This window comes from Ctenopharyngodon idella, chromosome 10 (assembly GCF_019924925.1).
Source record: "Ctenopharyngodon idella isolate HZGC_01 chromosome 10, HZGC01, whole genome shotgun sequence".
NCBI classification, from domain to species: Eukaryota; Metazoa; Chordata; class Actinopteri; order Cypriniformes; family Xenocyprididae; genus Ctenopharyngodon; species Ctenopharyngodon idella.
This window is the reverse complement of record NC_067229.1, coordinates 36,309,037-36,433,769: the sequence shown is the minus strand read 5'-3', so window position 1 is coordinate 36,433,769 and position 124,733 is coordinate 36,309,037. Positions and strand designations below refer to the sequence as shown.

Sequence of the window (124,733 nt, the reverse complement as noted above, 5' to 3'; positions counted from 1 at the left end):
TACGGCCGGGCAGCCCCTGCTTTGTTTGTGCAGTCATGCATGGTCACTCTAACTCTACCACGGTCAACCTGGACTCTATAAAGGAAAGGCACGGTTCGGTGAGCACCGGCTTCTTAGAAGAAGAATTTTATTGGCTATACTGTGGGAAATATCAAGTTCTAACATGACTTCTTACATAACATCGGCAAACCCGCAGATACTAGAAAGTATAGTTGCAGGTTTGTGTTTGTATTTACAGTACAGCAGTGTGCTGGAGCAGGTTTGAGCGTGAAGTTCCCATCTGTTTTGGTGTGAGTGTGCTGTGAGTACTGCCTCGCAGGCTCTGATATTGATGGAGTGCAGAAGAAAGGCGGGGCTGACAGCCTGTATCATCACTGGTTGCCATGGAATCAGGGAGGATGGGCTTTCAATGGTTATGGGGACTCTTTAAAACCCCCTTATATACAGTATATATATATATATATATATATATGCTTTTTTTGCTGATGAATGTGTGTGCATCTACGCTTTAGATTCAGTATTAAATGTCTGGCCAGAGAAAATGCATATAGTCATGTTTTATTCTATGTGTCATAAAAGCGTCGAGTCAGGCCATCAGAAGAATCTGGAAGCTTAGGGCTTCTATCTTATAAATGGAGAGAGCAGGTTAAAAATGCATGTAAGCTCTGTAAAAAAAAATCAAACCTTGTGTTGTTTGTGGGTTTGTTTTATGCATCTTTTAAAAGCTTGGTAATGTACAGCTTCTTGTCTCACACTCTTCCTTTCTCTCTCTCTATCCACTGGAATTTATATATACGCACACATACAATCATGCAAATATACTGGCAGATGCCTCAATGTAGCCCCGCCCAAAGGAGGGTCACCAGAATCTTTTTTTTTTTTTTTTTTTACTGAGGCACAGGCCTAAAGTGATCCAAAGCTCGCAGAATATAGTTACACATAGACTGTTGGTGCAAATATGACATGAATATTTTGCGACCATAATTTAATATCTGTCTGGAATACTCTGTCTAGGTCCATACAGGGTTAAATACTTGGCCTACTGATAAATGCTTGTCTGACAATGGAGATTATCATAAACCGGCTTGATGATTTTTCATGATAATATTTTAGCAATCATGTCATGCGATGCAGTGAAGCAGCTCTTTATTGCGTGTGCAGCTTGTGAATGAGCAACACATTCTGTACTGCAGGAAAAGAAAATTTAGTCACAATTTAGATTAGGGTCCAATTCTCACTATTAACTGTAGACTTTTGCCTGCTAATTACTGCTTATTAATAGTAAGTAAGGTAGTTGTTAAGTTTAGGCAAAGACTACAGAATAACACAAGACGCGTCACTCGTATTGTTTTGAATGGGAGAAAGTGAAACGCACAATATGGCGGAATAAGTCCCGCCTTCTACATAAGAGACAATCGCCGATTGGTAAAGTCATCGTCACTGCAGTGGTCTTTAGAAGCTCCGGTTCCGACAGAAACAGTCAGACGCACGCCTCCGAAATGAGGCACAAGTGATGCGCATTTAGGACTGCGCATGTGCAATAGCTTGATCCAGCCTGAAAAATACATTTTTTTGTCATGATTCAAGCATTTAGAAACAAAATTTATGAGACAGTTGTTGTCAGATCTCATTGGTGATTTCAAATATGAAATTTAATCAAAAGCTTGGCAGACAGCTTTGGAGAATTTGATGTTTCCCCATTCAAAGAGAGGCCCGAGATGCATTTCAAAGATGGCCGCCGAGTAAAATGACTTGTCATAAAGGGTTTAGGTATGAGGTAGGATTAAGGGATGTAGAATGATCAAGCAGAATAAGGCATTAATATAAGTACTAAAATACATCCAATATCCAAGTAATATGCATGCATAAGCAACTAGTTAATAGTGAGCATTGGACCCTAAAGTAAAGTGTTACTGAAAATTTATATCCATATATCCAAAACAGTATCAAAAAAAGAGTATCAAAATATGGGGACAATTTCTGATGGGCGGCCTACTTATGAAAGACTAGAAACGCTCCTGGTCAAAACGATCTCAAACTCACTCGTTTATGCGGTTATGTTTGAAACAAAGGGTTTAAAATAGTGAGATTCTTGTTTAAAATAGTGACTTGTAACGTGTTGGAGCTGTAATCAACACAACATCTGTAGTCATAAAAGCAAACCAAACACCCATGCAAGCATAATTCACACATACAACACTTTTTACTGCATAGGTTTGTGTAATATCACCATATCTTACATAAATAGAATCCCAGTCATTCTGGGTAACCAAGGACACATCCATAAGACTGACAGTGATTTATAGATTTCTCGGACTCTGTGCTCGGCTCATGGTTTGAGCGCTTATGTGCGTATGCGCTCGGCTTTGGCACTCATTTCACCTGATCGATCAGTAAACAGTCTGAGTTCAAGGATAAGACTGATCTCTAGAGCAAAAATGACAGCTTGATGATGCCATTTAATTTGATGATGTAATTCTAACGAAATGGGAACAGAGTGAACATGAGGCCAAATGGAAAGCAGTTAAACTGAATACAAAGGGGGCGAAGGCAAAAGCCAACTCCTTTTAAAGAAATATAGACAGGAACCTCCTATTCATTAAACCACAGGATTGCTGTTTGTAATTATAAGAGGTCCATGCATCATCTTTCTGCCGAAGCCTTGTTTACCACTGTGCTGAGATTGAAATATACTGCCATAGATTATCTGACATGACAGGCCAAATTAATGTCTATTGGTAATCATGCATGTGAACCTTTGCCTTGCCCTGTATAATTAACGACAATGAGATTTGTGACAGGATAATGAAGTCCAGAGATGAATACAGAGAATATGATTTGATATAATACACAAATCACTCACATTACGGATTTAATTATGGCAAATACACTGATTGCTTTGTGATGTATTGAAAGTAGATGTTAGGGAAAAACCTATAGGACCACCTAATTTTGTAGTATTCATATTTTTCAAAATGAATCCAGCCTATATAAATTATTAAAAAAAATTTTTATACATATATGTATTTATAATAATAATAATAATACAATAATTATATATTTATTTATTTAGCGTATCTGTAGGATGTATAATTCACCATATATATATATATATATATATATATATATATTCCAAAAATTAAGTACTTGTAATTAGATTATAATTAGATTGTAATTAGAATACTTACAATAATGTTTGTAACGTGTTGTTTGTTTTAGTCCTTTTTTCACTGTGTTCTGTTCCTGTTTGTGTTTTGCCTGCCTTAGTTCTCTAGTTACTTTCCCTGGTTGTTAATCAGTTCCCATACCTGTTACGATTTATCCTTGATTACACTCATGTATTTAGCCCTGTGTTTTGTTCAGTTCTTTGTCCGGTATCGTCAATGATAATGTGGTTGTATCTTTTTCTCTTACGATCTCCTGAGCATTCTTTGTGAATTAAGACTATTTTTGTTACTCATCTCCTTCGTCATACGGTCCTTACGGTCCAATGCACGCCTCCCAAAGAACGGTCCTCAAGAAGATTTCGGCACTTTTGTGGAGTGGGTGCTGGTGAATAATGGATCTTTCACCATCTGCCCAGTGGAGGACATCACCAGCCCCACTCCAGACCCCGAGCCCAGCTAGCCATCACCCCTGCTGCATGGACATGACGCCAGAGCCCACCACAGACAGTGAGCTAGAGCCTGCCAGGGTACACGAGCCAGCGCCAGTAACAAGGACTGAGCATACCATTTCCCTGGAGCCTGAGCCTCATGAAATGTCTAACCAGGTGCATGAGCAACATCATGTGCTGCCATGCAAGTATTAGTGGAGTATGAGGGAATGGAGGAAGACCCGCCCCCACTCCTACTGCTGAGGGTGAGCTGAAGCTGGCCTCTGTAATACATTATGAGGATTTTGAAAAGGATGTTTGCATGAATCTCCCATCCCCACTGGTCCTGTCCAGCTTAAAGTCTCCTGTGTCCCTGCTGGTTACGCCCAGTTCAAAGTCTCCCATGCCCCTACTGGTTCCGACCAGCTCAAAGTCTCCTGTGTCTCCAGAGTTCCCACCCAGCCTACCTCTTCCACCTATTTTTCCAATAACAGCCAGTTCTTTCGCGTGTTTGCTTCAGCCCCTTGGCTTCTCCTCTGAAGGCATTCTACGGTGTGGAATTGCCTCTGGTCTTCCGGTCTACATCTCCACCTAGTAAAAAGGACCCCCCAGCTCCGGCCCCAGCCACTGATCCCATCACTCCATCTCGGCCCATTGAACTGTCGGCTTCGCCTTGGCTCCTCCCTCCCTCAGCTCCACCTGGGACTATCATCCTTATGGCTCCACCGGGCTCCCTCGTCCCTCCGCCATATGCCATTGACTTACGGGCCTTCAGCTATGCTTTGTCCCTCCACCCCTTCAGCTCCACCTCAGTCCTTTGGCACTCTGGCTCCACCTCTGACTCTTGTCACTGTTGCACCGGTCTCGCTGGCTCTTCATCTGCACCCAGGGCTCCACTTCTATTGGCCTTGTCTCAGTCAGTCGTCCCCCTGGAGATGTCAGCCAAGTCTCCACCATGGCTCCTCCCTCCTTCGACTCCGCCATGGGCCATCGTTCTGGCTGCGCTTTGGGTCCCCGCCTGGTTACTCCTCCTGGTTCCATCCTGGCTCCTCCCACCATCGTCACCACCCTGATTACTCTTTCTATCATCTCCCCTGGTTTCCTGCTCTCCATCTACTTGCTTCCTCCTCCAGAGCCCCCTCCCTCCTCAGTTGGACTTTTTACGACGCGAGAACACGCCTTCCGGGAGGGGGGCGTACTGTAACGTGTAGTCCATTTTAGTTTTGTTTTCACTGTGTTCTATTCTTTTTTTGTCTGCCTTAGTTCTCTAGTTAGTTTCCCTGGTTGTTAATCAATCAGTTCCCATACCTGTTCCATTTTATCCTTGATTAAACTGTGAAATACACCATGTATTTAGCCCTGTATTTTGTCCTATGAGCTCCTGAGTTTTCTTTGTAGATTTATTAAAGACTATTTTTGTTACTCATCTCCTTCGCCGTGCACTTCATTACAGCTACTCGTGACAATTTTATTCTCAAAATGGCAGTAAATTATTCATAAAACATTTATTCTCCCTACTACTTCTTTTTTATCTTTTAAATTTTCCTAGCCTCCTGCTTATATATGTTCAGAAGTCTTCCAGGTTTGTGGAATTGCACACGCAGACCAGCCTCTAGCCATGTGCCTGAAATCACTGAAAACTGTGACCCCCACAGCATTTGATCATTTGTCAGCAATTTTTTTGTCAGCTGAACCTCTTTGACATAATATATTTACTTGAAGTACCCCCTGACATTTTAAGTTAAGTTAGGTCTATAATAAAATTAAAAGTCAATAATAATAATAGAAAAATAAATTTCACGGTTCTCTGATGTTGGTTAATGGTCACATCATATTTCATCTTTTTTAGTAAGTGTTTTATTTTGTTTTTATTTTAAAATTATTTATTTTAATTTAACATTTTTATGATTTAAGTAAAAGCTTTTCATTAAACTCACAAAAAACTTTGATAACAAACAATGGGATATATGGGATTTTCTCTTTGTATTTTTATATCAATATGGTACAAGATTATTCTATTCAAATCAATGTGAAAAACAATCTATAAGTAATCAAAAAGTAGTCAGATTATATCACTTGGAATGTGTAATGTATTGGATTATGTTACTAACTGCAATTTTTGTCATGTAATTTGCAATGAGTAACTGACTACAATTTGTAACACATATATATATATATTAAAATTAACATTATCCTATTTAATTAACATTATATTAATTAATAATAATAATAATAATAATAATGTACTCATCTGCCCTCTATAATGTAATGCATGGCTTTAACTATTATGATTAATTGATTAATTGCAATTAATTTGATAAACTACACAGCATATCATGTAACTAATTTGATTACATCTTTGATCGATCTTAAACATAACTGTAGAATACCAAACCTTGTCAACTCAGAAGGGTTTTTCAGATCAACTTGCCATTCTCAGAGCTGAAGATCTTTTCTCATCGGCTGGTTTGCTGGCTCATTAGAGAATGTGATATGCAGCTCTATCTCTGTCAGGTACAAGCCAATTTCAGAGCCAGTCATTCTGTGATGAGAACAAGGAGCACTATTAATGAAAGCCTTCCTCACATATTTCCTGTGAACTTAATCAGCCAAGGCTAATCATAGAACCTGCACCATCTATCCTGATGAGCAGTTAAAAAAGTTTGAGCCTTTTGAAATAGTCTCGATTTCTTTCAGCAGGCTCTCAGCGTGTGATCTGATAGCTTCCATCTAAGTCAATATTAATTAAATTCTGTCTTTTAACAATATTTTACAGTGCCACAAAAGTTTTGTGAGAATATTACTTATATTTAGTAAATTTTGGGACCCCAATCTCTGTCATTTGTCTTATAGATGACCTGCACAGGAGGTATTTTGGTCCATTCCTCTGCACAAGCTGTCCATAAATATTTTGGGATATCTTGCATATTTTTGGGATGCCTCAAATGGCCTTGAATAGAAATCATGCCACAGCATTTCAATGAGATTGAGGTCAGTACTCTGACCTGACCATTCTAATATATGGAATTTCCTCTGTTTGGTCCCACTCTGATGGTGATTTATTCCTTTGTTTAGGAACAGACATGCTGGCTGCATGACCCACTTTCTTTAAAGTTTCAGATCACAAACATCCTGGCAATGTGCTATACAATTGGAACAATTATATTCTAATCCCTGCAGATCCATAGATTTCTCTAGGGTACATTGTCATTTAAAGGATCCTTTGACATGTCCTTACACTGACCTTTTAAAGGGCAGCCAAGGTACCACTGGTGCTGAATTTCTTCTATTTGTAATCAATCTGCTTCAATTGGGACTGATGGAGCCCCAAGTCTTCAGAAATCCTCTTGTAACCTTTTCCAGACTAATGAGCCTGTACAATTCTTCCTCTGTGGCTCTCTGAAATCTCTTTAGGTCACGCAACATTGCACTTTAACAAAATTCAGTGGTAAAGAACAGGTAACCAAATCTTTCATTGGGCATGATGAGCATGTGATTGAAACACCTGACTTGGCTGATTTAACCTTTTGTTCAAAAATAATAACATGGCATTGCAAAATATTTTTGTCTTGTTTGGTACATAAGAAAAAAAAATCCAAATAATTTTAAAATGTTTCATCTACATTTTCTCATAATTGTTAATGGAGAGAAAAGACAAGTTCATGAGGCAGATATAAACTGAAAAATAATTAGAAGTGGATCATTGAAAGCAAGTGAACATAAAATGAAAGATTCAGACCTTTAGATTAAGTAAAGTCATTTGCCACATTAAAATACATTTTGGGTACTGCTTAAATTATAGTTACAATCACTGGTTCAGTCAACCGACTCTTGACAAAAACAATATAGTTTCAGATATAGTATGACCGAAACCTTCTAATACTTCTACACAGGGCCACAGCTAGGGTATTCGGAGCCCCAGTGCAGGTTGTTGAATTTGGGGTTGAAATTGTGGAGGCCCTCTCAGAAGCTGGGGGCCCCAAGAATCATCACCAACTTTTTCCCCTTTAGCGATGACCCTGCTTGTATTTTTTCATAAAATTCCACACCATAGGCATGACCTTTGGATGTTGCCAAGCCCAAGTTACATTGTTTAACGTTTGAACAAATACTGACACCTGGTGGCAATACTTTCATGCAACATTTACAACAAATTTAAACCAATTAAATAATAATATCTACAATGCACTTATAAAAGCACAAAAATATGATGCAAAATACTTATATATAGTATCTTTCTTATAAAACACACATTGATTTAAGTATATGGCAGTAAAAATGCACACAATGTTATTTCCTATTTGCATGGATAGCACTTCCAGGGCTTTCAGGGAGTACAGTGCACCACAAGAACCAAAGTCTTATTACCTCTCTGTAGTGAAGCCCTTTGGGTCATTGTGGGGGTCCCAAATTTATCTGGGCTGTCGGGTGGAGAAGTAGCACCATATGACCCCATAGGGATGCAGTCCTGTTGAGCACCACCTTCTTCTGTGTGAAGGGTGAGATGGGCTGGAGGTTCTGGACCGCATCTTACTAAAGCTATAAAGCACCTGTAGAACTGGCAATAAATTCAGAATTGACAGTAATACAAGTCTATAAGGATAATAAGGAAACTAATACACATATAAGAAGCACATACCTGATTATTGAACAGAATGTAGATGATGGGATTCAAAACAGTGCTGCTCTTTGCTAGTATGGAGGACACGACACTGGCTGTGGGGCTGACAATGCCTACGCTGAATGTGCCAAGCAATGCCATGACCCCGTATGGCATCCAACAGAGCAGGTAACAGGACACCATGGAAACCACCATCACCAGCACGTGCGTCTCTCTCCTCTGTGCAGCTGTCTGATTGATCTTAGCAACCTGTGGGATGAGGAGACACGCTTTGAGGTTTGCTTTTCAAGACAAACAGCATCAAGCCTTACATTTGTATCTGGTTTGAAATGCTACATGTCGCACCAGAATGTTTGACTGTATTTTCATTGATGAATTAGGAGAAAATTTAAAGCATTATTTATTTATTTATTTAATTTTTACATTTTTAGTTTTGATTTACATAGAATTTTTTGCTTTTGTTAAGGCCTACAAGAATTTGCACATTTACATACTAAAATGCTGATCTGATCCAGCTGTGCATGTAATTCACCATAATCATTTAATGGGATAGTTCACCCAAAAATAGAATTCTGACATAATTTACTTACCCTCATGTCATTCCAAACCCATAAGCGTTTGGTTAATCTTCGAAACACAAATTAAGATATTTTTTAATGAAACCTGAGAAGTTTCTGTTCCACCATTGAAAGTCCAGACAATCAAAATTTAAATTCAATTTAAATGGATCTATTTTACGACGCCTTTATCACCCAAAAATAAAAAATCTGTCATTAATCACTCATTACTAGGTACTAAAGTTATGGCTAAAATAGTCCACGTGACTGCAGTGGTTCAACCTTAATTTTATTAAGCAACGAGAATACTTTTTGTGTGCAAAAACAAAACAAAAAAAACAACTTTATTCAACAATCTCTTCTCTGCACAGTGAAGGCTTCCATGTTTACGTCCGAATGCTGGCTCAGTATTGGCCAAAGCTGATCAAGTGAGCAGCACGACACACGCCTGTGATGCTGACTCAGGAGTCGGCCAATAGTGAGTCGGCGTTCTAACATAGAACCTGGAAATGCTGGATGTAAACAACGTTAGTTGTGTCTCATTTTGGAGGCTGCATCCTCCGGAGGTTGCATTTGAAGGCTGCATAGGTCATCAAGGATGTTTATTTTTTTTTTAAAGTAACTGTAATAAAATTGACTGTTATTCCTCGTAAGGTGTAAAATACTGTAATTTCTTTCTTACTTTGCAATCTAATTGTTACTTTTCTTAAATGAGACCATCTCGATGACGTATGCAGCCTTCAAATGCGACCTTTGGAGGACGCAGCCTTCGAAATGAGAGGCAGCTAAAGTATGAGAATGACACAGAAGGTAAGATATTTTTGAATAAAGTCATTATTTTTTTTGTTTTTGTGCACAAAAAGCATTCTCGTCACTTCATAAAATTAAGGGTGAACCACTGCATTCACGTGGACTATTTTAACAATGTCTTTAGTACCTTTCTGGACCTTGAAAGTGTCAGTTAAATTGCTGTCTAAGGACGAGTCATATACCTCTCGGATTTCATCAAAAATATCTTAATTTGTGTTCCCAAGATGAACGAAGGTCTTATGGGTGTGGAATGACATGAGGGTGAGTAATTAATAACAGAAATTTCATTTTTTGGTAAACTATCCCTTTAACTTTTGGTTGCATAGACTTTCATTTGAGGAAGAGAAACCTCTCAGGTTTCATTTAAAAAGTATTTTGGGTTTGGAATTACATGAGGGTGAGTAAATGATGAAATAATTTTCATTTTTGGATTAATTAACCCTTTAATAATAATGATGATGATGATGATGCAGGACTTTGGCTCTGGATAGCTGCATGAAAAATGTTTAATTTATGGCGAACAAACATTTGGCTAGAAAGATCGATGAGTCTTACTCAAAGAGAGCTCTTTATCAAAATCACTGCCTCCACTCCCACTCTCTCTCTTTCAACGTTTTCCTCTTTCACTCTTCCCTCACCCCATGAATGGCAATGAGAATCTTCCCGTAGCAGAAGACCATGAGAAGAAGAGGCAGCAGCAGGCAAAAGACAAAGAGGCAGATGACGTAAGAACTCGTTTCCGGGGAGCGATGGTTCCACTGGACTGAACAGGTGGTGCCGGGACCCTCAGGACCATAGCTACTCCAGCCAAAGAGTGGTGGCACTGTCCACGCGAGAGAGTACAGCCAGCAGCCTGTGATGAAAAGCCAGGCCTTCCTATAGTCAGAAACATCCGCTTTTGAGCAGCAGAGGATGGTGCTGTAACGCTCGTATGACAGTACAGCAAGAGATACCAGTGAAACAATACCTGTTGATATTGGATAAGGAGACAAATCAATTAGGCCTATATGATTATCAACTAAATGTTTTTCTTTATTGTAATAGCAACTTATTTTATTTTATAGATATTTTATTTTATAGCTATTTGAAAGGTGGGTGAATTTCACAAAAAAAACAAAAACAAAAACCCAAAAAGCATCTATACACTAAACTTGCACATAACTGCATTTTAGAATCTAGAAAAACACTGTTTCCTAAATTTGTTTTACCTTGATAACCATAGTTTCTGCCTAATTCTCCTTTTGTACTTTTATTAAACAGTCTCACAACAGAACAAAAAACTTTTCGACAAATTCGGTAGTGATTAAAAAATATACAGCGCGATCAGTGTACAGAAGTCTGATTCCAGAACGAATGACTCAGAGCCGGTTCTTTTCAGTGAATCACAATCACATGCAGCGCGAGTTTGTCCGAAGACCGGTACATTTCAGTCAGTGAATCAAAAACAAAGCCTGCGTCTCAGTGTGCATACTATCTATGCTAAATAGTATGTGACATTAGTAATATTCAATACTATTTAGGGCGGATAGAGTTGATAGTATGCACAGTGGGATGCAGGGAAAGCGTTCATTGTCTGATTCCTGAACAAATGACTCTTATGAAGTGATTCTTATTAGTGAATTAAAAGTACCAAGTCAAGAGACCTTAATACGGCTTTATATAATACAGACGGTTTCAAAACAACTTCGAAGTAGGCTACTTAACAGTAAATTAAGAGTCAATGATGTAAACTTCATTAGTCGAAGCTGGTAATGAACTAATTTGACTTTTTTTTTTTTTTTGTAATTAGTAGAATATATTAGTTTTTTAAATCTTACCAAACAGTGCGTTGGCAAAACCATACCACCTGCAGCCGTGAACTCCCGTCAGCCACCGGCCGTATACAGACGCGGCGAAACTTAAAGGTGTACCAAAGATACAAACAAGCATGTCGCTCACACTGATGTTGAGCAGTATTAAATTGATCGGAGTCCTCAGAACATGAAAGCGGGCGAAGACCAAAAGAACAAGAAAGTTATTTAGGAAACCGAAAAGAAAGATAATTCCCAAACACACTGCCACTACAGTGTATCCCGTGCGGCTGAATCCGGGCTGATCTGGAGTCAGTGTGTCCAGCTGGCTGCCGTTACAGTATCGGACAGTAACCATAGTAGACTAAAAAGAGCACACCTGTATACTGGAATGGAGAAGCTTAAGAATGAGAAAGTTAGTTACACTCTCAGGCTGTTTAAATACCATGTAGACCCACAGATCCCATTCATTATGCCCCCACTAGTGGCCCCCTCCTCAGCAGAACGCGACCTACCCGTAATCAGCTCTATCAACATAAACGCCACTCAAGCACGTTTATCCTCATAGTATGGCAAGCCATTTAGTCCTTAAAACGAATAAATATTTTTGTCAATAGTGTATTTTTTTAATTATTAGTAAGAAATCCAGTAGTGACCAGGCCTTTTATTGTTGAATTTCACTTTTAAATTCTACACTATAAAAAATAAAAACATAAATTTTCTGCTAGTAGCCTACATTATCCCGTAATTTTATGGAAATGTCCGTCAACCCTAAAACACTATTATAAGAATATTTATACAGAATATTTATGCAGTACATCGTGCCCTATTTTAACAGTTTTTTTTTTACAGTGTAGTAAGATGTGCAAGTTGAACTATAGGTAGCTATTCTATCATTACATCTAACAAGTAAAAAAGCAAGTGTAATTAGTGAGATAAGAAATGTTACTAGTAACAAATGGGATAGGTATTAGTGTCATAAATACCTGTAGTAGGTAGTTCAATTAATAGCCTATGTAGGCCGCTAGTTAAGTTTGAACAGATACTTGTAAGATAGTATCTTTTGGAATATTTAGTTTTATTTAGTGAAACTGAAAAAGACACTATACTACTGCAATTTATAAAATCATTTTAAAAGTAAATACTAATATAAAAATATACTAGTTAGTTTAAAGGAATAAAGGTAAAAAATGGCTTGCCACAATACCCCTATGCATGACCTATACCTATATAGGTCAAGGGTCTTTTGATATCTGTCTAAAAAGGGAACTATTAATAAGGACTGACATATGAGAATGTAGTCTAGTCTAGTCATTGGGATATGTGGTTTTATAGTCCATTTATTAGATAAAAAAAATAATAATAATTTAACTGCACTAGTCATTTGCTAAATTAAACAGTTTAAAAATATACAACAGTAAATGTAATGCTAATATTTTGCCACTCTTCCAGTTGGTCCTTCTTTCTTGTGTGCCTTTAGTATCAGTCTGTAATTCAGTCAACTGCAACAATATTAGTCTGCAGTTTTTCTCATGGTTGTTCCTCAAATGTGTTGAATGTCACATGATAGATTTAGATTTAATATGCCCATGTTGTCCTCTTGGTTAGGCATCAGTCTGATTTATTTACTTCATAAGAGAGCAGGAAAATAGGGCAGATGGGAGAGAACTTAAAATGTGCCAAGGCATCAATAATCGAATAGTGAGCATGCTGAAATGAAAAGTTCCACCATCTGGTCCACTTTAATGTACCCCTTTTTGTTGTGAGATGAGCATTTCATTCCATATTGTTCAGTCATAATGAAACTGATTTACTTTCTAAATCTAAGTTGCATTGTTCATAATTACGTTCTGGCCTGCACATTGAATTATGTTTCACTTATGTCACATTACGGATGTAAATGGGTTAGGGATTTTGTTTTACGCTTATTAAAAAAAACTAAGCTCAAACAACAGCTTCCTCTAGCATGGTTGAGATTACTACTAACAGTTTAATCAAATGAAAAGATATTTTAATTTATTTTAAATTTATTATTTATTTTAATTTTCATTTAAATCTTTATTGAACTAGGGTAAATGCTTTGAGAACATCTCAAATTGCATTTTCTCATTCATTAACACACTCTAGGGATATGAGAGGAAGATGGGAAAAAGACACGAAGCAAGAACAGTGCATACACTGTAAAAAAAAAAAAAATTTCCATGTTTGATGTGGGGTTATGATCCACTGATTAAACCCAAGAGAGTTAAAAAGCCTTCAGTTCTAATAACAATTCTCATTCTCAAGCCATGGGGTTATATGTTACAGTAGCGAATATTTCTTAATGATTTAATTTCTGTACAGTCACATATCAAAAATTCATATTTATTAATTTCATATTTATTTATAATATATATTATGAAACGCATGTGACAATTTGCCTCTATATCTAGTATCTTCGCTAGTATGTTCAAAGCTATTATCAGTGTTGGGGTAACGCATTACAAGTAACTTGAGTTACATAATCAGATTACTTTTTTAAGTAACTAGTAAAGTAACGCATTACAATTTACAACAAAATATCTAAGTTACTTTTTCAAATAAGTAACGCAAGTTACTTTTTCACATTTATTGAGTGACAGCTCTCCTGTCCCCATGTTGAGAGAAATAAAGTGCAGAGGTGTTGTGCGCTGAGTGAACATGATGGTTATTGTAGTTCTAGAATAAATGTGAATATGCATTTACGCATCTCACTTGCACGAAAACATTCAGTATTCCTCAAAATGAATAAAAACATTGATTTACAATCTCAGAATTTTACACAAACCTGTAATAATTAACTATATTAAATTACACAGATATACTTTATGTATTTAATCTCACTTTATTAGCCAATGTCTTTGCTGCTGACCTTCAATGATCTAATTCAACTATACTAACAAGCAAAAATTACTTTATACTAGACTTAGAAATAAGAGTGTGAGAAATAAGAACTTCCTGCTCCTGTATCCTATTCTTCTTTAATCCAGAATGGCAGCACAGTTGAAAGGATTGTTTGAGCTGCGCCCTCTACTGTTCAGGTGTGAATATGCATTTCCTTCAGCCTGAGGCTTATTCATTTCACTTTTGGTATGAAAGGGCCTTAACATTTGCCAAAAATAGAACTTTTTTGTTGTTATTAAAAAAATAAACAAGTAAGCCCAGCTCAGGTAAGAAAAAGTAATGCAAAAGTAATGTAACGCATTACTTTTCATAAAAAGTAACTAACGTAATTAGTTACTTTTTTAGGGAGTAATGCAGTATTGTAATGCATTACATTTAAAAGTAACTTTCCCCAAAACTGGCTATTAATATGCTGACCTGCGATAAATATTTTAGCATTTTGCTCTAATTTTTGGAAAATTAGCAAAATGTGCATTTAATGGCTCTCTATATGTAGTTATGGCCCTTTAAGGTTTGTGGACAGGGAAATGAATGACTCTGTTCTCCTAGAGAGTCTCCCAAGGTGTTATTAGCAGTAATTGCTGTTTGGCTGGGATGTGGAAGTAAGTGATCGTGAAAAGCCATTCTCACGTGCATGTTCATACCCCGCATCCCCTGAATACATGCAGAGTAGAGAGCACTGCAGCCCTCTTCTGAAAGCATGTAGGAGGACACCTGTGGTGTGGGGGTTTCATATATTTATGAATGAGTGGGAGACGAATCCCCCATTGGCACCCTTGCTCTGCAGACATTGTCTCCCACTTCAGAACCTTATGAAACAGCAGCACGTGAGTTCATGAAGATGTGTGGGTGGCCTAGACGTAATTGAGTCTTTATCCTCAAAGAAATGTTTCCTTAAACTGCAAATCAATGTTTTAAACAGGAGAGACAGAATGCAGTTGACTGAAAATCAATAAATTGCCTATAAAAAAGGAAATATAAAGAAAAAGTCTAAATCTGATTTACTAATAAACAACATACTGTCAAAGTGATTAAAAATAAAAAAATACAAATAAAAAATTGAAATCAAACATAGCAGACCTGCAAAAAGGATGTAAATGTGTAAAGTAAGTACAAAAAGACAATATTTATGTGGGATTTATTAAACAAAGTGTCATGTCTAATCTGAAAATAGACTGCTGTATACAATTCTTGGTAATAATTGAGGAAATTCATCATAAATGTGTAAAGCCTTTAGCTGTTTTGTCATACTCATATATCAAAAGTGAGGGACTGTGACAGAGAAATACTTCATTGCTTGAGGGAAAAAAAGTGTGAAGGTTTTAAGAAAACAGGTTTGTAAAGATGAAATTCAATAACATTTGAACAATTTCGAGGAAATTTATTTTTGGTTTGCTCATGTCAGTTTACTTTCAGAATTGCATGAACTATGCTTTGCCTTCTGTGTAACCTGATCTGAAGAGTCGACACACTTGTAAATGAGGTTTTGAAGGGTCCCCCAAGGTATGAGGAATTTTTCAGAAAGAAAGTTTCCTTTAAAAAGTAACTATATTAAATATATATATATATATATATATATATATATTTAATATAGTTACTTATATATATATATATATATATATTTTTTTTTTTTTTTTTTTTTTTTTGTCAAATGACAACAGTTTTTGCACTGCGGAAATTACAGACTACAGTACAAATATGAACTTTCAAAACAGCATACAATACAAAAAGAAAGTTTAGAACATCAGGTTTTCTCACTTATGTCCTAATATAAGGTAGCTTATTTACATGTTCACGGCTAAAAGAAGCAATTCATTTCTGAGGAATGTCTGACACCATGATTTTGATGGTTTGAGTTTAAGCTTACATAATAATGTAAACACAGGCAGTCTTATGCTGAAAATGTATTTTCGTCATACAGTAAAGCCAGAAATCTCTTCTTCAATACCAGTACAAATCCTTATTGATTTCTGAGACAGGCACACCTGAAAAACACAAAATGATCACAAATAGAGTAAACAAATGCACTGCATGTTAAGCTGCATCCGAATATGCATGTTTCCCTACTATATAGCTGGTGAAAAAAACAGTATGTGAAAAGAGTAGAATGTCCAAATTCACTGTATACATAAAATAGATGACTTTATGCTATAACAGTTGTGAAGTAATTACTCATTCGAAGAAGCACCTACTCAGAGGCCACATACACACTGTAAAGTTTCAGAAGTGACAATCGTATTTAAAGCAACTGTACATTTTTACATTGATAAATCAGTTTCAAAATCATTCTTATCGTACACTGACTTCTTTCCCACGCTACCCCCCAAACGTCTGTTCTCTGAGTAAGTTTGGTGAGAGGGTACAAAATTCTGCGAAAAGGGTGGATTGATTTACAGCAGTACCTCACAAAATATGTCACGCCAACATATCAATACAGACATCATGGCAGAGGCCAAGGGCATGTTTACAAGACAACATTTTTTGCGTACAGACGACAACATTGTCAAAATGATCCCTTTTCACACAGATTTACGAAAACGACTACAATTGCTGTATTTTGCATGCCAGGCTAGTAGTTGGCGATGACACTTTGTAAAGAAACACTAGACAGAACACGTAATATGCATGAGCATGGCGTCACCATTTTCACAAATTTGCTTTTTTGTAGTTTACACGGAGACGATAACTGCATAGTTTTTGAAAACTTGCACTCTGAAACCCATTTTGAGACCCTTAGGGGCCGCTTACACGACAGTTTTCAACAAAAACGGAAACATTTTTGTGCGTTTTGTGCGTTTATTTACACGACAACAGGGTTTTGGGTCCTGAAAACACAAACTTTTGAAAATTGGTTTCAAAGTGCATGTTTTTGAAAACGATATAGTTATCATCTCTGTGTAAACTACAAAAATGCGAATTTGTTAAAACGATGACGTCATGCACATGTGTATTATGTGTTGAGTCTATAGGCGTGTAGTGTTTCTTTACAAAGTCACATCGCTAACTACTGGCCTGGCAGCATAATACAGCATTTTTAGTCACTTTCATAGATCCGTGTGAACAGGGATTGTTTTGACAACGTTGTCATGTATATATGAAAAACACAAAGGAAAAACTTTTTGTTTTTTAGTACAACATTGTCACATAAACGTACCCTGAGAGACCAAAGAGAACGCTGAGGTTAAAGTTGACATGAAACGCTATAGTCTTTTCCTCTCTATTGTGATGTATGTCTGAGGGAAAAAGGCTTATCAAACAAGAAAAAATGTAGGGCATGTCTTTTGTCCATGGAGAATTGATTGGATCATTGGATTATTGTGGTTTGCTATTGCTGGGATCTCATGTGGGTGACAGGTTGTCCCGCCCCTACACCAGTAAACACGTCATCAGAGAAGAGAGGTTGTTGCAAGATTGAGGGAAAGTTAATATGATTAAAGATTACGAGGACCCATGGATTTAAAAAAAAAAACAAGATGTGTACAGATAAATCATTTATAATACTGCAAAAATCCATTAAAAATATAAAGAAGGTCAATTATTTCTTGGTGACTTTAATATCACTGTATACTGCTGCAGTGTTTTTAAGCTCAAACTATGAATTTATTTATTTTTGGTGAGTAGCCATTTAATACTAAATAATGTACAATAATGTATTAATAGACATTAGCATTACATTATCACAAAACAAACCCCTTCATGGTTATAAAGGCTGATCTAATCCCCTTTCTTTGTTTATTTTGCGATAAAGACCGGCTATACTTTAAAATGTATAACCTACTTGCATTAGATGCATCTGTGAATGAACAGTTAGCAATGGCATAAGTTGCAGTACCTGAATCTAGGCCGATCCTGCTTCCAGATACATCTTTAAAGGCCATCCCAGAATTCCACTCTGGTCTGGTATCTGATTTTGAGAAGGGCGAGATCATGATGCCCCCTGTTGGGCGATCCATTTGTAACAGATTCAGGTAAGAGCTGGCACTGCTCTCAGCAGCCACGGGCTGTTGGTAGAGTATTTGAGGCAGTTCAAAGGCTGTGCTCTGTCTGGGTGGACAGGGCCAGAGGGAGGATGATGATGATAGTCCTGAGGGATTCACGATAACTCCCTGGGATGGAAGTGAGGCTTCTATGGATGTCAATTGGGTCAACTTTGAGGAGCCAGAAGAGTGTGTGGACTTAGACCATGTTAGACCCCATGGTGATGATGATGATGATGACGGGGGGACATCTGGGATAAGAAAAGCATATATTTAGAAAGAAAGAAAGACAGAAAGAAATAGATTTACTGCATTAATAGATTTACTGGCATTAACACACCAGATTTGGGAGTCCTGTTGCTGTCCTTGGCTTTAGTGCTGAGGTCTTTCGGTATGGTGGCTTTGTTCAGGGCACGGAAGAAGTGCTCATCCACGGCAGTGTTGATGTCACCTTGATAGTATGTAAACAGCTGAGGAGGATCTTTACACTCCTCTGAGTGCTCTAACAGTCTGTCCCCCATCATCCTGACTTAGAGATACAACATATATTATTTTACAAAACAGGTTTCATTTGTGTCCCACATGTAAATATGTGTAAACAGTACTTAACATTGAAATAAATCTAGTATTTTCTCTCTCATATATTTAGATTTATTTGTCATAACGTTTTATTAAAACAAAACTTTACTGTCCCATACATTAAAATAGTAAACACTGTCATAACATTCTTTCAAAAAATAACTCTCCAGTTAAAATCTCATGACATCAACCCTGTTCCAGTGATCTTGTATAAGAAAATTAAGTGGATATTAAAGGTGCAGTAGGTGATCTAGGTTTGTTTGTGGTGATGACCGACGGACCAATTTCTTGCATAAACTCTGCATAGCATCGCACTGATGACGTGTGATGTCTACGTGAACAGGGTGCGTGAGGGTAAAAACGTACGTTGACAGGCAGGTAGGACATCTTATTATTTCATTCGGCCGAATATTATGATTGGATGAACATTTTATGGTGCTACGCCTTCCACAGGTGATATCTATTTATAAAAATACATTTAGACCGTTTAACATAGTAGGATATGAGGAGACTTTCAACCAGTATAACAAAAAATATTTCTGTAGAGAATCACCTATTACACCTTTAATGGATATAAATATCAGCATTTAACTTTTTTTTCACTTCCCTGAGTACAAGGCTTGTACTGTTAAATTAAATTGTAAAATTGTCAACCCTGGTACCTTTATAAAGGCACATGATTTTGTTCCAGTATTACTGTTTCAAAGTTTGCAGTCAGTAAGATTTTATTTTATTCATCAAAAGTTTTAATCATCCTGAAAAAATGTTTCATGGTTTTGCACAAAAAATATTAAGCAGCACAACAGTTTTAAACTTTGATAAGAAATGTTAATGTTAATAACAAAATCAGCATATTAGAATGATTTCAGGAGGATCATGTGACTGAAAACTGGAGTAATGGCTACTGAAAATTCATTGCCAGAATAAATTACATTTATGTTAATGTTAATAAGCAATACTTTCAAATGAAAAACAAAAGATCCACACTCACTTGTCTTCTTAATGAATTATTAATTATTTATTATGCAACAAAGCACATATAGATCAAGATTAATCAAATGTTTCGTCAATCAGCATTCTTCAGTGAATTAGTTTGACTCACTGAAAAAGGCTGATTGCAATTTCCACTGCTCTAGGCAAAAAAAATAAAATAAATAAATAAATTGGTTGAGCGCAGTAATTTTATCTTTTTTGAATGTTAATAAAAAGCAAACAGCATATTAGAATGATTGCTGAAAGATCATGTGACATTGAAGACTGGAGTAATGGGTGTTGAAAATTCAGCTTTGCCAGAATAAATTACATTTTTCAATATATTAAAATCGAAGTTATTTTAAATTGGAACAATATTTCACAATATTAAAATTTTTACTGTGCATTTAATCAAATAAATGCAGTCTTGGTGAGCATAGGAGACTTTGACATTAAAAATTCTTACCAACCCCAAACTTCTGAAAAGTACTATATATTAAAATGTATGAATGCAGCTTGAGATGGAAAACTACAGTTTATTAATATTTAAACATTACTTATTTGATAGAAAACTGGATAGTGCAACAAAATATACCTATTTCATATAAATAAGCTCTTATTTAGTCTAACAATAAACAGTAAAGAAAAAAAAAGACAAAACCACATTTCTAAATGGGAACAGGCTGTACAGTTACTATTTATCCTCTAAAGAACTCCTTCCTCAGACTGAAACAGGACTTCAACTGCATTCACAAAAAAAAATAAAATCCCCGAAACATTCAACACGCTGCTTACCGAACTGAGTCCAGCGCACATCCAGCCACTGATCGCACTAAAACAAAATGAATGTGATACTTTGTGCGAGAGGTTGTGCACTGAGAAATGTACCCGAGCGAGTTGAGCAAGGTCATCTCAAACAGATAACATCACAGCTGTCATTAAGCTTACACGGAATTACACTTCTTAAGGAAACTGGGCTTGTTTTTTGTTCACATATAAACCAAAGATCTTGTTTGTGAGGCTAAGTTTCTAAGAAATGTCTTTTTCATGAAAGCAAGAAACAAAGATGAGGTCACAAAATGTGTTTTTACTATAAAACTATTAACAGAAATTGAAATAGAGTCGCACAGTGACACACATTAGCATAAGGGAAGGTAATAATCACACAAATGATTATTTGCAGTTAAATTTCCATCACTGTTCCCTGAATTTTGATATGGGGAAATGCACTGGCATGTCATGGGAATAATAAAAAGGAAACCACTGTATATTGGTGTGGAGATGTTTGAGCAAGAGACATTAAACAAGTTCTGTTTTCTCTCCACATTTATGCATCCTCCTCATCACTTCCTGCTAAACTGCTATCGGTCGACTGCATTCCTCCTTCCTCCTTGTCCTCCTCTTCATCTTTTCCCTCCTGTGGTTTTGTGGTGCTTTCGCTTTTACCCTCCTCCTGTCGAGTCGGTTCTGCTGCTTCTTGTGTGCTGTTATTCTGTTGTTCTGCTGCTTTTGAAGGGTCCGCTTTAGAAGGGTCCACTTTAGTTCCGTCACCCAGGAAAGAGGACCAGGCTTTCAGTCTCTCTTCTCGTTCTCGTGAGGTTTCCTCAACCTGAGTGACCAGAGCCAAAAAGTGAGGCAAAGAAAAATAGGCAGAAGAGAGCAAAAAATGATTTAACCCAATTGTTGTTCTTTTGCAACCATTTAGCACATTATTTGTACATCTTAAAGACAGTATGAAATCAAACTGACCAGTGTTATTTTATTATCACTAAGATAATATTGTTTTTATTAATGTTTTCATTTTAATTTTAGTAGTTTTGTGTTTGTCATTTTTATTATTTTTTTTTAATTACTTTATAGTTCATAATTATTTTTATTTCAATTTTAGTTTTTGTAATTTTATTACACACAGTTTATTACAAACAAACTAAATGACAATTAAAAATTTTGCCTTGGCAACTAACTGAAATTTTTAAAATTTAAATTCATTTAACGTTTATTTTATCTCAAGTAACAACTTTTTTATGGTTCTATTTATTATTATTATTAATTCATATTTTGACTTAGTTTTATTTTAATTTTAAATTATAATTTTTTTTTATTTAAAATAAATGACAATTAAAAATGTTGCATTGGCAACTAGCTGAAATAAAATAAAATAAAAAAAAAATCATAAACTTATTTCATTTAATATTTATCTTATTTCAAGTAACTTTATGGTTTCAGTTTTCATTATTATTATTATTATTATTATTAACTAGTTTTTATTTTAATTTTAGTTGAAGTTTTAGTAATTTTGTTGTGCATTTTTTATTTTTATTCATTTTTTTAAAAAAGTTTTTAATAACTTATTTCAGTTTTAGTAATTCTAGTGCATGCATGTTTAAAATATATATATATATATATATATATATATATATATATATATATATATATATAAAAAATAGTTTTTTTTTTTTTTTTTTCTAACCCTGAAATTGACCCTATTAACTTTCTTAATACTCATCTCTGGTCTAATTGTGCATGTGATTCTAAAGGAATAAAAAACAAAGTTTGTGCTGGTTTTAGTCAATGTAATAGCTTTCCTTTTCCGATGACATCATTTAGGCTGTGCAGACTATTGGATAATGTTAAACAACAGCCAAATAGCTATTTAGGGACTGTTTTAGCAAACCCGCATTCAGTTTGTATGTAACACCCACTTCTCATGATTCAGCAAATTCCTGATGGATAAACTAATGTCCCTCCCTAAATTTCTCTCTCTTCAAATATCCTGTTTCATTTAGAAAAAACATCAGATCGAGGAAGTAAACTCAGTTGCAAATTCCAATGCATGATGACTCCAAACAGGCTGAGTATTTTACCTGGTAATCAGTTACACCATCCCACAGCTGTGCTGATAGTTTTCTCCCTCCAAACCAGCGTCCATCCAGAGCCGCCTGACATGTGTCCGCCTCCTCAGGTTCCTTAAAAGCCACAGATGCCACTCCATCAGGGTGCCTCTGTTTCCAATGGAAGGAAGTTGAGTGTAAAAAAATGGCAAAAAAACAACAACAAAAATTGAATACTGACTTGTGTAAACACAATTAAGTTATCATAATAATTGTGGACAAAAGTAAAAGAGGACTTACATCAAAGATGATGACCTTCTTCACTTGCCCAAATTTCTCACATTCTGTCCGCAGATCATCTCTGTACTCATTCAGAACCAAAGGATCCTCCTGCATGAGACATATGGTGCAGCTCTTCAACACATTATCAGTTAAAAGTTTGGACACATACGATTAAATTTATATTCTTCATTATCTTAAACAAACCTTTTGATCTAAAGGCTTATGGTTAAAACATTGAAATGGGCTTTGTAAAAAAATATAAACTGTACCTAACTGGTACTAACATTTTAATTAAAAAATATCCTGAAATGGATGAGATTGGATCGAATAATGAAGGAAAAGCAGCTAAACAAGTGTCCAGAATACATGTGTCCACTTTTCAAATGTTTAAAGATGCCCTTCATGATGTTTGTTGAAGTTTTTTATGTCCAGAGTGTGCAGAGTTGGAATCTAGTACACTTTAGAAGAAGCTACAATATAACATGGTTTTGGTTTGTTTAACAAATTTTGTGGTTGATTCCCTTTACTTCCATTAGTGTTACTTCATAGGTTTTGATCATTTGCTATTACTCTAAAAATGCAGAATAATAGTAATAATAAAGAGTGATTAGGTGTCTAAATATTTTAATTTGTAGTATACACTACTGTTCAAAAGTTCAGGGTTGGTAAGATTTTAAAGGGGACCTATAATGCCCCTTTTACAAGATGTAATACAAGTCTCTGGTGTCCCTAGAATGTTTCTGTTAAGTTTCAGCTCAAACCCACAGATCATTTATTATAGCTTGTCAATTTTACCCCTATTTGGGTGTGAGCAAAAACACACCGTTTTTGTGTGTGTCCCTTTAAATGCAAATGAGCTGCTGCTCCTGACCTCCTTTCCAGAAGAGGGTGGAGCTTTAACAGCTCATGCTTCAACAACAACAACAAAGCTGGAGAATCTCACGCAGCCAAAATGACGATTGTCAGTACTGGTGATCAGCCTTACATTGTTCAACCTGGAGTCGGACACTGATGGAGAGACTCAGGAAGAAGTTAAAATTTATAGAATGCAACTGGACGTTTCTGAATAGTTAGTAGATAAATTTATGTAGTTGCTGTGGATTTGATTCAACTCATCGACTAGCATGTGCCGTCATGTTAATCTTTTGTGCAAATCCAGTGTTGAATTGACCCTCGTTTGTGAAGCAGTCTGGCATAAAATGACGGCATGGCAAAAACACTCTACTAGAACAACTCTTTCTCTTCTCTAAATCAGCCTAACATGGCCTCACCCCCTTTGTTGCGTGTTCTCGGGGGCAGGGCTTATATAAATTTTAGGGTTAGTGATGTCACTAAAACAGGAAGAAGCTCGTTGTAGTCCCTACCAGCCATTTGTTGTAGTCCTTAAACAGCAAATTCTTTAAAAGAAAATATCTCCCTTTGCATTGACAGCAACATTACACACTAACTAAAGTTCAAAAAGTGAAATCATAATCAACCACCCCTTTAATGTTTTTGAGGGAAGTCTATTGCTCTTGCTCACCAGGGCTGCATGTATTTGATAAAATACAGTAGTAGTGAAATAATATTACAATTTAAAATAATTATTAATTTAAATTAATTAAATGATTATAAAATGTCATTTATTCCTGTGATGGCAAATCATTACTCCAGTCTTCAGTGCCACATGATCCTTCAGAAATCATTCTGATATGCTGATTTGGTGCTCAAGAAACATTTCTTATTATTATCAATGTTGAATACTTTTGTAGAAACCATAATACAATTTTTCAGGATTCTTTGAACCGAAATGGCATTTATTTGAAATACAAATCTTTTGTAACAATGTAAAAGTATTTACTGACACTTTTGATCAGTTTAATTGCTGAATAAAAGTATTAATTTCTTTAAAAAATAATCTTAAATCCCAAACTTTTGAATGGTAGTTAGTTAAATTAGCCATATATAGTATTTATAATTAGGCCTATATTATTTATAGTTTATCACAAACAGTTTTAGTTCAATCTTAGTATCAATTTCATTCATTAAACACAATTGAAAGATGTAGAAAGCATGAGGACTTTTGAAGTGCGGATCCACACCTGCATTCCTGCTCTCCTCTGAGCCTTTAAGCTGCACCTACTTCAGGAATGCAGGCAGTCCTGCCTTGAGCTCTGACGCAGAGAAGTTTATCGTGGTTACAGAGAAACTAAACAATACCATATCTCTAAACTGTTGCTAATCAAAACTATTTCTGTAATTAACTTTACACATCTTGAATACCAGTGCAGGGCTGTACTTATTCTGAGCTGTAAAAAGAAATTCTGTAGATCAGCTGAAGCAAAAAGCTCTGTCAGAAAACAGGAGGTACTTTTTCATGCAGATGGCACCCAATGTAAAGTATTGCCAACAAAATGTTCTTCTATTCAATAACATCTATAATATGTTCAAGTGTTTCTTCTGGGTGTGTCGGTGTGTTTTGAGATTGACCCTTACCTCAAAGTCAGTGGGATGAAACATGTTTTGGATGATGAGAACTTTTTCATGCCTTTTGCGAGCTTCCCCGGCCTTCTCCGGCCTCCAGTCCAGCTGCCTGAAGTCATAAATGACAAAAGTGTCATTCATATTTACAGCAACACACAAAATATGCTGATTAAGCAGAGCATTATTGCACCATGTGTCAGAATTGACTAAATAGAGCCGCAGGATTCAGCTTGAAAATGTTCTTACTTTTGTTGCTGCTGGAGCTTTTTGCGGTACTCTTTGTTCTTTTTCTTCTTCTTGCTGGCGTCATACTGTCCTTTGAGCTCGAAACGTGCTGCCTCCACGTGCAGTCGGTAGCCCCGAATCTCAGAGTCATCCAAGAGCCGCTCGGCAAGAGCTACAGACTCTTTCTGCAGGGAAACGTGTGTTTTTATTTGAAATATATAGGGCGTTAGTTAACAAGAAGAGGCTTGGTCGACTAAATTTGAATTAGTTGGTCAGTCACAGAAAAAAAAAATCTAGCGAAATTGAGGAAGTCACGCAGTAACAGATCACTGGCTGGTCCGTGCGGTAATATGTCGGGCAGAAAATCCAAAGCGTGGGAACATTGAGATGGTAAAGAATGACCACAAAAAGGTGACGTGCGACCTCAAACATGACTTTTCATTTAAAACATGTAAGTAGTAGCCAAACGTTAGCCACTTTACATGGCTGCTCGCTCTAACATTATCCTAGATAAATGTGTGCTAATTTAGGCCACATCCAAGTGTTAATGCAGAGTGTGGAAGCTAAATTAGTACCAGTGCATGTCATGTTTAGCTTAATTTCCATGTATATGCCATCGGAGCGCATCTTCTCAAAGGTCGGTTTCACTGTGAGCAAGACACTGAGCTCACTTCGCCCCAACAACATGGACAAACTCGTGTTCCTTTCTCATAATATGCAAAGACTGAAATCAGAGGAAAAAAACTGTTTTATTTTCCTTAAATTTCTTTTTTTTAAGATAAGGCGGGTATTTATTTTGTAGGTTATTCGTTTGTGTTCTGATTTCAGAAAAGTAAATGCAATGCTTGACAGTTTCACTGCGGCAAGCTTTATGCATGTGTGCGGTTGAGCACTTAATTTATATTTTAAATGCTCATTATTATGGTTTAGCATTTCTCCTCCGACTAACTGACTACTGGCTTAAATGAACGACTAGGAAAATCTTTAGTGGGGGGAAGCCCTAGAAATATAGGGTGCTTCTCAATATCCCTTCTTGTTTCCTCGCTCCTCCGTCCTCCATCCTATGACCTGGAAACCGATCAAGCTCAGCCATCTTGAAGGACATCTCAATTCTCTAATTGCACCGTGAGGAGGCGAGGAACGAGGAGTGAGGAAGCTTCCTGAGGAGTCATGAGCGAGGATACACAGGTGTATCCTTTATGGAAGTCTTCGTCGAGAAACGTGTTGCACGTATAATTCTCCTCCCCCTTCATATCTGTCACAATAATTTAAATGTATGCGAGGAAAGGAAGTGAGGAAAGGAAACGAGGATGCACAAATAAGAATTGAGAAGCACCCATACAGTACTGTGCAAAAGTCTTAGGCCACCACCAGCTTTGTTGTTTTAGCAATGTTTTATTGACCATTCATATTTATTTTTTGGTCTCTTTATTAAGATACAAACAGAAAATAAAAGGAAATATGTACACAAAATGTAAAAAAAAAAAAAAAAAAAAAAAAAATCAGAACAAAATGGCTTCTTTAAGCAAAAATCAGTATTTAGTGTGACTAAACTAGATTTCTTCCAGTTTGTCAAAGACATATTTTGAAAGTCTTGGCCTTCCAGTCCTTTTCCATTTCATTTAGGTTTAAGAGAGCCAGGTTCCTGCTATTGCTCAAGTGTAAGGGGAGGTCACTAAATACTTGCCACTTTATCCTATAGAAGCTGTTTTTTCCCTGTTTTTTAATACTGCATACAAATTTCCTGTATTTTCTGATTATATTCTAATAAAGTGACTGAGAAATAATTATATATGGTCATTATACCATTGTTAAAACAACATCTAATGGTGGCCTAAGACTTTTGCACAGTACTGTATATAGAATATTTACATGATACATGATCATAATAGTATAATGACCAACCTTCAAGTAGCAGCAAAGTCCGTCTCCTTTTTGGTTCCCATCCTTGTCCTTGTAGAGCTTGATTTTATAATCTTCTGTGATAGGATCACGCATGATAATTCCACATTTGGACATGATCTCCACAAACTCATCAGGAGTTATGTCTGGAGGAAGACCTAGCAGAAAGACACGTGAATTGTTGATGATCAGTTCTTATTTAAACCAGCCAACTGATTTAAAAAGCAGATATGGCCACTAGAGGGAGTCATACCAGTATTTACAACATGATACCAACTTGATATCAATATTAAAGACATAAACCTCTGTGGCCTGTTGCATGAAGCTAGTTGAACAAACCTAGTTTCAGAGTAGGTTTGGAGTTGACAAATCCAGATAAATCCAACCTGTTTTAGATCATGGTCAACTGTTGCACAACGCTCGGTACAAACTTTCTCTGTCAACTCAGGTTTAATCCAGAGTTTGCAAAGCGCGTGCACCTGAAAGTGTGACACGTGCGGCAAACAGCCAATCACACGGAACAAGGAGAACGTCAGTTTGATTCACTTCTCGCGAGAGAGCCACGCAATTCATGTCTCTTCCGAAGATTAAGAGATCGCTATGAAAAATATGAATTTACAAAGCAGGAACACTGACGCAGTGAAAGAAAATATCTGACTATATCAATGCATGTGAATCAAACAAATAGAGCAAATAATTAATATAGTTTCACAAAGAGCTCAAAAGAATACATGTAAGCTTAATCTGTTTAAAAGCTTTATATATTATGCATGTATTATTATACATTACATACATTATTTTAATTTAAAAGCAAAGTTTAATATTGTTAATTAATATAATAGGCCTAATTATATGAATATGTCATGAATTATTCATAATTTTAATTTATTTAATGTAAATATAATAATTAATTAACAGCAAATGCTGAGCAATTTTGTCTCTAAAATGTTTTCACCAATAAACTGGAGCGAGAGATACAGGGGGAGTGGCTTTATTGCATCAGATACATGTCACTTTACTCACAGCTGATTGGTCGAGTTTGGGTTTGTGATCTTTAACTCAGAATAAAACCTGCTCCGGAGCAGGTTAGCCGTGAAGCGTAAATTACCACAGCAATGAACCCCGCTAAAAACCAATCCACCTTCATAAGCCCGAAAAACCAGAGTTTGCTCAAACTAATCTTGAACTTACTTGGGTAGCAACTGAAACCGGCTTTGTGCAACAGGCCACAGGTTTCACAGACAAGGCTTAAGCCTGGTCTCAGACTAAAATGCATGTTTGAGCTGTTTTAACTGAAAGCAACATGCACTGGCATATCTTAAAATAAGTCAGTGCCATTGTTTTGTCTTAAGATGCACACCGGTAATGTTTTTTAAGGCACGTTTATAAAAGCTACTTAAATGTCCTAATTAAACTATGGCCTAATCCTGGCTTAATCTAAACCCTGTCTGTGAATCCAGGACATAGTAATCTAATAATGGGGAATTTATTTACCTGTCACATAAACATTTGTGTTTTTGTCGTTTTCAATTTCAAACCAGCCTGTAAAATACAAGACACAATATTTTATTTGTTAATATATTAGAATACTTATTCATAATTATTGAGCTTATAATTTTTTATATCTTCTAACCTGGATCTGCTTTCCGTTTCTCTCCTTTCTGAGCACCCTCCTTAGTTTTGCCCTGGTCTGAGCTCTCCTCTGTATTCTTGGGTTCTTCTGGTTTCTTGGGCTCCTCTGGTTGGGCAGGGAGAGGTTCAACAGGAGGGGCCGCAGCAAATGGATCAGGAGCCCCTTCCTCATTGAATCCATAGTTTGCTTGATATGCTGCGATGAAATCATCATTTATCTATATAAAAACAAAACAAATAACATGAACTTTAATGCAGAATTTACAGCGCATCAGCTATGATCAGGTTATTCAAACAAACAAACATTGTGCAAATGTAGTATTTTGTTTGGTAATGAAGACCTTTGGAAACCATGCTCTCTTTTCATGGTCCCAGTCGTACACAGTGCCATCTTCTGGGTCGACGTATGTGAATGGATCATCTCCACCCTCTTTCTTCTGTTCATACAGCTGCTGCAAACGGAGCTGCTCGTGAAACTCTTTATTACCGTCTGAGTCCCGGCTCATCTACAGAAACAAAGATAAGACAGAGATAGCCTACTTCAAGCAAATCAAGAGCTCTGCAGACACAAACATATTAAACAAATGTAGTATTAGGATGATATCAGATATCTGGAATCTGACAACAAAACCTTATAAATTCTATTAACTATAAATATTCACTAACATGTAGGCAGCCAATTTAGATAGGCTTATAGAAGATATAAGATTGGAAAAAAAAAAAAAAAACTAATTAGAAACTAATAGATCACACTGGAAGTAAAAGACTTTTGGGCATTCGGTATGAATTGCCGCTTCATTTGGGGCCAGGGTTACTACACATCTAAATCACATTATGAATAAAAAATATTTATATAAATGTAGCCAACACATCTGTTATGAGTTCTCAAGAGTTTTCAGCAACATGATAAGAGTGACACAGACTGATCTCTGAACATAAATCATATTATGCCAAATCTGACGGGTTACTATCTTTTTAGAAAAATCCTAACTCTGTACAAGTAATTATGAATCATATTTTTGTTGTCTGCCCTAGCTCCCTCGCTGCCTATTACAATTCGAGGTGAATATCTGTCTGCTAAATTACTAATAACGTCACAACAGACAGACAAACCTAATAATGATTCCCTTTAGCATACAGTATTTTGAGTGACTATATTAATGGAGTACTACCATTTGCTAACAGTTTAATACTTAGCGTTAGAGTTAACGAAGACAAAACGACAGTAGCAACTTTAAAGATGAAACTGACCTGCACTTGAAGCCCTGTAATTTTGCTACATTTCGCTGCTTCTTCTCGGAGACCTTTCCCTACTACATCTGGCTGTTTATTCTCCATCCCCGAGTCCCTCGCATTGATTACGCTGATCGAAACCGTTTGTCGGAGGGGAGGCACGAAGCGGACGTGATCAGAATCGTAGCGTACAGTACAGACTAACAGATTCATGATTTATTATCGAATGGTGGATTCGAAATTGATCACTGTCGTACAATGAGCAGGCAATAATATCAAATAATAATATCTTTAATAATAATAATAATATAAAAAAAACAGGGCAGCGGGCCAAATCAGTCTTCAGGCCACCGGGAATTCTCCCGGTGCTCCCGGTGGCCAGTCCGGGCCTGGATGAGGCAGATGTGAACTAACCCACATAAATCCGCTTATGCTGATCTGACGGGTGAACACACACCTGCTCATCGGATTATTCAGAGAAACCGCACGGTCTACTTTTAATATAAGACGCGAACAGCAACTGCTTTTATATTTTAAATAAAGAAAATATAAAAGACAACCTACCTTTTCCAATGCTGAGCCTCCAAAACGTATAAAATGTTGTACTTCCGAGGGCAACGGGCAAGTCCAGCGCCGTGCGTCTTCCGGAGTGCAACTGTCGCGCTTACATGTGTAGTTCCGCCCTAAGGTTTCTCTCTTAGTACTATTAAGCCTATGATTTTAATTCAAATCCACTTTTAGACTTTATTGCAGGTTTATTATGGAAGCGTATAGGTCATTTAATATTTTTACAAACAAATCATACAGTTTTCATTTTTGTTTAAGGTACAACATACTTTTTCTGATATAATCTAATATAATCTGAGGAATCTGCTTTCTACAGAAAAACATGTGCTTTAGTACAGAAAAACATGTGCTTTAGTACAGAGCAACAAACAAAAAAACAGTCACATTTATTTGGGATAGATATCTGTGTCGAATCCATTCTTCCATGGCCTTGAAGGAAACTCAAGCCCATTTGCTGTGGCAGGAGATGCATCATGAGGGAGAAACGACAGTCCTGTCCTGGCTCTTGGTATTACCAAACTGCTTTCATATACAAATCCTACCACAGGAAAAGTTAAGACAAGAAAATGTAAAAGATTTGAACATTGTAGCATTAACAATATATCATATCAGTAACATCTTACCCAGGTCCGGTCTTGTGATAGTCACTTGACGTTGGCTGGATTCTGAGGAAACAGTTGAGCTCTGAGTTGAATTAGACTTGATGGATCTCACAGATGCCATGAAGGGAAATGTATTTGGTGGATTGGGTTTGTGTTTGGGAACCACAGTTGCAGTTTGGCTCCATTCTGTAAACAATCAGGAAGTTAGTGCACGTGTTTCTCAATATTATTAATATTGCGAGGAAGAAATTTGTGCTTTACCAGAGTATTCCTGCAGCTTGAAAGCTCCACAACATAAATGTATTCTCCATTGCTTACGTACGTTTTCCTTCATGAGACAGTGGAACACAAAAATGAAGAATCCTGGAACAAATCACAACATAGAATATTAATAGATTGGCTTGTAAAACTGAATCTAACTTCATTCTATGTGCTCTTTTTCACCTTGAAGGCTGTTAAGTATGGAGAACAGGTAGAGAAGGAACACTTTGACAGGACCCCAAGCGAGAAAAGCCACAAACCAGGTGAGACCCAGTAAGAAGGTAAGGCTCGCCACAGCCCGCAGGTCTTTCAAGATCCCACTTCGGGTGCCAGCAGGTTGATTGAATTGCATGTTTCGGATCTGGATCAGAACCACTAAGAAGATGGAGCCATTGCACAGTAGTATGAAGGCTATGTAGCTCACCACTGTCACGTAGAATACCACATCATTTTGCACCCAGCAGCTGAAAAAGAAAGGCGTGAAAATTCTTCACTTGCATTTGACACCACAGTGATGTAAAGTTTGTTATTTGTAATGCTGTTCTGTTACGATTTTCATGCAAAAAATCATCCAACTTCACTAACAACATTTCAGAATCATCCAGTGTCATTTGGGAATCACTCATGGTGTTCATGCCATACGCATCCCTGTTTATAGCCAGCACCAAGCCGCATATAACAAGTGGAATCCCTGTGCAAAGACATAATGGATGTTAAACAGCAATACATGAATGAATTAAAGACATAAATCTGTCTCTGAATGTTTTAATGAGCTTAAATCTCTCACCCCAGCCAAGCAGGCAGAATTTCAAGATGTAGGAGGGCACATACACATTGAAAACTTTGACCAAAGCAAAGTACATATTCACGGCCCCCAAGCCCATCCAGGTAAAGGAAGTCAGTAAAAAATAGTGTAAGGTCACCGCCACAGCAATGCATAGGCCATAGATGTCAAAAGAAGAAATCCAGGAGTTCAGTAGGAACACCAGGTTCAGTCCCAGTAATGCAATGGACAGGTTCAACAGAATTTTGGACGGGTAGTCTCTTCTTAACTTCCTGTATTAAGATGCACCGCATCCAAAGTTAAGGACAAAACAATGTATCATCAAAAATGACTTTTAAAATATACATTTTATTGTAAAACTGTTTGAATAGACATGAAAATATGGTATATACATTGTGGCAAATTAATAGCAATGCAAGCAGGCTGCATTGCCATTTATTTATATAAATGATAAAAGCATCAGATCTTACTCTAAGAGGGTGTATGTTAGCACTGTGATCCCAAGAAAGCATGAAGACACACCACAGCCCATGTATGTAATAAGAGTGAGGATTCTCTCATTCTTTTCATCAATGGGAGTTCTGGACACATCCTTAAATAATAATAATAAAAAAATCTTGGCTTAATACATATTAAAAATATCCAAATGCCATCCAGAAAAAAAAAAAAAAAAAAAAAAAAATATATATATATATATATATATATATTATATATGCAGTTGCAAGAAAAAGTATGTGAACCACTTGCAGAATCTGTGAAAATGTGAATAATTTTAACAAAATAAGAGAGATCATACAAAATGCATGTTATTTTTTAATTAGTACTGTCCTGAGTAAGATATTTTACATAAAAGATGTTTACATATAATCAACAAGACAAAAAAATAGCTGAATTTATTAAAATGACCCAGTTCAAAAGTTTGTGAACCATTGATTCTTAATACTGTGTGTGGTTACCTGGATGATCTACGACTGTTTTAATGTTTTGTGATGGTTGTTCATGGTTGTTCACCCCCCGGCTCTTAATGCATTGTGTTTCCTTCTGGAGTATCAGTAAATGTTTGAACCTTTTTTAATAGTTGTGTTTGAGTCCCTCAATTGTCCTCAGTGTGAAAAGATGGATCTCAAAATCATTCAGTCACTGCTGGAAAGGGTTCAAATACGCAAAAAATCCTCGAAAACTGAAGAATCTGCAGGACCTGGATGATTTTTCTGAAGAACAGAGCTCAGTTTAACTGCTCAGAACAAACAAGGGACTCATGAAGAACCATCACAAAACAAAAAAACAGTCGTAGATCATTCAGGTAACCACACACAGTATTATGAATGGGGTTATTTTAATAAATTCATCTATTTTTTTGTCTTATGGATTATATGTAAACATTTTTTATGTAAAATATCTTACTCGGGACAGTACTAAATGAAAAATAACATGCATTTTGTATGATCTCTCTTATTTTGTTAAATTTTTTTTTACATTTTCACAAATTCTGCAAGTGGTTCACATACTTTTTCTTGCAACTGTATATATATATTATTGTATTACTATTATTGTATTTATATAGTATATTTTAAATTAATAAAGTTATTGTAATTGTGTCATACCAGCAGCACTCCAAAGTGGGTCATGTGGTCACACAGACAGGTTGTGTAGTCTTTGCTGATATTATACGTCCAGCACCCCTTTGGACTCCATCCTCCATATCCATCTAAAACAGTAAATGCATAAACACTTAAAAGACACAGCACCTAATGTGAGAAGTATTTTAATATATTCATTTAGTCCAAGTGACTTGCCATTCTTATTGAAATCCCAGTAGACACACTGGACATTCTGGTCCTTCTGTCAAAGGTAAAGATAATTTAATTATTTCTGACAGTGTTTTTTAATTCCTGGACATTTCTAAGAACTCCACTTACTCTCTTAGCTGTTAGATGGTGCAGAGTGACTGCAACATATTCTTTTAGGTTTTCAATGGTTCCTGTGGCATTAGTCACACTTGCAGACACCACGTAAGTGTTCAGTTTTTTCCCATCTGGTTTATTCTGAGGCAAATTATTGTGTCAAAATAGTCACAAAAAAAGACAAACAAACTGTAAAATGAACATCTGCCTAAGTAACTTGAACTCACCTTTGTTTGAAAGAGAGCTGGAACACCATAAAACTGAAACTGAATACGGGGGCTGGTGTTGTTTACGATTGGGAATCTGTCTTGTATTTCAGTGGGAAGAGAAACGAAGGCCACTGTACCATCAAAAGGCTCCTGGTTGATATAAATCTATAGAAGAAAAGCATACGATTTGATCAATGTGCACTGTAAAAAATGATTGTGATTTTAACGGTAAAAGACTGTAAAAATGCTACAGTGAAAAACAGTTAATTGGTTTACAGAAAGTATCCATACTATATACGGTGAATGACTGTAATAGATTTAACGGTACATTTAATGTTATTTTATGGTAAAATACTGTTAAATTTACAGTTTTTGGAAGTGAAAAATAACAAGTCATTGTATAATTTACAGTGAAAAACCATAAATTGACATTCCCATAATTCCCTGTGTGACACTTCACATTTGATGTATTTTCTTTGAAATAACTCTGTTTCTTCTTAGTTTTTCTTAGTTTTTTCTAAGCAGTTATGTACATTAGGGTTTTATGCTACATCTAATGTTGTTAAATTAATGTTTATTAAAATTTCATGTGTGTTACCATGATGGTGTGGTGTTTAGTGTTTGTGTGAATGACACTGTGTGCACCTTATATATATTGGTATTGTCCTTCTCAGCTTTTGGAAAGCTGCTTGTGATGAACTTTGATTCATCATGTGACTTTCATCCCCACTGTGTTTGGTGGTTGTCAGTGTATTATAAAAGTACAAAACAGATATTAGTACTTAGGTTGGTAAATAGGTTGGTAAATTAACATTATATCAGTTCTTTTTTTTTTTTTACCATAAATTTAACAGAATTTTTTACAGTGTGTAAAATAAACAGTTATGAACCGTAATTATTACAATATAAACCTTTAAATACGGTTTTGAACCGTAAAATAGACAGTAAACTAAGTGATGTCCCATAAAACCTAAAACGTTGCAACCGTATTTTTTATGGTAAAGTTCTGGCGACCACAACTGCCGTTTTTTTATCGTACATTTTATGGGGATTTTTTTTTTACAGTGTGACTTTTAAGATGAGTTACGTATGATTCATAGGTAACAAACAGTATAAAATAGAAATATAGAAACATTCAAAGCTTGTGATTATGATAAATATTATATTATATTATATTATACGTAAAGTTGTTTTCTATTTTAATATATTTTAAAATGTAATTTATTCCTGATGGCAAAGCTGAATTTTCAGCATCATTACTCCGGGCTTCAGTGTCACATGACCATTCAGAAATCATTCTAATATGCTGATTTGCTGCTCAATAAATATTTTTTATTATTATCAATGTTAAAAACAGTTGTGCTGCTTAATATTTTTGGGGAAAGTTCAAAAGATTTATTTAAAATAGAAATCTTTTGCAACATTATAAATGTCTTTACTGTCACTTTTGATCAGTTTAATGTGCCCTTGCTAAATAAAAGTATTCATTTCTTAATTTTTTTTTTTTTTTCACTGACCCCAAACTTTTGAACAGTAGTGTAATATAGTGAAGTTCTCCTAGTTTTATTAAAGTGCTCACCTCAGGGTTAAAGCCTTTGTTAGTGGATGAGACTCCAAAGGTGAGGTTATGAAAATTTTCTTGGTCAATATTGACCACTGATATTGCCATGGCAGAAGCTGTTAAACTGACTAAGTCTCCGGTGAACCCTAACATCTGGTCTCCAACAGCCTCTGTGATGTTCAGAATACTACACAAACACAGTAAAGGATTTTGTTTACATGGAAAGTATAAAATCTGCCTGTAAAACCATACAACATCAGACCTCATTTATTATATAGTTACACACAATGTATTTCCCTGTCAACCACATCAATTAAATCATTCACTATATTTGTTTTATTACGTTTATTGTTCAATAAAAATCAAGTAAATATATTAAATGAATGTCACAAACACACACCTGTTGGTGAAAGGCAGCAGGTTGCTTGTAGACTCCAGGATGTCAGACGTGATGCTGATGATGACCTCTCCCAGCGGAGGTGTGATCACGCTAACGTTAATCACATCGGCTAGTTTATTCAGTACCATTGAGAGCTCGTACTCATCCAGATCTTTGTTCTTATGTATCAAGTCCACAATCATCATCAGAATATCTTCTGCATTATCTAATAGGGAAAAGCATAAGGAAGTGTTTTGAAGATATGCCTATATATATGGTATGTTTGGATCATATAAAGGTTAATGTGTTAAAATAGATTTCTACGCTCTTAAAAAAAGGTTATTTTTTGGCATTTATGGTTCCATGAAGAAACTTGAACATCCATAGAACCCTTTCATTACACAGAAGGTTCTTTACAGTAGAAAAAAATGTCTTTAGATTATTAAAATATACCTCACACTAAGAAAAAATGGTTCTTTTAAAAACTGGGGAACCCAAAATGGCATCACTGTGGAAAAAAAAAAAAAAAAAACTTTTTGGAAAGTTTATTTGTGTTTTATATGTGTTTTCTGTGAATAACATGGTGATGCTTTTTTGTTTAATTCAGTTCACTTCTGTTTACTTTAACAGGAAGCTTGTGTATCTAATGTGAATTCTAAGAAGGGTTTACCATTAGTGACTGGAATGCCCTCCAGATCTGACACACTGTTGACCACAACCTGGCAATAGCCCAGGTCTGGAGACTTCCAAAGCGCATTGCTAAAGTTTTCATCCAGAAAACTGGAGAGAAGGGTGAGACAGTCACAATCAATAAACATATCAAACCATAAGTTATTTGGATCAAATCCTTCTATTCATTAGTTCTTGACTCCAAGATACACAACATTATATAGTGATCTTCAGGTTCAGGGTTAGAACCAATCCATCCGTTTTATGGCTGCACTAAACCTGAAACGACTGGAACATTGTTGAAACACAAGAGACTGTTTAACCTCTGCCATGAAATCGATCATACAAACAGTTCTGACATTAATGATACCACCATATGGAACATACATGTGATGAATTGGTTTACAGCAACCCCTTCAAATATTAAATCAGATGACTTCCTCTTTTTAGAGTTGGCGATTAGGAGCAACAACCCTATCAGTGGAGTTTTTAAAGATTTATAGGCAGATAATATTCTGTTATCAAGGTCTCATTCAGCACAAAAAAGGCAACTATGAAATGGAATTGTTCAAATAATCTAATGCAATTACTGCAATACGATCAAAGATAAAGTATGTGATTTCTATGCCCAAATGAAACTGCATTCAGTTGTTGGAGGCGTTGGCTCGACTGTTCCTGGAAGAACGTCGTCAGAAAATATAATGTTCTGCTAAAGTTTTCCATAATGTTCGTATAAGCAAAGAAAACAATTCCTAAATCTTTTCAAAACTTTTAAAAATAATGTTTCATAACTAAATGGGAATGTTGGGAAAACATTCTTACAATATTAGTTAGCTGGGAATGGCGTGCAATTAAATTGCACACTTTACCATTAAGCATCATGTTCTTTTCGGCTGGAAGCAATTTAAAACATCAATTCTGTTTCAGTAAAATGGAATATTGGAATGGAATAAAATGGAGAGAATCTTACCATTCCCTATATGCTGTCTTTTCAGGGTTTCCTTCACAGGAAAGCGAGGTGATGCGCTGAACCTCAGTTTGGGGCCATTTGAAAAGCCCCTGTCTGGTGTGATGGTTGTGTTCAGGACATGGCTCTGTTTTTGGAGTTGAAGAGAAATGCATTCAGAAAACTCTGTGTGTGGTTATATAATTAAATGTAATTCATTCAATTGATTATACTCAGTTTCTGTCCATATTACAATGAGAGAATAGCATGTAATACTGAGAATGTATCATGATCTGATTCCCTCATCATCAGATTGTTTTTCTTCAGATGTAGCCCATACCAATATAAGAAATTAAAATGTCGTCAGATTGGGCAACCAAGCATACTGATCCATCAGTGTATGTTTTCTCCAGAAGAAAATGAATTTGTTCTTGTGTCTCTGCGATGTTTGAGGAAGTTGTTACCCGAGCATGAAAGACACAGCTATGGCTGGGAACAAGCCATATCAAAATAAATCATTAAATCATGTTGTACATTCATAACAATTATTATTCACTATTGTTGACTTTTCTTCAATTGCTGTGTCTTGTAATGAAGATCTCACCTTGTTACTGAGAGCATGGAATGCTGCGAAACAAATGAACAAGGTAATAGGAAATTTAGTTATTTTGTGTGTCTAAGAGAAACATTTTGAATTTCCATTTATTTTTGTGTGTGTGTGAGTAATATATATATGTGTATATATATATATATATATAGCATGTACCTTTCTATCCACTTGGGATGATTTTGTTTCCACACTGCAAACACAAATCAGACATGCATGTTTAAAACAAATTCTGTAGCGTGTCTTGGGGTTTGGTCTGTTCTCTGCAATATAACAGCAAGACTGACTAACCTTCGTTTTCGTGCATGTGTTGAGGAGGTCACGAGTTTGAAGTGCAACACAGATATTCCTTCACTAGAAAGAGTTTTATTAAGCTGTAATGATGATAAAAAACACAACTGAGATGTGATACTTGTTTCCAGTTTAACATGCAACACATCTGGATAATTTCAGGATTTCTTTGTTGAGATCTTACCCAGGTTTCAATTATATTCTTAGGGTCACCAGAGCCTTTTATAGTCACATTGACGTTGACATTGAAATAACTATCTATTTTCAGGACAGAGACATTATTAAATACACCACACTTCACAAGAGCAGTAATTGTGCGTGGACATTTTTTTTTTTTTTTGTCACAGTAAAAATGCAATTCTTTACCTGATATTATTCCTCCAGGTGAAACTGTAGAACAGCATGTAGTTGTATTTAATGTAAGACATGTTGTTGAGGATAAAACTGTTGTGTGTTTAATTGTCGAGGAACTTTCTGCCAGGGTTGTTTCCATGAATGGAGTGGTGATAGTGACTGTTGAAGACACAAAGAGATAAACAGCCAGAGAATCCTGTGTGAGTCTTGCTTATATCCATATTACTGCTCATAAGAGGTAAACTGATACATATAGTTTCTGTACAGACTTGTTGTTTCAGTGGAGGATGAGATAACTGGTGTTGTTGTTTCCATTTGTATAGGTGTTGTGCCTGTTTTTGCAGTAGTCATGATTTCAGTAAACGGCTGAGGAGTTGTGGTTGTTGGTGTTTCAGTTGTGCGAGGCAAAGACGTTGTCGCTGTTATAGGTGGGGTTGTGTTTGGTCGGAGATCCTCTATAGAGTGTAAAGTGAAAAAAAGACAATCAGATCATTGAAAACACGCATACCTGCACTGGTACTTGTTAGCTATTAGAAACATGCTTGACTATGGACAATTGTTAATTTGGATGGAGATTATACATTATTGTCTTGGAGTATTATTTGATTTACCAAGAGGGTATATGAAGATGGAATCAGGATCTGTATTGATTTCGTAGTGGTCTATTTTGTTTTTCTTGGCGAGGATCTCAGAGAGTTCTTCCTGCATTTTCCCTACATCAGCACTAGGAACCACAGTCAGTTGAGCTAAGCAGTCAAACCTATAAAGAAAAACAAGGATGACATTATCGATAGTCTGTCTGCTTGTGCTGTAGGGTGACATTTTTCAGGTGTTTACTTTCAAAATTGCATGTTATACATGTTATCAAATATCAAATGGTACATTTCCATATACCAAAATCAATGTACGAAAAGCAAAAATGGTATTTAAAAAGCTGAAATGAAAGGTAAAAAAGATGAGATTTAGAAAAGATCCTCACTGGCTGGCTCCAGGACTTGTGGCCCACAATTTCATGATTCCCTCCTGAAGAGAGAAATCTTGTTAGTTTGATGAGCATGTGAATATTTATTTTGTACAGATAGTCTTAATGCGACTGACGCACCTCTGCATTACTACTGGAAAGTGTATGTAAGCTGTAGAAAGACAACAAGAGTAAATTTGAATTCTGGCCTGAGAACATTTGTACTGTGTTTAGAGAGATATTACAAGATCTTACCCTCCTAAAGGAAACACTTCGTGGAAATATATGTATGGCTGCACGAATTTTAACTCTCCTATTGCTTTTGTCAACTTGAAGAGAGAGAGGATAATATACAAATATTATTGACATTTTGTCTTGTACTAATAGCAGTAAAAATTCAATATGGTTTTTTGTAGCTCACCCACTGATGTACAACTTCTTTAGCGTCATAAATATTTATTGTGTTTCCGTCTTCACGATTGATGGTAAACACTAATTTTACTTCATAATAAGGCCAGTCTGGAACAAGAGGAAATTGTGTGAGGTATAAAAAAGACCAATAAACGGGGCATGGCATATATACTGTAGCCTACACACTGAATTGGACACAATTTAGCAAACATAATTTAATTTTGTTTAAATGGTCATAGTGTAAATAGACATAATTTAATTACTTCAGCCTATACACGCTATTACTTTTCATGAATATGGAACTCTGTTGTACTCCATTACTTCTGAAAACATTTGAAGCAAAAATACTTTTTTTGTGGCCCTATTATATTTGATAATCTATTGCCTAACATAAAACTAACCTATCATGAAAAGTAGCGGAGAGACAAGTAAATATTATCAATCCATTTTCTCATTTTACACAATCTGGACTGTCGATTTCGTAAAATGTGAGCGTTCAACCTTGTTGGCTACTGTAAAAACAAACAAACAAACAACAATAACCAAACGCTCCATGTTAGGGACCTCATTAGGCTTACTCACTCAAATAATTAAATAATTAAATATACATGGACATTAAAAAAAACTATGGAACTGTTGGCCCTCTAGTAGTTAAAAAAATAAAACTGCATGAGTCTTGCGGAAGAACATTGTTTTGGTGCTTAGGCTCTGCTTCTCTGCGCGGATGAATGTGGCTCGAGACACCAATTTACAAAGAGATCTTATTAGAGCAGATGGATAAATAAATCACGTTTCTTTGTTTTTACAACCAGTGATTCCCCGAAGGTTTACCGTATTGAATGATGGACAACATTTTCAACTTCACGCTACTCCCACGCTGCAGTAACTACTTTTCTTTGTGTATGGATATGACGTGACACACACGGGTGAATGACGTATGTATGCAATTTTCCCGCGAAATCCATCCCGACCAGTCTAAAATATAAATCTTTTTAGGTTTATCAAAAAATATTTGGGTAAAGTAAAACATTTTTTAGAAGATGATTTTTTTCACACTTCTGTTAGGCCTAATTAAATATATATATTTTAAATCTTATAATCTTTCATGTAATCTTATAAATTTTACCTGTATAGTAGAGCAAAACTTCTGCTAAGAAAAAAATAGTAGCTACTGGAAAATGTGCCATTTGTAAAAACCATGGCCGTCATTGAAGAGCTCAGTTTTCGGAGCGGTCCTACTACGTGACCGCTGCAGATTCAAGCTCATGGTGTGATGAGAAACAGCGCCGTTTCAGAAAAGAGCGGCAATCGAAATTTTTCTCTTTTTTACTTTTGCTGTTTATTTATTGCCAGTTAATTTTCTAAACTGCATTTATGTTGACATGATTGTGAAAATCGAAAAATATAGCTTAGAGAAATTAATAATTATTAATTAATTATTTATGAAAGAGATTTTAAGGACTTTTTGTACACTGTAAAAATTAAAACGTAAAGTAATTTTCTGCCAGGACATTATCCAGTAATTTTACCGAAATTTCCATTAACCCTAAAATACAACACAAAGCAATGCATAATTCAAAATACAGGTAAAACACCTGTAAAACCAAACCAAAATTCCTTCATATTTATACAGTACATTATGCCTTATTTTTATGGACTTTTTTTTTTTTTTTTTTTTACAGTGTACCCTATTTGTGGACACTGTAGTGCTACAGACATATCAATAACAAATCTTGTGTACATTTTTGCCCCTTACCACACTGTTGCGTATTGTCTTGTATATGCCGACAGTCTGTGACTTCTTTCCAGATTCTTTTCTCCCAGTGCAGAACATCCCCATCAGTGCAGGTCTTCCTTGAAATGTCCTCAGCGCTACGTACATGTTTCCATATCCTGAACTGACTTAAACTGCCCTTTAGTTCAGTTCCTGTTTCAATGTTAATCTCGTCCTTTACAAAATTGTGGGCCACAGCTAAAGTCAAAGTGCCACCACCGGCCACAGTATGAGAGTGCAGAGCCATTCCTTTAAACTGTGCTTTTAAGACCACCTTGGATCCATTAACATAGACTTTTGGCTCAGTCATAGACTTGGACCACGTCATGCAAACTGAATGCCAGCTTTCCAAGGACACCACAGAAGAAATGGTCCAGACTCTCCCAAACATTATGATAATGAGGTCTTTTCCAAGACCCTTCATCCCTAGCTCTATGTGTGTCTTATCAGGGTGCAGGTATGTGAACGCGGTCCAGTGCGAAGTGCTGAGCTTCCTCTTTATGTTCACACACACACTGAGCTCTTTCAGGTCAGGGATTTTGTGTTCATTTTCCAGCAGCCAGAATTTACAGTTCTTCTGCATGAAATCCACCTGCTTCCCCCACAGACTGTCAACATTTACTGAACCTCAGGTATAAAATGAAATTATGTAAAACATAACAAAACAACAAAACATAAATTGTGAATGTTAAAATATTTTGCACAACAACAATACCTCCATTTTTCGATGTTATTATGCATAGAATGAGGATGATGAAAGCCTTAACCTGTCTGTGTTTTTCCATTCTTCACCTGACAAAAGGCAAGAAATAAAATTACTCGTAAAGATAAAAAAGAGGCAGAAAATTGGTTTTGGTTTATTTTATATATTCTGCAGTATCAAGATCCACTGCAAACATAGAGCTAAAAGATGTTTCTCAGCATTTTCCATACAAACCATTTATCATTTATTGAGCATATTGCAGATAGATAGATAGATAGATAGATAACTGCATTGTAAGTAATTTTGGTAAATACGTCAGTTAAAAATAAAAGCTCATATCAATTATTCAGTCATTCTTTTTGATTTTTTGAAGGTAAAACAAAATTTAGATGTACCAGAATGCAAACATAATTAAACAATAGTTACTCACCACATTCAACATGTGCTAGTGTCAAATTTCCATGTCATTTCTTCATTCAAGAGAGTAACTGTACATCAACATGTATGTTGATAGATGTGAAAGGTATGACCATGAGAGAGATCTTGTGTTCATTTTTACAGGTTCCCCTGTCGTTCTATTGAGTTATTCATTAAGCTCATCAATCATTCACATATTCGGATTAGCTATGACATATTGTCAACCAATGATTGTATACATATGCACTGTACACCATCTTCATAAAGCCAAGTGCAGCTATATTATCAGTCAGTATTTGTTATATGATTAGCAAACAACAGCTGTAACTTTGAGGTTACAAGCCTAATTTTACAATTTCTCTCATTGCACAGCATCACATGGAGACATATTTCATATTGATCAAAGCAATCTATTAGCATTGTAATACCAATGCTCTTGAACTCACCACTGTATACATTGGTGAGTTTGGACATTTACATTACAACAGTGGTGTAAAATATTTGAGTAAATGTTACTAATTAACATTAATTATAATTACTTAAGTATAATTACTTAAGTAACTAATGACATTAAAGATATAAAGATATTAGCAACTTTTACTCTCTACTTGACTCTATTTTTGAATAAGAATATGTACTCTTTACTCCAAAACATTTGTTATGAGTAATGCAAAAGAACATAAAAGAAGCGATATCGCCATCTACAGGACATTGAAGGTACTATATCTTGTGCATTTTGCCCTTTACAAGGCTACTCTGCTCGAATGTGAGTGCGCTAGCAGATATAGCTAGTTGCTGAATCGCAGGCTTCACATATAGTGATGGGCAAATGAAGCCTCATGAAGCACTGAGGCTTTTCCCTCATTGTTTCGGGAAAAGATTCAAAGCTTCGAGAGTGTCGAAAACAGCGCCATCTGGTGTTTAGTAAAAAATAAAGCAGCCAAAACCTTGTGAAAGAAGCTTCGTCGGACGAAGCAGTCACCACAGTTTTATGTTACGTGCTCAAACAAAAGCCTAATAGTGCGCGCGCGTGTGTGTGTTGAATTTATCTCAGTGATAAATGAATGTACATGTACCCATTAAACTATGGCATTTAATGCCAGTATGATTATCAATATGATGTAACAGAAGAAAGTAAACCAGAAGAATTTCCGGCGATGAGGCCGAAACCAGCACGTCTAGTGCAAGTAGGCTTCCTTTGACTATTTAATTTTTTTGAATGATATTGGTTTACTTAAGCACTTTTTGAGCACTTGAGCTTAACTGAGACTTGAGTCTAGACATTTAAGAGGCTGTTGTGTCGACCTTGATTTATGGCAGTTTTGAGGTGATCAGTTTTATTTCGACATCAGAAACAAAAAACGTGATTGCTCTCCTCAAAAATCAACTGTTTCTTGTTTTTCACTGGCATGTCTCTTTGGTATTGAGTACTAGTGCATCTTTGAACCTGCTAGGCTTAAATTATCCCATAATTTACTCACCCTCAAACCATCCTAAATATATATGACTTTCTTCTATCAGCCAAACAGAATCGGAGTTATATTAAAAAATGTCCTGGCTCTTCCAAGTTTTATAATGGGAGTGAATGGTACCCGAGATTTTGAAGCCCAAAAAAGCACATCCATCCATCATAAAAGTAATCCATACAACTACAGGGAGTTAACAAAGGCCTTGAAGGATATTTTTGTAAGAAAAATATCCATATTTAAGCTTTATAAACAATAATAACTGGCTTCTGCAACTGCCTTACGTGAGTCTAGTTCCAACAGAAGAGTGACGTCTGACCCAACACATGATGTATTGATGAACGTGGAAGTGTAGAGGATAGAGCAAAACAAAACACCGGTCACGAATTACAAATTAGAATTAAATTTTTTTTAAGAGAAATGTCAGAGGATTTCAATATAAGCGAAGAGGACTTTGTTGCCCAGCCCTATTTGTTTGAACCGAAAGAGGCGTCTACTCTAAACTAACGTTATATAGTTTATAAAGTTGAATGCATCTCTTTGCTTCAGAAGGCCTTTATTAACCCCATGGAGCCGGATCCCCATGGATTACTTTTATGATGGATGGATGAATGGATGCACTTTTTTGGGCTCAAAAAAGTGCATCCAATTTTTCATCAAAAATATCTTAATTTGTGTTCCGAAGATGAACGAATGTCTTACTGGTTTGGAACGACATGGGTAATTAATGACAGAAATGTCATTTTTGGGTGAACTAACCCTTTAAAGCAGGCTTTCTCAACCCTGGTCCTTGAGGGCCGCTGCCCTGCAGAGTTTAGCTCCAACCCTAATCAAACACACCTGAACCAGCTAATTAAGCTGTTCATGATTACTAGAAAGCTACAGGCAGGTGAGTTTGATCAAGGTTGGAGCTAAACTCTGCAGGACAGTGGTCCTCGAGGACCAGGGTTGAAAACCCCTGCTTTAAAGTCTGCATACTGGTTTGAAGCGATCAAACGTTTACTGATTCTGTGCTACATTGTGCCACTAGATGTCGCTGTTGTATAAAAAAAGACACGGCAGACGGCACATAGCAAATACAAATGACATTAGCAGTTTTCTCAGAATCTCAACTTTATTTTTCTCAGATCATACAAAGGTAAAATAACATAGTTTTCATTTTAATTACAGCAAGGAGAATGTGTAAGTAAAAAAGAGAGACAAAAGCTACACATTTTCATTTTTTCCAGTATAGGTTTTTATATGTCTGTGACACAAAATGTACAATTAGTATTTCAAATCACAAAGAAGCAATATACCAAAACACCTAGTACTGTAAAGTTCAGCGGCCACGATTACAAGCTGTTACAGATTTAAAAGTTACAAACACAAAGCTTCATTAGATACAATGAAACGAGTCGTTCTGAAACACAGATGTACCGGCAATAAATCTAAAACAACCTCTCAAATTCTTCTCACCTCTCTTCATTATCCATCTTTCATCCTTTCTCACTATCTTTCCTGAGACAAATGGGCCTTTGGAAAGAGAGAGGATAAGTTTTCCAATCAAAGCCTCTAGGTAAACGTAACATTTCTCACAGGAAATATCAAACTCCCCTCATAAAGAAGCCAGAACCAACATAACAGAAGCCTTTGTCAATACTTCAACATATTTATGTGGGATTTCTGTATAAATTGAAATGAATGCTGATATTTTTTCTGAATTAATCTCACTTTTCTGCGTCTCCGTGGTGAGCAGGCGCTTACAGCTTCTTGGAGCAGTCAGAGCAGTAAATGTCTCCATTGCGAGCTACAAAGCGCTTGTCTGCCAGGTTGAGGGAGCATTTCTTACAGTTAAAGCAGTAATCGTGCCAAGAGCCACCCTCATAGTTCACTACGTTCGTAGCCTTGCCAAATCCTGTGGGATGAGAAAAAGTAGATTTATTTGTCACTTTAGTTCAAGTTAAATACACAACGTTCAAGAAGAATGCATAAAGTCGAGAACTGTGCATATGTATGTGTGTGGATTCAAACCTGTAATAGGATTCTGGCAGCCGCTGCATTTTTTGGCCACAGTGCTTTTGTAGCAGTCCACACAGTAGACCTTTTCCTCATGGGAGGTGAAGCGGGTGCCAGCCAGAGGCTTTCGGCAGGAGGAGCACACAAAGCACTCTGAATGCCACGGCTGGTCCTGGTAATTCACACCTCCTGTGGTAATGGGCTGGAGGAACGGGCCAAAACATGTGGAAACAATACAGTGAAGCAACTCTTGACAGTCATTATTATCATAAAATGTCTTTATTTTATAAAAGAACATGTTTTGTATTTACAGAATATTAAAAAATCTACAACTTTAAAAGTAATCATAAAAAAATTCATGAATTTCTCTTTACCTTCTTACAGCAAGCACATTGTTTGGCAAATTTCTTCTCGTGGCAAGGGCTGCAGTAGATGTTGTTGTTCTTTGTTATGAAACTTTTGGAGCCGATTGGCTTTTGACACTGATAGCAGATGAAACACTCATCATGCCATGAGTTTCCTTTGTATTCCACATTCTCAGTGCCTGTATCAAACACATTAGAAAGTAAAAATGGAAAATACAGTCTGTTACACATGAAAATATTATACATACAAAGGAAATGAATTAAACAAGAAATATAATGTCAGTTTATGTCTTTATTTTGTGTTTCAGTTTAATGGTTGTTTTATTTTAATTCATTTAAGCTGTCTTAAAGGGATAGTTCACCCGAAAATGAAAATTATCCCATGATTTACTCACCCTCAAGCCATCCTAGGTGTATAATGACTATCTTCTTTCAGGCTAACACAATTGGAGATACATTTAAAAATATCCTTAGTCCTCCAAGGTTTATAATGGTTGTGAATGGTAGCCCAAATTCTGAAGACAAAAAAAAACAAAAATGCATCCATCCATAAAAAAAATGACTCTGGGGGGTTAATAAAGGCCTTCTGAAGTGAAGTGAATCGATGCATTTATGTAAGACAAGTATCCTTATTTAAAATAATGTTAAAATAATGAGCTTCCAGCGCGACAGCCATACGCATTTGACGTACGTCCAAAAAGCGTTAACTTCCGTGACTTAGTACACAATGCCATGATGTTCTACACAATGACATGACGTACCACACGTTGGATGTCATGGCGTGGTGCAGAAGGCCTTTATTAACCCCCTGGAGTAATTTTTTTTATGGATGGATGCATTTTTTTTTTTTTTGTCTTCAGAATTTGGGCTACCATTCACAACCATTATAAACCTTGGATAAGGACTAAGGATATTTTTAAATATATCTCCGATTGTGTTCGTCTGAAAGAAGATAGTCATTATACACCTAGGATGGCTTGAGGGTAAATCATGGGATAATTTTCATTTTTGGGTGAACTATCCCTTAAAACCCTCTTAAATGTTAAATACAGTGCCACTTGAAAGTTTGTGAACCCCTTGCAGAATCTGTGAAAATATGAAAAATTTTAACAAAATAAAAGAGATAATACAAAATGCATTTTTTATTTAGTACTGTCCTGATTAAGATATTTTACATAAAATATGTTTACATATAATTCACAAGACAAAAAATAGCTGAATTTATTAAAATGACCCCGTTCAAAAGTTTGTGAACCATTGATTCTTAATACTGTGTGTGGTTACCTGGATGATCTACGACTGTTTTTTTGTTTTGTGATGGTTGTTCATGAGTCCCTTGTTTGTTCTGAGCAGTTAAACTGAGCTCTGTTCTTCAGAAAAATCCTCCAGGCCCTGCAGATTCTTCAGATTTTCAGCATCTTTTGCATATTTGAACCCTTTCCAGCAGTGACTGTATGATTTTTGAGATCCATTTTTTTCACACTGAGGACAATTAAGGGACTCAAACACAACTATTAAAAAAGTCCCTCAATTGTCCTCCGTGTGAAAAGATGGATCTCAAAATCATACAGTCACTGCTGTAAAGGGTTCAAATATGCAAAAAATGCTTGAAATCTGAAGAATCTGCAGGACCTGGTGGATTTTTCTGAAGAACGCTGGGCAATTTAACTGCCCAGAACAAACAAGGGACTCATGAACAACCGTCAGAAAACAAAAAAACAGTCGTAGATCATCCAGGTAACCACACACAGTATTAGGAATCAGTGGTTCACAAACTTTTGAATGGGGTCATTTTAATAAATTCAGCTATTTTTTTGTCTTGTGAATTATATGTAAACATCTTTTAAGTAAAATATCTTACTCAGGACAGTACTAAATAAAAAATAACATGCATTTTGTATGATCTCTCTTGTTTTGTTAAAATTTTTCACATTTTCACAGATTCTGCAAGGGGTTCACAAACTTTCAAGTGGCACTATATGCTGAGAAGGCCCTGTCTTTCAATTTGCTACAGTGAAAATAAATATTTGATAATGATTTATAACTACTTTATATAAAAATACATATACATTTATATTCATACCTGCCAGTATGGGCTTGTAGCAGCCATGGCAGCGAGGGGCATCCACACGTGAGCTACACGTCCCACACAGGATCTTGTCATCCTTGGAGGTGAAAGACTCCTTGGCCAGATTTTTATAGCACTTTGCACATCGGAAACAATCTGAGTGCCAGTACCGCCCTTTATGGTGAAGCTCCTACACAACCAAGGAACCAAGACTGAGAGATGTACACACTTGATATATAATATAATATAATTTGTGAAAGTAATATATTCATAAATATACACTACCATTCAAAAGTTTGGGGTCAGTAAGATTTTTTTTTTTTTCAGCAAGGATGCATTAAATTAATAAAAATGTGACATTAAATACATTTATTTATAATGTTACAAAATATGTCTATTTCAAATAAATGCTTGTCTTATTCATCAAAGAATACAGAAAAAAAATTATCAGTTTCCAAAAAATATTAAGCAGCACAACTGTTTCCAACATTGAGAATAAGAAATGTTTCTCAAGCACCAAATCATCATATTAGAATTATTTCTGAAGGATCATGTGACACTGAAGACTGGAGTAATGATGCAGCTGAAAATTCAGCTATGACATTACAGGAATAAATTACATTTTAAAATTTACTAAAATAGAAAAGTTATTTTTAAAGGGGTTATGACATGAGAAATCAAATTTTCCTTCAGCTTTTGACACATAAGAGGTCATCATACTATAAGAATATCCTGTAAGTTTTAGAGCTGAAAACTTCCTTGTTAGTCCAATAAAAGCTTTAATTGACACCAGACCCAGAAAACGACAGGATTTACAAAGTGGGTTTATCAGTGACTGACGCGCAAAACTCCCGTTTTATTCAACGACTCTTTTAGTTACATCGCGTTTGCACTGTTAGTGAAGATGAAAGCATTTGTTAGTGTACAGAAATTGAGTTGCAATGACGAGATCACTGCATTCATGCGCTCAACATTGTCTGTGATCGGCTACAATGTTCATCTCAGCAACCTTTCATGCCACGATCTAAATATAATGCAACACTTTTCACGATTAGTTAACTTTAGAGCTGTAATAGTAAAAACGCGCTAAAAGAAAGAGTAATACTTGGATATTTAGATATGCAAAGATGTTAGCCAATCACAGCAGTGGGCGTTTACACTGAAGTCTCACAGCAGACACGCCCCTTAAAACGGAGCGTTCAAACCAGAGGCTAAAATCAGGGTAGGAAAAATGCCTTTTATTCATGAATTATGACAAAGATGTAAAAAGCATACTAACATTATAAGTGCACCCCAGGAAACATTATAAAACAATAAACCAACGCAGTTCATGACCCCTTTAAATTGTTTTTACTGTATTTTTTTATTTATTTATTTTTTATCAAATAAATGCAGCCAAAACAATCAAGCATATCGACCCCAAAATTTTGAACGGTAGAGTGTATAATTATTTTCATTTGATTAATTAAAAAAAAAAAAAAAAAAAAAAAAAACTGAGAAATGCAACAAATTTATGTATACAGTATTTCTACTTTCATCTTGGCTTCAAAGCCTAATTTATATAGATTACTGAAGTTGTAAAACTTTCTCTAAACTATCACAGTAGTAGCCTATGATAGCTCTTATCCGACATTGACAGATATGGGTCAGAGCGCAAGGGCAGTTACAACAAAGCAATTTAATGTCAAGGGCACAAAAACACATCAGACCAAGATTTCATTCTGGGTTTTTGTGGCATTTTAACTGCATTACCAACCATCCATGGAAAAAAAAACACAAACATACAGATCCAGATATCACGTGTTACCTTAGACTCGGTGCTGATTGGGCGTCGACACTCTGTGCAGGTGTTGGCGCAGAACTTGTCAAAGCATCGCACGCAGACTTGTTTCTCGTCTTTCCTCACGAACTTCTTTCCACTGAGGTCCTCGCGACAGTAAAAACAGTTGGAACGGTCTGCCATAGTTCCCCAATAAACCCGCGAATAGCTGTGAGAAATAATAACAGCGATTACCTCATCCTGATCATAAAATTAGGTCATAAAAATGCATCATGATGTATAAATGTAGAAAAAGAAACGGATCTTTTGAAGAAGAAGAAAAAAGTTTAAAGCGTCCCACACCGCCTCATGTAACTAACAGTGTTAAGAGTTTCCTCAGGAAACGGTGTAAGGTAATTTATTGATAAGAGAGTGTTTGTTCCGTTTTCCCTTAGGCGGAGGGGCAAAATTGCTTTGAGCTGTTATGTAACCATAGAAACAGCACACAGCACATGTTTTTTATTGTCCTCAAGTCTTATCTTGATCCGATAGCGCGTTTAGTTCAGCTGTAAAGCAGGTTAGCAGACTGGCAGGAAGGGATGGAAGTAAGACAGATCCTTTCGTTCAGTAAGATGATAAATCTATTCAGTAATAATGAAACAGCGCATTCATTACACACATACATTCATGCCTAAATCAAATGATGTCGTGAACCAGTCAAGGAAATACAACGAAAATTGAATTTGTTATGAGATATTCGATTATAAACGAATGCCTGGTTTGAATTACATATTGCTTCACTCGCCAAAACAAACGTCACTGGGAACTTTCCCATGTAGTCATTAAAAATGAGGGAAGGTTACCAAACACTTTACGGGAATGAAATATTAACTTTTGTGCAAATGCTTCAAGCGAATATGTGCATGTTTAGTATGCGGGCACACATTTGATCGCCTTGGTTTATACGTGCAGAAGTATGTCTGGAATGCATGTGGTGAGATGAGGAATGTTACTTTAACAAAGTTTAAAGAGGGAACCTCTCATTCATTTTGCAGCGAGCCTACATGTCTGGTTAATTATTTAGCATGCATCAGATCTGAATAACTTCCATGTGGGCTGTCTGTCATCTAAATAATGGCTGTGGTGTGACATATTTTACTGATCTACACTGAAGTCCCAAAAGCTGAGGAAGAAATAATACGTTTACTTTCCTGTCTCCTTTGCAAATGTAAACTCTAAACTAACATCCTTTATGGATGGGGAGCTGGAGTATCCCAAAGCTTCAAATGAAACTGGGCAAACTGTACTGCACAGTGCATAAATATGTTTTGCTCAAGTTCTAACATCACTGCCAAAACCAGAATAAACTCTACCTCCAATTTCTCACAAATGTATTTTTCTAGTGTAGGTCTCCTACTGACCCAGTGGTCCTATTAATGCATCTAAAACCAAATCTCCAGTCCATGTCTGTTTTAGTATTTTTTAATGGACACAGGAGAAGTTTCTGAATTGTAATGAGGCTTAAATATGTTGGATACTGTTACGGGACTTGGCAAAAGTGGACTTGTTTTTTCCAGAAAGTTCGAAGACTTCCGAAATGTGCTGTTCTTTATGATACCTTTTCCAGTTCTGTGTTTCCTGGTCAGTTAACTTTAATGACAGACCAGATAAACATTTGGAGATCACATTTTAGCTCAGTTCTAACAGCCGCTCACCAAAGCTCAAAGATCACTGGCTCATACTTTTTTTAAACTGGATTTATAGTGTTTTTATGAGAGAGTCAAGTGAGGACAGAAATGAGAACAACGTGAACCAGGGGCTACATTCACAAAACATTTTTAAGGATAATATTTCTCAACTATTTTCATTGTATTTTCTAGCTTAAGGTTAAGAACATTTGTTTTTCTGAAAAGACTTAAAAATATTCTTACATCATTATTATTATTATGCGTCATCATTTATCCCAATAACTTTCATTATTTTTCCATCAGATTTGCATGAAACCCACCCCAGATTCAAACTCACATTGTGCACATGTGCTAACCGCAAGACCACAGCTTCATTCACATGGTTATAATTAACAGCAAACAGCTCAATTAAAACAAACAATGAGCAAATAAGGGAACCCGCTAAATTGGTCACAGATAAGTGTGAAAGGGGGCAATTTTATAGACGCTGATGTAATGGCGAACTGACAGACTCTTGTTTTAGTCAAATATTTAATGTGATCTCCAGGGAGATGGCAGACTGTTGAGACTAGAATCTGGTTTCAGGATGACCTCATGCACCAGCATCTGGAACACAGTCGGGCGAGCGTAGCAGCCAAAGCAAACGAGGGGAAGAATTGGAACAGTCACGCTGCTCGCGACCCATTGGTTGATGCGATATGAGGAAACTTGAGAGCCTGTGAGACCTCAGTTGAAGAGAAAAATAGTATGGTGATACTGACCATGTTTTTTCCTCCTTTATGTTGCTTTTGCGTGCATTTAACGAGTTATTTTTCTTTGCAGGCCCGCAATAGGGTGTGGTACATATGATGAAGGCGACCAAATTAGAAGTTGGGCAATGACATCACCTGCTGGTTAGCTCAAAACATCACTTTTACAGTAATTACTGCATTCGAAAACCACACACATGAATGCACTTGTGCATATGCTCTAACCCAAACAGAGAAACTTATGTTGGATGAACTGTTTTTTTTTAATGCATTTTAAGGTACAAATGGTCCTGATTAGCCAACGTGGGTCATCTGAAATTTGGTAATGGAATCAACCCTGTTATGCAGCTGGGAAAATTGAGGGGGTCTTGGCAGAGTGTTGTTGTGTTGGCATGATCTACTAGCTGAAGAATGTGACAAACGCTTGGAAACAGGAAGCCTGTGAAGCAGCGGTAAGAAGAACAGGCGAGACGGCTGGCCAACAGTGTAACCCTAGTCCTCTTGATCTGCACTCCTAAATACACTTTCACAAAGAGGAAACACAAACAAGACTACCGTCCCTCTCTAGGGTTAATTTGGGGCCACATTTAAACCATCATATAATTACACTGATGCCTTCATGAATTCATTATCATTTATAATGTATCTCTTATAGGGACCTGGCTCTAACAATAGGCTACTTATTACATGGTGTTCTGGAATACTTCATTCTGATTGGTCAGTCACTGCATTCTGCAGTCAAAAGTGCAATATAGTGCAACAGGTTTTCGGAAGTAAAAATCCCATTAATTTTCTCCATTGGGGAATTGATTTTTAACAATAGCTTATAAACAGTTAAAGACGCAAATGCAATTGAGCTGGTGCTCCTGGCCCCCTTTCAAGAAGAGGGTGGAGCTTCAAGAGCGCATGCTCCGACATACCGGTTTAGGACAGACTGCCAGAACCAGTGTTGCCAAGTGTGCGGTTTTCCCACAGGTTGATTTTTTTTTCAACCCCATACATACGATTTTGGCACTCCAACACCCTCAAATCACCCCCCAGATGTACAAATTCAGTGGAGAATTCGGCTGGAGAAAATCGCATTGGGCTATTTTGGAGCTACGTTTGACTGGCCATTGGGTTACTTTTGTTGCACAGACCTGGCAACCCTGGTCAGAACAACGGCAACAACAAAACAGGACAATCTCACGCGCTGAAAATCTCAGAAACTGTCAGTAGCGGTGTTCAGCCTTATATGTTCGAAACGAAGTCGTTGAAAAGACCCTTGTTTGTGAAGCAGTCTGGCGCAAAGTGATTGGCGCAAACATATAAGACTTTACTGATTTTCTTCGGGACATTTCCGTGACTCAGATGTCGGGAGTCTATGGAGACTCTTATGTGCATTGGTACATCCCAAAACAACTCTTGTAATACCTCTTTGGCACAGATATTGTACAACTCCAGCTGCTACAGTGAGGACACAGAAATGGCGGACTCTGTGCTTCTCACTCAGGGCTGTGTCTATGCTAATAGGTTGATCAGTTGAGTGAGTGGATTTTTACCATTATAGGCTGGTTGTTCTCACACACTGCAGACACACATCGGTGTTCAAACAACCTTATAAAAGTGAATTTTGCATAATAGGTCCCCTTTAAATATTTGTATATATACAGTATATATGCATATTTTGCAATAAACGTAAAATATATACTTATACAGGATATAATCAACATCTTTAAATCAATAGTTTTATATTTCTCCATTGTTTTTAGTTAGGATTCTTTCCCTCAATCAAGCTGTTACGTACACAGTCTTGTACCTTTGTCTGATTTTTAAATACTTTTGCTGCAAAACAAAGTTTGTAATGTTGTGATTCACCTTATAGCTGGTTAGTTTGGTTCTTGGTTTGTAACTCTTTAATGAAGACATTTTAAAATCCCTATGGGAAAAATACTACAAAAAAGACTACTGTGTGGGAGGGCAATTAGGAAATATCTGACTGTTGAGATTGACCAATCAGAAAATTCCAAAGAATAATAAGCTGTTTCTTAACTTTATAATTGGCCCTATGGTGTAAATATCACCCTTTACACCCTAAGCAAACAGTCTGTAATATTTGTTGTAGCACTGATATTCTTCTGCTGTCATATGCATAGTCAAATACACAGAACAGAGGGACACGAAAAACAGAGTATCAATCCACTAAGTTCTTACCTAAATGTTTCCACATTAGCTTTTAAAAAGGCCCCACTAAGCAAAAATGGAAATGAAATGAATCACTTTTCGTCTGACATTAAAGGAATTCCAAATGCTTTACAGGTCCCCACTGTGTTCTTGGTAGCAGGAGAACACAAGATTATTTCACGGATGTAAAACTGGATCTGCATGGATCAGATGTAAATGAGCAACAGACATCTGTTGTTGGTCCATATCAAATGTTTTTGAGGATCATTGTGTACTCCTTAAGAAAACCTGTTTTAAAGTAGTTGCAAAGTTTTTCTAACATTTTTTAGGAAGTTTGTTGCAATTGGCTACTGATTCATAATCAGCCCTGAGGCAGTGACTCATACACATGAGATCGTCCATGCGCCATTGATACAATTCAGTACTTGTCTTGGGGTATGAACAGGGAGTTTGGTTCCAATTTTAAAAGTGCATTATGTCAGTAATACTTATTCTTATTCATTAATTGACTATTCATAAGGTGTGCAGAAACACATTTTATATTAATTACCTTAGTAATAACACACTTAATTCAGTGTCTGTAAAGACAACTAATTTTCAGCCAGCAAAAATTGTCCGGATGGGAAAATGGATCTAAATAACGTATGCCAGACATGGTATGATAGCCTAATAATTTTCCTGTACATTTTACTTCCTCTGAATGTGCAACAGATAATGACAGAATTATGGACATCAAAGACAGATCTCTGATATTTATATCACTCTCATGGGGTGAATACCTTTCTGCATACAATTTAGACACAAACTGTCCAGCGGAGTCTCTCAGCCCATCAGTCCATGCCTTAGACATGTGGCTAGATCTCTGGAGTGAAAATCCTTAATCAGAAACAGACTTCAGAGGCTGAAAGAACATGCAGAAAATCCCTGCAGCCAACGCCCCATTACTGTACTTAGTGCACTTCATATTCAGACTCACTCACTGGTAGATCATAGAGGTTAATCAAAACAGCATACTGCACATGTAAGGGTAGATTTTTGTCTTGGCCAGATTAAATATTAAACAGCGAAACCATTTTGAAAATGTGAACTTTTTTCAAGAGTACAATGAAGGATGTTTGTAATAATTCTTGCTGGCAGGTGAAATAAATTCCAGTTGAACACTAAACTGATTAGAATATTTTCAGAAATCACAGAAAATATATATTTTAAATATATATATATTATTTATTTACTCAAATATGAAACATTATTTTGCCAAATTTTCTGCCTCTATTATTTGATGTTTTTCTCGGTACAGGTCTTTACATGTATGCAGAGTAGCACGTTCCTGTGACTGTGTCCTAATAAAAAAACGTAAATTTCACTGCCTTGTTATCCTCAGTTATTTAACCGTTGAGAAAGTTGAACTTACCTCTTTCTGTGGGACACGGTGCTGTAAGTGTCTTGTCCACTGCAGCCACAGCAGAGTTTAAATGTGTTTTGCACTTGGTTCGGTTTTGCGTTGGTGGGTTGTTGCGAAGTCTTCGCTCATAAATATATATTAGGCCATACTAACGTTCATTGGTAGACTTCCAATGGCGAAGGATTTCTTCTTAATATTAATTAGGTAATACTGGCGCTGCGTAGTTACCATCCAATGACGAAGATCTGGCTCATGAATATTAAGATATTTTACCATAGTAGGATTCGTAAAACCACAGGGCGCGTAGCTTTTTATTTATTCATTGCAAAAACAATCAAATTAAGATCCAACAGTTTCATTTTATGAAACAGGAGCCTTTTCCATGATGAAAAATATATTTTAAAGTCAATTTTTGTAAGATTTTCAAAATCCCATCAGGCAGTTGCCTATCTATAGCAATTTCTAGAAAGCTACGTCTAGCAATATTTACCTGTAAAAAGACGAAATCGATATCTTTTACCTGAATTAAACAATGAAGAAGACGACTGCACTCAAATAATTTTCAACACTGGCTTAAAAAGTACATCAAATCTCATTTATTAGAGGGTGGGTGTGGAAACACTTTGAAATAAGTCACTTTTTCACAAGTATGAAACCTCTTTTCCAAGTAAATGAGGTAATGATGAATCATATAGCACAGTACAAACACCAGGAAACTGGACATAGGCACTTCTTTAAATAGATTTATCCACAATTGATCTGCAAGTTATGTATGGCTTTGAAATGATCAATCAAGACACATCAATGCATTCACAATAGAAGCAGACGTTCAGTCTGAGCTACACACTACTCAAACACAAAATTTATTTTGAATCTTTTATGGCACATTTTTGTTTTTCTTGAAATTAGGAAGACGACAGAAGGATTAGCCACCATAACCATAGTACAACAGTGTCTAGACAAATAAATAAATATTAATGGCACAAAATAATAACCCAATAAAAGCATAAATAATCATTTAACTTAATATCTCTGAAAAAAAAAAAAAAAAAGCATAATTTAGAGGGCAAGAGGTCAGCAGCTGCCCCGCTGGCTCAGACTCTGTGGCGCAGAGGGTCCGTCAGAGGCGGGGATGGTGGAGGAGGAGGAAATGATGTCAGGGGGTTTGGAGGCTCATCTGTGGGGAGGACCAGACGGGTGCCTCCGAACGCAAGCTCCCTGTCGAGAGGATCGTCTGAGGTTCCTGCTAGTGAGTAAAGACCAGCCTGGCTTGCGGAGGTGGTGGGCATGCCATGGGCATCCGTGCTGATCGTCATGTCACTGTACATGAAACCACCTCCATCATTTAGAATCAGCTCTGTGTCCTCATCATGCAATTGACCGGCATTCTAGCAGGGAGGGGGAAAGATTATGCACAATTCAGATTAGACTAATATGATTTTACACATTTCTACACTGTAGTATGAGCCAAGCGCAGCTATGGTTCAATGGTTTACCTCATAGGCTTGTGAGCTGGTAAGACAGCGTGCTATTGGACCACAGCAGGCTGGCAGAGTTGTAGTGAGAGGAGGCCCACTGTGTGTGAGGAAGGGTTTTAAATAACTGCACCACTTTATTAAGGATTAAACATTTAAAATTACTTAAGTAATTATACTGTTACATATGCAGCATTCATTTGACCAAAAATACAGTAAAAACAGTAATATTATAAAATATTATTACAATTTAAAGTAATGTTTTCTATTTCAGTCTTCAGTGTCACATGATCCTTCAGAAATCATTCTAATATACTGATTTGCAGCTCAAGAAACATTTATTATTAACTATCAATGTTTAAAAGAGCTGTGCTGCTTAATATTTTTGTGGAAACTGCATTTATGTCAGGATTTTTTATGAATAGAAATTTCAAAAGAACAGCATTTAGATGGTTTTTTTTTCTGTACTGTCACTTTTGATCAATTTGTATACTTTTTTGTATAATTTATATACTTTATTTTGACCATTTCATGCACAATGACATTTATTTCTCATTTTTTCATCATTTATTATATATTGTATGCCAAATTGTACTTCGGGTAGGATACTCACTGTATTTAATAGGCTTTGTATCTGCACTTTGCACAGTGTCTCGAATTATAATAATTATATAATAATCATTATAATAATATATAATCATTTTAATAATAATCATAATTATCATGGTGAAAAATTAAAATACTAGTGCAGGGTTTCACTTGTGTGTTCGTAAGTGAATTGCAAGGTGTTCATGAGTTGATGAAAAGCTAGTATTCAATTTAAACACAAAAATGTAAAATAAAAATGAAACAATTTAAAAATGAAAAAATAAAAAAATAAAAAAAATAAATCAAAACGCTTCCCAAAAAGAAAACATTTGTTTAAGTGCATGTCATGTGGTAAATGTCATTAGTGAATCCCAGATTGTAAAATCAAAGCTTGATGTAAATTTTTACAGCTGATCATGAGCGCCCTCTACTGTTTAACATGCTATACTGAAAACATACTGTTGGAGATGTACAATCATTATGGTTGTCTAAGATTGACGAATCCAATATATATGGTGCAAGGGTGTAAATAAGCAACAATTAGATGTTGATACAACTCAGCAGAACAACTAAAGGATACTTGTGGTCAAAAGTGTACCACAGTCTGAACGGCCAGGCGCTCTCATGCTTGGTACTTCTTTGTGTCATCCCATCTGGTGCTGTGACCTATATGAGCAGAGAGAAAAAGACAAGACAAGAAAGTTAAAATCTGTTATAGTACCCTTATGGTACAGATTTGTACAGTAAATATTTGAATTTTAAACAGTGTTTTTTCTGATATCATTGGTAGCATATTCAGCAGACGAGAGTAGAACTTACAGTATTATCTTGATCTGTGTCCACTCCAACTCTGTGGAAAGATAATGTCATTTAAGCTAAAATAAAATGAAAGAAAGATATAGTTTGCTTCCAGAAGGCAAGTAAGACCAGTGAGACTCACCGAATATGCATGAGTGACAGCATGGGGGTTGTCCCGCCCCCACAGACCCACACGGTGAAGAAAACTATCAGTAGGGTGGTAGAAAACATCATCTGCCTGGCGTATGTCGCAGTGTCTCTAATTGAGAGGGCAAAGGTCATAGCCCCTCTAAGCCCTGTGAGGTCAGCGTGACATCATAAACAACAGAAAACAGGAAATTATGCATATTATCTATGTCTATGTAGGGACAGAAATCTCTCAGATTTCATCAAAAAATCTTCATTTGCATTCCAAAGATGAACGAAAGTCTTAAAGGTTTGGAACGACATGAGGGTGAGTAATTAATGACAGAATTTTCATTTTTGGGTGAACTATCCCTCGAAATGGTAAGGTATTACCTGAAAACATCATGACATGTTGGAAATTGGAGGCGATTTTGTTCTTGCGGCCCAAGTTTAACAGGAAAGACAAGGGGTAGATGTTGGCCGCCCTGCCAAGAAATATAGCCAGCTAGAAATGAAAGCCATGGTCAAGGATAATGTGTGAATGTTTATCCGTACACAATTCATGAGTACAACACAAACACACTGCTTCGAAAGGATACAAATGCACCTATGATGAACAAGGGATTAAACACATGGTGCTGGAAGGAGAAAAGTGTCAAGCCCATGTAAGAAAAGATGAAGTTTTCAGCCAGGAAATTCAGCAGCTCAAACAACTATTGGGGGAAAAGGAGGACAATACTATCAGTACACCAATCTTCTATGCAAACAGTTTGTACAATTGTTTGAGGGCTTTTAAATGCATGTCACCTGTTTGGCTCTAGTCTTTGATTCAGCAGAAAGATTGTTGTACGTATAGTGAGCCTGAGTAATTCCACAGAAGAGCACTGCAACCACACCTAAACACAGAAACTAAGAAGATTATTCTAATATTCTTTATCTACTATTATAGTACTGTGTTTATTAGTATGCTGAAATCACTTATATTTTTATATGTTCAGTTTTCATTTTAACTTTATTTTAAGTTTTAGTTATTTTTTGTGTTTTTGTCATTTTTAGTTTTTTTAAAATAGTTCTTTTCAGCTTTAATTTTAGTTTTAGTTTCAGTAATTTTAGTACTTTAGTTTAAGTTAATCAAATATTTATATTTTATTTTTTTGAAACTATTATTAATAATTGTAGTTTTAGTTAACAATAACATAATTGATTAAAAATATAGTTTATGATGTTTATAAATGATAATGTATAGTCAGCCAATCATTATATTGCAAAATAGAAATATTAGAGCACTGAGGCCACTACTGATTAGAATCAAGTATTCCTGTAATTTTGAGACGTCACCTTTCTGCATAAACCAGCAGTATTCATTTTTTTCCCATTATGTTATATGCAGCATGTGGCTAAACAAAGATTTTTATCATAGTGTTGCCATAGTTACCTGTGAGGCCACAGGCCTCAGCCAATAGGAACGTACTCCAGGACATGAGGAAGAAAAGGGCCGTTTCCAGCAAGGGGAAATCTCTCAGCCTGGTAAACTTTGTGACCTAAATAACAGCACATATTAATACATTAACTACCTTAGACAGGTTTAGACTGATTCTTTGGGGTAGTTATGCCAATTTAAAAAAATAAAACATATAAAGATACCAAAGCTGTCATGACTCCAGTTGCAGCCCCCATTGCAAAAGACCCACTGAAAAACCCCAGAAAGACACCCAGAGACTTCAGCAGGGCACTGCCATCAAATGTGTGACGATTGTCTCCCTCAGGCTGGTATGCCACTATTGATCTGTTAGAGGGTGAGAAAGATACTTTTTCATATTGAAATAAGACATTTCATGATTGACTGAACATGCATACAATAAACAGAAAAGAAATAACTGGGGTCAGCTTTTTAAAGGAAATTAATACTTTTATTTAGCAAAGATGCATTCAATTGATATAAAGTGACAGTAAACCATTTATAATGTTATAAAAGATTATTATTTAAAAAACACGCTGTTCTTTTTAAAAATTGTGTTTATCAAACAATCCTGAAAAAAATGTATCATGATTTCCATGAAAATATTATACAGGTCTGATGTTTTGCAATGCGACCTCAGTCTGAACAGCCATATCAGAATTCATGTGACTTTTACGTCACTCTATCAACATAATATGTCACAATTCTGTGCTAATGAAAGTCACTCCAAAGACTGAAAGGCTCTTGAGCAAGGCACCCAACCCTTAACTGCTCCCTGGGTGCCACAGCAAAATGGCTGCCTACTTCTCCAGGTGTGTGTTCACTACTCACTACTCCTAATATGTGTGCACTAACTTGGATGGGTTAAATGCAGAGGACTAATTTAGAGTATGGGTTACATACAAAAAAAAATTCAGATCCAAGCAATAAATCAGAATTAAACACTAAGGCACTGCAGTGTGAACATAGTGACTAACTTATATCTGTGTATTTTAGATTATCTGAACAAAAAAATCTACAGCCCTGAGGACCTCAAATGAACCTGTGTGTGTTGTGTGTATTTTTGCACAAAAGGATGTGCACTCACGACGACAGGACGATGGCCACAGCATCATTGAGGACACTCTCACCAAACATCAGTGCATAGAGATCCACGTCAACCTTCAGCTCATTGAAAATGGCCAGAACAGTCACTGTAAGTAATTAAAAACTTGATTATGAAATCATTCAAAGTGAATTTTAATATAGCCAAATATGTTAAATATAGGAGCTCAGTGTACTAATTTTAAAGCAAAAACAATACCTGGATCTGTAGCAGATACAATAGCACCAAAGAAAAGGCAGTCAGTGAAAAAGAAATCCCCTTCAAGCTGACCGACGGCTTTCATAAACGCCACACAGCCGTACATCACCAACCTGCACAAAGGACATTTGACAATACCAGAATGAATTATATAATACTATGACTTTTGCCTCAATAAACTCCTAATTACTGCTTATTAATAGTTAGTTGTTAAGTTTAGGTATTAGTTAAGACATTAATATGTGCTTTATAAGTACTAATAAACAGCAAATATCCTAGTAATATGCATGCTAATAAGCAACTAGTTAATAGTGAGAATTGGACCCTAAATAAAAGTGTTACCCTATTTTCATAACAAAGCTCTTTTCTTTTTTTAAAAAAACCCATCACTTACCCTGTAACAAAGCATGATGTCAGTGTGCCCACAAAGGCGTAGCAGAGGATAGACCCCAAATTTCTGAAAAAATGTCTCTGGTTTTTAAAATGAATATAAAAAAAAGGTTACTAAAAATGAAACAAGCTCATCCATATCAGTCACTGATAAAAGAGACAGAATTTCTGATAAAACAAGCTTTATGTATGTATGTATTTTGTGAATTTTTTTATTAGGATAATCATATTCTTACTCGTTTGAGACTATATCCCGCATGAAAGATGATGGGTGGAAGCAAAATGTTGAAGAAAACCTCAGGATCAAAAGTAACCTGAAGAAACAGAAGTGTGAAAACAAAATCCTGTATACAATATTATACATTCACATCCAGTAGGAGGAACGATCAATATTAAAAATCTGAGGTAACACATTTCTGTTATTTTAGAGGATTTAGCAGCAGTACCTTCCTGAGCATCTCTGCATTTGGCACATCATGGCCCTTGCTGTCCTGCACTTCTCCTTTCAGGCTGTACTCGTAGAATCGGCCGCTCACGTTCACCAGAATGGTGGTGGGACTGCTGTTCACGGCACAACTCAAGGTGATGTCATTGAAATCCTGTGGCGAATGGACCCCAAAGCGCAGAATCACACCAACAAACAAACCTGGAGATGGAAAACATATGCGTCAATATTGAATACCAGAATACCAGTTGTTGTTACTACAGTAAAATGGTGCCAATGGAAAAAAACAAATAAAAAAAATGAAAGCTTTACATGTATTAAATTCATTAAAATATATAAATTAAGACTTATATGTAAATATTAAGACTTAAATGTAAATATTTATTACACAATAATTGCATTACTTAAAAGTATTACATTTATAAATGAATTAAGACTTAAAATTTAAATCTTAAGTGTAAGTATTTATTAAACAATAACTGAATTAAAAATGGACTTATATGTATTACATTTATTAAAACATATAAATTAAGACTAAACAAGATTTACATTTAGATTTTAAGTATTTATTACGCAATAAATGCATTAAAAAGACTTAAAAGTGTTAACTTTATTAAAATATATAAATTAAAATTTATATTTAAGATTCTAATTTATATTTAAATATTCAAAGATTCATTAAAATAGACTTTTATATTACATGAATTAAAATATATCAATTAATTAAGACATCTAATATTTCAATTTAGATTTTAAGTATTTACTACATAAAAATAGCACTAAAATAGACAAAATCTTTAAAAACAGCTTATATAAATATATAAATCTGGCTAAATTGCTTAATTTTGTAAATCTGTCAAAACTGGGATATACTTCATCCTACATTTGCCGCATATTAGTGAGGTTAGGTTCCTGAATGTGAACTTGAATATGAATCCATTAACTAAATCTCACCATAAATCATAGCCAAACCCGTCTCATGCAGGAACCTGAAGCGGCGGTGTTTGAAGAGCCATATCGTGAGGATAGTGAGTGTGAGTAACATGATGAATATGAGCAGATTGGCGCTGTCCTGCCTGTGGCTCTCCTCCGCTTTCCTCTCCGTCACCACATTCACCATCTCCGTGTTCTCAGCCAGACTAATGACAGCAAAGCACATCAGGCAGAGTAAACGGGGAAGCATAAAATCCCCCGAGACGGAGGTGCGTCTTCTTTGACATCCCGTCATGGCTGTGAGAGACTGGTGGTCTGCCGTTCAGTTCACCCGCTGTGTTGATGCGAATCACGGTGATCTATTTACGTCCACATAACGGTGCGAAGACAGCAGCAACAACATTGACAGAACATGTCCCGTTTGACCGGAAGTATCATATTACAAAATAAAGGACTCTTAAACTGACTAGTATGTGTCCTGCGGAACAACTGTATTTTAAAAATAAAATGTTAAAATGGAAGTACTAACATTACGGTCATTCAAATTAGGAATATTTAAAAACAACAAAAAGTAATAAAAATGACAAAAGCACAAAAACTTACTAAAACTTAAACTAAATTAAAAATATAAAAATAAAAGCTTTTTCAAATAAAAATATTAATAAATACTATAATAGTATATAAATAATAATATAATTAACTAGCCTAAAACACCTAAAAAAGGATTTTTTTTCCTTTCTTTTAACAAACGGTCAGTGAAAGGTGATTATCCCTCAGAAAACATCAACCTCGGGAGGTCAAACTAAATATGAGCTTGATTTTTTTTTTTTTTTTTTACATTTATTCTTGAACTGTTGCAACTTTGTTATTAAAAGTTTATGTACAGATTAAAACCTTGTTTTGTGTGTATTTAACCAACATTAAAAAATAAATACACACAATATTAATGCTTTTATAAATAGCTGTTTTCTTTTTAAATATTTTGTCATATGTAATAAGATCTGATGCAGCCAATAATAAATACCATTACGATTCATGTTGAATTACATTTATTATTGCATACATACAACATCAATTGCTCCATACATAAATGTGCAGTTTTGGTATGCACTTAAATTACAGATTGAGTACTTGTTACTGAATTGCAGTTTTGTGGTTTGTGAATACATACATATAAGGTTAATACCACAGACTTTTGTTCACTACTGGGCTAAAAGCTACATAGGAGAGTTAACTTCACAAAAGGAGTTAATTAATTCCTATAAAACCTTGCTTGTTTTTAATAACTGGCGCTGGCAATGTCAGATTCAACGCTTTCATAACATACAGAACACCTGAACAAATGACTTCTAATGCCTTTGAATGTTAAGTGGTTACATTGTGTTTACCAGTCATCAAAATAAATTTATGTATATATAGTATATTATCCATAACCTGATACTTGTCTGTATTCTGGAGATGTTCACAGTTAGTGCTTTGGAATGCATTTTGGAATGGTTTTCTCATGCATTAGTACACATAATCTTGCTGGCTAGCATTCTTCTGACCACTTCCTCAACCAAACCCCAAATAGAGAAACTTTTCAGTGCTTTTCAGGTTCAAAAATATATCTATAAGCTCAAAGCCAAAATATGTTGCCCAACACATCCCAGGCGAACATTTGAACAACTATGCAGATGTTAAATATTTGTACCTAAAATGTAAACAAGGAACAAAAGTACAAGTAAAATACTGCTTTCCTGAAATACCTACACTTTAACCAAGAATGAATCATTTCATTATGCCCTCGAGGGACATTAAAAAACCTGCATAATATGAGTAAAATTACTGCACACATAAAATCAGTGCCCAAAGGCTGATCATTCATCCATAATGCATCATTACACAGTCTGGAATGCTATACAATCAACAAAAACAACTGAGGCTGAACCATTAATCCAATAAAAACCCAATAAACACTCTCGGGTGCTCAAACACATTTGAACTTCTCCAAAATGTCTAAGGCATTATTAAACAACATAGGATGGTAGCTTTAAATGTTATGGTATTCATAATCCTTCTGTGTGTTCATTTAACAGTCTGCTTTCCCCTCAAGATTATACCATACTTGATACCATAACAAATATATTTCTCTAAAACAGTTTGAAGACATAATGCTATAACGACTCGTACTCGAGATATCTGAATCCCTCAACATGACGACGCAAACACTCAAGCGCATTCGCACAAACAGCTAAGTACAAGAACCAGACGTCACGCTCCAAAATACAGCACAGTATTCCTCCACATAACAATAAATAGATTTATCAACAACCTGTTCATCAAAATGAAAAAATATTTCATTGAGCGAATAAGTACACATTGCACAAAAGAAAGCATGACCAACAACCTGAAGGAGGAACCCACCAAATCAAACACACACACACTACACATTTGTTAAATACAGCAGTTCTGTTGTGAGCTTTGGGTCAGATGAAACTGAAAGCACATGTATATACAGTGTCGATGAATGAGAGGGCCACTGTGACCCTCTTACGCCCTCTCTGCACAAACATAACATCTCAAACTTTGCGTTTCAAAGCCTAGAGGACAAAGCTCTTCAGTGCACTTTAGATATGGCATGTATATGCTGCAAATATAAACACAATTCAGAACTACTTTACATTTTTCCTCACTAGGAAGACATATAATCACTATGAATATGTATAGAAGATATATTTTGACAAGCTAAGCACATTGGTCGTACTATAGGATGCACGGGGGTGGGAGGGGGTCTTTTGCGTGAACACCCAGAAAAATTAGACCCTGGATTTGAGTATGCACTGAAGCACAGCAACTGTCCTGCGCACACCACAGTCTGAATCTAAACATAGGCAATAGAAACTGGTAAAAGATACATTCATAAGATAAACAACGAAAAATATCTTGGCTCACTGTCAAGCCCATTTATCGGATATGACGGCGTAGAACAGGTCGGACACAGCCAGGCATTTTAAATCTGTGCGTTTGATAATAACAAGTTTTTCTTATTTGCATTGGGTTACAGAATAAAGGGATATTTCAACAAAAAATTAAAGATCTATCATCATTTACTCACCTTATGCCATTACAAAGCTGTTTGACTTGCTTTCTTTTCTGGAACATATTTTGAAGAATGTTTCAACTGGTTTTGTGCATATAATGGAAGTCAATGGGGTCCAAAACAACCCCATTGAGATCCACTGAATGGGGGAAAAAAACATTTTCAAAATATCTTCTTTTGTGTTCTGACATGAGGGTGAGTAAATAATGAAATTGAAAAATGCAGCAAGATATATAATTTAATATTTGTACATTTTTTACATCTGATTATGTAGCTTGATGCTGAATGATTTGCGGTCTAAATGTGTAATTATCTGGCCATTTAAGTGTAAAATTTTACACACATATGTGTGTACATGTCTATGCAGGTTAATATGCAAATGACAGGTTCTCTGCCCCTTATTTTAAAATCTAAAAAACATACTGTGATACACATACTTGATTTCTTCTTGGTTTCCTGTCTGCGTTGGGCTCAGAAACAGCTGGATTCATTTATTTCGGACAAAGAGGTCAATACCACCACCTCACTTTTATACAAACCATAGATACACAATAATATTTTCTCCATATTTTACATACATGTTCTCCGCTGTATCATCTCTCTGTAAATTCGTTTCTGGAAGGGATGTGGGCATTTTTGATGCTGGTATTAGTCCTGGTTGAGATTGGAGGGGGGATTGTGGGGAACGCAGAGGTGGGAAGCGACGTCCAGTTACTGTCCATGCCAAAGCCTGAGCTGGGGAAGCTGCTCTGGGGTTGTGGGAAGGAAAGGGATGAGGCTGTGGGTATAAGCGGTGGGCCAGTCCCAACTGCAGATGGAGCCTTTGCTGAAAGGAAATCAAAGCCCGAGCTGGGGAAGCTGCTCTGGGGTTGTGGGAAGGGAAGGGATAAGGCTGCGGGTATAAGTGGCGAGCTGGTCCTAACTGCGGATGGAGCATTTCTTGAAAGGAAGTCTGAATCGTCATCAAAGGTGACCCACTTTTGGGTCTGTTTGGTTGGGGCTGCTGCTGTAGCAGGAACTAAGGATTGTTGTCTGGAGAAAGATGGTGGAAGAGTGGAACTGTGAACCACAGTCGACATGGCCCTGTTCAGGCCAGGCGTGGCTGCTTGGGCCTGCTGCTGGGTGAAGAAATCGGGTGTGAGTGATCGGCGAGGGGAGGACAGCAGGTTGCCGGTGAAAGGGTTGGTGCTGTTGGGTCTGGGTTGGGCGTCTGCGAGGAACGGATTGGGGGATGCACGGAGGGTCTCCTGGGATTTGCTGCGTGAGGTAATGGGTGGGGGCAGGAGACACGGAGAGCTGCTGGTGTCCGGAGATGAGAATAGGGAGAGGGAGCTGGGTAACGTAGAGGAAGAAGAAGGGGAGGGGGTGGATGAGGATGAGGAGCGAGGGAGAGAAGCGGAGAACGATGCATTCTGGAAGAGGGACTGGTTGTTAAGTATGTCGAAGGGGTCTAGTTTCCATTGTGCTTCTCTTTGGACTCCATTCATATCCTTGACCTGGGGAAAGAAAACACATAAATCAAACTTATGATGTGATGAGAAGCTAGAACATATTGGAGTTTTAAAGTCAACATGAAATCAGATTTAAATTTATTGGGAAAAATGGACGGTTTAAGTTTAAAAAAAGGTCACACCTTGGCTGTTTGAACAGTAAAGGCCCGTTCATACCAAGAACGATAACTATAAAGATAACTGTAACGATAACTACATTTGCATCCACACCAACGAACGATAACGGTTTGTTTATTCTAAGCTCAAGCGCTGCGGTTTCAAAGTGTGTACATGTTTTTGCTGTTCTTGTTGCATTTACATGGCTTTAACCAGCAGATGTCCTCAGCATGCTATGTTTCAAGTGGATAGCTAGTATAATCGATCTAATCTAACTGAATTTAGCTGACAAAGTCAGTATAGTGGAATAAAAACAAAACCTAGTCTTTTTCACTTCAACTTCAAAAGAAGCAAGACAATGTTGTCGAAACTAGTGCTGGATACCCAAGGTAATTTTATGTTACACTGTTTGCTAGCCTGGCATAATGATCTCATCGTTAATCCTTCTCACCTTTATTCTGAGCGTATGACTGATTGTTTCCATATGTCCATTTACTTTAAAGTATCCTTGAAAAGGGTGTTTAACTTGTCAGTGGTGGCTTTTTCTGGACCTTGGCGATTAACTTCTCCACAATGTTGTCTGCCATTTTAAATGCATGAGCCCTTAAAATATTCTGATTGGCTGTCAATGATTTATTGTTGAATAGCTGTAAAATAATAATATTGTTTTTCTATATTGTTATCGTCATAGCTGTCGTTTGGACAATGCTATTCTTTTATATTCAGAACGATTTTTTAGAACTATATCTTTATCGTTATCTTTATAGTTATCGTTCTTGGTGTAAACAGGCCTTAAGAATGAATATTTTTTGTGTTTTATGAAATGTCATAACACTAACTTCACTGTAATAGTAACAATAACTTTGGGGGATTTTAGATTATTTAGATCTCATTTACCCCTCCTAAGCTGCTAAATAATAGGCGCCTTTTGGCGGTTGGTGGTCAGAACAGTAAAAATGTTTTAAATGATATAACTCTTATTGTTACTACTTGAGGAAAATTAAACTATGCACTTATTTTAGGTTATTTAGATAGTAATTCAGTAAATTAGTACCAAACCACTGAAATCACTTAAATATCCTGTTTCATTGTTACAGATGTAAAAAGAGTTGAAAACTCATCTTGTTTCATGTTGACTTTTAATTTTAAACAATACGTTTGTTACAAGTTTTGATAAAAATCACGATGACTTGTTGGTTAAAACATAAATGGTGCAATGACAGACCTTAATATAAATCAAAAACTGAAAGATCTGAATATAGTTTATTAAACTGTCTATTATATATATATATATATATATATATATATATATATATATATATATATATATAAAAAAACAGCATTATAAAACATCAAAAACACAAATATGATAAGTGTGCAAGTCTACTAGAGCCAAAGTGAGGCTTTTTACTTGCTTTTCCTTGTCCAAGAAACATAGAAAATAATTATAACAGATACCACAGGTTAAAAACAAACAATACCCACATCAAAAACTGGATGACACTTTCCTTGAACCCCCTGTTGGAACGACTCGATAAATCTCATAACCAGGTCATTTTTTCTCTCTAAGTAGCTATACACAATATTATCAAGGGGTTCAAGTTAAGTTTTACATTATAATTTTCTAATATTCAAATTAAAAAAGGTCAAATTAAAGATGGAAAGGGGAAAAAACAACTATAATATGGAGGATCCTATGTGTATGAGCACCCAATACATCGTGACTACAGGCTATGGTGCCATGAAGACAACGTAAATACTAGAAATTACTTAATCCAGTACCTGTCAACCTGAGGATTGCTCCTGCTAGTGAAAGAGAGAGACACATGCATCAAGAAGAGCGAAACATGACTATGAGAACCACCTGGACAAAGTCGTTATTACTAGAAAAGTAAAAAAGAAAGAGGAAGAGGCCCCTAAAGCAGGTTACTGACCCCAGGATAGGGGTCTTGGGGGTACTGAGAAAAGAAAAAATAATATCCTCACAATGAAGTTACAGCTCCATACAACATTTTATATATATATATATATATATATAAATATGTTGTATGGAGCTGTAACTTCAGTGTGCGGACATTATTTTTTCTTTTCTATTTATCGTTATCTTTTTTTTCCTGCACCTGAGCCCAACTTGAGCCCAGCATGTGCACATCCTGAACCCATCCTGAATTTTTGAATCTTGTGGGTCCTTGCCTCTTTGAAAGAGTGTTGATCTTTACCACAATTAAATATAGGGCTTGTGATCTTGACATCTACACAAGAGTGAGCAGAGAAAGAGGACTAACCTGGGTTGTAGGAGGAGGAGCAGACTCAGGTGGCAGTGTGTGAGAGGACCGGCTCCGGGGTGGAGGCTTGGGAGATGCCAGTCCGGGCTGAGGGGTGGCAGCGACTCCAGCAGACACTTGGGAGGCCGGCTGAGGCATCAGAGGGGCAGGGAAGGTGGGCTGCATTGGTGGAGGGAGCTGGGCTTGGACAGGATGCTGCACTGGTGACATAGACTGAGGCTGCATGGGTGATATCATCTGAGGTCTCATGGGACCTGGCAGAGCATGGGGTGGACCTGAAAGACAGACACACAGGGTTAGTAGAAGGTTAAAAATTGGTTAAAATGGTAAAGCATACACACATACATAATATATATCTCAATCTTATATAAAATCATATAAATGTATGTTTTTTTTCAGATCTTTCGATCTAATGGACAAAATAAGCTTGTGCAATTTACAAATGAATGCTACCGGAGACAACGGAAAAACATACAGCGAGCATCAGCTTTCGTTTCTGCTCTGACAGCTGCAAAACCGGCCAAACACGGAGAGTGTGTGTTAGAAAGGTGAGAGAAATGGTGAGAGAACATTGTGCTTGGTACGTTTTTCGTCTTCAAACCAAACCTGGGACTAAATCACGTCTGGCTAGTAATGTCTTCCCATAATGTTTATGTTAGGTCAGTAGGCGGAGAGTAGGCGGTCTTTGGTGGCAGTTTGAACACATTCGACCACATGAACGTCTACAATACGAAAGCAATCCGGTCGAATGCGTTTTTGACTACCTCTGGAAGTGGTCGAAAGTGGACAAACTCAAAACGTTTTACACCCCGTTTACACCTGTATTTAGTGTCATCCACTTGTGATCTGATCGACCAAAACGCATCTTAATACCAGGTGTAAACAGGGCCAAAGAGTCTGAAAACGGTTATAAGACTTAAGTCTCTCTAAACCCATCCTTTCCGAGAGCCTACTCCGCAATGATTGGTCAGACGGCCTAGTCTGTTGTGATTAGTCTACTGCTTATAGTGTGTTTCAGAAACTAAATGCCTATTACCATATCTGAATTTCAGCTCCGGAGGCTTCCTCAGCACTTGATACACAGTGATACAAACAGTAATGATGGCATCCGTTTTTCCGTATCAATTCCAGTGCGAGAATATAAAAGTAAAATTAATAGGTAACAGGAAGTGTTTAACGAACCCAGAGGCAACTCGGATGGCTTGCTTTGGGGTTCAGGAGTGGGTCTTGGTGCTCCGGGGTGATTATCAAGTGAAGGTCGGGGGGCCCCAGGATGCACTTCTATCGGTCTGGGGGCCCCGGGGTGAGCAGGAGGAGGAGGAGGTCTAGCCTGAGGAGGGACACTGATAACTCCTGCTCGAGGTGGGATCTGAAGCAAGATCATAAAATTTAACATGATATACATCATTTTTTTCTCTTTTAATTATATTCATGTCATTTAGCCCACTCACCGGCCTTGGGGCGCCTCCAGGGGCTGTTCCAGTTGCTTGACCTCGACCTGAAAAACAGCCAATGGCATAATCAAACATTCAGTAATAGTTAGAAAAATGTTTGTGAAAATATCAAAAAACCTATATTTTGAACTTCATGTCTAATTCAAATGCCAGTCAAATTTTCTATTCTACAAACTTGACAATGGAAGAAGAGTGGATTTAAACAGATGCCTTAAAAAAAGCCTGGAAAATGTCAGATCAGCGCTCCTGTCAAGAACATCAACTAACTACTTTAGCTCTATTTTGTGTTGAAACTAGCCTGAGGCTTACAATATCATGGCATGAGGGAGGCTCAAATATGTCCGTCAATTAAACTTTGTCAGATGATTAATGTTATTTTGATGAGCGAGACAAGAACTCACCAGCTGCATCTGCACGCGCTAACGCTGGGCTTTTTTGTCCTTTTGTCAGCATGAGGGAAAAAATTATTCAAAAATTCAAAATTATTCAAAATGTGTTTTGTAACACGTTACAGCCTTCATCTAGAGGGAAAATATATCTGACCCAACAGACTCCTTACCTGATGGAGAGATCATTTCTTTCTTTCTCAATTACAAAAGCTAATTCACCTAATTCAACCCAGCACTTCACACTCGAAAACTAAATCAAAATCATTGGAACAACTGAGACTTCATGCACTGCATCATGGCAAGATGGTTGACTGCCCCACATTAATTAGTCTATTTCTGTTAGCAAGTGCAGGAGGTCTCAACTGACCAGGAGGTCACCATACACAAGGACAGACACTGCAAGAATACTCTAAAATCTAAATTTCTTTCAGAAATTACCTTCATAATCAGTCAGATCAAACTCTAGATTGAGAGGCTCAGCAAAGCCTTTGAAAGAAAATTAAAAATTGTTGCCAAAAAAAAAAAAATACACCATGAACAAAAATACAGTGCAGACTTGATTTTTACAAACCACAAAATACCAAAATTACAATGAGGCTCAGGAAAGGCATAAGAAACACTACCAAATATCATTGTGCATTACATTCGAAAAAGTTAGCCAGACACTTTTAACATCTAGGCCCACCTAATCTATTATCAGGTGCAACTAACCAAATCACAAACAAGTCAATAAACAGCAATAAGCCAATATTCAACTGCTAATACACAGTGCTGGTTCATGTACAGCATTACCTGCTGAATCTTTCCTAACAGGTGTAGGACCTCCTTTAGAAACATCTTTGTAAAATGTGAATGAAATCCAAAAACAAGTGAAAACATTTAAAGTAGTTAACACATTTGTTTGGGCATTTAAATCCCAGGTAAGTTTAGCGTCATTTGGGTTTTTGACTTCAGGTGAGAACAGATCGGAAAATTGTCATGCCTGTGTAAACGTTTACAAAGAATTCATAGCTGTACCTGAGGGTGGTGGTGGGCGCTGTGGAGGGGCAGGTCGGGCTGGTGGGGCATTGGGGCGTGGAGGAGGGGGGCGTTTTGGCTCTAGCCCCTGCGATGAAGGAGCTCCAGCTGGCTGACCATCAACCGGAGAACCTGAGAGAAAAGAGAAAAAGAAAAAAAACACCCCATTATCACAAGCGTCAAAACAACAGCCTAAGGGATTTAGCTCAGCTCACAGCACTGCAAACCACACTGAAGCATTGAGACACACACATTCACACACTCTAAGAGCTCAGAAACCATCGAAGCAACACCTCTGCAAACAGCACTCTTTACCTGCCAGTTCCCTTCTAATGGATGCTGGGCTTAATCCTCCTTTTCGCAATGTAAAAACAAAGGAAAATTAATGTACTAGGATTTTTTTATACAGTCATATAGATTTAAATCTACTATGGTGTTCTGAAAAGGAATTTAGTTATTAAAATATAGTTTTTGCTTTTCTACTTTCCTGGAAGTTACATAGTTTGGGGTCTGTGAGATTTTTTAAAAATGTTTTTGAAACAAATCTCTTATGATAATGATATTGTTACATATTAATACAATTAAAATAACTGTCTTCTTATTTAATATATGTTTTAAAATGTAATTTATTCCTGTGAGGGCAAAGCTGAATTTTCAGCATCATTACTCCAGTCTTCAGTGTCACATGATCCTTCAGAAATCCTTCAAATATGCTGATTTGGGGCTCAAGAAACATTTCTTATTATTATCAATGCTGAAAACAGTTGTTCTGCTTATTTTTTTGTGTGGAAACTGTAATACATTCTTTGATGAATAGAAAGTTCAGAAGAACAGCATTTATTTTGTAATATTATAAATGTATTTACTGTCACTTTTGATCAATTTAATGCATCCTTAGTGAATAAAAGTATTAATTTATGTGAAAAAATAAAAATCTTACTGACCCCAAAATTGTGAATTGTAGTGTATAAATGAAACGTAAAATGTAAGAAAAGGACAAAGCCAAAAAAATAAAAAATAAAACCGATATAAATACATAAGGGTTCGTCAATATTGAGTAGAGTTAAATATTAGCACTACCCTGTGGTGGTCCAGCTGTGCGTGGGGGGGCTCTGCTGGGTCGGATGGGGGGCGCAGGCTCTCCGTGGGTAGGAGAAGGGCAGGGGCTGCTGCGTGGGGATGGGGTGGGGGACGAGCCTAGATCCATGCCCGCTCCAGGCTGCAGGTGCTGGGGTAAGATATCCTCAACCTCCTCGTCCACATCACCTGTCAAGACAGCAATAAAAACGTAACTCCATACTGTCCTATATTTCCATAGGCTCATGTTGCATTTTGGAACCATGTAACCCAAACAGATGCCATACCTTCCATATCATACTCTTCCCCCATGTCAGAGTTTTCTGCAAGCAGGGTGGAGCTGGTGGACGTTGGGATGCTACCGCAGATTCTCTCCACACTCATTTCTTCCTCTAGACTCTTTATCCAACCAGGACTCCTCAGACGGATGTCTATGGTCTTTCCATTCACCTGCATGTGGACACAATGAGGGACGATTAGATTAACTGTCAGTATTATGATACATTTCTGCATGTGAATATTCTTTTCTTCTTTTTTTTTTTAATAGTGAAACATATTGAACAGTAGAGTCACTTACAGCAGAGGCACTCAAAGAGAGAGCTGCCAGTGCTGAGTATCCCTCCAAAAATGTCACCCACATTTTCTCTTCAACAAACCTGTTTAGGAAATAATAATATGCTGATTTGCTGCTCAAGAAACATTTCTTATTATAAATTCTGAAAACAGTTTTTTTTATGCTTAATATTTGTGTGGAATAAGTGATACATATTTTCTGGAGAATGTTTAAAAGAACAGAATTTATTTTAAATAAAAATCTTTTGTAACATTATACATTTGTAACTGTCACTTTTCATCAAATTAATGTGTCCTTGTTCTTTCAAAAAAAAAAAAAAAAAAAAATTGTATAAAAAAAGAACAATCTTACTGACTCTAAACTTTTGGTAGTGTATAAATAAAGTTGCATAATTAAATATAAATATAATTAAATGATATATGCAAAAAAAAAAAAAAAAAAAAAAAAAAAAAAACTTACCTGATAAGAATAACCTCGCCAAAATTAGCAAACTTGTCCAACAGGTCGTCGATCAAAGCATCATCAAAGAAGTCATCAGGACCAGAAGTGCAGAGAGAGACGAGGATGGTTCCATCAGGTGGACCCTGCAGGGCGATCACGTCCTTATACACCTGATGTCTGGCCTCTGGATCCACCTCAAGTATGTCCACGTCTATGATGGCCACCACAGGCCTTTCGAGAGACAAACATTAATTGCAATAGAACTGCGGTCCCTAACACAAAAGTTTATGTGGTCCACAATGCGATTTAACTGTCCAATCCTGATCTTTGTGGTCAATAAGGACAAAGATAGACCTGAATTTTAATAATTTTAACAACTACTTAAAAAAAAAAAAAAAAAAAAACTGACAGCCTCCTGCTGTACCTCTGAGGCCCACTGGACGGCACTAAGAATGTTGTAAGTGTAAATCCTGAAAGTTGACTTTAGTCTCTCTCACCTGTGATCAGAGGTTTTGAGCTCTGCTCTACCATAGTACTTGAGCTCTCCAGGGCTCCATGGGTACTGATCTTCCTCATTCACTGGGGCTCCTACTACATTCAACTCCAATTCTTCTGCTGTAACACACACACAGGCAGATTTAGTCAAAATTTAAACTTTGAGGGAGATGTAAGCTGTTTTATACTGAATTTCAAATTTGGTTGTTGGTTGAAGATATGTTTTTTAATATAGTTCTCACCAGTTTTATCAAAGTTCCACTTTCTTCTCTTCCACAGCACACGGTCAGTCCAGGCCGGCGTGCGGCACTTCTCACTGGTGTCATAGTCCTCCGAAAACAGGTCATATTTGTAAGTGGGGGCAAAATCCAGCTTCCCTTCAATAAAGCCTCTGAAAACCTGAAATATGAATAAAATAATAATAATAAAAATGTTTAGAAGAGTGATGAAAAATGTTCAAGAATTGTTCTACTGATATAGCTGTGTTTTTTCCTAAAATACCTGTCCAGCATTCTTCTGCTCCACCAGTTGATCTCCAGTGATCAGGGCATCCCAATTCTGCTGTTTGATCAGCTCCTTCACCTCTTCATTAGGAATATTTATTCGGTAGTTGAAATCTCCACACCAGAATACATAATCATGAGAGTAAAGGAGACGACCCTAAAAAAATTAAATAAATAAAAATATTCATAATCAAATAAGAATACTATATTATTATTATTATTATTATTATCATCATTTACTAATGATAAAAATTATTTAATATATTTGTTTTTTTATTTATATTATATAAAAGAATAAATATAATATATTATTATTTATTATTATGTATTTAATATTGCTACTAATAGCAATATTACTGTATAATAATAAATACTTTTATATTTGTTTTTATTTATATTATAATAAATCATATATACTATTATTTACAATTCATATTATTAATCATTTATTATGTATTTAAATATCACTACTACTACTTCTACTACTAATATTGTTATTATAAAAAGAAGAAGAATGTGGTCAAAACCTGAGCAGAAGTAACACATTTTTACATAAATGATTACCATAGGGAAGGACAGTTTGCGTGCAATTTCATTATAGTCGTCGTTCCTCTCTTTGACCTGTGATTGGCCAGCGGCAAAGTGTGAGCACACGAAGCAGATGCTAGTTGTGTGGAAGAGCATGCGAATAGCCACACCACCTTTATTACCAGTGGCCCCGCCCATTCCAGTCTTCACTGTATCAACAGCAACATCCCTATTATAGGATAACAACACATAATATGAGAACAGAGAAGTCATTTAAACCCTCTTAAATACTTGAAATGACTTTTACTGAAATTAAATCCACTTTTACCATACAAGTGTGTGAAAATACCTGATGAATGGTGCATGCTGAGGGCGTATGAAGACGAACAGACACACACCAACCAGCTGCTCTGAGGCCAGCAGCACGTATCTTTGATCTCGTGAGAGGTTCTTCTGCAGTTCTGCAGCCCACAGTTTCTGATTAGTGGTGCTGCCAGGGAAGAAAGAGAAGTTAAACAGTTCTCACAGAAATGAGAGCATGATGATATCACAAAGAAACATTTCACCTTAAATACCGATTGAAATAAATGATTATTGTGTAGCACAACACAACCACTGACCACAGGAAATGTTGATTCTGCTTATTATGTAACTACAACAAGTGAACTTTGAATCTCTAAAATCAGGTTAGTTCTTACCTTGCGCTGACAATATTGCCAGCATTCAGCTCCACCATTTCCTCAAAGCCAATAGCAAAGATGTCCACGGGGGTGGATTTTCCATCTGCATGACAAAACAGTCTGAGTCTATGATATAAGAAGCCACTAAAGCATTTTCACTAGTTTTATTAGTCATTTGACTGACAGATATTAAAGAGGAACTATTATGCTTTTTTTTTTTTTTTTTTTTTTTTTACCAATTTAAATTTTCTTTAGTGTGTAATGGTGCTGTTTGAGCACGAAAAACATGCAAAGTTACAAAGCACAAAGTCCACTCCAAAGGGAGTTATTCTCTATATCAGTGCGCATGGTTTCTGAACTCCATAAAACGCCTCGATTGTAGTCTTAAGTTTTTTTCTGGAAATGTCCACATCACAGTGTTCCTCATTTAAAGGTGCAATATGTAACATTTTCTGTCCGCTAGAGGCCTATTCAAAACAAAGGTGTAGCTTGATGACGCAAGTTTGAGCACGGAATCTTGGGACATGTGGTCTTCACATCACAGCTGGTGGAAATAATCGGGATAGGACTCAGGAAGAAATCGTGTTCATGGATGAGATTTTTAACATTATTGTAGTATAAAGCAGAGCAGGGCCGAGTGTTGTGGGAGCTGAACGAGGCCACTGGAGCGATTGCACAACACACGCCGTGAGCAGCGGAACTTTTATTATGCCACAGTCGCCGGCGCCGCTTCCGCTTTTCCGGTCATGAGTATCAGGTAATGCAGCTCTGTTTATCATATTAGATACATTTGAGTGTGTTGAAAATGTTACTCTGTGCGTTTGCTCGGCGGCTGCTGTGAGACACTTATAACACACTGTAGTAAGCTAGATCGATTTTAGAATATCATATTAAATGCTGGATGGCTTGTGTTGATAAATGGCATGCAATTAATTTTAAAACATATTGTATGATTGAGAAAATGCTGTATTACTGTTACTAAAAATAAAGCTGCATCTGATTATGCTATGTTAGCTACTTCACAAAGTAGTGTTTTTCTCTGAGGCATGGTAAAGCATGGTACTCGCAAAAAATCAAGAAAATTGGATTTAAACAATAAGACTAAACGTGTTGAGCTATATAACAACAATTAGTTTTCTGTCTATAAATGTAACCAAACAGTTGTTCCCTTGTCTATTAAAACATGTAATATATTAAAGTGTCTTTGGTGTTTCCACGGTTTCTGCAAAATAAAACCGGAAACCGAGGGTAAAGCGGGATATAACGCAAATGACAGGCGACTCCTCACACGTCCCGGAGCCTTGGTTAAAATTGCAATTTCCTCACGATTTACAAATAGTTGTAAACATTTGGGATATTGTAAGTACTCAGGTGAACAAAATATATAACACTGGCCAAGTGGTTTTTGGATATTTTACTGCAAATTCTTACATATTGCACCTTTAAATAATTCCCAAGGCATACACAAAAAAAGGGGGCGAGACCTGGTTGAGTTGCGTTAGTAGTAGTCTCCATGAGTACTTGGCGCTTTTCAGAAGGAGGGGCTTCATAGAGACAGGAACTAAACAGAGCTTTACTGACAGACTGGGAAGAGAGGTGCTGCAACGATGCAAAATATGTGGAAAAATAAGGATTTTTTTTTTTTGTACATTCAAGCATGAAAAACTATTCTAGTAGACCCCAAAATAAAGACTTTGTAAAAGGGCATAATAGGTCCTCTTTAAATACAAAGCAACCTTTAAAAGTATCATTTGCATTGACTTTGCATCAACACATACCCTGGAATTCTGGATGACCGGCCTTCTTAGGGGCATCCAGGAGCCAGTCATTAAGCGTGTGGTTACGAAACGCAATGCTGCGGAATTGCTTGCCTCCGTTCACATTCCATGTACCCACACACACTCTGATCTTCTTGGGTCGTGTGTACTTGTAGTGGTTCTGACACATGCCAAGAAGCACTCTGGGAGATGCTAAAAACAGAAAGGGAGACAAATTCTTATCAAAAACCCACATTAAAATGATTAATGAGTATTACAGTTGGATATGATATAATATCTTAGACATGGAACTAATGGCCAGAGTGCACAAAAAAAAAAAAAAAAAAGCATATGACTGGCTGACCAAACCACTATGAGACAGATTCAGTTCTGTCCTTGAAAGTTGGACAAAATGATATGTTGTATTTAAAACAAGACCACACAGCAAATTAAAAGGATGATAAAAAGGAAAAAACACAGTACAGTGTCAGAGGTGCCAAAATAAACACTGAGTTTATGAAACATGGAACCATAAACAGTTATGGATTTATGCCTGGTCTGTGTATACTGTACCTGACTGTAAAATGGGCTCAGAGACTAACATCGTAAGCATTAAAGAGAAAAAGAAAGAAAAAAAAAGGGAGAGGGGGAAGAGAGAGAGGTTAACAGTTAACCGTTAGACAGATAACAGCATTAGCCCTCTGGTTCAAAGCTAATCTCACATCCAAAGCAGCCGGGAGCCGCAGATTAGCACGCTAGCATTAGGAAACTCATTCATATCCACATCTACACGATGAAATCAGTCATCTACAGCAGACTGATCCCATAAACCATGACCACAAACACAAAAGACCAAAGGTGCAAAGCATGTCGGAAACCAACTGTACCTGAAATGATATTCTACTAAGCATTAACCAGGTATTTTAAATCTATTCTTTCCCATGGCCAATGCATTTACATAAAAAAATAAAATAAATAAATGTCTATAATTACTAACTAATGATGGCACATGGGCATTTTTTATCCCACAATGCCAAAAATCTGGGGTATTATTTGTTATTTTCATCTGGTTTATTGCTGACTCTGGAGTGTGGTGTTGTAAATCGTACCATACAGGCTGCTGGTTGTGAGAAGAGCTCGTGCTTTATCTGCCAGGTCACTGTTCAGGGTGCTGCCCAGTCTCAGGATGTCAATGGCTTCCTGTTTAGAGCTGTCAAAGAAGTTGTTCTGAATGGTTCTGGTGACAGAGCGAGCGCCGTCTTTTAGCTTTCCACCCTACAGGGAAAAACAAACAAACAAAATAGTTCATATAAAACAGTTAAGGGCTGGAACAATGAAATGAAACGAAACACAAAAACAAGTTTACTTGCGGGCTTATCTCAATCAAGCAACACTTACTACACAGCACTGGGAGATCCAGTGAGAAAGCGTTTGAATTTGCCACATTATTAATAACATTGCTGTGAGATCTAGTGAGAAGCATTCAAATTCGGTAAACAGGAGAATCATTGTGCCATGAGCGAACCAGTTATAGAAGGCTTTTCAGTCCACAAATCACCAACATTCAACATGGATTTAATGTAGTAACACTAACTGTAACCATGGTATTGTGGCAGAAATAGTCGAATGTTATTACATTATTCATTTCAGGGTTCGTACAACCTTTTGAGAGTGAAATTCAAGCACTTTTTTACCCCCAAGGACTTTCAAGTGCTTAACACTTTTCCCAGCAAAGCTCAAAGCTCTAAATATTATCCAATTTAAATGTTATTTTTAATGTGATGACCCAAAAATTAAAATAAAAGACATTTTCCCCTATAAAAATTAGGTTATTGTTGTTAATAAATTTAATTTTGTACATTCTCAACTCAAGCTCAGCACTTTAAATGTGCATTTCCAAAAAATAAGCATTTAATTAATGCAAAATAATTATTGCACTTATTAATGCAAAATAATAATTTAACCATAATTACATTTATGGTTAAAAATACCCCCAACCCTCAGCGCCACTAAATCAGGTGCTGGTGCCTCCATCTGTAGAACTTAGAGGCACCAGTGCTACTGTTCTCAAATGTTAGTCTGGAGCCCTGTTATATAATATTTCTTTGTGATTAGCAAGATGAAGCCTGTGGTTTGAGGTCTAGCTTGGAGAGGTTTACAGGCTTTTATGGTTTACAGTCTGTAAAGAGGCCTAATTAAAGTAGACAGCAGTGCCAGCTTCAGTAATCTCTCTCTACTAACACAAGAGAACCAATACAAAAACCAACACAAAACAGAGCAGACATAATAAATACAGCATCACAACTCAAATCGACACAACTAGCTACTATTAACTCACCACAAAGGAGGAAGAACAGCCATAGGAAAGCAAGGAAAAACAGCAGACACATGAGTTAAAACCTTAACGTATGGGGCGAAGATTGCACAGAAAAGACCGTTTTCAGCTCTCCGTTGCCTTTTGTGCTGCATTCTCTGCATGTGTATTACAAGCCGACACGTACCTTAGCCTTGCCATCCAGAGCGCCAGTGCCTGCGTAGATTTTGCTGACGGAGTCTCCATTGGTGGACCACATAGCGCGGAAGACCTCCTGAAAGCGCGCCACCAGCTGAGGCTTCTCCGTCAGACCCATGTCTTCCAACTGTTTTGGAAGCATCTGAACAACAGAGACATATTACATAAAAAATGAAAGACAAGCAAAAGGTAAAAACAAAAAAGATTTATGCAGTAGTAAATAGACAGAACTGTACTACAAATATACCTCAAGTGCAATGAAGGCCTGGACACTGTTTGTTCGGTCCAAGCAGTCCAGACAATTGGAACGAATGGTCCCAGTTTGACATCTGCGGTGAACACAATTGTGGTAAACAATTTAATCAGCTAATTTTGGCCATTATGTGATGATCAGAATTAGTCAACAGACCTTAAATCTTGAGAGTGTTTTTAAATACTTAAATATTAAATATTAAAAACGTAAATAAATGTTTAAATTAAGATGTAAATTATTTCTTCATTCAAAATTATTTAATATTAATTTTCACAATCTTATTTGCAATAAATAAACTGTTTTGTATTACCATTTTTTTTGTCAGCTGAACCCTGTTTTTTAAGTTAATATTTCAGTAATTTAACAACACATTTGCATTTTTCATGTTTCTCGGATGTTGGTTAATGGTCACACCACACACAGGTAAATAAATAAAATCTTTTTTCAGTAAGTGTTTTATTTAAAAAAAATAATTTAATTTGAAAAGTTTAATTTTAAATTTTAATCATTTAATTAATTATTAGCATTACATCAATGCCAAGCAATAATAAAAAATAAAACCGTTTAGAGATTAGAGTTCATTATAACGCAAGATTAAACTTTAAACATTGTTTTTTGAGAAAAAAAACTCAAAATACAATGTTGAGAACAAACTTCATTACATTGAGAATGAAGTCGTGTTTTGAGAAAAAACCTTTTCATCATTCTCCTTCAATTTGTTGCGTTCATATTCTGCGCTCATCTGCAGAAAGTATGCTTTATTAGTATGGTGTTTACTGAGTTTGGTCATTTAATACCACTGTCTTAGTACATTAAGCCACGGTAAGTGTTTTTTACGTTCACGTTTTAGAATGTCCCCCTTTTTCTTGTCCACTGGTTGTCATTTCATGTTGGACAAAATCGTGCAAATTGGGCCGTGATCCAACTCTGTCATGTCCTCTATCAGTATGCAATGAACATGACACTGATCGCATGCGTGTTTATTCTCAACAACTCGAAAAACAATGAGTTTATTCTCAGTAATTTATTTTGCCTTTTTTTCTCAAAATGAGTTTTTTTTTTCTCAAAACACGAGTTTATTTTCAAAACAAGTTTATTATTTTTATTTAGGCTTTTTTTTCCCTCAAAATTTAACATTTTTTTCTAGAAACACGACTTTATTCTCACAATTAAATTAGTTTATTCTCAGCATTTTGAATTAGAGTTGAATTTTAGAGTTTAATCTCGAGATGGATTTATTTTTATTGCTTGGCCCCAATCCTCTTTCGCAATAATACCATATTACAAATAAATTGTAATAAAATATATTTGACATTATATTGTGTACATGCATAGATCAAAATTTTACAATATTTCTGCTTTAAAGCCCCCAGTGGCTAAAAGAAAAAAAAATATATCCACTAGTTATTTCAAGTAAACACACAACCAATTAAATAAACAACCTGATGCTATTCTATGCTATTCTTCCACAACCAGCAGTGTCAGGACGGCATATAACCCCACCTCTGAATGCCGGCCTCCCCTGAGTAATAGAAGAAACCACATTCCTCCAGAAACTTGTTGATCTGAGGTTTCAGGACACTGTTGAGCTTGTCAGTTTTCCCACCTTTAACCATCTGATGATAGTCAAAGTTCAACATTCTCACAGCGTTTGCATGCTCCGAAGCTTTTAGGTGACTCTGTGGGCGAAGACAAAGACAGTCTTTACACAGAAAAGAAAGTGGAACAACCACTATTGTTTAGTCATACTTTTAGAGTATTAAAATACATCTGAAAGTATGTATTGTAGCCCAAACAACTGGATTATTGCCAAAACAACAATCACCTGGAATGCTTTACTGAGCATGTGTTCACCCTCCTTCATACCCAGCAGGTTGATGATCACCTGTTTGCCATACAGCCTCCTCAGAGCACTAAAGTGTCTGGACAGGAAACATCACACAGGGTTAGTACACATTAATCTTACTGAAGCAGAATAAATAAATGCTTATCTACTCCAGCAATCCAATGCTTCAAGAAAAATCAATGGTGATTTTAAAACAAAATAAGCTACGGAAACAAGTTATCAATAGTTCATTAATGATGGAGGGGGAGAAATGAAAGCCTCGTGAGAGTGTTGTCTGCAACTACTTCCTCTCATCACGACCTGACTCAGCACTCCAGGGAACAGAGCAGTGACTCATGATGAATAAAAAATGTCCATCATGCTCAGCGTGAGGAGCCAGGGCTGGCTAAGAATAAATCCTCCCACTTATTCAGGATAAGATTTTATCATTTTAATCAACTTAATCTTGTATTTTTGAATTGAATAAATAATTTCAAAGATTTTTAATTGATGAAGAGGGAGGACGTTTAATGACCTTGACAAGGTCATGCCGTTATTAACCTGTCCCAATGTAAGAAATGCTTTAAAACTGGCTCACAAATGCTGACCTCTTTCAGACTTTCCATTTGATCAAATACAAGATTTTGTAAATAACAAATGTAGCATTTATTTAAATGCATGATTTGAATTTGTTTTGAAGTGCTGATGCCATGAGCTGTTTGCATTTATGAGACAGCAAAAGTTCCAACTTTTAAATATCGCCTCGAGACCCCCTGCAGCACTTCATCCAGCTGTCCTGTGTGTAAACACTGCCTACGAAACCTATCTGATCGGGGTCTGGTGAACACTAATTTCACATCGACTAGTTGAAAATACATCCTTGGGCACGACTGAACATGCCCATACGAACTGTGGTAAATAACAGGAATGACTGAAGCAGGGCCTGTACACTTCGCAAATGTCTGCTGGATCACTTTCATCACGCACTAATGTTTGGGCTTGAGTCAGAACAGCTGGATACTGGCGTATGCACCAAGCAGCAGAATCTTAATTACCTCTCAAAGGCTGGTGCATTTGCTTCGAAACCACGGGACAGCTTCACACGGTGGGATCCGACCTTTGTGGAAAAAAAAGAAAACACAAAAAAGGAAGAACTGTGAATGGTTTCATATTTGGTGCAAGAGGAAATTAAGGTGGCAGAGGGAAGGAAGATGAGAGAGACAGCCAGAAAAAGACAACACAGGCCTGGCCCGCCTGCTGATTTGAGCTGCATTTGAAGATATGAAAAACATTTGGTGCAGAATATGACAGTGGAGCCAACAGTAATGATTTCATAAGCTCACTGAAGCCTGAAGATCTATCAGAGATACCGATCATACCAGGAAACACATGAATTTTATAACCTAGCTAGACAGTCATGATTCGTGCTCTAGGTAGAAGTTTCAGCTTCTAATATTGGCTAATTGTAGTTGCAGGAAGCCCCCTTTTAATAATGGTTTCCTATCTACATGACATTTGACCAACTGCTCTCACGTCCTTCAGTGTAATGCATTACGTTCACACCTACAACCATAATAGGTAAGCAATACAGAAGACTTTCCAATCTCTAGGCTATGACTGGCTTCTCATTTCCTGCAGTCTCATCAGGTTACAACAATGAATACAACAGGTTCCTATACCTGCTATTCGATTGGTTCATGTCTTCTAACTAGGGTGACTATAAAATAGTCTTTATATATTTATTTATTTATTTTTTTTACCCAATTTATTCCAAAATTTGACACCAGGGGTCTTCAACAAGTGGCCTGTGATGGTACTGCAGTTGGTCTGCCAATTATTGTTGATCTCAAACTAATCTTTGTGGAAAAAAAATTAAATAAAATATGTAAAAAAAAAATCCAATTAACTTAAAGCTAAAACAAGCAAAGCTTAATATAGAATAAAATGTGTCCCTACCACATTAAACTGTGTTATTTTAGTATTATTAATAGTTAGTAAGTTAGTTGTTAAGTTTAGGTATTGGGTAGGATTAAGGGATGTTGTATATGGTCATGCAGAATAAGGCATTAATATGCTTTATAAGTACTAATAAACAGCCAAAATCCTAGTAATATGCATGCTAATAAGCAACTAGTTAATAGTGAGAACTGGACCCAAAACTAAAGTGTTACCATATATTTTCAGTTTATTTTTTGTAATTTTACTACTTCAATTTAACATTTATAATATTTCTTTGAAAAGTTTTTCATCTAATATTTATTTATATTAATTATATTCAATTTTATATTTTCTTTTCTTTCAGCTTTATTCTAATTATTGAAAATTATTTAATAGTTTAAGTTTTTAGTTAACAATAACTGAAATGTTTTATTAATGTATAAAATGAGTAAATAAAATCATTAATTATTATTAACTATTTTAATTCAATGTATTTACATTTGTAATATATTTATATTTAATCTATATAATATATAATTTAAATATATTTATATATTAAATATATGTTTAATATATATTTATATTTAATATATTCAAATATGCTAATTTTTTTTTTTTTTTCAACGATATGTAAGAGATGGTCCCCTATTTCACCTCCAACAAGGGGTCCTTACAGGCTGAAGACCTTCGGTTTAGAGCTGGTGTGGGACATTTATGCTTTAGATTCTGTCAGTCTGTGTAGAGTCCCACCCAATTCTGTTTGTTGCCTCTGCAGGTCCCTGCATTAATATTTCATACATTCGGAATGGCAGCAGAGATGAGCTCACATTACCCTGAGCTTTCTGGGAACAGAGAAAAAGTATTCTGTGGCAATACTACTTCCTTTATTTTGCTCTTAGCTTTGCAGTCAGTGAAGACAATGGACTCCCTTAACCAATACCACTATGGCCTGAAATGACAGAACATCTGTCATTCAGATTCTGTGCAAAGCTTTGAAAAAACAGCTCAAGAAGGGTCACCTCACCAGCTTCCCACTAAAAGCAGCGATGATAACGTCTATGCAATGTCAGAGGAAAGACACGGGCAATTCCAGACCTGGAATTCCTGGCATCTTAACTCGATTTCGCAAGAAGGCAATATATTTATCAGAATATGGCTCCTTTCCAAAATGAATCACAGTCGGGTTAGGTGCAACTTTCACCGACTGACATTGCACAAACTCTTTGCAGTAAAGAACAGATCATCCACCAAACAGAACTAAACCTTCGATATACCAGCTGCTGGTTCCCATGCAGTCCTTTTGGCTCTCGACTTTGATTCAGCTGCAACAAAATCCCCTGAAACGAGTGTTTCTGATAATATGAATAAAGGGGGTCAGCACTGGTCATGTGTGACGAGGTGGAAACACAAGAAAATAAATTTGTTATAATGACTCAGCAGGGGCTTGAATCTCCAACAAGCTCAGTGCAGTAGAACGCAATGCAAATATTTTTCTTCAGTGTGATTTGAATGCAAGCATGCGTCATATTGATTCAAAGCTTTATTGTACCTGAATTCCTGGCTGCTCCCAGAACAGTGGTATTGACCCTCGGATTTGAATGAAGGAGGATACTTTGTCGTCAAGGAAAATAACCTGTAGGGAACACGAATAAATGCAGATACTTAGCTTTGGGATACCACATATGGTCTTATTTAATGAAATGAAATGTAATAGATTTCGCTTCAATAATATTTATTCTTTAAAGGGTTAGTTCACCAAAAAATGAAATTTGTCATTATTTACTCACCCTCATGTCGTTCCAAACCCATAAGACCTTCGTTCATCTTCGGAACACAAATTAAGCTATTTTTAATGAAATCTGATTGGTTTTTTTTTTATCTCCCATAGAAAGCAATGAAATTACCACATTCAAGGTCCAGAAAAGTAGTATAAAGACATTGTTAAAATAGTCAACATGACTACAGTGGTTCAATCTTGATGTTATGAAGCGACGAGAATACTTTTTGTGCGCAAAAACACAACAAAAAATAACCACTTTATTCAACAATTTTTTTTTGTTTTGTTTTTGCGCACAAAAAGTATTCTCATCGCTTTCTAACATTAAGGTTAAACAACAGTAGTCACGTTGAAACCTCTGGGATTTAATCAAAAATATCTTAATTTGTGTTCCGAAGAAGATAATTTTTGGGTGAACTAACCCTTTAATATTTTGTATCTTGAAGTAATTTCATAGTTCTAGGCAATATTCACCTCTAAATTATGTGCCATTTATTTCTATGCAAAATAATAGAAATATTAGAAAAAAAAAGGTAGGTAGATTGATGCAATACGTTGGAGAAATTAAGAAAATCGTGTAATACCATGGTGTGTGTATATTTATATAAATATATGGCTGTGTATTCCCTTATAGGAATATTTTCAGATATAATCACTTAATTTTATTAGGGTTTGCATTTGGATATACATTTAGACATAATCAAAGACTGCTTAATTGTGGCTGAAATGTAGACTGTACCCCAAAAAATTGCTCTGTATTTCTTGTATTTCTCATTTATTTCCTATGGTGGTCATTTCTGACCGCAGAGATCTCAAGTGAGACTTTTAAGACCATTCAGCCTATTCTAATCATGTCTACAATTGTTTGTGTTTATATAGCAAAAGGACCACCAGAGGATTAAGGAAGCGAGTTCAAAGGTCATTCACGGGTGACTCATTTTGTTGGCATACCTGCTCTGTCTCCACAAAGTTGGCCACCTGGCCGTCGTCATTTGTGCCTCTGACATTGAAGCGTGTGCCTGCTCTCTCTGAGCTGAGACGAGAGATTACGCAAGCTTTTGCCTGTTTGTGCCCGGCATAGATGGTGCGGATCTCCACACCGCCACACATTAACCTCAGCAGCCAGTCATCACAATTCACCCCATAATGCTTGAGATGGAGATGGAGGGACTGATTCCTGAAAAGCCATTATATAATTACATTTCCATTAATAACCACTTTTCGTCTACTGATTGAGTTCATCAGTCTAAATAACTGGAAATATTTTGCACACATTAAACACTAAAAAGAAATGTTTTGAAAAAATGTATTTATTTGTATTAGATATAAAAATCTTTCAAAACTAAATCAAAAGGACCTTTAAGGTTACAATCTGAAAAATACCCACCAGAAAAAACGATTGTCTGATATGTCTTCTCTGATCCTGCGGTGTGCGTTCAAGCTGAGGTCCAGACTCACTCCAGTGGAGGACCAGGCAAAATAGAAGTTCCCAGAGTTTAAGATTTTCCTGACATCAGCGATCCGGTCCTCATCCGAGGGGTCATTCTTCAGAGAGACGAAGTCTGTGCCTGTTACCCGAAAAACTTCTGAATCCTGGACTTTTCCAACTGAACTGCAGCCAGTTACGACCACCAGGCTGTGCAGCATAGAATCTCCTACGGAAGAAGAGTGAAGCTGATTCAGAGTTCAGTTTGTGGCGTATGCAAGTATTGCAACCACATATTCAGAATGTGAAAATTTAAGAATCAGATATTGAAAAACCCATATGTATCGGCTACTTAGTTGAATACTGGGATGGATGAGTCTGAATGTCTATGTTGTATTCATTAAAGGGATAGTTCACCCAAAAATGAAAATTTTGTCATCATTTACTCATCCTCAAGTTGTTCCAAACCTGTATAAATTTCTTTTTTGGGTGAACTATCCCTTTAAGAAAATCTCAGTCAATACATATTTCTGAGAACTTTAAGAGATACACTGTAATTATTGACTATATTTGTATAAAAACTGCTTGATAATATGTTGTGCATTTACCTTCCATAAATCTTGGTTTTGCTGTGAATTTTGTGTTTTGGTGAGATTTACACTCTAATTATCTTCTAAAACATCTGGGTTTTTCTCTTAATCTGGCGACAGGGTGGATTTGTATTTGTTGTGATGACAAACACAATAAGCAAGTCATTTAAAAAAAAAAAAAAAAGCTGAGAAACTGTACCAAGGTTAAGACGAAGAACTCCCAGTATCCCATAAGCATCCAGCATCTTGGTGTATGCTGTTTTGATGGTCTCTTTCTCTGCCGCCGCTGTGAATGACATCAAAACATTTACTTAAAAACCACATTTCATATTTACAGATGATTTATAGACTGCAAAAACTATTTTATATGCAAAAAGACAATATTTAAGCCATTTTTTTTCTCTTGCATCTAGGAAATTCTGGGAATCAATGGAAATCAAAGTTTTAATTGTATAATATTTATAAGATAATTTAAAAAAATGACTGGTTTGACATCTTTAGATTCAAAATAAATAAAAAGTAAGTATTATAAAGGATATGTGGACAGTCTTACACAGTACAGCAACAGCTCCAGACTCAAACATCAGGCATTCCTCTCGATTTCTGGTCTCCACGATCACACTGTATGGAGGTGGATCCAGTTTATGATAAATACGATAACCTTTACTGAATGCCATGGCTCGACACAACCGGTTTCAGTCCTGAATAAGAAAAAATAACATTTACTTTGAAAACATACCATATGAAGAAAATACCACAGGGGTTGTGGTTAACATATTCGAACCCTCAAACCGTCTGCAGGTGCATCAAATGTCGCATCATGCAACCACGAAAACACACAATTTGAAGTGTTTTATTACTGCATCCTGTCATAAACAATTGATATAAGAGGAAGAAAATAAACTGAGAGGATTGAACAGTTTGTGCTTTTGATATTCTTCTTGCTAAAATACACTCTTAAGACTACTACAAAGATTTCAGCGCATTATAGGAAAGAAAGACAACACGATGCTAACAAAAACATGTTAGTTATTCTGTCATTTCAGCAACACGACAGCAAGGGATGCAACATGAACCCAAATCCCATCAAAGCCGAAGCTAAAATGTCCGACTCAAGTGAAACTAACCATGCAGAAACAGAGGATGACAGGTGCTCATCACAATGCCACGCCACATACATTCAGATTTGCAACCCAAATCTATGAACATGTTTACAATTCATGCACATATACAGACTGTCTAACCTTGGGCCACAGTCTTAGTGAGGCTGAAGGTTAGTGTACAAGATATTAATAATCATCCGTATGATAACTAGAATTTAAAAAAAATCCGTACCCGCCGGCCCTGGATCTGCCAAAATCAACAGTTAAGACAGACTGACAGCGCTAAAAGCCTTTATCACGACCAGCCCTGGCGGCTAACGTTAGCCGGCTAGCTCTTCATCGCGTTTCTGAACAATATAAACTGACATTTTACTGTTCACAGCGTCGTAACGTGTTCGTTTCTACGTTAAAGGTACAGCTGCAATATGTCAGTATGTATTATGCATTTATGAGGATGCTTGATAAAGAGGAGGTTTGTGTACCTGTCAGTGTTGTGTCTGTCTTCCCCCGGTTGGTTGTGATCGTATATGGCTAGAAACAAAATGATTAGCGGGGCAGGTAGTTCAAGCACAGAAATAAAACCGCAACCTAGAAAGGACAACTGGAGTAGGGTGGTAACGCCCCAGAACAGTTCCGGGGCCTCAAGCTGACCGCTGATTGGTCACATTTGTGTCATGTGATGTAGGAAATTGCAGAGGCTGCGTCCTTTGAAGGCTGCAGCCTCTGAATTGGGACACAGCTCAAGTCCTATGCATTTTTGTGATAATTAAAGTCACCATGAAATCAAAACGGACAATTCTTTGTTTTTTGTTTTTTAATGGAATAGTGCAGTATTTGGTATAAATTATTTATATGTGCACATCATTATTTAATCCATGTGCCCTCGCAATCTTTAATTTAAATAATTTCAACAATTTTGCTGTAAAGCCATGATTTCATCCATAGCCAAACATAATACAGTGCTAAAAGAAAATGTTTAAAATAAGAAATAAAACAAAGAGCAGCAACATGCAAATCTCTAAATATATATATATTGTGTATATTGCGCTATGTTATGTTTGGCTATGGATAAAGCCATGGCTTAAAACTGAAAATATTTGCATTTGTTATGGAAGCGCTATATAGAAACGGAGAAGATGACACTAGTCGCGTTTGTTGGGAGACTGCGTTTGATTGTTAAACTCTATATTTTTACATTTACAAGGCTAATACGTATTTCTTGATATATTTATTATTTTGAAATGGGAAAACACAGCAACTAAGCTGTTATTTGACAAAACGTAAAAGTGCGTCTAGCATAGGCCTATGCAACACTGCGTGCGCAGCAACCGTGTAAACTCAAATAAAATTACGCAGTTGTAGTAAATCTGCATTTTGATGTTGTGAAATGTATATTATTACAAATAAAACAACTAAGCATGGGCATAAACACTGGTTTCTTCGTTTCAGATTCTGAAATGGATCAGCAGCACACCTTGGCACAGACGGGCTCACATCAGCAGGAAGCAGGTCCGATGAAGGTGACGCACAACACACAAAACCACATATTCAAGTGATGCACAGCAGTGAAATAATATATATGTCGTGGATGTGGACACTGTTCTGAACTGTAATGACTACATTTTATAAGTTATAGAGTCTTGTGTCTCCTGAAAGGAAAATAAAACTGGTGTAAAATAAAAGTATATGGGTCTCACTCTTTTATCCCATTTTTCATTTTACTTGTTCTGAATGTCAGAGACAAAGATAAAATGAAGAAATCCAGTAAATTATTAAGAGAAGTGCTAAACTATATAGCAAAAATAGGATTTTGGGGGTAAAGTAGGCTAGTTTGAAAAATCTGTTTTTTAGCAAAGGACACTCATAGACGCTAAAAATAATTTTACCTCCCTGCAGTTATATTTGAATATTTTATATTTACAATATGACAGAGTCAAAATTCTTTTTTTCTGGTGTATTGTGCTACCTAGTGGAATCAAACAAAACAAACAGCTGGTCAATAGAGCAAGCAGAACCTAAATTACAGATTTTCAAAGACAGGATTTAAAAATAAAAATACAAAAAGTGCCTATTTTTTTAATAAATATTGTAATCTTTTAAACACATACAACATTATTTTGCAAGTATTGCAAGCTGATTGTGTTATTTTAAGAAGTTGTCTGTACAATGACACCAACATTTTACATTTCTTCCACTGTATGCGTGTAGGGTGAACATTTAAACTTGGGTATGTCAAATTCAGGCAGAAATACAAAAATATGCACTTGAGTGGAAGAGACTAAACAAAATATCATAGTAACTTCAATTTTTGTGATATCAACTTCAAATTTTGAACACAGCTTGGTTAGACATATGGCTTTGAATTTATATCAATTTTAAATGAGCAAATATTTTGTAAAATATATATTTTACATAAAATATAAAATGTTTAACAAAGTACATTTGATTTACAGTAAATTTAAACTTTTATAACTTTTTCATATTTTAATTTTTTACAATCTGCTGAGCGTCTTCTTTAAAACAAGACCAATCTTGTTTTGACCAATCTCAAAATTAGGTCTATATTCCAAGGTATTCTTGAATTATAAGCATTTAAGTTTGGATAGTGCATTTTCACATAAATACTCAAAAAGGGGGGCGCTGGTTAAGAGGTTAAAATCCATATTTTGTATACAATTGTTGAACAAAAATACAATAATGATACATTTCTTGTTATAACGTATATTTTTACGTTGAGTAAAGAACTTGAGTAAAAAACAGAGGTAGTGACTCATTTTTGTCTATACACAAAAAAGCGGCCATTATGGGCCGTGAGGCGCCCTCTTCAGGCCAAAATAATTAAAGCAACCAGTATGGATTTGTTTTTCCACGTCCAGTTTTATTCAGTTCAGTCATGTAGACCCCTCCCATTACGTACATCTACTCAATGTTACCAATACACTTACATAAAGGGAATACAAATGTCTATAATGCAGTGGTTCTCTACCAGAAAAAAATATGATAATTAAAAATAATGTAAATAATAATTTCATATTTTGTTTTAACAACTATCTGGACTTGGACACAACCATCTGCTTGTGCATGAGCAAGAATCATACGAACAGCTGAGGTTTCAATAAATGTTCTGTAATAACACAACAAATATGTTAATCTGTGAAAACCTCAAGATCCTGCAAAATAAATAAAGTAAAAAATAAATAAGTGAATTCATTACCTTCCAAAAGCATTATGGAAGTATTATATTAAAAGCAATGTTAGTTCCACCAGCAGCAGTTGTTAGTGCATTTTAAGTTATAATATAACAAAAGGTGCAAAACAAAAATGCACATTTAAAAGGTCCGAAATCCTATTATAACACCCCTCGCATTTCGACGACTCAACCCGCCCATTGGGGGTGATTGGCAGCTTCACCAACCAATGACTTGGAGTCCTTAAATTCAACTGACCAATCAGAATCTCACGGGCAGGAAACCGGCGTGTCATAATATATTGCGATCGGTCATGTTTCATAAACAAAACAGAGAGCATTTTATAACAGCCACAACGCTTGCTAAAGAGTCTCAGCAGAAGAGAGGAACTTCTGTTGCATTTTTATTTTAATGAAGATATACGTCCTAAATCTTTTTGCTTTGTTCGTAAGTAAACTGTAGACTGGTGGCTGTCCAAGGTGTTCAGCAGTTGACAGTTTTATTTGAGCTGTCATGATGTAAGTGTTCAGGAGGTTGATGGTTAACCAGTTTAACCAATTATGTTGGGCTACAATTAGTCTGATCATGTGGACTGATAATTGTTTGTGTTCCTCATGTCTTTGCAGCACACATTCTCGACACTATGAAGAGACTGTACTTTATCGAGCCGATCGTCGCGATTTACGCGTTTGCCAGTTTTATGGTTTATCCTCTCGTTCAGCAGTACGTGTATCGCAGACTGTGGCTGGAGATCACAAACTCATCTTACCCAGTGTCCGACGACAGCTCCCGATGCGCCACCAACAGCAGCAACCACACAAACCAGCAAGAGGTAAGTAGCCTATGTCACATGAAATACTGACACAACCACATACATATTTGGATACTCAAGCCACGCTTATAAATGTTCTTTGCATTATATAGCAACATTTCAGATGAAGAGTTGCTAGAGCATTTCTCATAACTAACATTCTGTAGCAGTTTCCTTTTAACCAACTGGTATCAAGATATCTTTAGTGGACGTATCACGAATGTATCAGTTCTCCTCAGGTTCACACAGGTGTAACCACAAGTTCGTCGCTTTATCCGAATTAGTGTTGTCATATCCACGTGACCGTTTAGGCATTTTTTCAAAGATAAAATAAAAAGTAATTTATTATAACTACTAATTACATCTTCAACAGTGTTTCTAAATCCCATATAAACCTCAACCAGTTGAACAATATAAGGATAGACCTAAAACTGCTCTTTTAATTCTTTCAAATAAATCACATAAAATTGCATAAATTGTTTTTGAACTCATCAAAGTATTTAAAGGGAGAAGGTTACATTAAAAACATACATTTTAACGTTAGATGTTAAATTCATGTTAAATTTACTTGTTTTATGTCAAATTGTTTTATAGTCATACAGTAATTACATCAAAAGTTACTGTAATTAAATTACAAAAACATTAAGAGTAATCCCTTACTATACTTTTTCAAGGAAAAAGTAATTAAATGATAGTAATTAATTTCTTAGTAATGCATTACACCCAGCACTTGCTTTGTCAGACTATGTTGATGTTTTTTAGGAGGATCTGGAAAAAAAAAAAAAAACTATAGCAAATTTATTTTTATGAAATGTTTATCTTGAAAAGTATGCCGTCTTTCTTTTAAATAAATGCCTTTTGATTTGGTATTATCCAATTGTTATTGTTGTATCCATTGGTATCCTATGACGTTCATACGTTTTTAAATGTGGCTGGGGACCAAAAATAAAATTAGAAAAAAAAAAAAAAAATAATTAATTTAAGTTCATTATCTTTTTTAAACCTGTGCATTTAATTGTGCTCTCTGCCATGGAATACTTCATTCTGATTGGTTCATTGCTGAACTCAGTCAAATATTTCTATTTATATATTCTCAGTCAAATATTTCTGTTGTCCATGGCAACACTGTTTAACAGACTGGAAAACGTCCAGGAAACCCATCAAATCAATATTTTGTGTCCAATATTGCAAAATAAAAAGATCTTGATCACCCTGTCAGGGTTTATTTTAGTATATCCCTTAAATATAGTGTGAGTTACACCTGTTGTTGTTTTAGAGAACAGTCTGTTGTAGTATAGTTTTGGTCAGTGATACTTAAGCGCACACATGTGTTTCATTTCCTCTTTCTTTTTTTCTTTTTTTAATAGCTGTTCTTATTTGGACCAGAAATTACATTAGCCATCATAAGATAGGCTACATATGCAGCAACAGAGTTTTGTATGCACTTCTGTTTTATTTATTTTGCTCTTTTTTTTTTTTCAGGAGGTGCAGAAAGCAGCTTCTCTGTTCTCCATGTACAGTGATTTGTCTTCCATGATCCCCAGTCTCATAGTGACCCTCCTCCTGGTGGCCTACAGTGATCAGCGCGGGCGAAAGATCACCATCATTATGCCCCTCACTGGGTCTCTGATCTACACGCTCTCATTCCTGGCGGTCTCCTTCTTCGAACTTAACCTCTATCTCCTCATTGCCGCCTCTTTTGTAAGTGCTCTCTTTGGTGGTATCGGCACCATGCTAGGTGGCTGCTTCTCCTACGTGGCCGATTTATGCGTGGACGACAAGCAGAAAACCCTTCGCATGGCTGTGGTGGACATGATGATTGGTTTGTTGGCGGGTGTGGCGTCAATCTCCACAGGGTACTTCCTGCATGCGTCCGGTTTTAACTGGCCTTTCTTTACGTCAGCCTTATTTCAGGTGGTTAACTTGCTATACGCTATCTTCATTCTGGAAGAAACCAGGGTGATTGACAAGTCAGAGACTGTGGCTTGTTGCCGGGCCCTGCAGAAACTAGCATGTAGTATCTACAACTTGTTTGCAGGAGGAAGTAGAGGAAAAAAATGGGTTCTTTTGTTGTTGATTGTCATATTTTCCTCCTTATCTTTTGTCAATACTGGGGGTCTGTCCATATTCACACTTTATGAACTCAATAAGCCGCTGTGCTGGAGCGAAATCCTCATTGGCTATGGCTCTGCGGTCAGCACCTCCATTTTCATCACTAGTTTTGTTGGTCTGTATTTGTTCTCCCTCTGTCTGACTAACATAGCCATCGTCTTCATCGGGATGCTGTCGATCGTTATAAGCATGTTGATGACGGCTTTCACAAAGACTACGCTTATGATGTTCCTCGGTGAGCATGCACGTTTACACAAATCTTTTTGGGATATCACACACACATATATATTTACAAACTTTTATGTTAGGTTAATTGATTTGTCAGCATTCGATTTTGACAGTAGTTGAACAAATTTTGTCTCTCTTTTTAAATAAATTCAATTATAATTAACATTTTCTTGGGGATAAAAAAAATCTTAGCTTATTCTGTAAACTATATAGGGAGCCCTTTCTTGCACATTACTATAATATTAAAAGTTACAATTAACAACATAGCCCAAACTATTAAATTCAGTTGCAAAAAATTTTTTTTAGATATAATAATCAACACTCAAAAAAACATGTAAACTGCACATAAGGCAGGTTCTGCATTAACTTCTATATCTAATTCTAATAGGATTTTTAAATTATTTTTTTTTTTACTCGAATTCAAATATAATCATTTACAGTTACTGTCATAACTTGTTTTCATGACAAATTTATTTAAATATATTAAATAATTAAGACATTACTAACAAGTAAAGTAAATATAATGAATATATAAGCTAATACTGTGCATATATTTAGTGAAATGCTCCACTCTAGAGTGCATTTCTCTAGTGAACTAATATGCTGTGGACACTAAATGACTTGCTTGAAGTAAATTTAATGCTACGTTTTATATATATATATATATAATATAAAACCGGTCCTACTCGACGATAAAACAGCATTTAGAGCCATTGAAGGAAAAAAGAGAATGAGTAAACCTTCAATATTGAATCAATCACAGAATTACATTTTTTATAAGACGCCACAGTCAAATTATTTTATATGTGTGTCCTATCTCACAGCTCAGTTTTGCTCTTAATATAAAAGTGTATATAAGCATGTGTGATATTATAGTGAGGTTTTATAAAAGTAATTAAGAGCAAACAGCAGCTGTTCCTGGGTTACAGCAACCTCGCATATCTTATCACATTTTTATTCACTTATTATATGTACAGTAATATAAGTTTGCTCAATTAACTACTTTGATAACTGTCTAAAACTGGTCCTACTCGACCCGCTCCAAGCGGGATTCGAACCGGTGTCTCTGGCATGGGAGGTGGTCACGCTAACAAGAATGCCTTATTGGCCTAATAGCATTTAAAACAATTGACTTTCGTTAATAGTCCGTTTAATTTAGACAAATAAATTTTAATAATTAAATATTTTAATTTTAATCAATACATTTTAATAATTTAGACAATTAATTTTGATATTTTATTTATCAGCCTAAACATGATGATAATTTATTGTACAGAATTTTAATATTGGTCCATCCCTTTTTTTTTTCTTTTTTTTTTTTTTAGAGCCTTGCATTTTTCTTCAAAGGTTAACAATAAAACAGCATTTAGAGCCATTGAAGGAAAAAAGAGAATGAGTAAACCTTCAACAATGAATCAATCACAGAATTACATTTTTTATAAGATGCCACAGTCAAATAAATTATTTTATATGTGTGTCCTATCTCACAGCTCAGTTTTGCTCTTAATATAAAAGTGTATATATGCATGTGTGATATTATAGTGAGGTTTTATAAAAGTAATTAAGAGCAAACAGCAGCTGTTCCTGGGTTACAGCAACCTCGCATATCTTATCACATCTTTATGCACTTATTATATGTACAGTAATATAAATTTGCTCAATTAACTTCTTTGATAACTGTCTTAACACAATTATACTGGTAACTGTACTAAAGTGTTAATAAATTTCATTAAATATTATCACTAAACTTTTCTATAAGTTAGACCCCCCCCCCCTCTTTTTTTGTGTAAATTAGCAATATATATTAGTCCAATATGATGTAAAAGTCAATGTGAGCTGTAAATTTAAAGCCATCTAAAATAGGTGGAAATGTCTGTTATTTTGGAGGGCTTGTTTGTTTAGTTAACACGAGTATTGATCTGTTTGCTTACAGTAAGGATTCCTGCTATGTTCGCCATCATGCCGTTCCCCGTTCTGCGTTCGATGATGTCAAAGGTCGTCTCAAAGTCTGAACAGGGTGAGTTGCTCTCTGAAAATCACTGTTCCAAAGCAAAACTCCTTATTCAGCTAGATGTTAGTCATAAGAGCTCTTCGCTGCTCAAGAGACCGTGACTATGCGGCATAAAGGCATTTATTCAAAGTGGTGTTAAATTAAGAGTTCTTATGTTAAACGTAAATTAAAAGTAGTTTTGTTTGGACTTTTACCCTGTATACATTCTTACTTTGAAAAAGACAATCACATCAGACTTTTCCTTGTTTACCCTCCATGTTTTCTCAGGAGCGCTCTTTGCCTGTGTGGCTTTTATGGAAAACCTGAGCAGTAACGTGTCCTCTGCAGTTTTTAGCAGAATCTATGCAGACACTGTGGCATGGTGTCCTGGCTTTGTATTCCTATTGGGTGCTGGACTCTGTCTCATTCCCATAAGTCTACTGGGGTAAGAGCTACACTGAAACATAATCAGTTACTGATCTTTAGAATGCTAAAATGTCTAAACCATGCATTTAAACCATCACTTTAAAATGAGTGCTGCCTATATAGTGCTTTGGGCATGAGAAAAGCATGTTTTTAATACATATTATTATTATTATCAAAAAAATGCATTTTAGAGATGCTTCATGAAAAGGAATAAAATGTATTTCTTTAAGCGAGTGTTAGATTGCGGTAAAGGTAATTGAAACGTATGGGAATATGGGAAATTAGCATGAACAATTAAATATCCAATATCAGCCGAAACCAATAAATTAAAAATTGGTACCGCTAAACTGTTCATTCCTACTTTTTTTGCAATATGACTCATCAATGCAATGTAAAGTCTTTTATTTATAAGCATGATTTAAATTATGCACAGTTTTGTTTCATATGATATGTTATTCAATATGTTATTCTTAACTTTTAACTAACGTGGTTCTGTACTTCTGTGAACAAAAGCTATAGTTCCTCATTCTTAAATGCCAACTAAGTCTTACATTTCCTCTTTCCCATTTTGTATCTGCTGCTTGTATTTGTTATAGGCTACATGAGGGTATGTAGTTAACAATGCTGATTCATTCTGACTCTGTGTCTCACTCCAGAATCCTTAGGTGTTTCCATCCATTGGATCCTAATGACACTCAAGCACTCTTATCAGAAGATGGGACTGAAGCTTCACAAGACCCACCTGTAGTTTAAAATCAAAGGGAGTTCAAATATCTCAGTCATTCACCTCGATTCCTCTGTGTGCTTCTTTACTTTCCTCATACTGACACAGGGTGATAAATAACGAACTGGATACAACTGAGCACATGTGGGCACTGTTCAAGCCAAAAGCCTATTATTAGTATTTCAGTCACTGCCATGAAATATGTTTTGGCTGAAATGCAGTATATGCTAATGGTGGTTTTAAGGAGGACCACAATAGAAGGGAACATAACTTTATATTTCTAAAGGGAAATATATTTTATAATAATAATAATATAATAATTTCAGCAAAACTAGATTTGCAAGTAGCTTGCAAGGCTGCAACAAAATAGGATTAAAGTTTAAGGTCATTTTATGTTTAAGGCTTTGGTTTTATGTCATCTGCAAACAGGAATCAATACATAGTTACTGTGAAAGGCTTCTATAATTGTTTAAATGTATGCAATGCAGACAAAACCAATCACAAATCAGTATGCAAATAGATGTAAGAATGAAGACCAATCCAATTTAGTATGCAAAGAGCGATACCATTGTGCAGCGTTTACCTCAGTAAGTTGAGCGAGTTCATCTCTGAGATGTGAGTGAGTGGAGGCGGGGCTAATTTGCATATTCATTGTTCCGTGTATATTAAATGAAGGGTGTAGAGTTACATTCAAGCTATTTTAAGGCTTGAAGATTTTTTTTTTTTTTTCCCCACGGGAAAAAAAAAACATTTAAATATATAATTTTGGTGATCAAAGATGAGTTTTAAGGGATAAAATTGTTGACTACAGGGTGACTTTAAACTCAATACATTAATTGTATGTAATGAATTAATTGCAAAAGTTTAATACTTATAGATTTAATGTTTGAGAAATATCAGTACATTGCTGTCTTACAAGTACAGTAATTATCTAAAGTTTGGACTGATGTGCAATACGTTCTTGTTCTGTTTAGAGCAATAGATTTATACATTTTATAAGGCATAAAATTTAGGATGCTTTTTTAAAAAAAAATTTTTAAGTTATACTTTTCTAAGTGTGGGAGGTTTTCATTAGTCTCATACTGGTCTCATATTTGCACAGGCCTGAGTCATGAGCAATTCAGTCAATAAGCTCTGACCTGCTATTCACCTTTTATTCACCTGCCTGTCCTGTGTGGTGCAGTGGTTAATTTGTTTTGTTGTGATAAACATTCTATTCTCCACAAAAACAAACTAATTGATTTTTGAAGGACTGGGTAGACCATTCAGTTGATTTTTGTGCGTATTTGCTCCATACTTGTGCTCCTATACACAGAAACTACATTGCTCAGCACATGCTCAATAGGAAAACATACAGAACTACTGAAACAAACCAGTTCACCTCATTTATTTACACAAACATGCTCAAGTTTGGAAAAGTTTTTTATTATTATGAAATAAAATTATTATAAATCATAAATGGCTGCTGCTTTGAGTTAGATTTTGAATTTTACAGGCTTTTACAACCCCACTGATGTGTTATTAGAAACATACTGTAGTAATTCTGCTTTCCAGACCTGAAAATGATCAGGTCATAGAAATTATTATTATTATTATCATTTGTTATGATCAATTCAATTGCTAATTTAGTGTTTGCCAAATGAATAAATATAAATTGACTAGAAAAAATCATTAAAATCATTAAACATTATCCTGAAATCACGAACTGGAAAAGTAAATTCAATAATAAATTCAAAGATTATTTTACATTGTCTGTGCGCTTTATCATTGTGGCCTGAAGGTGGCAGTATAGATACATATAAATACGGCCGACAGTATCGGTATGTCTTAGCAAATTTTCAGTGTTTATTGATTGGTCATTTTAAGTAATTTTTTTAAACATTTTCCCAATGGAAGTGAGGATGGTGAGACTTTTATATACATGATATACTTTTATATATCATGCCATATGATTTTTTGTTGACTAAAACATTTTTTAAAGATTAAAAAACAATTCGCTTTCAAAGCGAAAAGTAACAATGGAATATGTGATGCAATACATTTTTTCTTAGAAAAATAAACAGTGTGAATACACAATGGAAATTTGAAGTGCCCAAATCTGTGGTGATCAAAAAACACAACCATTTCAAATAAAAAATAGTGTGATCCTGTGTATAAATGCAGAAATCCACTGACGTCTCTCCTGTCACACCTCCCTGTGGATTTGCTTTCCAAGCCCCCCTGATTTTTGACGTGATGAGAGGTCAGAGATCTGCAGCTCTTCGTAATTGTGCAGTCAGAGTGTCTGCCGAGTGAAAGTATGATAAATCTGAAGTGGAGGGGCGGTGGGCTTCTCTGGTTTCCAAACTGAGGCTCCAACCGCTGACTCCACATGATCTACCTTACCACAGACTGCCGTCTCCCCCACACCCTCTGTTTATCTCCCTCTCTCATTTCTCTCTCTTTTAATCTATGTATTTCTCATTTTGCTTTCTCCCCTTTCTATGCACTCCCACCATACGTACAGACACGTTTTGTTTTATTTCATCTTTATTCAGATGCACACACACATGATTCACAACCCCCTGAACTTCTTGTGGTTGGCTAAGCCAGATAACACTCGCACCCACACGCCACCCAGGGATGAAAAGCATCCACGCTCATGACAAACATTTGGACCCTTCTCTTAACGGACGCATCTGGGGCTTGTTGGACACAGATGTTTCTGCAGACCCACGCCCCACAACAGGGGTTAGAGGCACATGCTCGTGTCACATAAGGTAATGTGAACATCGTTTGCAAGCACTGCAACATAAACTTAAAGAGACAGTTCACCCAAAAATTAAAATTCTGCCATCACTCTCACACTCAACCTTGTGTTATTCCAAAACTGTATGACTTTCTTTCTGTGGAACATAAAAGAATATATTTTAAGAAATGTCTTTGGATCTGTTGTCCATACAATAGAAATTAATTGTCACTAAAACAGTGTGGTTATGCATGACAGTGACAACATGGCGGATGTAGTATGTCCAGATTACAATCATACTACAGTCATCCCCCCCCCAAAAACATTGTGTTTTACAAAGGTTATTGCTTCAGTATTTGTATATTATTTTTTTCATGTTTCTATACTGAAAAACAATAAGCATTTCATAAGTTTTATTGGCAAAAAAACATTCAATATATGCAAAGAGTGATGATTTACGGTGTTGACCCTTCTTCATTCGCTCTGGCATGCTGGATATCAGCTTCTGGGCCAAATCCTGACTGATGGCTATCTGTTCTTGCCCTAAAGTGCTCGGAGTTGATCACAATTTGTGGGCTTCTGCTTGTCCACTGGCCTTTTGAGAATTGACCACAGGTTCTCTATGAGATTATGATCCGGGGAGTTGCCTGGCCACAGATCCAATATTTCAGTGTAATGATCTCCAAGCCATTTCATTATCACTCTTGCCTTGTGACACGGTGCTCCATCATGCTGGAAAATGCATAGATCATCATCAAATTGCTCCTGGATCGTTGGGAGAAGTTGCTCTTGCAGGATGTTTTGATATCATTCTTTATTCATGGCAGTGTTTTTGTGCATAATTGTGAGAGAGCCCATTACCTTTGGTGAAAAGCATCCACACATATGGATGGTCTCAGGATGCTTTACTGTTGGCATGACACAGGACTCATGGTAGTGTTCACCTTTTCTTCTCACGATTTTCCAGATGTCTCAAACGGTTGTAAGGGGGCTTTACCAGAGAAAATAACATTGCACCAGTCTTCTGCTGTCCAGTCCTTACACTTCCTGCAGAATTTCAGTCTGTCCTTGATGTTTTTCGTGGAGAGAAGTGGCTTCTTTGCTGCTCTTCTTGACACTAGGCCATTGTCAAAATGCCTTTACCTCACTGTGGGGCACAAAAGAAGCTGTCAGGGCAGAGTGAAATTTGTTAAAAAAGTAGGTAGCACATTTTGATGGGTGTGATATTGTGAGGTTTTACTAAGCTCCAAACTTATGCCAAACCTTAAACCTACCTTTAAAACCAGCAACCAGTGTTGGGGGTAACGCATTACAAGAAACTTGAGTTATGTAATAAGATTACTTTTTCAAGTAACTAGTAAAGTAACGCAGTACTTTTTCAATTTACAACAAAATATCTAAGTTACTTTTTCAAATAAGTAACGCAAGTTGCTTTTTCACATTTATTGGCTGACAGCTCTCCTGTCCCCATGTTAAAAGAAATAAAGTGCAGAGGTGTTGTGTGCGCATGATGATAGAGTACCTCAAGGATGACGTGTTTTTGTAGGCAAAACCCGGAAGCGAGTTAGCATTTTAGGACTTCCGGTTCCATCGCCCCGAAGTCAATGGGTTTTTTGAATGGGTTTTTGCTAAGTCGCCTGAAATAAGGTCTGTGGTTAACAAAGCCTATAAATATTTTCATGTTTTGATCTATGACATAAAACACACCAGTTATAACCCGCTTGTGATTTTTTTAAACCTTTATTGTGTCTTAAAAACGGCGGTTGCTAACAAATTGCTAAAAGGGACTACTTCCTTTGGCGGGGACTTTAGACGTCATCATGACAAACATGACATTTGGACAGCATTTCTCATGAAAAAGTGGATAAGTATTCATACACAGTGCAGATCATAATCAGCGAACATGTTTTTAAATAAAGTTGTTTTTTAAATAAAGTGTGAGGAAGCTTGGTGGTGGTGACGTTGATCCGCGACCATGGTGTGCTGTAGTCCGTTTATAGCCTACTGTTAGCTTTTTATATCTGACGACTTTATTTAGGCTTCAAAATGTATAAATGTTGTGTTAACTTGTAAAGATTATCTTGATAGACAAAACATGTAAGCGTCATAACCCTTTGTTAAACACAGAGCTTATTTTTTGCGATTTTCCAAAAGTCTATGGGAAAAATGCATAGGCTTTCGATCGAGGGAACACGTGCGCCACTAACTTCCGGGTTGGCCTACAAAAACACGTCATCCCTGAGGTACTCTATTATTGTAGTTCTAGACTAAATTTGAGCATGCATTTACTTATCTCACTTGCACGAAAATATTCAGTATTACTCAAAATTAATATAAACAATGAAATGCAATTTCAGAATTTTACACAAACCTGTAATAATTAACTATATTAAATTACACAAATATACTTTATGTATTTAATCTCACTTTATTACTTAATGTCTTTGCTGCTGACCTTCAATGATCTAATTCAACCATACAAATAAGCAAAAATGACTTTAGATTAGATTTAGAAATAAGAGTGTTGAACTTCCTTCTCCTGTATCCTATTCTTCTTTAGTCCAGAATGGCTTAAATGGTTTGTTTGAGCTGCGCCCTCTACTGTTCAGGTGTAAATATGCATTCACTTCAGCCTGGGGCTTTTTATTTCACTTTTGGTGTGAAAGGGCCTTAACATTTGCCAAAAATATAACTTTTTTTTGTTATTAAAAAACAAACAAGCAAGCCCAGCCCAGATAAGAAAAAGTAACGCAAAAACTAATGCATTACTTTTCATAAAAAGTAACTAAGTAACACAATTAGTGACTTTTTTTAGTGAGTATAATGCAATATTGTAATGCATTACTTTTTTAAAAAGTAACTTTCCCCAACACTGCCAGCAATGCACTACTGTACCTTATGCAAGAGGGAATATAGAATTTTAACATAGAAAAAATAAATAACTAATAAACAACTCAGGCTCTCAGGCTCAGAAGAAAAAGTCCAGAAGCGCTGAGTAAACCCAAAGAAGATAGACTGATATTCTCGAGTGGTGTGTGTGTGGAGCTAATAGTCTGTGGAGCTGTTGGATTCTGGCAGCCACATCTGTCTTGGACACTTCACATGCTCAGCTGGCCAGTGGATTAAGTGTAAATTCATATTATGAGTAATGACTAGATAACTGCTGTAGCGTGTTTGCAGTATTTTACTATTGTGATTTAAATCTTGCCATTGGCTGGTTTCATCCACAACACCTAGATCAGAACCAGAACAGCTATGGAGAGTGTCTCTGGTCACTGAGAGCCTGCCAGCGCAATTCATGGTGAAAATCTCCCTTGCTATCAGAGGCTGATATGAGAAGAATGCATTTAAAACCACTCTGGTTTGAATGATAGCCAGTAGAATGAATTTTGGATACTGTGTTATAGTCGTATATTAAATGTCTGTTAAAATGGACATTTTTAATGTAAATATTATTATTGTTATTGTGTTGTAAATGTTTAAATTATTCAGAGACTACAGCAAATTAGCACTGACAGTGTATATATAAATATTTTATATATAAAATCTAAAAAAATTATAATATATATATATATATATATATATATATATATATATATATGATATACACAGTACACACACATATACACTGCTCGGCCAAAAAAAAAGTCACTGTTTGGATTTTAATAGGCAAATACTTAAGAATCTATGAATGGATCATTATTACAGTGATTATTATGTTTCTAGCATGTTATATGTTTGGCAATGGTTCTTTTGTGTAGCTTTTCATTTCTTAAACAACCATGTAGGAAGACACATCATGGCCATATTCCAAGATGACAATGTCAAGATTCACCAGGGTTAAAATTGTGAAAGAATGGTTCAGAGAGCATGAAGAATCATTTTCACACATGAATTGGCACCTCTGAGTCCAGACCTTAAATTCATTGAAAGTCTTTAGGATGTGCTGGAGGAGACTTTACAGAGTGCTCACTGTCAATACAAGATCTTGACCAAAAATTGATGCACCTCTTGATGGAAATAACATCACAACATTTATTTTCATCGAGAGGTGCATCATTTTTTGGTCAAGATCTTGTACTGACAATGCAAGAGGTGAGCACTCTGTAAAGTCTCCTCCAGCACATCCCAAAAACTTACAATGAGGTTAAGGTCAGTGCCAAATAATGTGTGAAAATGATTCTTCATGCTCCCTCCCAACAATTCTTTCACAATTTGAGCCTAATGACTCTTGACATTGTCATCCTGGAATATGGCCATTATACATCTTAATACATGGTTGTTTAAGAAATGAAAAGCTACATACTCCATCTTTAAGGGTTAAAAGAACCGTTGCCAAACATATAACATGCTAGAAAAATAGTAATCACTGTAATAATGATCCATCCATAGACTCTTAAGTATTTGCCTATTAAAATCCAAACAGCGACTTTTTTTTTGGCTGGGCAGTATATTATGTAAACACAAACTTTTATTTTGGATGCGATTAATCGTGATTAATCATTTGACGGCACTAATATATATATATATATATATATATATAAATGAATTACATTTTGCCATTGTCATTGTTGCCATTGCTTTTGCATCATTTCTTTCTCAGTCCTTTTTCCCTTTGTTTCCCTTTAATTGGAAGGTCAAAACTTTGTGCTTTTGTTCTCCTGTATAGCTATGTACTCTTTGCTCTCCCCATGTAATTTCTTACAGGCTTGTTTGTATTTTGCTGACGCTCTAGCAGTGGGTGAACGCTTTGTGCCTCACCCATAATTACAATGTTTCAATGCCCTGCAGCTTTGCTCTGTGGGAGGGTGAGCTTCACTTACTGTAGGCAGTGACACTGAACTCACTATATCACTGCAAAGACAGAGACGGATACTACGTCTGTCTAATAATTGTGTGTCCTCAGTATACATCTGTTACATCTGTTGCATATAGCTAACAATTTCTCTTTCTTTAATGGCAAGATACTGTAATTTCATATTATATAAGTTAAACACAGTGTGCTTATATACTACCGTTCAAAAGTTTGGGGTCAGTAAAAGAAGTTAATATTTTTATTCAGCAAGGATGCATTAAGTTCAAAAGATCAAAAGTGACAGTAAAGACTTTTATAATGCTACACAAGATTTTTGTTTCAAATCAACACTGTTCTTTTGAACATTCTTTTCAATGTACCATAGTTTCCACAAAAATATTAAGCAACACAATAGGTTTCAACATTGATAACAATAATAAATGTTTATTGAGCAGCAAATCAGCATATTAGAATGATTTCTGAAGGATCATGTGACTCTGACTGCAGTAATGATGCTGAAAATTCAGCTTTGTCATCACAGAAAAAAATACATTTTAAAATACATTAAAACAGAAAACATAAATTTATTTTAAATTGTAATAATATTTCAAAATATTATTGTTTTACTGTATTTTTGGTCAAATAAATGCAGCATTGGTGAGCATGAGACTTCTTTCAAAAACATTAAAAAATCTTACCGACCTTGTATATATTCTCCAACATTTCTCCTTTTGTGTTCATGGAAGAAAGAAAGTCCAACCGGTTTGGAATAACATGACGGTAAAGTGTAAATAATGAGAGAACTTCCATTTTTGGGTGAACTATCCCTTAACCTAACCATTTTGTCCAGATTTTATTTATGCAGCTCATGTTTCGATGCCAGCAATAAGCTCACCCTGAAAACCAGCACCATATCACAGTGCCAGGATATGTGGAGGGTCCTGTTCCTTGCTTCTGTCTCCCATCTCCTCTCTAACCACATTGGTGTTACAAATTGACAGGCTATTTATTTTCAAACTCAAATATAGATCAGCACGCTGCGTTTCAAACCACAGGCCCGGTCACCATAGGCCCGTCTTTCTCTTCCACTCAAACCCGCTCTGAGGCATCTCAAGGCCAGCCCACCTCTGCCGCTCTGCCCCAGGAGGAGTGAGTCTCATGTGGACCTCAGGTCAGGCTGCAGTACAATTCTTAGGTCATGTGTGAGGTTTAAAAGCTTCTGCATTTTCCCTTGCAAATGTGTACTTGAATATATATATATATATATATATATATACATACATATATAGTCACATAAGGTTAGTGTGGTGTGACTTTAAGACAGGACAGACAGGATAAAATGTAAATGTACACCGATCAGGCATAACATTATGACCACCTTCCTAATATTGTGTTGGTCCACCTTTTGCTGCCAAAAAACAGCCCTGACCCGTTGAGGCATGGACTCCACTAGACCCTTGAAGGTTTGATGTGGTATCTGGCATCCAGATGTTAGCAGCAGATCCTTTAAGTCCTGTAAGTTGCGAGGTGAGGCCTCCATGGATCGGGCTTGTTTGTTCAGCACATCCCACAGATGCTCGATTGGATTGACATCTGGGGAATTTGGAGGCCAAGTCAACACCTCAGAGTAGTTGTTGTGCTCCTCAAACCATTCCTGAACCATTTTTGCTTTGTGGCAGGACGCATTATCCTGCTGAAAGAGGCCACAGCCACCAGGGAATACCGTTTCCATGAAAGGGTGTACATGGTCTGCAACAATGCTTAGGTAGGTGGTACATTTCAAATTAACATCCACATGGATGGCAGGACCCAAGGTTTCCCAGCAGAACATTGCCCAAAGCATCACACTGCCTTCACCGGCTTGCCTTCTTCCCATAGTGCATCCTTGGTGCCATGTTTTTCCCAGGTACAGTAAGCAACGCACACATACCCGCCATCCACGTGATTCATGAGACCAGGCCACCTTCATCCATTGCTCCGTGGTCCAGTCCTGATGCTCACATGTCCACTGTTGGTGCTTTCGGCGGTGGACAGGGGTCAACATGGGCACCCTGACTGGTCTGTGGCTATGCAGCCCCATACGCAACAAACTGCAATGCACTGATGACACCTTTCTATCAGAACCAGCATTAACTTCTTGAGCAATTTGAGCTACAGTAGCACGTTTGGACCACTTTTGATAGATACTGACCACTGCAGACCGGGAACACCCCACAAGAGCTGCAGTTTTGGAGATGCTCTGACCCTGTCGTCTAGCCATCACAATTTGGCCCTTGTCAAACTCGCTCAAATCCTTACGTCCTTATCCTTATCCTAAATCTTAACAAATGTTAACGACAGCCGACAAACAGAACTGAAAACACAGGAACTTAAATTTGTCTTATAGTAAATATTACTGGGCGATGCCTATTAATATTCAATACTATTTTGTCTAAATAAATAAAAAAATAAAACACTAAAAACTAAAATATTTAGGCATTTAGAAAGTACAACATCATAATGTTTCATATGAAAAAATGTGTAGAGGAAAGAAAGAACAATGATGAGGCTGAGTAAATGATGACAGAATTTTTATTTTTAGATTAAATATGCCACTATTTAAAAGGTTGTTTGCTAGAAAAATGCTGCTTTGCAATTAAGATAAACCTGTTTTTCTTTACTGTTTTACCATTGTTGCTTGAAGAACATACTATACTTGTCATCATCTTTTATCATATTTTCATTGCATAGGCATGTTGGCCGAAAATTGCCCTGTTGTTATAAACTTTTGGATCAGTTCAAACCACAATATTCTCTTCCTCCTATCCTCCATAGATCTAATGTGTATGACATTTAAAAGCATGTAAAGTCTGTTTTGCCTATGTAAAGTGATTACAGAGGAATTCTACTAGATTAATGTCATGACTTTAGTTCCAGCACTAATTACTGTACATGATGATGAATAGTCAGGTTTTAGTGAAGCAGCTGACTGTATACAGACAAGATAAGGGTTTCACTCCTATAAAAGCATGATTGCACTTCAAAATCCTCCCTAAACATATTTCTGATGGCCCCACTGTCTGTCCCACGCTCTGATTTGTAAAAACTTTGATTTGTAACAATTACAGGTGTTATTAGAGTTGATTATGAAACAATGTAAGAGCTTGTGTGATAGACTGTTTAAAAATCTTTTCAACATTTCAAACCCACTCTGGCTTTTCTTGTTTGAGGATGGTTAACCTCACCGAAACCTCTTCAACAGCTGTCCGATTCACTTCCTGCATCGGACAAACTCCAAGGATGTGTCAGCCACTGTATAAAGATTGTCTTTAAGTGAAACAGAGGAGTTACCAGCTTTGATATCTGATATGCTGCACAGCAGGAGAATTTGTGTTGAACAAATGTGACGAGGAGAGAAATGATAAATGATGAGATTTACTTCCTCTGCCTCGCTAAACTAAAAGTCATCTATGCATATAGAACGGAAATGTTTCGCTTCTGTTCAACATGTGGACTGGACTCATATGGTACACATACTTTGTTAAAGAAAAAAATGCCACCTAAAAACAACACTGCCAAGATCACAATCTGAACATGTTCCTTGGACCCTTTTAGAATATCAGTATGCTTGTCAAACTCAGATGAGAAAACTTTATTCATTATAACCTATACTGTATGTACACAATGGAGACAAAATTAAAAGGATTGAAATAAAGAACTAAATTGCTTGATTGAGACTGAGAGTTAGCTTGTATGAGGACATCAAAACTGTTTAGCTTATCGTCTTTTAAAATGTTGATATCATTTCTTGTATACTTATAGATAATCCCTTTATCTTGACATTTTGTAGTCTCCCACTTCTCTTGGATTTTGTTACAATTCTTTCCTTTTTTTTTAATAGCTATACAGTTTAGAAGGGCATGTTCAACTGTCTCGTCATGATCACAGTACATACTTTTTCCTGTATAATTCTCTCCAATTCTCTGTGTGTAGTTTAAGCCACAATGGAAAGCCACAAATATGAAGTCTAGCAAATATTTTACCTTATCCATTGCTAATACTTTAACGTAGTACTATTGTTTTCCTACCAAAATGATGCTACTTCTTGGAAGATGTTGCCATTAAGGAACTGGCATTTGTCAAAAGAATATTACTTTATTTTGTGTGTGTGTGTGTGCTTTATAGTATAAGATACTTTTACATTGTTTATTTAATGTTATTTATTTAAACTTAAAAATTTTACACATTTTTTGTGGCAACATCTAATCAAAAAAAAAAAAAAAAAAAAAAAAGAATTCACTCCTATGTTCAGGTAATTATGATATTGTGATAAAAGAAAACCAACTAATATGATTTCCAGCTTTAAATGTTAAAGGGGTCCTTGATTATGATTTCACTTTTTTAACCTTAGTTAGTGTATAATGTTGCTGTTTGAGCATAAACAACATCTGTAAAGTTACAACGCTCAAAGTTCAATTCAAAGGGAGATATTTTCTTTTACAGAAATTGCTTTTTAAGGATGGCTAGTAGGGACAACAACAAGCTTCTTCCCAGGTTGGTGACATCACTAACCCCAAAATTTACATAAACCCTGCCCCCGGGAACACGTAACAAAGGGGGAGAGGCCATGTTGGGCTGCTTTAGAGTTGCTGTAGTAGAGTGTTGTTGCCATGCTGTCATTTTACGCTGGACTGCTTCACAAACGAGGGTCAATTCAAGACTGGATTTGCACAAAAGATTAACATGACGGCACATGCTAGTCAATGAGTTGAATCAACTCCACAGCAACTACATAAATTTATCCACTAACCATTCAGAAATGTCCAGTTGCATTCTAAAAGTTGTAACTTCTTCCTGAGTCTCTCCATCAGTGTTCGGCTCCGGTTTGAACAATGTAAGGCTGACAATCGTTACTGACAATCGTCATTTTGACTGCGTGAGATTCTCCGGCTTTGTTGTTGTTGAGATACCGAAGCGCGAGCTGTTAAAGCTCCGCCCTCTTCTGTAAAGTGGGCCGGGAGCAGCAGCTCATTTGCATTTAAAGGGACACACACAAAACGGCATGTTTTTGCTCACACCCAAATAGGGGTAAATTTGACAAGCCAGTATAAATGATCTGTGGTGTATTTTGAGCTGAAACTTCACAGACACATTCTGGGGACACCAGAGACTTATATATCTTGTGAAAAGGGGCATAATAGGTATAAATTGGTTTAAATTTAATCCAATATTACTGGAATGGCCCTCCCATCACATTTGTTTTTTTTTGTTTTTTTTCTGCCACTGCTTGTATTTCCTATAAACAAGTCCCCTATAGTCTTATATTTCTTATTTATGTTGGTTGCATTATAAACCTTTGGCAGTGAAGGGCACGTGGAGGAAGAGCTCGATGGTAAACTTTGTGGATACTTAGTTTCCTGTTGTTTATAGTAGCCAGGCCAGGCTCAATAGAAAATCACCACTCAAACCACACATCCATCTAATTTCGGATGAGTATGGGTGGATCTAACAAAGACATGGATTGCGTGATGCTTTCATATACGCCTTTCCTCCATGTGATGTGTTTTCATTGCCTGACAATCAGTCCTGTGGCCTAAACGGCCATCTCACTGCAAGCGCAAACCAAACAATGCGCCCCGCTCAGAAAATCCCTGCACCACAGCAGGGCACTGGAGATGTTTCCTGCTCTGCCAGAGGGACTGTGGCCACATCATCAATGCCAGCATGCTGTTTTGGTACTGTGGGGTTTGACCGAGACAAACTTCAGTTCAACATAGTCAAAGTATTGTGGTTTCTGATGGCCCTCCGTTCCTGATACTGTTCCTGGATCCACCCAAAGTGGAAAACGATCAACCACACCCTGAAGTGACCCAAACAACACAGCACGGCATCATGGGAACCACCCCACTGCACATGGCCACACTTCCGGAAATGCCTCCCACAACTTCCCAAATGCACTCACACAGATATTAATAACTTTTACCCGTTTTCCTGGTGTCAGAGGAGTGAGATGTTCTCGCTTGAACACATTTCCTCCTTTCCAAGATGCCAAAATCTCCCCCCTCCTTTGTTGCCTCCTGCCTCTGTCTGTGGTTTCCTTCCAGTAGTGCAATAATAATAAGCTCAGCATTTCCCTTGATGCACCTGGAGCTCAACTGTTTTACTGACATGCTCTGCAGGATGGGCTTATAAGAATAAAAGGAGAATTACACAGGTGGCGATCGCTTTAGGCCATCCAGTCAGCCAAATCTTTGGTTTTGATGTATTTATTGGTCTTCGTGTGAATCTATCATGTCAGCGTGAATCGAGTACTCAATCACAAAGGACCATATCATGAGCAGATGAGGTTTTCATCTCACCATCAGCCTTTGTTTGAAGTTTATCGGACAGCTGTGAGTGAGCACACCTTAACCTCCAGCCAGATCTCTCTCTGGCTTTTGGCAGTTCATTTTAATAGAGAAGTGAGTAAATATTGACACTTGCTGTGAATTCCAGGGGTTCCCTAACTGATGTAATGTTAACACTATAAGAATAACACAAGATTCATTACCAGAGGTTTTCTTTATTTTGGCATAATTTTTCAGTGCAAGATGCAATGACTCTAATGGTATATTGGCTTTGAAATTATTTACAGTGATTCTAAAATTATCATGCTATATATTTTTTTCCAGAAAGATTATGTTTCTACAACCCGAATTCCGGAAATGTTGGGACGTTTTTTAAATTTGAATAAAATGAAAACTAAAAGACTTTTAAATCACATGAGCCAATATTTTATTCACAATAGAACATAGTCAACATTACAAATGTTTAAACGGAGAAATTTTACACTTTTATCCACTAAATGAGCTCATTTCAAATTTGATGACTGCTACAGGTCTCAAAAAAGTTGGCACGGGGACAACAAATGGCAGTAAAAATGAAGGGACAAGGCCGAAGACCTTTATTGGATGCCCGTGGTCTTCGGGCCCTCAGACGACACTGCATCACTCATTGGCATGATTGTGTCAGTGACATTACTAAATGGGCCCAGGAATACTTCCAGAAACCACTGTCGGTAAACACAATCCGCCGTGCCATCTGCAGATGCCAACTAAAGCTCTATCGTGCAAAAAGGAAGCCATATGTGAACATGGTCCAGAAGTGCCGTCATGTCCTGTGAGCCAAGGCTCATTTAAAATGGACTGTTTCAAAGTGGAAAAGTATTCTATGGTCAGACGAGTCCAAATTTGACATTCTCGTTGGAAATCATGGACGCTGTGTCCTCCGGGCTAAAGAGGAGCGTGTTATCAGCATTCAGTTCAAAAGCCAGCATCTCTGATGGAATGGGGGTGAATAAGTGCATACAGTATGGGCAGCTTGCATGTTTTGGAAGGCACTATGAATGCTAAAAGGTATATAAAGGTTTTAGAGCAACATATGCTCCCCTCCAGATGACGTCTATTTTAGGGAAGGCCTTGTGTATTTCAGAAGGACAATGCAAAACAACATACTGCAGCTATTTCAACAGCATGGCTTCGTCGTTGAAGAGTCCGGGTGCTGAATTGGCCTGCCTGCAGTCCAGATCTTTCACCTATAGAGAACATTTGGTGCATCATTAAACGAAAAATACGTCAAAGACGACCATGAACTCTTCAGCAGCTGGAAACCTATATCAAATTCCAACACCAAAACTCCAGAAACTCATAACCTCGATGCCCAGACGTCTTCGCACTGTTTTGAAAAGAAGAGGAGATGCTACACCATGGTAAACATGCCCCCATCCCAGCTATTTTGAGACCTGTAGCAGGCATCAAATTTGAAATGAGCTCATTTTGTGCATAAAATTGTAAAATTTCTCAGTTTAAACATTTATGTTATCTATGTTCTATTGTGAATAAAATATTGGCTCATGTGATTTGAAAGTCTTTTAGTTTTAATTTTATTACAATTTATAAATTCATAAAACTAATTTTAACTAAAAAGAAAGTTTGAACATTGTTTGAAAGTTTAAAAATCCTTTGAGGATAGATAGATAGATAGATAGATAGATAGATAGATAGGTAGATAGACACTTCTCAGTGTTTCCCATTTCCCAGAATGCAACTGTGTTTGAATTGCAATCTGATCTGTCCCAGAACAAAAAAAAAGCTCATCAGGAACACAATATTCTCACAAAAAATGGAAAAGAGTTTAATATCAAAGCCTCATTCAGATATTAAAATAAAACAATATGTAATGTTCCTACTTGTACCAATTTGTTGGCAGCACTAAACGCAAAAAGTGTCAAATCTTTTTAACAAGTCTCAAACTGACAAGGGAACCATATGTGATCAGCAGTGCGCGTCTCTGCCAAAACGGCAAATTAAAGAGAAGAGGAAGGGTGGGCTTTGAATGAAGAGAGAAAATAAACTTACACTGGACAACAATAGCTGAATATTTTTACATTTTGGAAAGGAAAGCACTGGACTTTGCTTATTAACATAAAAAGCATGAACAAAGGATGAAGTGTTTCTTGATTCTTTTCTCAAATAGTATTGTTGACAATTTGTTGGCAATTGTCTGGCTAAATGTTGCATTCTTTTCTTGCTTTGAAACTCATGATCTCAAAACGAGTTTTACAGTAAAATCTGTCAATTAGAAGTGAATTCTTTGCAGTTTACTGACTTTATGCAGCCATTTTTCGGTGTGTGTAGTGTCCCAAAATATTTTCAGCTGATATTTTTAGTATGTCAGCGTGAGTGCGTAACCCAGGAGCGGTCAGCTTTTGATGTGTGCATGGCCTGTCGCCGTATTTAGAGTGAAAACACCATACAGCATTTTACCAGATCATCGCACACTATCCCCACTGCAAATTAGAGCCTGTGCTGTGCTCCGGCTTTTTAAACTTTCTTTCTCCGGTGCTGTTAAATGGAAACATGTGGCAAATCCATATACAAACACACAGTGCACATACAAACTCATGCATGCACACAAATGATTACATTTACAGAGACACAAACATCATGCCTCAGTAATGAGTACAATCTATTATTTTTCTTGTTAAATATGGTTTCTGCTGGATGTGGATGCAGTTTCTGTTATATCAAAGATTTGGAGCGATGCCAGACCATGAGAGTTGCTGTGAAATGAAATTCGGTACATTTTCCAAAAGGTAACACAGCCACCCACTCTGAAGTGTTAATCAATTTTAATGCTTGGCTGCTGAAACTTATATGTATTTTATGTCAATTAACAGTTACCTTAGGGAAATTTGAATCATTACTGCAGTATGATTGAACATATGTGCAGTAGTTCGATTCTCTGTAGAGGAACAAGGATCTTCCTACACAAAACCTAAGAATCATCCAGAATGAACATATTGTTTTGAGATTACATTTAGCTTCATTTAGCTTTCTTACCTGTGAAAACGAATTTAGAACAAATATGATCCTTCTTAAAGGGGAAGTTCACCCAAATTTTTGGAGTCAGTGAGTCAAATTGAGAGCCAGATCAGTCTGAATCATATATACTGGTTTTGTGAACTTAATCAATCGATTCACTAAAAAGAGATGACTCAAAGGAATAATTATTTATGAATCGGACATAGCCACTTCTCTCATGAACTCTCATTTTCAGTGAATAGGTTATTCCTACAGTTTGGTGGATTTGGGACTTAGCAGGTTTGTTGAAAAAAAAAAAAGTTAAAAATTTTGATATGTTAGTCTTATCAGAGGGAGAAAATGTCTGTCAATCAGGAAACACACTTGTCAAGCTCAGGCCTCAAGCTCAAGTATAACCTAATAATTCTGATAAAATATTCCATAGGAATAAAGGATATTTGTCCACCCTGTTACATGACATTTTTACAATGCAAAGTGTAACAGGGTGGACATTTTAAACTAACGAAGCCCATACTAGCTAGGAAAAAACAACATGCAGGCAAAAGATTAACATTTAGGAGGAATTTTAACAGATTTATAAGATCTACTTTAAAAAAAAGAAGAAACATTTTCATGTCCAGTATAAATTGACACAACAGGGTGGACATGTTATTTTACGCTATTAGATATGTCTTCTACAAATGGGGAAAAGAGAGAAAAGTTTATGACTGATATTTACTTTGTTCTTGGAGTTGCTTTCTCTATAAGGAAATGATGTCACTTCTAGCAAGTCATGTGATTTAGGGCATAAGCTTAAGATTTTAAAGGCCAATTAGCCCCAATGTAACAGGGTGGTAAATGAGTGATAAATGGTTTTACACATTAATTTTTTTTATAAATATATATGTGAATTTATTTCAAAGTGAAGTTGATTGGAGACATGGGAACTTGTCAGGTCCTTCAAAATGTTATTTATTTTATTTAAAAAAATATTCTTAGGTACTAATCATTATGAATTTGTGTTAAATGGACAATCAATTCATGGACAATCATGTAGGATTAAAGTTGATAATATGCAGTATTGTTTCATGGGGACAATGACCTGAATAATGACTTGGAAAACAGTGCACAAGTTTTATGGCACTTTTTTGTCATTTTGGAGCTTAACAGCCATCATCATTCTCGTTCTTGCACATAGTTTCCTTTTGTGTTGTCACAGGAAAAAGTCATTCAGGTTTGGAATAAATGATGACAGAATGCTCATTTTTGGGTGAACTATCCCTTTAAATATCATGTTTTATTCTAGCCAGTTTTGTTTATATATTTGAATAATGGCCAAATTAACATACACACACACACACACACACACACACACACACACACACAAAAACCTTAGCATAACAACAAACAAAGATCCAAGTTTCATCAAAAACAGAAGTTGTAAAGACCTCTGGTGAAATAATTCACATCAGGCATTGCAAAGGAAAAACAAGGTTCATTTTTAATTGTCCAAGGTGTTCATTTAATTTTAAGTAACGCTATGTACAATTCTTGCTCAGTAAACCTTAGAGTAAAATGCAATGCATTAATGTGAATGTGAAGAAAGTACGAAAGTACTATAACAAGGCTGCAAAAAAACATCGTAAAACGACGGCTGGGATAAAGTAGGTGCTAATGACAATGGAAAGGTCACCTCACCTGGTCCAATTAACATGTTTTTGTGAGGCTGAGCGAGGCTTCTTTTACTATGATATTACAGTCTTTGAGTGTGTGCGATCTCATTTGCTGCTGTGCTGAAGGAACACCTTCAGTTCTGCCAGACTGAAGTTCACTCGTTCTTCAGAATCAAAGGACTCGTTTTGGCAAGGCGGCTGCGTTCCCTACTGTGTGCTGGTTCCTTAGTCCTCTCACTCAAGCCGCAGACAGGCATCAATCAATCCTCAGCCCAGGGCTCTTGCCATGAGAGAGACTGAAAGAAAAAGCAAGAGGAAGAATGAGAGATGTGGGAGCGAGTATAGAGCAGAGGTGATTGAGAGCTGGCTTTCCTCGCAGGCTTTTCTGGCATCTTATATACATATCAGGCGAAACACTCTCAGTCATGCCAAGATTCTCCCCACTTCCCATGCTGGTGTCCTTCACAACCTCCTCTTGCAGTCTCCCTCTCTCTCTCTGCTGGGTATAGGGCCAGGTCAGTGCTCTTGTCAGAGCCAACTCACAAACACTTCATGCAACACTCTGAGTGGCTTTAAAAATTTATGCTTTCTGTTGAGTAATTGCAGTTCACCACATGTTGTGAGGTCATTTAAATCTGTTCAAGCAGTACATTTGCAGGAGTGCTGTGAATAATTTTACAGTGATGACAGGTATTGTTGTTCAGAACTATTGTACCATCACAGATGGTTTGTTTGCTGTTATGTTTACTAACATCCAAATTAGATTTGCAAAATAATTCCTTTTAAATAATATATGTATGTATGTATGTATTTATTTACTAAAACCTGATCGTTGTTCCCAATTCAAACATGTGGAAGCCCATTTCTGACGCATAAGAAAAAAAATCATAATCAAAAGGCAAATCATTTTAATTGTCATTACTTATGAAATATAATTATGTTTCAAATTGTTATTAAATTATTATATTAAAAAGTCATAATTATGACAAAAATGTGCCTTTTTTATGGCATAATTATGACTTAGTTTGTCATAATTTTGATCTTTCATCTCATAAAATTTCTTAAAGGGCTAGTTCACCAAAAAATGAAAATAATGTCATTTATTACTCACCCTCATGCCGTTCCACACCCGTAAGACCTTCGTTCATCTTCGGAACACAAATTAAGATATTTTTGTTGAAATCCGATGGCTCAGTGAGGCCTGCATAGCCAGCAATGACATTTCCTCTCTCAAGATCCATTATTGTACTAAAAACATATTTAAATCAGTTCATGTGAGTACAATGGTTCAATATTAATATTATAAAGCTACAAGAATATGTTTGGTGCGCCAAAAAAACAAAATAACGACTTATATAGTGATGGCCGATTTCAAAACACTGCTTCAGGAAGATTCGGAGCGTAATGAATCAATGTGTCGAATCATGATTCGGATCGCTTGTCAAACCGCCAAACTGCTGAAATCACGTGACTTTGGCGCTCCGAATTGGTAATCGAAATGCTGATTCATCACGCTTCGAAGCTTCAGGAAGCAGTGTTTTGAAATCACTATATAAGTCATTATTTTGTTTTTTTGGCGCACCAAAAATATTCTTGTCGCTTTATGTAAAATTTTTGGAATAAAATATCCAAAAACCACTAGAACAATGTTATATATTTTGTTGACTTGTGTACTTACGTTATCCCAAATGTTTCCAAGAATGTTTAAATCCAAAGAAAAAAAGCTTTTTTTCTTTTTAACCAAGACACGGACCGTGTCTGTGCGTCGCCTGTCAATGACATCATAGCCGCGTTACCCTTGATTTTTCGGTTTTATTTTGTAGAAAGCACGCAACACCAAAGATGCTTTAATATATTATGTATTTTATTAGAAAGGTGAGCAACTGTTTGGATACATTCATCAACAGAAATCTAATCACTGTTATCAAAGTCTTATTGTTTAAATCTTGTTTTCTTGATTTATTGTGAGTATCATGTTTTACCATGCCTAATATCGATCTAGCTTACTGCAGTGTTCAACAAGTGTCTTATAGTAGTCGCCGAGCGAAAGTACAGAGTAACATTATAACAACTTTCAATACACAAATGTATCTAATATGGCAAAACAGCGCTGCGTTACCCCACATACGCATGACCGGAAGAAGCGGAAGCAACGGCTGCGGCATAATAAAAGTTCCTCTGCTCTCAAGCCGTGTGTTGCGCTCGTCTCTCATTAGCAATCACTCCAGCGGCCTCATTCTGCTCCAATGGTTTTCAGCCATACCCTGATTCATATTACAGTAATGTAAATAAATCTTTAATACTTTAGCTCATCCATTAATATGATTTCTGCCCAAGCCCTGTTGGATTCTTTTGCACCGGCTGTAGACGTGAAGACAACACCTCCCATGATTCCGCGAAATCGAGGCGTCATGGCGTTTTGAATAAGTGACCTCTAGCGGCAAAATTACATATTGTCCCTTTAAGTGGTGGAAATGGGCACATAGATGTGGTCAGTTGTATACTGTATAGAAAGCTTTTTAATCGAATTGATTTAATTTTGAAGGTCTACAAAGTGATATTATGAGTTAATTCTGTCTAGCATGCAGGAGAATGGCTTTAAATGGGCCTTTGGCTATATACTTATGCTCTTTTTAGTGCTTTATTGACATCAATCCACTCAATCCACATCACTGCTCCTTAATCTCTAAGAAAACATGATGGCATTAGAGGAGAAATAGACAAATGAAAGGGACCACGGAGAGTCGACTGAAGTGATGATCTAGACACTAAAATGGGAACCACCTGTGGGTCGCAGTGGTAATTTCTCACACAACACTGAGATGAAACATGGGATTGATTACTTAAACTATCCCTCTGAACTTGCAGTCCTTGGGGTGTTTTTATTTTTCAACCCAAAATGATCTCAAAATTAAGAGTTTCAACCACAGACACTTTTTAGCAGAGCCAAAGAGATTATCCTCCAGATTTTGGCTCAATACTTGAATGCTTTTTGGCTTCCTCTCTCAGCTCCTTTTCCTGCCCCTCCCTGCTTAAAAACTGCAGCCCCCCACCACAAACAAACGACCACAGAGCCACGCAAACAGATCACATGCTTTTTTAGAGTTTTGTCTTCACTTCTTATGTTTAAAGACAAGTATAAGTTTACAAAATCTATTTTTAAAGCTCTTAATAATTTAAAGGAACAAGTTAAACTCTACTGACAACATTTGTGATGCTGTCATTTATCACAAACAATAATTTTGACTCATCCCTCCATATGTATAATCGAAACAAAACAAAAACCCTCATACAATTACAATAGAAGTTTATAGGTCAAGTGTTATATACACATTTATAATTCATTCTTGCATTTAAAATGTGTTATTTAAGCTGCAAAGTTGTCCTTTTGAATAGGCAGATGAAATTCTGATTATCTGTCCTCAATATTGTAGCATCCCAGCATTCTGATTGGCTGTTCATTTTGCAAGGCATTATGATACAGTTCTGCTTTAGCCCTTTTGCAGAGTTGTTGTGCAGAGATGGTGTGATTTTGGGATGTAAATAATTTCTCCGTGTGTTTCAAAATAAAAAGCTTGATTTTTCAAGATAGAATTATTTTACTGACTTTTTACTGTTTTACTGTTTGATCTCGTTCAGCAAAGTGAACTAATCCTTATTCAAGTAATTTTATTCATAGTTAAAATGTTATATTTTCAATTATCGAATTCCCCATACACATTCACATATGAAATCTTTGACCATATTCCAAATTAGGAAATCATTATTATTAAGCCAATGATAGACTAATTATGGGAAACACGATTAGTTCCTTCCAGGTTTTTTGTTCACTTGTCACATGACAAGTGATAATAAATGAATCACAAATTCATGAATGATTGCCCAGCTAACAGGAAACTTCCCTAACATTCTGGCAAGGTTCTCTCAAAGTTATAAACATACGTTCTTCCATAACGTTAATAGAACATTCATTTAAAGTTATCTGATCTTTAATAACGTTCTCAAAACGTTAGCACAAAAATATTATACATCGTTCGTGGAACATTTTTTCATCTAACATTTTATAAATGTGTTTCAGAACAGGCAGAAAACATTCAAAAGTAAAATTCCCATAATGTTTGCAAAATTATAAAAAGGAATGTTCACATAACCAAGAAAAAAAAAAAATTAAAATATTCTGGAGAACATTCAAAAATAACAAAACTTAATGGGAACATTAGCGAAATATTCTTAGAACATATTTTGGTTGGCCTGGCAATAACTTGTTTACTTCGAAATGACACAATATTATTTTATGGGTGAATGTTTTTTCTTGAATAAATTATTCCTTTTTTTGCATTCTTGAGTGTATTGTGGGATAATGACCATATTTACCGGATTTAGGAGCCCTTTTCACAGAACAGAAAACAATGTAGGTTCTCAAGACCTGTTTCAGCAAGATGCATTAAAAGCAGTCAAG

At 36.3% G+C, this 124,733-nt stretch overlaps 8 protein-coding genes across 23 annotated transcripts; 1 reads left to right on the top strand and 7 right to left on the bottom strand.

Annotated features, from left to right (window-relative positions):
- Positions 1 to 5,824: 5,824 nt before the first annotated feature.
- tmtops3b (teleost multiple tissue opsin 3b) lies at positions 5,825 to 11,884 on the bottom strand. Of its 2 annotated transcripts, XM_051908058.1 has the most exons (5): positions 11,401 to 11,884; positions 10,222 to 10,550; positions 8,235 to 8,465; positions 7,964 to 8,153; positions 5,827 to 6,137 (listed from the first exon to the last, which is right to left on the bottom strand). In XM_051908058.1, exons 1-5 carry the CDS (start codon positions 11,729 to 11,731, stop codon positions 6,133 to 6,135), a joined length of 1,086 nt encoding a protein of 361 aa, XP_051764018.1. In that variant the 5' UTR covers positions 11,732 to 11,884; the 3' UTR covers positions 5,827 to 6,132. The 2 variants fall into 2 exon arrangements, with proteins under 2 accessions (XP_051764017.1, XP_051764018.1); XM_051908057.1 differs by having other exon boundaries at positions 5,825 to 8,153.
- Positions 11,885 to 15,416: 3,532 nt separating this feature from the next.
- si:ch73-52f15.5 (uncharacterized protein LOC100150557 homolog) lies at positions 15,417 to 20,104 on the bottom strand. The gene is made up of 3 exons (XM_051908056.1): positions 18,613 to 20,104; positions 18,128 to 18,523; positions 15,417 to 16,280 (listed from the first exon to the last, which is right to left on the bottom strand). The coding sequence occupies exons 1-3, from the start codon at positions 18,794 to 18,796 to the stop codon at positions 16,237 to 16,239; spliced, it is 624 nt and encodes a 207-aa protein (XP_051764016.1). The 5' UTR covers positions 18,797 to 20,104; the 3' UTR covers positions 15,417 to 16,236.
- A 786-nt stretch (positions 20,105 to 20,890) lies between these two features.
- On the bottom strand, positions 20,891 to 31,078 carry htatsf1 (HIV-1 Tat specific factor 1). 2 transcript variants are annotated; one of them, XM_051908054.1, is made up of 10 exons: positions 30,956 to 31,078; positions 29,500 to 29,664; positions 29,160 to 29,376; positions 29,021 to 29,068; positions 27,530 to 27,684; positions 25,646 to 25,809; positions 25,412 to 25,508; positions 22,955 to 23,044; positions 22,688 to 22,825; positions 20,891 to 21,432 (listed from the first exon to the last, which is right to left on the bottom strand). In XM_051908054.1, exons 2-10 carry the CDS (start codon positions 29,662 to 29,664, stop codon positions 21,151 to 21,153), a joined length of 1,356 nt encoding a protein of 451 aa, XP_051764014.1. In that variant the 5' UTR covers positions 30,956 to 31,078; the 3' UTR covers positions 20,891 to 21,150. The 2 variants fall into 2 exon arrangements, with proteins under 2 accessions (XP_051764014.1, XP_051764013.1); XM_051908053.1 differs by lacking the exon at positions 30,956 to 31,078 and adding an exon at positions 30,410 to 30,787.
- Positions 31,079 to 31,134: 56 nt separating this feature from the next.
- On the bottom strand, positions 31,135 to 43,971 carry LOC127520162 (adhesion G-protein coupled receptor G6). Of its 2 annotated transcripts, XM_051908051.1 has the most exons (30): positions 43,805 to 43,971; positions 43,387 to 43,463; positions 42,654 to 43,298; positions 40,908 to 41,005; positions 40,742 to 40,815; positions 40,628 to 40,658; positions 40,505 to 40,548; positions 40,137 to 40,285; positions 39,795 to 39,980; positions 39,538 to 39,684; positions 39,356 to 39,429; positions 39,172 to 39,254; positions 39,040 to 39,073; positions 38,878 to 38,900; positions 38,614 to 38,762; positions 38,298 to 38,421; positions 37,329 to 37,438; positions 36,680 to 36,884; positions 36,298 to 36,466; positions 34,737 to 34,883; positions 34,525 to 34,650; positions 34,402 to 34,447; positions 34,210 to 34,313; positions 33,076 to 33,197; positions 32,609 to 32,877; positions 32,407 to 32,512; positions 32,005 to 32,285; positions 31,822 to 31,923; positions 31,582 to 31,746; positions 31,135 to 31,496 (listed from the first exon to the last, which is right to left on the bottom strand). In XM_051908051.1, the coding sequence occupies exons 2-30, from the start codon at positions 43,454 to 43,456 to the stop codon at positions 31,345 to 31,347; spliced, it is 4,035 nt and encodes a 1,344-aa protein (XP_051764011.1). In that variant the 5' UTR covers positions 43,457 to 43,463; positions 43,805 to 43,971; the 3' UTR covers positions 31,135 to 31,344. The 2 variants fall into 2 exon arrangements, with proteins under 2 accessions (XP_051764011.1, XP_051764012.1); XM_051908052.1 differs by lacking the exons at positions 38,614 to 38,762; positions 38,878 to 38,900; positions 39,040 to 39,073; ... (10 more) ...; positions 43,387 to 43,463; positions 43,805 to 43,971 and having other exon boundaries at positions 38,298 to 38,562.
- Positions 43,972 to 46,352: 2,381 nt separating this feature from the next.
- fhl1b (four and a half LIM domains 1b) lies at positions 46,353 to 57,597 on the bottom strand. 3 transcript variants are annotated; one of them, XM_051908094.1, is made up of 7 exons: positions 56,827 to 56,903; positions 51,496 to 51,676; positions 49,704 to 49,878; positions 47,630 to 47,799; positions 47,271 to 47,457; positions 46,971 to 47,154; positions 46,353 to 46,772 (listed from the first exon to the last, which is right to left on the bottom strand). In XM_051908094.1, exons 1-6 carry the CDS (start codon positions 56,895 to 56,897, stop codon positions 47,000 to 47,002), a joined length of 939 nt encoding a protein of 312 aa, XP_051764054.1. In that variant the 5' UTR covers positions 56,898 to 56,903; the 3' UTR covers positions 46,353 to 46,772; positions 46,971 to 46,999. The 3 variants fall into 3 exon arrangements, with proteins under 3 accessions (XP_051764054.1, XP_051764055.1, XP_051764053.1); XM_051908095.1 differs by lacking the exon at positions 56,827 to 56,903 and adding an exon at positions 57,459 to 57,597 and having other exon boundaries at positions 46,353 to 47,154; XM_051908093.1 differs by having other exon boundaries at positions 46,353 to 47,154; positions 56,827 to 56,900.
- Positions 57,598 to 58,022: 425 nt separating this feature from the next.
- Positions 58,023 to 65,398, bottom strand: slc9a6b (solute carrier family 9 member 6b). The gene is made up of 16 exons (XM_051908092.1): positions 64,988 to 65,398; positions 64,035 to 64,234; positions 63,825 to 63,902; positions 63,593 to 63,669; positions 63,199 to 63,311; positions 62,983 to 63,088; positions 62,081 to 62,222; positions 61,872 to 61,977; positions 61,244 to 61,332; positions 61,036 to 61,149; positions 60,830 to 60,941; positions 60,453 to 60,606; positions 60,332 to 60,362; positions 60,093 to 60,178; positions 58,946 to 59,051; positions 58,023 to 58,837 (listed from the first exon to the last, which is right to left on the bottom strand). The coding sequence occupies exons 1-16, from the start codon at positions 65,259 to 65,261 to the stop codon at positions 58,544 to 58,546; spliced, it is 2,082 nt and encodes a 693-aa protein (XP_051764052.1). The 5' UTR covers positions 65,262 to 65,398; the 3' UTR covers positions 58,023 to 58,543.
- A 600-nt stretch (positions 65,399 to 65,998) lies between these two features.
- synj1 (synaptojanin 1) lies at positions 65,999 to 92,908 on the bottom strand. Of its 11 annotated transcripts, none has more exons than XM_051908089.1 (32): positions 92,762 to 92,908; positions 91,730 to 91,877; positions 91,376 to 91,462; positions 90,548 to 90,815; positions 90,112 to 90,337; positions 88,933 to 89,016; positions 86,501 to 86,562; positions 85,446 to 85,542; positions 85,124 to 85,299; positions 83,615 to 83,696; positions 83,357 to 83,509; positions 81,965 to 82,130; positions 81,429 to 81,452; positions 80,877 to 81,068; positions 79,117 to 79,201; positions 78,768 to 78,908; positions 78,455 to 78,647; positions 77,889 to 78,047; positions 77,630 to 77,786; positions 77,390 to 77,507; positions 76,911 to 77,123; positions 76,455 to 76,533; positions 76,165 to 76,327; positions 75,881 to 76,066; positions 75,116 to 75,154; positions 74,801 to 74,932; positions 73,796 to 73,834; positions 73,392 to 73,438; positions 73,123 to 73,309; positions 71,941 to 72,215; positions 71,438 to 71,461; positions 69,396 to 69,544 (listed from the first exon to the last, which is right to left on the bottom strand). In XM_051908089.1, exons 2-31 carry the CDS (start codon positions 91,851 to 91,853, stop codon positions 71,441 to 71,443), a joined length of 3,975 nt encoding a protein of 1,324 aa, XP_051764049.1. In that variant the 5' UTR covers positions 91,854 to 91,877; positions 92,762 to 92,908; the 3' UTR covers positions 69,396 to 69,544; positions 71,438 to 71,440. The 11 variants fall into 11 exon arrangements, with proteins under 11 accessions (XP_051764040.1, XP_051764042.1, XP_051764041.1 ...); XM_051908090.1 differs by having other exon boundaries at positions 71,438 to 71,458; XM_051908080.1 differs by lacking the exon at positions 71,438 to 71,461 and having other exon boundaries at positions 65,999 to 69,544.
- A 2,839-nt stretch (positions 92,909 to 95,747) lies between these two features.
- Positions 95,748 to 103,217, top strand: LOC127521433 (solute carrier family 46 member 3). The gene is made up of 6 exons (XM_051910686.1): positions 95,748 to 95,985; positions 96,094 to 96,299; positions 97,761 to 98,625; positions 100,552 to 100,635; positions 100,897 to 101,053; positions 101,691 to 103,217. The coding sequence occupies exons 2-6, from the start codon at positions 96,111 to 96,113 to the stop codon at positions 101,785 to 101,787; spliced, it is 1,392 nt and encodes a 463-aa protein (XP_051766646.1). The 5' UTR covers positions 95,748 to 95,985; positions 96,094 to 96,110; the 3' UTR covers positions 101,788 to 103,217.
- Positions 103,218 to 124,733: the final 21,516 nt, after the last annotated feature.

Excerpts from the sequence above, each read along its gene's own strand:
- slc9a6b (XM_051908092.1), bottom strand. The coding sequence starts at position 65,261 with ATGACGGGATGTCAAAGAAGACGCACCTCCGTCTCGGGGGATTTTATG. Across the intron at positions 63,089-63,198 it reads TGTATCTGCTACAGATCCAG|TGACTGTTCTGGCCATTTTC; the intron begins GTATTGTTTTTG and ends AATTACTTACAG. Across the intron at positions 60,363-60,452 it reads CTGTCACTCATGCATATTCG|AGTTGGAGTGGACACAGATC; the intron begins GTGAGTCTCACT and ends ATCTTTCCACAG.
- LOC127520162 (XM_051908051.1), bottom strand. The coding sequence starts at position 43,456 with ATGGAAAAACACAGACAGGTTAAGGCTTTCATCATCCTCATTCTATGC. Across the intron at positions 40,816-40,907 it reads AAGAAGTTGTACATCAGTGG|TTGACAAAAGCAATAGGAGA; the intron begins GTGAGCTACAAA and ends TCTCTCTTCAAG. Across the intron at positions 39,981-40,136 it reads CATCTTCATATACCCTCTTG|AGGATCTCCGACCAAACACA; the intron begins GTAAATCAAATA and ends TACACTCTATAG.
- tmtops3b (XM_051908057.1), bottom strand. The coding sequence starts at position 11,731 with ATGGTTACTGTCCGATACTGTAACGGCAGCCAGCTGGACACACTGACT. Across the intron at positions 10,551-11,400 it reads TTTTGCCAACGCACTGTTTG|GTATTGTTTCACTGGTATCT; the intron begins GTAAGATTTAAA and ends CAATATCAACAG. Across the intron at positions 8,466-10,221 it reads TTCTCATTGCCATTCATGGG|GTTGCTAAGATCAATCAGAC; the intron begins GTGAGGGAAGAG and ends CTCATCCCACAG.
- htatsf1 (XM_051908053.1), bottom strand. The coding sequence starts at position 30,604 with ATGAATCTGTTAGTCTGTACTGTACGCTACGATTCTGATCACGTCCGC. Across the intron at positions 29,665-30,409 it reads TTACAGGGCTTCAAGTGCAG|ATGAGCCGGGACTCAGACGG; the intron begins GTCAGTTTCATC and ends TTGTTTCTGTAG. Across the intron at positions 29,069-29,159 it reads GAAACGGAAAGCAGATCCAG|GCTGGTTTGAAATTGAAAAC; the intron begins GTTAGAAGATAT and ends TGTATTTTACAG.
- fhl1b (XM_051908094.1), bottom strand. The coding sequence starts at position 56,897 with ATGTCTAAGGCATGGACTGATGGGCTGAGAGACTCCGCTGGACAGTTT. Across the intron at positions 49,879-51,495 it reads CAATCAGCACCGAGTCTAAG|GAGCTTCACCATAAAGGGCG; the intron begins GTAACACGTGAT and ends TTGGTTGTGTAG. Across the intron at positions 47,155-47,270 it reads CTGCCAGAATCCTATTACAG|GATTTGGCAAGGCTACGAAC; the intron begins GTTTGAATCCAC and ends CTCATCCCACAG.
- LOC127521433 (XM_051910686.1), top strand. The coding sequence starts at position 96,111 with ATGAAGAGACTGTACTTTATCGAGCCGATCGTCGCGATTTACGCGTTT. Across the intron at positions 100,636-100,896 it reads CGTCTCAAAGTCTGAACAGG|GAGCGCTCTTTGCCTGTGTG; the intron begins GTGAGTTGCTCT and ends ATGTTTTCTCAG. Across the intron at positions 101,054-101,690 it reads ATTCCCATAAGTCTACTGGG|AATCCTTAGGTGTTTCCATC; the intron begins GTAAGAGCTACA and ends GTCTCACTCCAG.
- si:ch73-52f15.5 (XM_051908056.1), bottom strand. The coding sequence starts at position 18,796 with ATGATGGGGGACAGACTGTTAGAGCACTCAGAGGAGTGTAAAGATCCT. Across the intron at positions 18,524-18,612 it reads CAACAGGACTCCCAAATCTG|ATGTCCCCCCGTCATCATCA; the intron begins GTGTGTTAATGC and ends TTCTTATCCCAG. Across the intron at positions 16,281-18,127 it reads CAGGATCGGCCTAGATTCAG|GTGTGCCTGTCTCAGAAATC; the intron begins GTACTGCAACTT and ends TGTGTTTTTCAG.
- synj1 (XM_051908080.1), bottom strand. The coding sequence starts at position 91,853 with ATGGCATTCAGTAAAGGTTATCGTATTTATCATAAACTGGATCCACCT. Across the intron at positions 82,131-83,356 it reads CTCTGGATGGCAAGGCTAAG|GGTGGAAAGCTAAAAGACGG; the intron begins GTACGTGTCGGC and ends TTTTCCCTGTAG. Across the intron at positions 76,534-76,910 it reads GGCGAGGTTATTCTTATCAG|GTTTGTTGAAGAGAAAATGT; the intron begins GTAAGTTTTTTT and ends TTTCCTAAACAG.